The sequence below is a fragment of the Hibiscus syriacus genome, unplaced genomic scaffold (genome assembly GCF_006381635.1).
Source record: "Hibiscus syriacus cultivar Baekdansim isolate YM2019G1 unplaced genomic scaffold, ASM638163v2 tig00113725_pilon, whole genome shotgun sequence".
NCBI lineage: Eukaryota > Viridiplantae > Streptophyta > Magnoliopsida > Malvales > Malvaceae > Hibiscus > Hibiscus syriacus.
The window spans coordinates 14804585-14948763 of NW_024063471.1; the positions used below are offsets into that span (position 1 = coordinate 14804585).

The 144179-nt window shown below is 33.8% G+C and overlaps 3 protein-coding genes and 2 pseudogenes across 3 annotated transcripts; 1 reads left to right on the forward strand and 4 right to left on the reverse strand.

Annotated features, from left to right (window-relative positions):
* Nucleotides 1–56767: 56767 nt before the first annotated feature.
* Nucleotides 56768–76463, reverse strand: LOC120187697 (annotated as a pseudogene).
* A 1488-nt stretch (nucleotides 76464–77951) lies between these two features.
* LOC120187534 (phototropin-2-like) lies at nucleotides 77952–84947 on the forward strand. The gene is made up of 24 exons (XM_039191242.1): nucleotides 77952–78264; nucleotides 78465–79141; nucleotides 79289–79471; nucleotides 79590–79681; nucleotides 79762–80032; nucleotides 80154–80370; nucleotides 80473–80543; nucleotides 80662–80768; nucleotides 80851–80900; nucleotides 81059–81163; nucleotides 81269–81328; nucleotides 81606–81695; nucleotides 81770–81846; nucleotides 81995–82079; nucleotides 82174–82254; nucleotides 82354–82457; nucleotides 82588–82637; nucleotides 82782–82888; nucleotides 82993–83115; nucleotides 83252–83303; nucleotides 83389–83501; nucleotides 83873–84013; nucleotides 84528–84644; nucleotides 84925–84947. The coding sequence occupies exons 2-23, from the start codon at nucleotides 78513–78515 to the stop codon at nucleotides 84642–84644; spliced, it is 2925 nt and encodes a 974-aa protein (XP_039047173.1). The 5' UTR covers nucleotides 77952–78264; nucleotides 78465–78512; the 3' UTR covers nucleotides 84925–84947.
* LOC120187536 (AP-1 complex subunit sigma-1-like) lies at nucleotides 84931–87696 on the reverse strand. The gene is made up of 6 exons (XM_039191244.1): nucleotides 87646–87696; nucleotides 86405–86491; nucleotides 86121–86212; nucleotides 85929–86037; nucleotides 85803–85838; nucleotides 84931–85105 (listed from the first exon to the last, which is right to left on the reverse strand). The coding sequence occupies exons 1-6, from the start codon at nucleotides 87646–87648 to the stop codon at nucleotides 84950–84952; spliced, it is 483 nt and encodes a 160-aa protein (XP_039047175.1). The 5' UTR covers nucleotides 87649–87696; the 3' UTR covers nucleotides 84931–84949.
* A 5800-nt stretch (nucleotides 87697–93496) lies between these two features.
* LOC120187535 (probable L-type lectin-domain containing receptor kinase S.5) lies at nucleotides 93497–97480 on the reverse strand. Its single transcript, XM_039191243.1, has 2 exons — nucleotides 96157–97480; nucleotides 93497–94561 (listed from the first exon to the last, which is right to left on the reverse strand). The coding sequence occupies exons 1-2, from the start codon at nucleotides 97412–97414 to the stop codon at nucleotides 93750–93752; spliced, it is 2070 nt and encodes a 689-aa protein (XP_039047174.1). The 5' UTR covers nucleotides 97415–97480; the 3' UTR covers nucleotides 93497–93749.
* A 25924-nt stretch (nucleotides 97481–123404) lies between these two features.
* Nucleotides 123405–124594, reverse strand: LOC120187481 (annotated as a pseudogene).
* Nucleotides 124595–144179: the final 19585 nt, after the last annotated feature.

Below are 144179 nucleotides of genomic sequence, written 5' to 3' on the forward strand. Positions count from 1 at the left end.
CATATTATTGTTAGCTTGATACTGCAGTCGATTCATATAATCTCTGGTACATTGGTTACGTTGCCTTTGTCTGAATCATTGTTCGATCTCAGGGTCGAATGGTTCTAATGGTTCACCAGTAGATCTCAGTGTCATGCAACAACAAAAAACTTCAACATAAAATAAGAAAATAAACAAGTTAAACTAAATAAAATAAAATGTGACAAGAAATAAAAATTTTCTATGGCATAAATTATAAAACATTCCTTCAGTTGCCAATCCCCAACAACGGCGCCAAAAACTTGATCGCTTGTGAATGTATATGCTAAGGCAAGAAAATCTGTGCAAGTGTACACAATCGATGCAAGTAATATAGTAGTAAGCAGAGTTATCATCTCCTTAGGGATTGGGGGGAATTATTTATGTTTTGCTATAGCTAGAACTATGTATCACGAACTAGTCCTGAACTTCTTTTCGAAACAAAAACAAATAGAATATGAAAGTATTGTCTAGGCACGAAGTATAATGAAGTATGGTGTGTAGAAAAGTTTATTCGTGGAAAGGAAAAATTGTAAAAGTAAATGAATTAAAATTATTAAAGGAAATTAAAAGTGTTGGGTTCAATATATTCAAAGAAACCTCACACAGGCAGACTTCTTTACGGAGCACTTAGGTTGGTTTTGCTAAGATGAAAAATTATCCTACGTCTAGAATGACTTAGTGTGTTATACTTAAGTTTCCTGACATGATTACTGGAGTATTGAAGAACGGTAGCTACAACAATACTACTCGATGTGAATTAAAACCCTTGGTTTTTCAAACTATTATTTGGTGATACCCCTTAGTGTAAACTACATTTGTTGCATATCCTACACAAGTAACTACCCCTTTTAGTCGAATGAAATTCTATCCTTATCTCTAAGGCGGATTAGAACCTCACCATCCTGGATCAGTCCCATTGTTCACGTAGATCTTCCTTACCTCTCTCGATATTAGGCATCTATTCCTAGAAGAATGGTAATCTCTCGAAAGCTCTTACAAAGTCTAGGAATGTTTTGTCTAGGCACCAGACAATCTCTCAAAAACTCTTACAGTGTCAAGGCAAAATATTAAAATGATGAACAAAACAATATTAAGCATAAACAAATTTCTTCATTCAAAAACATCAAAACAACGTTTCATCAAAACCATAACTAATACCAAGTAAAGCATATCATGGTAAGTCAAATATCATTCAAGAGTTAAACATAAAGTACAAGCCCTTTAAGCGAATCAAAAATTAAGAACTTAGGAAGAAACTCCTAAACATAGCTCTGTCATGATATTCTGCCACCACCACGCCTATTTCACTGGCCATCTTCTCTCGAGGACCTAGTCGCTGCTCTAGTTAAGTCCAGCTGTGGAGGGCACCAAGGATGGTTAAGTGGGGGAATGGTGGAAAATAAGGAGTTGCAGCTGCTTACTCCATGCCTAGGGTAAATCTTCTCCTTGCTTCTCTCTTTTGCTGGGCGACTATAATGAGGTATTTATAGTGGGAATTTCTAGGGTTTTATATCCAAGAAAATCCCTAAATACCCTCGTTGACTTACACATGTTATTAACGAAAAGGCGGTTGGAAGTGGTCAATTTTCTTAAATAATGTGATTGCATGTGAGGATGAAGGTGGGAAAATGATGTCAGCAATTGTTGAGCCACGTCAGATTTGTAAGATAAATCTTACCTTGGTAAGATAAATTTGTTCCTCATTGTCGTCTTCTTCTGTTCCTTTAGCCTTGGGAAATAGTTTTTGTCTCGACAAATAAATTATTCCTTAGTTATTTCCTACATTAACATAGCCAACAAAGAACCTTCCTCCTCAGTAATATCATTTAAGCCAAATAAATCATGCCTAGGCAAAACTTATCCACCACATGCGAATATGACCTAAATGCAACTAGATGCAACTAAAATGCTATGACAATGACTTTTAGACACACAATAACTTAAGCAAAAAAAAAAACAAAAAGCATAGTCTTTTTACGGAGTTATCAGGTACTGATAAGAATAAGGATGTGAAGTGATGAGCATTACGAGCATCTTTCTTTTCGAAAATAGTACCAACCTACAGTATCAATAAAACATCCTAAATTTTTAATTTGGTTTATTAGTGGCATGTATATTATATATGTTCGATGCTCTAATAGATTATTTTTTTTAAAATGGTATCTAATAGTAAATTAGAATTACTTTACTATGGTTGGTAGTTGATATAAGTAGTAGTATAGAAGAATAGTATTTTATAATATTATGCTTTAAATGTTGATTGGATTGATTTTTAAATTAGGTAGTTTTAGGCATTTCAATGTTGTTTTATGAAACAACATTGAATTGCCTAATTGCTGCTTAAAATAGAATTTTAAATCAAATGATAAAATGTTATTTTATGATTTTGCGTGATTAATTAAATTAGTTTTAAATCGTTGAATTGTAATTTTAAAATAAAACAAACCTTTACGGATGTTTCAAGTAGGAAATGTTAATAAAGGTTAGTGTAACATCTTTAACTCGTATTTGAGTACGTATACGGGTTAAGGGTGTTACATAATCGGATGCAAATAAAAATTTGCAACTAGCATAGTCAATTGCTAGACCTTTAAGAACACTTCTATTTTAGTTCTCTTAAATCTTCCATTTGTTCCAGCTTAATAGACTCCTTTAATAAACGTAATACGGGAATATTGGTCTAAAATCAAAATTACTAAGTGTTTGTGAAATTAACTATAATAAATGTTTCTCAACTTCCTTAGTCCATCTTTCGTTATAACTCTTCTCAATGCAAATTTTCTTCAGGCCTTAATACCATTCTTTAAATTATACTTCGTTGAGTTGGTGTTCGTATATTCACTTTGATTTTGTTGGGAGATTTATCTCGACACATAGAGACTAGTGTCATAATCTGAATGTAATCATATTCATAAAGTGAGGGCTCTTGATGTAGCCCATTACTTTAGTGGAATAACCTTAATTAGAGGATTCAAGTGTCAGAAAGTCTCTGAAGATTAACAGCTTAATACTTTCAGTGGAGTGCCCCCAACAATGTTGAAATTGGCTTTTATTATTTCCCTAAGTTTTTTATTTGAAGATTTCTTAAGCACATAAAAAAGAATCTTTTATAGTTTGAGTGTTAGTGAAAGTCAGGAAATTTCATCCTTAGAGCACAATTTCAAAGCAACTGGCCCAAACTAAATTCATATACTCCACCATTCCATATAAAAGACTATGGTCATCATTAAATGACATCAACAGAAGTAAAAACCAATCAGCTTTGCAACCTTATATGCAAGGTGCCTCATTTTGTCTACTCCTATACATACATGAATTCCAAGTCCTTCGATTGTCTATTCGTAAGAGGAGAAGGCTATCTTGGTCCCTACAAGAGAAGGGTATAATGTTCTGTTGTACCTTCCAAAGTAAGATTAAGGATCTTTGTTTTACCAGGGTTTAAGATTTATAACCTTAATTATTTAAAGAGCTTTTAACTCAATTGATATCTAGAGAATTTCCAGATTAAACTTTGCCATTGTTCATAACCTCAGAAGGTAACATTTTATTTAATATGTTCGAGCATAAAGTGACTTACAAACTTTTAAAAATGAATAATGAAAAGCAAGTTCAAACAAGATAAAATTCTTTTTCATGCAAGTGCAACAAATATTCGTAGTGGATGTAATGAATTTTTCTTTACTCGTATCAGAATGCCACATCACTCTTTGAAGTTCCATGCCCCCTAATGGATCAAATTCTAAACCTTACGCCTCAATGCTCCACAGTTCTTGGTTGTGTGCCCTGAGCTTCCTATGTGGTAACTACACACTACATTAACGTCATAGTCTTCAAGAAATAGGGGTTCCTTTAGCATGGATTGTATTGGAGTCACCAGGTTCATCTCAACCAGTTAGGAGCAATTCCTCATATGTCATCAGAAGTGGGTCAATATAAGTCTTCTCTTGGTTCACCTTATGGTATCTGGTCCTATGATTACTTAAATAAGATCCCACTATGTTGACCTCAATTATTGTCTAGATATCAACACTACTAGTGTCCCCTATCTTACTATGCTTGATATCTCTTTCGATCATTTCTCCACACATGAAGATGTCAGACAAACTATTAGTACTAACTCCTATTAGTTGGTTGATATAGGGAGATTTTAATGTATTGATGAACATGATGATGAACTATCTTTCAGTTACTGACGTATGCACTTGGAATGCAACGTCCCTCTATCACTGGATGTATTGTCGAAATCTCTCATTACGCTTCATCTCCATGTTTTGCATCGTTGTTCGATCAGGGGTCATATTAGTCATATGTTTATATTGAACTAAAAAGGCCTGAGCTAAATATTTCCAAGAACATATTTGAGTACGACTTAGTTGATTATACCATCTGAAGGCAGGACCAGTCATACTATCTTAAAAATATTGGATCAGCACCTTCTCATTCTCTAAGTAGACAACCATTATCCTACAAAACATGGTGACGTGGGACGAAGGGAAAATGGTCCCATCATACTTCTCGAAGTCAGGAGCTTGGAACTTCGGTAGAAGGACTAAGTCGGGGACTAAACTCAACTCTTTAACATCAAACCCATAAAATGACTAACCCATTTCACTAGATTTTATCCTCTCCTCCAAAATTTTCACCTTTCGAGAGAGTTTTTCCTTCTTAGTTGGATCATTTAGATCAGGGATCCCATTATCAACATGAAACTCTCTTGACTTCATCCCAAATGCAATAGAATAGTTAGTGTGGAGCGAAGTTCCAACCTAATATTATGGTGGGTTCTCAACAGCAAATAACACTTGAGGTTGAGATTCCTGGTGTACAAGGGTATCCACGGTAATGTGAATGAGTGTATAACCCAAAGGATACGTGGGTTTTCAGCTAGACGATGTAGGGATTTCAGTAGTAACTTTCTCAACAGTGATATGTTTCTTGAATATATCTTTTATCCTCTTCAGTATATCGAGCTGTGAGTTTGCAATGTCCACTTCGATCTTAGCCAATCTACTTTTCATGTCCTTTTGTATATCCTTTTGTTCTTGTTCAACTTTCTTTAGTCTGTCTTCCATTTCCTTAGTCATTTTCTTTGTACTGGGCGGGCGTGAAGTATTCTTGCTACTAGTAGGGGTCAGGATCAGTACCATCAAAACCTCTCATTATTATTCGGTGTTTTATTAAATGAATGAATGTTATAATGCTTCAATAAATGTAATTGCATACAGATTCAAACGTGGGGATTCACAGATGTGTATGCATATACAAATGGTATTGATCTCAAAGATAAATATCATAGAACAAGTTTCATTGGAGATTAAATTCTTCGTTTTACAAAGTAGTCCATTTTACAGACATGTCTTTACTTGAGCGCTTGGTCTAAGGTACGTCAATGCTTCATCCTAGTGCTTCGTTCTCGAAGAATCGATCTTTTAAGTACTCCATTACCATGGGCTTGTGTAGAGGCTTTATTAAAAGTATGGCTCATTTCGGATGATGTCCTTTTAATACCCTTCAATCTTGAATGTCATGCTATCGACTACTTGATTGAGAACTTTTTTCTCTCTTTGAAACATTTCCACTTATATATTCAATTGCGGATCGACACCTTTGTATTATGTCATGATGATGTAATGCAAAAAGTGAAAAATGACGTAAGAACAAGAAATGAGTTAGTACATATAACATAATCAATAAAGAATAAAATGTTATTCAGATATGAATATAGTACCTACCCCATCATGGTATCTACCCAACATGCTTTTTTTGAATAGCGATCCTACCCGGACCAATTTTCTACCCGACATGTTTTATTTCAAGAAATCAATCCTAACTGTATGGTATCTAGTTCACATAACTTATTCGAAAAAGTAAATATATATTATAACCTTAAAGTAAATAGAACAAAGGTTAGAGTACGTTCCTTATTTATGTATGCCTATTTCAGTACCTACGGACGAACGGAGGTTCAGTATAACTCTACCTAGTGTGATCAGTCTACGGTTCACTACATGTAGGGTTTTAGCTTTATTGGAAATGGCTCGAATTATCCTTGATGTTAGTGTCCCCTTAGGCTGTCAAACCCTCGATCCTCACCCATTACATGCTTTAAATAGAACGAGTTCAATTCGAGGATATCCACTTCCCTATACGAATACAAGGAAATAAATTCCCACGGAGGTATAAGGCGTGTATCCAACAAGAAATAAATAATTTTAGACTCGAATCCATAATTTCTACCACTACAACAATGTATAACAGATTAATGGTATGACTCTCAAATTGTCTCAGTGGAGTCGCCAAACTGTCCTAACCATTTTTTAATGAAATAAAAATTTGCCTTCCAAATTTTATTAAATGATGATGGGAGTCGCCATCGACCTTTGGGTTAGGCAGGTCAATACCTAAAAGCATTTTTTTAAAAAAAAATTAAGAAAAATCATTTTAAAAAAGACAAAAATGGGCCTATGTGTTACTAAAAATTCATTTTAAGGGATCGGGAGTCGATTATGTGTGGAGAAGGATTAGTACCCCTACAATGCCCGAAGTTGGCACATGATCGCTTATATGTTGTCATAGTGGTGAAATTTGTTGATTCGAGTCAAAATTTAAAATGTGATCATTTTATTGAACATTGATCAGTTTCATTTTTTTATCAAAGCATACTCCATTATTTTCAAGTATACAAGTAAGTAAATCACATGGGATGGAAATGACATATACTCATAAATAACAATGAAACAGAATATGAAGTTCAACTTAAAAATAAGTAGAAATGGTAAATGTTGGAATTTAAAAAGATTAAAATATAAATAGTAAAAAGTAAGAGGGCAGAATAATGAACTGAAAATTAAAATACTGAAATGTAAATAAAATGAATGTAAAGTTAATAAAATTAATATTTTAATTTTTAACCCGGACTGTAATAATGAGGATCATACCTCAGGGCGGTTCATTGCAAGATCGATCAGTGGTTCGGATGTGAAAAATAAAGAAAAACAGAAGAAAAATGATTAAATTGAAATAAAAAAAAATAGTGATCCAAAATTGAAACATAATCACAGAAATGAAGTGACTAAAATGAAATAAAAGAAAAACAGTGCATTAAAATCAAAAATGAAAAAATGAAAGCATGGACCATAATAGAAAAACACGGGTAAAGTGAAGTGACCTAACCATGATTATTTCTTTTTCTTTTCTTATTATTTGGTTCGAATATGAAAAAAAATAAAAGGACCTTACTGAACAATACGAGAAAAATTGTTGATTTCTATTGCATTCGTATTGCCTGGTTCAAGAAAACGTTTGTGATTTCTATTGCTTTTTTTTTAATCGGGGGTTTTTATAACCCATTTTTACAATGTTGAATCCAAAGAAAAATATCCTAATTTGAAAATTATATCCATTTTTATTTATGTGTCTTTTTGCATGAATTGTTGATGAGGCTCTTTAGAGAAGCTTTTGTAGGTGCCAGTGGTACGAGTTGGTTACTGGCGGCAACCAAACTTTGTTGCTGGATCCTTGCTGGCAATCCATAGGAAGCGACGGCAGTTGTATCATTTAAATTAGGGTTTTTTTTGGTAAACCTAAATGTTTGGGCCGGTTGGGTTTGATTGTAAATGGGAATTAATTTAATTTTTGTAAATGGATTTCAAGTGTTTGGTTTACTTTTGTAAATGGACATTTGTGATATGAGTTATTGATGTGATTTGAGTCTATTTGGGAAAATGATAAAACTTCAGAATCTAAAATAAATATGAATGGCCATAAAGCCTAAGTAAGTCAACCCAAATAAAAAAATATTTGAAAATTTTCAAAGTCCAATTATTTTCCATCCATTTCACCAATACCACTCGAATCAATTCAGTGTCGATGAGAATAACCTTCAAATTATTCCTCGAATATTTCTAATTTGATTTGATCGGTTAAACAAAATTAAAATATTATAACGATCTTATTCATCACTTTATTATTTATGTGACGTGTACACTTGCACATTTGCACGACATTCTACACTCGCCAGTGACATTGAATTCTAATTATTCGTTAATTAATTTTTAATTGGCCCCAGTTTTGACGTCTAGCCACATCCATAAATTGTTCTCACCTTTATAATTGGACTTTAAGGTGATGATTTGATAGTTGTGAGATTAGTTTACATTCGGGCTTTTAATTGAAGATTTTGAATCATGAGCTTGATGTGTGTATTTAAAATTTAATTTATGAGCGTCATAAATCTTGTAATTAGTAATTGGGCTTAATTCATTTGTCATTTTGCAAATTCATTAATTTAATTCTCTTGATCCATAATTTGATAATCCATTTGGTTTGAGACTTTGATTGAGAACTTGGTTAACGTTTTGATTTTATTCTTTTAAAAATTGACTTAATTGTTTTTTAGTGACCTTTGAATTTAATTATTAAATTATTCTATTCTTTTATTTGCCTGCATTTTAGCATCTTTATTATTATTTTTTTAATTTTTGCATTTGCATATTTAGCAACAGTATTGCTGCTATTAATTGTTGTGTTTTCGTGAGCCCTTTTAGAGACAACGTAATTCCCTTAAGGTGCTAAGCTTTGGAAGTAAAGGGTGTTAGGAAATAAACCGAGTACAAATAATTTCCCTATAACCAGATTAGTGAGAATGCGAAATAAAAGCGGAAAAATAATACCCGAAATTGATAACGGAGTTCAGCCAATTGTGCTTACGTCTCCGGACTGCTGCAGATCTTTTACTAAGAGAGAAAATTTACAGGTGTTTACAAAACACTCACTACTCACAAGAAAGCTCTCTAGTATTGGGAGAAATAAATGATTTTTTGGGATGATTTTGAAGCTAAATGAGCTAGGGTATTTATAGTTGAAACTTAGGGACTAATCTTTGAAAATACTCTACAGTGCAATGACTAAAGTGAATTTACCCATTCCTATTTTCAACAAACATCTACCAAACTTTGAAAAACATTTTTCAAATAAACATTTACCAAACTTTGAAAACCATTTTCAAATAAACATTTACCAAACTTTGAAAACCATTTTCAAAGTTGGTTGCCAACCTTTGGACTTTTAACAATCTCTCACTTGAAGATTGATTTTAATATGTCTTCACACATCGATCGATGCAGCAGCATTTCTAGTCTTGTTATTCTTGCATGCCAACTGAAGCTGAACACAACTTCAGTTTGTCCGTGGTCACCGTCTTTGTCAACATGTCTGCCGTCTCATCTTCCAGAAGAGACCGGATAAAATGATATCGCAATTGTATGTGCTTTGTCCTGGAATGAAAAGACGGATTCTTTGCTAGATGGATAGCACTTTGACTGTCACAATACAAGACATTGTTTTCTTGCTTCTTGCCTAACTCTTCCAAGAAACTTTGGAGCCAAACCATCTCCTTGCTGGCTTCCGTAACAGCGACATATTCTGCTTCAGTTGTGGAGAGAGCAACTATCTTCTATAGTTGAGAAACCCAACTCACTGCAGTTCCTCCTAGAGTATAGACATACCCTGTAGTGCTCCTTCTGATGTCAACATTTTCGGCTAAGTCAGCATCTACATAGCCTGCCAGTATCGTATCTCTACCTTTGAAACAAAGTGCTTTGTTTGTGGTACCCCGCAAATATCTGAGGATCCATTTGACTGCTTCCCAGTGTACCTTGCCCGGATTATTCATGTACCTGCTAACAACTCCCACTGCTTGAGCAATATCTGGTCTGGTAGAAACCATGGCATATATCAAACTTCCAATTGCTGAGGCATACGGCACCTTCACCATGTGTGCACGTTCTTCCTCCGTCTTTGGTGACTGTTCTTTGGAGAGTCTGAAATGAACACCTAATGGTGTACTTACTGGTTTAGCATCTTGCATGTTGAACCTGGAGAGTACTTTGTTGATGTACTCAGACTATGATAATATCAAAGTCCTCGACTTTGTGTCTCTCTTGATCCTCATCCAAAGAATCTGCTTTGTAGCGCCCAGATCCTTCATAGCAAACTGCTTCGACAATTTTTTCTTCAAGTTTATAATCTCTTGCATGTCTGAGCCTGCAACGAGCATGTCATCAATGTATAACAATAAAATAATGAAGCTATTGTCGAACCTCTTGATGTAGCAACAATGAACTGCTTGACATCTGGTAAAATCATTGCTACCCATGAAGCTATCGAACTTCTTGTACCACTGTCTAGGAGCTTGTTTTAAACCATACAAGCTCTTCTTCAACTTGCATACCAGGTTTTTGTTTCCTGCCTCTATGAAGCCTTCTGGCTGCCTCATATAGATTTCTTCCTCCAAATCACCATGAAGGAAAGTTGTTTTTACATCTAACTGCTCAAGATGTAAATTTTCTGCAGCTACAATTTTCAACACCAGTCTGATTGTAGACAGTTTTACAACTGAAGAGAAAATTTCATTGTAGTCAATACCTTCCTTTTGTTGAAAACCTTTGACAACCAATCTTGCTTTGTAGCGTTTGCTCCCATCGTGTTCTTCTTTGATCATGTAAATCCACTTGTTGTGGAGCGCTTTCTTGCCTGGTGGTAATTCAGCTAATTCCCACGTCTGATTTGACATAAGAGAGTCCATCTCATCTTTCATGGAAGACTCCCACTTAACTGAATCCTCCACTTGCATTGCTTCATCATAGCACTCTGGTTCACCATTGTCAGTCAGCAACAAGTAGTGCAAAGAAGGAGAATACCGTTGGGTTGGTTTAGGAATTCTGGAGGAGCGTCTCAGCTCTGGTGTGGTTGGTTCTTCTTGAACTGCTTCAGGACTGATCTGAACATCATTTCCAGAAATCTCCTCGAACTCAGCAAATTCCTTTGTTTCAGCTTCAGTATTGAAGCTACTTGATTCTATGGTTGACATGTCTTTGTACATCACATTCTCATTGAAAATAACATCTCTGCTTCTAATGATCTTCCGATTTTCGTAGTCCCAAAATCGGTAACCGAACTCATCACCGCCATAACCAACAAAGGCACATTTGTTTGACTTAGCATCAAGTTTACTTCTTTCAGCAGAGTCTATGTGTACATAAGAAATACAACCAAACACTCTTAAGTGTGAAAGGTTTATTTCTTTCTTGCTCCAAACTTCCTCTGGTATTCTGCCATCCAAAGGAACTTAGGGCCCACGGTTGATCAAGTAAGCTGCAGTGTTGATAGCTTTAGCCCATAGAAATTTGGGCAATCCGACATGTATCCTCATGCTTCTGGAACGTTCATTCAGAGTTCTGTTCATGCGCTCTGCTACGCCATTATGCTGAGGTGTCATGGGAACTGTTTTCTCCATTTTGATCCCATTGTTTGCGCAGAAATCTCTGAATCTTCTATTTTTGTACTCTCCTCCATTGTCAGACCTCAACCGCTTAACTTTCAAATCAGTCTCATTTTCCACCATGGCCTTCCATTTTCTGAAGGTATCAAAGACTTCTGATTTATTCTTCAGAAAATAAACCCACACCTTCCTTGGAGAATCATCGATGAAGGTGACATAATATAATGAGCCTGCAAGAGATGGAACTGGAGATGGTCCCCATATATCAGTGTGAACCAACTCTAACTTTTCAGCCTTGGGTGTCTTACCAATCTTTGCAAAGCTGACTTTCTTTTGTTTGCCAAAGATGTAATCCTCGTATAGTCCGACATCTACATTCTTTAGATCCGACAACTTCCCCTTTGACAAAAGTGTCTTCATACCTTTCTCGCTCATATGGCCAAGCCTTTGGTGTCATAGGTTTGATTTTCCATCAGCATATGCTACTGCAATGATATTCTCTAAATTTGAGGTTATATAGAGAGTACCGGTCTTCTTACCACGAGCAATGACGAGTGCTCATTTGGTAATCTTCCATTCACAGCTTGAAAAGGTTGTGTTATATCCTTCTCCATCAAGTTGTCCTACAGAAATCAAATTTCTTTTGAGGCCAGGAATATGTCTCACTCCTGTCAGCTTCCAGGTGGTCTGGTTTGGCAACTTTAATAGGATGTCTCCTTTTTCGACGATCTTCAAGGTTTCATCATCGGCTAGATGAACCTTCCCAAAATCACCACTAACATAGTTCTCCAAGATTTCTCGGCATGGGGTGGAGTGGAAAGATGCCTCTGAATCTAAGATCCATGATTCAATCGGAGTGTTGACACTTAGAATCATGGCATCACTTATCTCCTCTGTCATGTTGGTATATTCTTGTGCACCGATATCTTTCTTCAGTGCTCGACAATCTCTTTTAAAGTGACCCTTCTTGCCACAATTATAACATGTAAAATCTTTCTTTCCTGTTCTTGATTTGCTCCTTCTGGATTTCGATCTGCCACGATTTGAATTTCTTTTTGAAGTTCTCCTTCTGGACTCCGTGTGCAAGGCTGAGGAGGTTTATGCTTTACCCGATTCTCTCCGTTGAATTTCTTTGCTCAGTACTAGATCCTGAACATCGTCGAATTTCAATTTACTATTTCCCGACGAGCTGCTAACTGCTGTAACAGTATCATTCCAACTGTCTGGTAGAGATGATAAGAGAATTAAAGCTCAAACTTCATCATCGAATCCAATTTCCACTGAACTCAATTGGGTTGTGAATATGTTGAGTTCATTTAGGTGTTGTGTCATCGATGCCCCTTTCGTCATCCGCAAATTGAATAATCACCTCATCAAGTGCACTTTGCTTGAGGCTTATGGCTTCTCAAATGGCTTCTCATACATACTGGAGAGAGCCGCCATAAGACTCGCCGTGGTCTTTTCCTTTGTTATGTTGAAAGCAACATTGCGGGATAACGTCAGTCGGATAACTCCGAGGGCTTGTCTATCGAGAAGAGCCTAGTCTTCATTCTTCATGCCCTCTGGTTGCTTTCCTGAGAGAGGTTGATATAGATTTTTCTGGTACAAAAAATCTTCGATCTGCATCTTCCAAAAGCCAAAGTCCGCACCATCGAACTTTTCAATTTTCACCTTCCATTCGTCTGCAGCCATCGCTCCCACTCGAATCTGGTTTTGTTTGAATCGTTTCTGACAATTCTTGTGAACTACCGTGTATTAGAACACCTCCGTCGATAAACTCGTAGTCGACAAACTCGTATCACCGACAAAATTTTTACTATTCACGAAATTCACTATTCACATGAATAGTAACCTCGCAAAAAATTGACAAAATTCATAACCAAAAGCTCTGATGCCAGTTTTTAGGAAATAAACCAAGTACAACTAATTTCTCTATAACCAGATTAGTGAGAATGCGAAATAAAAGTGGAAAAATAATACCCGAAATTGATAACGGAGTTCAGCCAATTGTGCTTACGTCTCCGGACTACTGCAGATCTTTTACTAAGAGAGAAAATTTACAGGTGTTTACAAAACACTCACTACTCACAAGAAAGCTCTCTAGTATTGGGAGAAAGAAATGATTTTTTGGGATGGTTTTGAAGCTAAATGAGCTAGGGTATTTATAGTTGAAACTTAGGGACTAATCTTTGAAAATACTCTACAGTGCAATGACTAAAGTGAATTTACCCATTCCTATTTTCAAAAAACATATACCAAAATTTACCAAACTTTGAAAAACATTTTTCAAAGAAACATTTACCAAACTTTGAAAACCATTTTCAAAGAAACATTTACCAAACTTTGACAACCATTTTCAAAGTTGGTTGCCAACCTTTGGACTTTTAACAAAGGGTGCTACAACTTTCCCTACTCGTAATCGATTATCGAACCTAATCATAATCTTGATATTGATGCAGATGAATCATACGGATTTTTTATCATACCCATCCCTAAATGATCAATGGTGACTCTAAGTTTGACAAAGACTTAATAATATTCAAATGGCCTAAAAATAACTTAATAACTTAGCAATTCCGTTAGGGATGAAGAGAGTTATATGTGTACCTTACTGAGTTCATTTGCCAAAGGAACGATTAAGGAGCTCTTCATACCATCATAGACTTGATGTTGCTTTGCATGATGATGCTCCTTAGCTTTTAAAGAAACATCTGGAGCTATTGAGGAGGTAACTCTTGCAATAGTTAGTTTAGCAATATTTTCCAAATTTACATGGATAACTTACTCATTTTCTGTAGGTGGTGTGATTAGCGAAGAGGTGTATTGGAACATTTTCTCTTATTATAAGGTGGAACACATTTTGTGGCTCAGGAGTTCTATCACCCACTCTGTTGATCTTTTCTTGATTTTATTATCGGTGCTATCGTGCAACCATCTACTACTTCTTAATTGATAAGCTCAATAGGTCTCAAGGTTGGTAATATTACGTCAGCTTCCTAGCACTTTTAAGAAGAGTTATCTTAGTGATTCGAACACGTGACATTATCCCAATTGTTTGATTAGGGATTTTCACCAATCATGCCAAATCAACAACCTCTTTCTATAGTCATTAACGAGAAAGAATGAAGTATGTTTTTAACACCCTAAACCCGATTGGACTTAAAGTCACATTTGGCTATCGAGGCAACCACTAATATTTTTTGAAACATTTTTCCTTTTACAATCCAGAGCTATGTGATACATAGTTTAAATCAAATAACATAATTTCAGAGTTTACAAATCTAAATATAATAATAAGATTCTTATGAATACACATGCTCGTAGTAATAGTACAATACTCTGGAAGGAGTGTTAAAAGTCCTACTATGATAGTGCTCCTCAAACGGCTCAATTGCTAACCTACTAATGGAAACATCCAAACTCTAAGCTTACAAAGCCCAAAAGTAACATCATTAATCTAGAGTAGCATTATGAATATCATAAGCATGCTAGAAGTCATTGTAATAAGTAGTAGGTACATGGTTTATCATAATCAAGTGCTACATACTTAAGGTTCAACAATTCTATCATAGTGGTATGAGTCTCATGATTTTCCCTTATTCCACTACTACGAGCTTCTCCATGAGTATACATATACTAGGTCTCTAACCATAGTATCATACAATTATTCATCATCACACACAATACACAATCACCACACAAACATAATGATAATACTTGGTATCATATAGTCATCAAGTACTAATTACATATGGGGAACCCAATCATCACATTAGCCTTGGTAAAATTCTCAAGAATCATGCAAATGATCTCCTAGTCTCAAATAACCATCGGGTAAAGATCATGGAGGGGAACATGATCATCACATAGCATCGGTACGATTCTTACTCAAACATAACATTGGCTCGATTTCACATATCCATCATGCCAAGCATTACATATATCCATCAATTAACATCAATACAATCACACATGCATAAATGGATGTCTATAGGCCATACACATCATTCAATGCTACACAAGGGAAAACAAGGTAGCTTGGCTACTCAATATCATAGTTCATCACAATTAGGTGAGGTTATCCTCTCACTCGTTAGTATCACGTTTGTCTCTCATCTAGAATGCTATGCAAAAGTTTATTAGATTTTTTTACGTATATTAGCCCATTGTACCACACTATTATGGTCATTCTAATGCAAAAGGGCATTTTCCTCATTTCTTCCTCTAAAGAGTTCTTTTAATTTTTAAACCTTTACGACAATTAATTTTATTAATATCCTACTTGCTAGCTTAATACTCGATTTAGGGTTAATTATTTGTTAGTGACTCCCTAGACACTCTCATCACATTTTCCCTGAATTCATAATTGAATTGAAGGGATGACTTGTATGTCACTACTTATCGAAATTCACATGTGTTAAGATTATTGAGGCTCTAATGATCAACGAAAAAAGTAACAAGAGGGGTGAAATGGCCTTTTGAAAAATTTGGGTGTGAAAGTAAAAGTAAAAGAAAATTTGCACAATGATTTATAGTAATTCAATTTCCTCAGTGAAGTCTACATATGTTACTTCACACTAAGGATTTCTAACAAATTTACTAATATGTTCTTTATTTTTGTAGGCTCAAGATTAATCTTCACAAATCCCTAGTTTTTCAAAGGCTAAACTAGGACCATTCCCCTTTTTACAAAAGGATAAAGGATGTAAACAAAAAAACCTCACAAGGTAGGTGTTTACAAGAACTGAGCTCACAAGAAAGAATCCTAAAGATTTGCAATTAAAATCAAAACATTATGTACAAGATAAAATAGAAAATAAAGAGTGAAAGGACTTTTCTCTTGATATAGATTTATTGGATAGGTGTTTAAAATTTAAAATTTTTCAAGTCTCATTGGCTTGTTTTTATAAGTTGAAATGTGTTTGTGGTTGTTTTAAGCCGTTGATGATGTTTTTGAGCCATTTAGAACTTTTTTTTTTTGTAAAATAAAACTGTCCATAGCAGGGATTTTCGGTACTACCTTTCAGACATGTAGATACTTACACAAGTGCAAGTATTTTATTTTTTGTATGTATTTTTATTACATTTATTTTTAGGATTATTTTTCATAGAAGGTTTTTATATTATATGTTTTTAATATTTTTATTATTTTATCATATAATTTGATATGATATTTTATTGTACAACTCATACATGTAGTGCAAATAAAAAGTGCAACAATTAACATATTCTTATATCGGTGTAAGTATTTACATCTCCTAATATCTTGGTACCTAAAAATAAATACATACTTATACAGGTATAAGTATGTACATCTCTCACTATCTTAGTACCTATAAAAATACATACTTACACTAGTGTAAGTATGTACATCTCTTAATATCTTGGTACCTAAAAATAAACACATACTTACATTGGTGTATGTATGTACATATTTCAATATCTTTGTACCAAAAAATAAACACATACTTACACTGGTGCAAGTATGTGCATCTCCCAATATCTTGGTACATAAAAATAATCACATAATTATATTTGTGTAAATAATTTTCTGTATTTTCAAAGAAATAAATAATTAAAATTAAAAATAATGGAAATTATATTTTTAATGAACTTTCATGTAAATATTTTGACTTTAATTTTGATAATTCAATTTGTTATAAAAATAAAATATATCTCAAGGATAATTTGGTAAAACATATATTTTCCCTATCTTATATTCCTTCAATCAAACACTGCAATCTTAATCCTTACCAAACAAATCAAACAAAGTAATACAACATTTCCAGTAATATGTTAAATAATGTAACATTTCAATAATTTCATTTCCAAAGGTAATCTTACATTTTGTGAATAACCCCTAAAGTATTGGTACCAAATTTGCATTATGAAAATTGAACAACTTTGAAATCAAAATGTAGTATCGATACTACCTTAAGAGTATTGATACTTCCCTTGCCTTTGGCATCGATACTGCAAGAATAGTACGGGTACTCTAAGCTACTTACCTAGAAAACTATTTTATGTTCAAATTCTAGTTTTTATGGAATTTGAATTATTTTTAAAATATTTGAATAAATTCAATCAAGTCCAAAAGCATTTTACCCTCAATTTATTATATCAAATATAGGTTCAACAACATTTTCCTTTTTTATATAACAAAACTTTTGATATCATTTTTTTGTTGCAAAAGCTCACTCTTAACAAAAACATGTGTTGAAAAATAGAAAATATTTGGAAATATTTTAAGCTCTCATTTTTCTTTTTGAAATTGAAATTTTCAAACTTATATTTCTCTCCCTTTTTGTTATATAAAAAATAATTTAACTTTTTGGTTCAAAATAACAATAGTGAGTAAGACAAAAATTCTAGTATAAAATCAAGCTCCCCCTCAATAAAAATATTCCATGAAATGTCTTAGCACAAAAACTTTGACACTTCAAAGAGTATTGAATTTCAATAAGATAAGAGAGAAAACATATTAGTAGTATATGTATTTCAATAAACCCAAGTCTATCGTATTTTATACAATATCAAAAAATAAAATATTATAATTTATATGCATAAAACACTGGAAAATGTTATGCATTTGAAAATAGATATCAATTGTTAGAGAGATATCATTTGTAAGTGAAAGCACATACACAAACATTCAAATTAAGTTCAAGGTATTTTAAAAATATTCACTCGAAACAAAAAATATAACTTGACCAAAAGACATTATGATGAACTAAAAAACTAAAACTATGCTCATCATAACATATTTTCAACATACATGAGATAAAAACATAACATGTAATAATTCATGCTCAATACTCATGCATGCATAAAAATAAATAGACAACCAATATACAAAATTAATAAGCATTAAGTTTAGAGGTTACCCATCCTTCTTTAATGTGACTAGAGAATTTTTTTAAATCTTTACCATTATCACTGTTGCTCCAACACACCTATAAGAGACATTCATTTGAATTTTGGTACCGAAATAGCTTTGGGTCCATGGGGGTTAGAATCAATATCTCTAGTTCCCTTAAGAACTCATACTTGTCAAATTGTTTTAAAAAATCTATTTTTAATAGGACAAGTATGTGCATTGTGACCATGATAATGATAATGTGAGCAATATACCTTTATTGAACTAGATGAATTTGTTTAAAATGATTTCTTTTTCTTTTGTTAAGCATTCAAGTTTAACTTTTAAATCAAGGTTTTCTTTTTTTAAATCTTCAATTTTATTTTTTTTTTAAAACTCAAAATATTTTCTCAAAATTTCATTTTTTTAAATCCAATTGTACATTCAAAAAAAATCAATTTCATTTTTTGTATGTAGAAATAAATTTATTATATTTGAAATTCATAGTCTCAAATTCCAAGTACAATTCATCATATGCACCTCGTAACTCTTTAAAATAATAAGAATTTAATTTACTAGAGTTAGAAGTTACCATTGAATCTTCTTGGATGGCCATGAGGCATATATTGGTCACTTTATCATCATCATTGGATACACATTCATCGCTCCAAACAACCAAGAAAGCCTTCTTTTTACTTGATCCCTTCTTCATTAAGAGAAGACAATCATGTTTGACATGTCATGTTCTTTGGCATTTAAAGAAGACTGGGGGACCTTTTTTTTTTGCTCGATTCATGTTTCCCAATTTTTTTCTTTAGATGTCATGAATTACTTGAATCTTTTGAAGAGCTTGGCCATCTCTTCTTCTTCATCCACTTATTCACTTGAGTCTTGATCATTATCATTGGTGGACTTGAAGGCAATGTCTACCTCATACTTCTTTTCATTCTTTTCTTCTTCTTCTTATTTTCGTTAGGGTATCATCTCATGAATGAGCAACGATCCGATAAGTTCATAAAGATTGAGCATCTCCAAATCCTTGTCTTCTTTGATGGTAGTTGTCTTTCCTTTCTATGATATTAGTAAGGAAGAGAGCATATTTCTCACTATTTTTTCCACTAAAATAAACCTTCCCAAAACTTTTAAGCTCATTGATGACGGAAGTGAACCGATCGGACATCGTCTTTATGTCTTTATTGGGCTTCATCTTGAAGTTTTTCATAGTTGAGAGTGAGAATGTCAATCTTGAACTTCTTCACTTGGTTTGTTCCTTCATGAGTCACCTCCAACTTGTCCTAAATCTCCTTAGCATTAGAACATGAAGATATTCTAATATATTCATCCAAACAAAGAGCACAAAAAATGATGTACATGGCTTTGGCATTGAGTTAGGCTAGCTTCTTATCTTCACTTGTCTATTTCGACCTATTCCTTAGAGGGGTGGGAGAACCATTGGTGATTGCATCCCAAACCAAAAAGTTAGTACCTTGAATAAAAAACAATCTTATTCTTCTAATATGAATAGTTGCCACCATTGAAGTAGGGATGTCTTATGATGGAGTGAGAGTCCTCGAGGTAGAACAAGCTAGTGATCGAAGTCATCTTCTCAGTTGTGGAGAAATTGATAGAGCTCTTAAATGATCTTCTCTTGGTTGTTAAACCTTTTAAAGAGATAAGATTTGATATCAATTGTTAAGATTATTGAGGTTCTAATGATTAACTGAAAAGTGTCAAGACAAGGTAAATTGACCTTACGAAAATATTAGGTTTGGAAGTAAAAGGAAATGAAAATTTGTAAAATGATTTATAATGGTTCAACTTCCTCTATGAATTCTACATCCACTACCTCAGCTCCACACTAAGGATTTCTAACAAATTCACTAATTTTTTCTTTCATTTTTAGGCTTAAGAGTGACCTTTACAAATCCCTAGTTTTCAAAGACCAAACTAGAACTACTTCCCTTTTTATAAAAGGATAAAAAATGTAAAGAAGAAAACCTCACAAGGTAGGTGTATACAAAAATTGTGCTCAGAAGAAAGAATCCTAAAGATTTGTGATTAAGTTGAAAACAATATGTACAAGAGACAATACATAGTAAAGAGTGAAGGGTCATTCTTTTGTTCTAGATTTCTTGGATAGATGTTGTAACCTTCTTCAAGTGTCATTGACTTGTTTTTATAAGTTGGAATGTGTTTGTGGTCATTTCTAGCCGTTGGAGACTTATTTTTCTGGCAAAATAAAATTGCATAGAACAGTGAGTATCAGTATTTCCTTTCGAACTATCAATACTTCTTTTATAATATTTAAATAAACTAGATGTTTATGATTATTGGTCTTTACCAATATCAATACTAGGGTTTATGGTATAAATATAACTATGTAAATTAATTTCAATACTCTTAGAGTATCAATATCGATTTTGTATTTTGGAATTTGAAAAACTTTGAACTCAAAAGGTAGTATTGATACTACTATGGGAGTATTGATACTTCTTTTACATTTGGCATCATTACTGTAAGAACAATATCGATATTAGTCATGCAATATCAATATTGTAAGAACAGTATCGATACTACTTACCTAGAAATATTTTTGTGTTTAAATTATAGTTTTATGGAATTGGAATTATTTTTCAAATCTTTAAAAAATAAATCAATTCCAAAAGCATTTTACCCTTAATTTTTTATATCAAAATATAGATTAAAAAATATGGTACATGATTTCTCTATCACATTATTGGCATGGTACAACATCTCGCTTATGAGCAAATCCTTCGCAACGATCCATAGTTAACAATTATTCGTTACACATCTTTGTAAGAGTACTTTTAAAATTTATTACTCAATAAAGGTATTTTCGTAATTTACACCACATAATGGTATTTTGTCCATTTACTGTTAAAGGTATTTCTAGTCCTTTAAAAAGCTTCGGCATTGATCTCAAGCCTTTAGTATTATATTGACCTTTCAGTATGGATACCAAACTTTTGGTATGGCTAAACGTTCATTCGATATTGATACCAAGCCTCCTATATGGATACCAATTCATCCAGTATGTGTATCAAGACATCGATATGGATACCAGGCCCCAATATCGATACCAAGAATCTCGTATCGATATTGATCCCTCTAATATTGATTCCAATAATCTGGTATAGACACTTACCCTCAAATATACATAGATTTAACCTAGTTATTGATACTAAGGGACTAATGTAACCCCCTAGACCTGACCTAGACGTTAGATTCGAATCTTGAAGGCCATATTAATCACTAAAGTGACCTTGAAATCAATTTCATAAAATTTAACAGATATAAAATCTTATTTTCAAATAATTATACAATTATTATCACTTTATCAAAAATAATTTAAATTTGAGACTCTATTCCTCAATATTTAAATCATAATGTCCTAAAATATCTTAAAGGAAGAAATAAAGGGGTGAGCTATAGAGCTCAATGTAGTCAAAATTTGTGGATAAAGAGTATTCAGAAAATCAAACAAGTATACACAACTAATTTGAAATTCCCAACAAACCAGTAGGCACGAGCTAATAAGCTTCTAACTACCCAACTATCCTCTAAGCTTCATAAAATGAGTTACCCAAAACTCATAATCAACCAAATGCCAAACATAATGCGATGAATCACATAAACTAAAGTTGTGACTGTAAAATTCACAAAAATAGTTTATGAGAACCATATGATGTTACACCACTAGAAACAATAATCTAATAAAACAGAAGCGGTGGACCACTAAGCTTCCTCCTTCACATCCCAACCCATAAAACCAAACAAGTTTGACATGTTTATGCCAATTATATGACAATGCAAGGCATATGGTACATAAATCAAAGTACTCTTCAGAAGTATGTATAATTACAGACAATCACAATACATAATACACGTTGTTGAGACATCACATGGGTAATTCAAAAAACATGTTTAATAACCAATCAATATGTAGTTCAGAATAAAAATCACAGAATACTGACATAGACATATAGAGATTTAGATAGATCACCACGACATCGATCGTATATTATTTCAGATTCAACATTAAAATTATTAAACAAAATTAAAACGATTGTAGCACAGTAAGACAAACACTTTAAATCTTATAACAATAAATATGCTAACGAGCAAAAAAAAATTTATTCAGAATCTTGAGTCAAAAGTTTAGTGGAGAGAGGCCAAACAATTTTAGAAAAGATAACTGGATTAATAGTCACATAATTTGAAATGAAACAATAAGGGAGAAGATGCATTTGTTCTCTCTATATTTGTGGCATTATATGGGTTTAGGAAAAATAATAAATAAAAATAATACTTTATAGATTGATAAAATCAAATTCAAATAAAATAGAGATAGAGATAGAAATCATGTTTAAAGATCAATTCTAAAATTGGTTGTTTATATTTGTGAAATATAAATTAAAACACATTTTTGTAAAAAAAAAAATAGGTTAATACTTTAGAGTATATGAAACTGTTAAGATTTGTTGGCTAAATTACAAGAAAATCCCCTAAACTTCTTAAGTTTTTCAAAGGAAATAAAATTTTGGTTTTAGGTTGGACGGTTGAATCGTGATATGGAAAAGGGATAGGTTTGTTTCATAAACAAATGGGCAAATCACAGGAATAGTCCATATATTTCCCTAGGGTTTTCAAAGTATACTGTCAATTTTCTAAATTTTTGAAAATGGTCAATAACTTCCTATTAGTGTTTTTGAAGAAAATTTTCCAAACTTCTAGAGTTTGGAACTCATGAAAAATTTTCCAATATCGATACCATGACCTATAAAACACAGTTTTCACCCAGAATATAAACAATATTGACACTACAACCTAAAAACCCCATAATAAGGCTCGAGAATCACTCAAAAATCCTCTAAAACTCCCTAGTTTATCCCTAATACATGCCTTAAAGTTTAGGGAAGTTATTTAAAGTCATATAACACCATAAAAACTCAAGCTTTATAACAAAAATGCCACTTAGATCATAAATCAATCAAGAACCCTGTCATAACCGGTTTTCGTCCGGGCACGAAATATTACTTGGCGGGAAAATTGATGTAAATAAATGGTTTTGAAAATAATTTGGGAGTCGCCATCGGCCTTTTGGGTCAGGTAGGTCGAATACCTAAAAATTATCTTTTAACAGAGTTTTTAAGAAAACATCAGTTAAAAGATGAACTGATATGCGTTTATAACCAAAAATTCTTTCTTTTTAATAATAAAAAGGGATTCGTGGTCGGTTACGTTTAGGGAAGGATTAGCACCCCTACAACGCCCAAAATTGGTACTTTTTAATTATAAATTGTCTCTATTATTAGAAATTTAAAAATTCAAAGATATATTTAATTTATAATTATGTTATTTCAAATTTTATTACTATAATTTTTAAGAAAATATATTAATTTAAATATATTTATAAAAATATTTACTTGTTTAGAAATATCAGAAAAGGACTTCTAGGTGCCTTAAGACAGCTCTTTTCTTCGATATTAAAACAATATTAAAATTTTAATAATTTAAATAAAACTAAATTATAATTTTTATAATGTTTAAAATACCAGAATAGGACATCCAGTTGTTTTAAGACTGCCCTTTTCTTTGATATTGAAAATAAATAAACATTATTATTTAAAAGAATGTAGATATATATTTATATGAATAAGATAATAATAATAAAATAATTATGAAAATAATAATTTAAAATATAAATAAACAATGAGTAAAATAAATAAAATTAAAATTAAATATAAAAATTAATAAAACTTATAATTAAAATTGGTGACTAAATTATGACATATCAAGATTAAAAGCTCTAGTTTGAAATATTATGAAAACTAGGTGTTACTAATGAAATTAATCCTTAATTAATTAATTAGAGGTCAAAATAAAAGTTATTAAAGTTGTAAGGACTAAATATGGCATTTACCCTAAATATATATAAGTGTACAGGCTAGGACTAAATTATAAACTAAATAAAATCGAAAGACCGAATTAAAAGGTTCAAGATTTGATTTCAATGACCAAAATGAAAAGTTACAAAACTGTGGTGGCAGCGAGTATAGTTTACCCACGCGAGAAATTACAGATATACCCCTTCCCCAAAACGGCGTCATTTGGGGAAGGGTTTAAAAATCCCTTAATGCCGGCCCTTAAGGGCCAGCTTCTCACTTTCATCTTTCCTCTTCTCTCTCTAGCTGAGAGAGAAGAAAGACTCTCTCGCCTCTCTCTAGTTTTCTGTCGTCGGCCGGCCACCACCAACGGCGCCGATTACCACCGCCGGCCACCACCAACGGTGGCCGGAATTCCCAAATTACCCTAGAGTGTAGATCTCAACCTCTTAAGGCCGAATATGGCCTTCTCTTGTCCTAAAACGCTTTAGATCGTTCTAGATCTAAAATAAATCGAAGGTTTTACCTTCGGTTTTACAATGATTCCGGTGGTTCCAAACGGTTTGGAGGCTTTTATGATGGTAAGATGCTCATTTTCCTCTTCTTTCTGATTATTGGGTGTCGATTTGTTCTCGTATTCTGCTCTCTGTTTGGTTCACTGTTCTTTCCGTGGCTTTCTGTTTGTGTGTTGGTTGCCCCTCTGTTTTGGTTATCTCCGATTCTTTCTCCTCGTCCCCTTTTTTCAGGTTTGGTGGTGGCTTTTTATAGCCACCACAGTGCTCGGATCAGACCAGTCCAAAGAGGGAAGCTTCGGTGAGTCACCATAGCTATGGTGGTGACTCACTATAGGGCTTCAACGTGTGTGGCTTTCATCATGGTAGCAGAGCTTCTGGAAGCTTCAACGGCGAGGTGGCGTGGCACTGGAGGCAACGGCGGCTGGGACGTGTCCCTAGGGTTATGATACCCTAGGGTTTCCTTGTTGGGACCATCTGGGCCGTTGGATCAAAACTAGATCCAACGGCTTTGATGCTGGCGGCTGGGCCAAGAGATGATACAAACCTTAAATTGGGTTTAGGGTTTCCTGTGGGCTTCTGGATTTGGGCCGGTTACTGTTGGATTTGGGCTTGTAATAATATTAATAATAAATAATAATATTAATAATAATAATTATAATAATAATAATTATAATAATAATAATAATAATATAAATAATATTTAAATGAAAAAAATGAGTATCTTCAGCTGCCCCTCTTTGCTTTTTCTTGTGTTAACAAGAATAGAGCAAAGACGAAAAGATAATAAGTTTTTTCATTTGACTTCACTTGATTAATATGGAAATGTTGAATAAATTCTTCTCTTTCTTCAGATGAGTTCTTCTCATTATGAACTTTCCGCTGGGGATGATGTTGACCTATTTCCTTCTGTGATAGAGTCATTCAAAAGGTTGAATAAGCTCTTCTTATTATGAACTTCTTCTTTCTTCTTCAGATGAGTTCTTCTTATTATGAACTTTCTCTGGAAAGGTTGATGCTAATCTATCTGCTTCTGTGATAGAATTATACAAAAGGTTGAACAAGCTCTTTTCATTGTGAACTTCTTCTTCTTCAGATGAGTTCTTCTCATTATGAACTTCTTCTTCTTCAGATGAGTTCTTCTCATTATGAACTTCTTCTTCTTCAGATGAGTTCTTCTCATTATGAACATTCTCTGGAAAAGCTGATCTATCAAGTGATGGATTTGAACAAAAGGTTGAACAAATTCTTCTCATTATGAATTTCTTCTTTCAGATGAGTTCTTCTCATTATGAACTTCTTCTTCTTCAGATGAGTTCTTCTCATTATGAACTTTCTCTCGAAAAGCTAATCCATCAAGTGATGGTTTTGAACAAAAAGTTGAACAAGTTCTTCTCATTATGAACTTCTTCTTCCTTCTTCAGATGACGAGTTCTTCTCATTATGAACTCTACCTGGCAATGTTGATCCATCAAATGATGAATTCAAACAAAAGGTTGAACAAATTCTTCTCATTATGAACTTCTTCTTCCTTCTTCAGATTTGTTCTTCTCATTATGAACTTTCTCTGGAAAATCTGATCCATCAAGTGATGGATTTGAGCAAAAGGTTGAACAAATTCTTCTCATTATGAATTTCTTCTTTCTTCTTCAGATGACGAGTTCTTCTCATTATGAACTCTATATGGCAATGTTGATCCATCAAATGATGAATTCAAACAAAAATTTGAACAAGTTCTTCTCATTATGAACTTATTCTTCCTTCTTCAGATGAGTTCTTCTCATTATGAACTTTCTCTGGAAAAACCGATCCATCAAGTGATGGTTTTGAACAAAAAGTTGAACAAATTATTCTCATTATGAATTTCTTCTTTCAGATGAGTTCTTCTCATTATGAACTCGAACTGGAAATGTTGATCCATTGAATCATGAATTCAAGCAAAAAGTTGAACAAGTTCTTCTCATTATGAACTTCTTCTTCATTCTTCAGATGAGTTCTTCTCATTATGAACTTGACCTGGTAATGCTGATCTATCAAATGATGAATTCAAACAAAAAGTTGAACAAGTTCTTCTCATTATGAACTTCTTCTTCCTTCTTCAGATGAGTTCTTCTCATTATGAACTTTCTCTGGAAAAGCTGATCCATCAAGTGATGGATTTGAGCAAAAAGTTGAACAAGTTCTTCTCATTATGAACTTTTTCTGGAAAAGCTGATCCATCAAGTGATGGATTTGAATCTTTGCTAAAATCTTTGAAATTCCTGTCAAAATTCAACATGGATAAAATGAATGAAAATGCACCTATTTTTCCAAATATCTAAATATGATGCATGAATGTTGATTCAATCTTCATTTGACTTCAAAATGGTGAACTCAGTTTTCCTCCACTTCATCATTTATTGCCAGGGTCACCTCTGGATATCAGTGTAGCAACTTATGCTATCAAGCTTGCATTTCTGAAGAACCATCTGATCAATTTGTATCTTTATGTCTTCTTTGCTTCATGAAAGTCTCAGAAGAATTGTTTCATTTGTGGAACTCTTGTCGTAGTCAGAACTATGACCTTGATGCCCCATTTTGTCTTAGATAAAACCAACTTCATTTGCTTGGACTTGTGTATAAATCCCATAAAGCTTTCATCTTTGAAAAGAGAATCTATCATATTTAAAAAGAGAATTTATCATCTTTGAAGAGAGAATCTATCATCTTTGAAGAGTGTAGATGTAGATATGCCTGATTCATCAGAGATTAATTAGGAGAGTAGAGTCTGTTCTGATTTGACTCTTGAAACACATCATAAGGAGAATTTATCTCAATTCCTTTCATGTCTCCACATTTAATTCAATCTTGAATACAACAACTTGGACCATATCATGTCGAGATGCTTAACCACAACCTGTCGTTCAACTAGTTTCTTGTGGTTAAAATTTTAGCTCTCTTTTTGTGGAAAGAAATCTTCATCATATCTCATCTTATAATCTTGAAGTTGAAGAAGACAAACTTCATCTTGGATTAAAAATGGAAACCATATGATCGTAACATTGGTTCAGCATCAGAATAGCAGATTCGTAAAACATTTGACAATACATTCATCTTTTCCTGTGTTATCTGTCGAGATGTAAAACACTTGACAACACATTCATATTTTTCTGTGGCTTCTGCTCAGATGTTCATAAAACATTTGACAACACATTCATCCTTTCTTGTGGTTTCTGCTTAGACGTTCGTAAAGAGTTTGACAACACATTCATCCTTTTCTGTGGTTTCTGCCAAGATTTCTTAATCATTGAAGCTCTTTGCCTAGTGTTCAAAGCTTTTGAATGATGTCACAAGACCATTTGAGAGCAAAAATCAGTGGAGATTCAAGTGTGATGTTAGTATGACCAAAAAGTTGGTCAAATTCACAATATGCTAGTGTCGAGTTGAATAAAAGATACCAACTGATCTCGATATCATCTCGGGCAAGGGCAAGTGTGATATTGATTATGTTTTCTTCACTGGGGATGAAACACCCATGATAAAACCAAAATAGATGAAAACTCAATTCACCATGGCTGGCAATGATAACCCCAGTAACATTGGGAAAGAGCAATATACATGCATGAGCTTCTTTCTTCAATGTCATCAAGTAAACAAAACTGATGTTAAAAACAACTTCGTAACCTCAACAGTATGGTTGAAACTAACTGACAAAAATCTCAAAGAAATATTTTTCAATTATCACCAACACACAAAAGGCCAAATTCAGATTTCAAGGTCTCGAGGAAATGATCCTTGGATCGAATGGTCTACAAAGGGACCATCTTTATTCATGCAACCATGATGTAGCTTAACAAAGAACACACTTTCATGTGACACATGGTTTAAGAATATTGGGTATTTGAAACCATACTTGCTGAATAGATATTTGTTCAACAACAGGACCCTAATGCAACTGCCTGATGAACGAAGCAATTATGTATGGTTAGCTCGACTGTTACTGTTTCACCATTTTCATTCTTCATATCTTTCTATCTTATTGGAAATATTTTCTCAAATCAATGATCTTTAACACATGATGATATGGGCCTTCAGCATGTCCCAGCATTTTATTGATATACATATTTAGGATACATCAACATTCCTGATTCTGATTGAAAAGGGTTTTCAACATGCCCCAACATTTCTTTCTTGTTAATCTGAGCCTTCAAAATGCCCCACATGGATCTGTCTGAAGGAACATTTAAAATGCCCCAACATTTGCTGATACAGATGTTACAAGTGTGCTCAACATTAAAAAATGCCCAAATATTCATACTGAAGTGAGCCTTCAAAATGCCCCAATATTCTATTTCTGTTTGAAATGGGCTTTCAAGATGCCTCAATATTCTGCTTCTGATTCACTCTCAATGTCTGTTTAACTGAAATGTCATGATCCCCACGAGGTCCAATTTTGACAATGAACTATTGTAGGTACTTGTGGCTTTATTCATGCCCCAAATCTGTTTATGTTGAATACTCTCATTCTGGTGTCACTAAACAGTAGTATTGTCAAGTAACTGAAATTCTCTTTATGTTGTCACAAACTTAAGAAGTATTCAATCATTCTGACAAAAATGTCTGAAATATGTGTCTTCTGAATGAGGTGACCATTTTCTGTATCTGGAGGGATTTAGTCAGACAGTGAAGTAAAAATAGCTTGGTAATCTGTTCTAGGCTGACACAGTGGCTTATCATCTTTCAGTGAAGGCCATCTCTGAAATATACTTTTCTGTGGGAGAGAAACCAATTTATGCAAACAGTAATCTGATGCAATGGCAAGACTACATATACAATGGTACACGCTCATCAAAAATCCGCACCCATGCAACATGTTGATTCTGATAACAACTCATCTAATTATGAAGTGATCTTTCAGGATGATTTCATAGATATTGATAGTTCTTCTGATATTGAGGAAATCCTGAATTCTTATTCTAATGAGGAGAATAAACTGTTATACTTGACAAAAACAGGATATTCAGAGGTTGAGGCTTCAATAGCCATGAAGAAATGTGGTTCAGATTCATCAATTGCAGAATTGACAGATTTTATGTGCTGATCAACTGGTTAAGACTACTGACACACTTCTCCCAGTAGAAGGTAGGAATTCATTATACAATGACCCCAATTACAAGCAAAGGCGAAACTTGGGCTATGATTTTTGAAAAGGGAGAAGCAGAGGAAGCTTGAAAAGAAGCTTCTTAATGAAGACGATCATGCAGTTCATCTTTCAATTTCAATAATTGGTTATGGGATTCCTACCTAACCAGATCAGATAACTCAAAGAACACTTCCAGAAGATGCTATTGGGTCTTCTTATTTCTACTATGAACAAATTCATCTTTCAAATCTAATGATTGGTTTTAGGGTTCATACCAAACCAGATCAGATAACTCAAAGAACACTTCCAGAAGATGCTATTGGGGCTCCTTATTTCTACTACGAGAATGTGGCACTTGCTCCAGTTAATGTTTGGACTGGAATATCACAGTACTTATTCGATGTAGAGCCAGAATTTGTAGATTCGAAGCATTTTCATGCTGCTACACTGAAAAGGGGCTATATTCATAATCTTCCAATTGAGAACATATTTCCTCTTATCTTGTTTTCTCCACACACTATACATGATATTTTTCCATTGACAAAGAAATGATGGCCTTCCTGGGATCCAAGAACAAAGTTGAACTGTTTATAAACATGTACAGGAAGTGCCAAATTGACAGAAAGGATCTGTAAGGCTCTTGAAGCTTATGACAATGAGCCACCTTCGAGTGTCCAAAAGTATGTTCTTGATGATTGCTGAAAATGGAATCTGGTATGGGTTGGAAGGAATAAAATTGTTCCACTTGAATCTGATGAGGTGGAAATTCTTCTAGGTTTCCCTAAAAACCATACACGAGGATCTGTATAGAGACATGTTCCATGGTGGTATCAATGTCCTGTCTCTTTTCTCTGGAATCAGTGATGCAGAGATTGCCTTCTATTGTCTTGGCATACCTTTGAAAACAGATGTACAAGAACTGAATGATGATCGGTTGGAGCAATTGATGAGTAGATTTGTCGATTTCGACCTTGTTGTCGATGACATCCAGTGTCACAACCTTACTAGAAGAAATAAACATCATCAGGATGAAATAGAAGATTTTTGCTGGTGCATTTTCTTGCAATGACTACCACAGTGACTGTCTCTTCTGCTGCTCCAAAATACACACTGTCATATCCCACTCTTCCCTAACCATGGAAAGGTTTAGTTGATGGTAAAACTGGTTATCTTAACTTTTGGAATCCTGTACGGTATACAAATGTAGAATTTGTTCCAATGTCTTATTCTGTGCCATAAGTCCTCGAATTCAAATTCAGCAATCTTCTGAAGGACATAATGGGTATCATCTTGACAAAGAAAGTGATCGGCATAGAAGAAGTATCAATGATGTATCAAGACTTGAGCCAGCATCACGGTATAACCAGAGTGCAGGTAATGACTTGTTCATGGTTCTATAATGTAATCTTCTAGAGAACATAAATTGATGGTTGGGGAAAATAATATGTCTGGTGATTCTTATCGCCCTCATCATGAGATAAACGATAATCTTTCTTAATGAGATGCTAATAATGTCATAGGAGAGTGTCAAAAGTTCAATTCTCCAGACTTTCTGGCTTTTTGGACCACTTGCCTTCAAAAATGTGAAGTGTTTCATCATTCTGGCATCACTTTTTCTACAATAGAGGTAGATTAGGCAACAACTTACTTCAAGGACCTTCTCCATTTGAGACTGACGTGTTTAAAAATGTTTTTTCTCCTTTCTTTATTGAAGAATGAAAGAATTTTGCAAAGTATTACCCCTTTCAGGTTCACAATATAATCAAATTATAAACAATGAGTTTAATGAATATCAAATAAATCAACTACACTTTTAAATCATTCAAAAATCATAGTCCTATGGCAAGTGTCAAAACTATTTACTGATTTAAGGTGTAGGTGGATTCTGGTAAAGTAGGTTCTTTCAAGTTGGTTCAGTATGTCGCTTCGGGCTTCCAATAACTTGAAGAAATGGTTGTTATGCTCATCTTGTAGAGATACTTCTTGATTCCAGAATCTCAGGAACGTCTTTTGGGATGTGCGGTGCTTCATTTAAGATCATCTCTTATGTCGTTTGTTGCACCATTCAATATTCGAGCCGTCTTTTCAGGTTTTCAACACGAATCCTCCTTTGGTTTCAGGATGTTATTTAAAAATTTATATCTTGAACCCTCTTTTATCATTTTTTTTATATCATGCATTAAAGATTTTAAAAACCAATTTTTGCAAATAAAAATCAATCTTGAAAGGCGGAATGAATTCTAAAGATATTCTCTTTTACTTAGAAATTCATGTATGATTAAAATGGACTTTTCAGGTACGTAACGTAGGTCATGGCTTATGGTTACGAAAGAAAGGGATAAAAAGGCCCAAATAAGTGTTTAAGGGTAATCAAACCAAGGACCAATTCATTCTGATGCCATCAATCTTGCCTTGCTTAACTTGGATCTGCTTTGTTGGGGATTTTTCCATCATCTGGATCCCTCTAGACTGCCAAATTTTGGATTCATTTCCATTTTCTCATATTTTCAATATTTCTTGCTCTTCTTGTTTATACTTGATCAACCTTGTAACTTGAGGCTCAATAATTCACCCATCTTGATTCAATTTTTTTCTTTTTCTTTTTTGTTTTTTTTTTGTTTTTTTTTCTTTTTCTTCTTTCTTTGCTAGATGAGTATAATACTTCAATTGCTTTGAGCACCTCCTTTTCCTTTTGTATTTTGGAGGTTTTCCATTATTCTTGATTGGATTGATCTTCAAGCACTCTGTATTTGACATTCTTTGTAGTTCAAAACTTTCATGACTTCATGGAAACTTGTCTTCGTAATAAAAATGTATTGACAATCTTTATTCTTGTGAGCAAATATCCTTCACCTTGCCCCCTAATGTGGAGGGTGATCCTTGGTTAGGGTTGAATCAGAAGAAAAATCATTCAGGCTCAAGTGGGGACAACAAAGGATATATATATATTAAAAGGATAAATGAAATGATGCCGTTCATCATCTCATACACAGAAACCTTTGTAAAAAGAGGTATCTCCTGGGGGATGAATATTCAAGATTAATTTTACTTACATGAAAAAAATGTAATTAATGCATGATATATTTATTTCAATCAATCACTTTTTCCTTCTTCTTTGAGTATGTCCCAATCACTCGAAATTATCTTCGATAAGTTGGTCCATGATGCCTCATCTCATCTCTTCTTGCAGGAAAATTCATGGATAACTGAAAGTTTGGTTCTTTTGAGGTCTTTTCGTTTATGATGGTTTTGTGTTTGGAAGGACAAATGTGTGACTTTTAAAGTCATGTATATGGTAGAAGGAGTAATATCATAAACCAACCAACTCTATCCGAGAAGGTAAACATCTAGAGTTGATGTCTCAAAAACAAGTAGAGACATTTCTTCAGAATCTCAGATAAATGTAGTGTCAGGATTTGGTTTTGGTAAGGGTCAAGTAATTGGCATTGGATGGGATATTGAAGATATAATTTTACCACTTGCCAATAGATCTATAACTCTTGAAAAATTAAAAGAATATTTAATCTACTTGATACTCAATAATCTCAAGATTAAAATTTGACTCCTTACTCATAACCATAAAAGAAACACATATTTATTTATTGCACAAAAGGCGGAGAAATGAACAAAAAACATATTCAAACAAGATGCTGAAAATAGAAAGTACTACAGTGGTAGATAACACTTCCACTTGTTTATGCATCATTACTCCTCTATTGTTGGGTGTGTACTTGGTCCATGATTTTTATCCTTATTTGCCCCTCATTTCTTGATCGTTTCTTGTGTCAAGACTCCCTTGTCAACGAGCGTCTCTATTTCCTTTAACAGTGACCAACAATTCCCTGTTGAATGTCCAGATACTCCCAAGTAAAAATTACAGAAGCTATTTTGATCATAGCAATGGACATAAGGATTTGGTGACAGCTTCACCAATCTTGGTGTAATATATTGACCTTTAACCAAATGAGGGTACAAGTCTGAGATAGATTCTTGAAAAACCTTCAGAGTTTTTCTCGCTCGCGAGGCTATCACTTTCTTTGATCATTCTGAACGAATGAATGCTCTCATGTTATCGAGGGGGTTCTGAATATTCATTTCAGCTATAACTGGGGTAATATTAACCAGATTTCTTAAGTTGTCCTTTGCCTTACTGATTTTCAAAAAATCTGATACATGTATCTGAGGTGTTTTCTGGGTTATATCTGCCTCATTCTTTCTTAGACCTATAGGCCAATCTCGAATTACATCAATGGGAGCCTTTTGATTTCTTTTCCCATTTTCTTGTGCCTGATATTCTTCGTAGGATTTGGTTACATTAGTTTTTGTTGCAACAATGGTTTCTGAACATTGAACCTTAACCCCTTCTTTTATCTTGCATTTTTGAATTTCTTGCTCTAAAGGGTCTTGGAAATTTCTCTTAAGGTTACCAGGAACCTTAGCTGAACAATTTGGAATTCCAGTCTAATTTATCCAAGGAACTTCCTTATAGGTCCAATTCTCATTTGGAGGCCACTGTGATTGATCAAGTTGTGGAGTAATTGATCTGGCTAATAGAATTTTTGGATGCAATTTTTCACTCGAACAGTGGAAGGGAGGAAATTGATGATTTCTCCACTTATGATGATGTTAGAGAAATTATTAGGGACAACCCCTATCATGTGATTAACATAAGGAAATTTTAATATACTGATGAACAAAGTAGTGAACTCTTTTTCAGTCAATGGTGGATGTACTTGAGAAGCAACGTCTTTCCATCATTGTGAATATTGTCGAAAGCTTTCATTGTACTTCATATTCATGCTTTGCAACATTGTTCGATCAGGGGCCTTATCAGTCATGTGCTTGTATTGACCCAAAAAAGCTTGAGCTAAATCCCTCCAAGAACGTATTTGAGTACATTTTAGCTGATTATACCATCTGGATGCAGACCCAGATAAACTGTCTTGGAAACAGTGGATCAACAATTTTTCATTCTCTACATAGCCAGTCATACGACGACAATACATAGTGATATGATATGAAGGGCATGTGGTCCCATTATACTTCTCAAAATCTGGAACCTCGAACTTTGGTGGAATAACCAGGCCAGGGACCAAACTTAGTTCTTTGGCATCAAACCCATAAAATGACTCAACTGTCTCTATAGATTTTATCACCTCTTCTATATTTTCCAGTAATTGAGTGAATTTTTCCTTCTCAACTGATTTGTTTAGGTCAAGGACCTCATTACTAATACAAAATTCATCAGGCTTCAACTCAGAAGTAGTAGGACAATAAGTGGGGAACGATGCTCCAGCTTGATATAGTGAGTTCTTAACAGCAAAGTAAATCAGTGATTGAATTTCCTGGGGTACAGAGGTTAATTTAGGAATATGAACAGGTGTAACGCCCAAAGAATTTGTGGGGTTTTCAACAAGACTCTTTCCAGCTGTCTGGTGCTTCTCAATCATTTCTTTCATATTGTTCAGTAGATCGATATGAGAATTTGTGATATTAGCTTCAATTTGTGCCAACTTGCTCCTTAATTCCTCTTGTATTTCTTTATGCTCTATCTCAAATTTGGCTAGCCTATCCTCAGTTTCTTTAGACATTTTTCTTGTGTCGTGCTGAGCGTTCTTGCTTCAAGGAAAAACCAAGATCACTTCGTTTGAAATCCTTATTTTAATGAATGTTTTAATGTATTATAAAAAAAATGCAAAGATGCCAAATGAAAATATAAATATATGAATGTAATAATAAGAATACAAATTGTGCAATACAAAAGCAAACATGAAAGTATAAATACAAAATGAAAAATGCAAGGATGCAAAATGCAAATGTATGCATGAAAAGGTGTTACTCAAGAATGATCATCTTAGAACAGATTTCATTGAACACAAAAGTTTCGGTACATCAAACAAAATTTTACATATAGGGATATATTTTATTCCTAATTTCTCCAAAGCCAAATTAGTCTATCAGCTTAAGGGACATATTGCTTGTCTGGACTGCAACTTCTTCCATGACATTCTCCTTTATCTTCTGTGTCACTTCTCGGAGTTGCTCATTTTCCCTTCTAAGAGAACCTTTCTGTCCAAGAAGTTCTTGAACAAGATCTTCATATATGTTGCAGCTCTTTTTCAGCTTGGTGACCCCTGTGATCCACTCTTCTGGGGTGCTTCCTAGGCCAGCATTTTGAAAGGTTTGACTGATCTTCTGAAAATCTTCATGCATGGTTTTCATTTTTGTGCTCAATTTCTTATTTTGGTCGTTCAAGTCCTTCAAATAACATGCTTGAGCTTCATAAAAACCTCCTCCACTCTGAATGCCCTGACTGATGCTCTTACCATAGACTGCTTTTGGTATCAATCTGGCAGGATCTTCGTGGAGTACTTTTGGTATTAATATAACTGGTTCTCTATGTACAGAACTTCCCTCGATCCTCGTAGTTTCTTCAGGATGTCTTTCCTTGGCCGCATCATATTTTGGTTGATCATAAAACTTTTTGTCCATTTACGATTTCTTTCCAATTTGATGAACAGTATTTCAAGTCAACACCTTTTGGTTATGCCATGATCATGTAATGCAGACAAAAGAATATAAACAAATTAGAGCAATGTAACATGCATGGAAAAATAAGAAAACAAAAAATAGAATAATTAGTACCAACTAATGGGAAAAAAATCTATTTATCAAGGTATAAATCTTAACCTCATGCTTTCTATTTCCATGCTTTGTTTGAAAAATTTAACCTAACCGCACGATTTCTAGTTCACATGCATTTATTCAGGAAAAAGAAAAGGAAATAAAATAAATTAAAAGCTAGAGCTTATTTCTCCTTTGTGTATACCTACTGACAAAATTTCGGCATGATTTCAGATCGGGAGAGTTTCTAGGGTTTATTATATGCAGGTTTTCAGTTCTAGGAGTATAGGTACTCGAACTGTCCTTGTTGATGCCCCCTTGGGCTATCAAATCCTCAATCCTAGTCCATTACAGACTTAAACGGATCGAGTTCAATTCGAGGGGATACATTTCTCTATGACTAACACGGAGAATAAATTCTCACGAAGACATAGAGCATATGAACCCCGAAAGTTACTTGCTAGGTCTGACACGGAGAATAAATTCTCACGAAGACGTCGCTTTCACTCCCACTTAAAAGGGACAAACTCAATTATAGAGCTTTATGTTATGCAAGTGTTGTGTGTGAGGAGAAATGTTAAAACCTCTAACAAACAAATAAAATAATTAATTCTTGAATATAATAAATAAATAAAATAAAAAATAATAATATATAAAAATAATAAGTAATAAAAAATTTGAAAGAAAAGAATTAAAAATTAAATATATGAATTTTTAATTTCTAACTGATAAAGACAATTTACAACTGATTTTAAAGTTTAACTGGGTCCCCAACGGAGTCGCCAAGCTGTCGTAACCGGTTTTCGTCCGGGCACGAAATATTACTTGGCGGGAAAATTGATGTAAATAAATGGTTTTGAAAATAATTTGGGAGTCGCCATCGGTCTTTTGGGTCAGGTAGGTCGAATACCTAAAAATTATCTTTTAACAGAGTTTTTAAGAAAACATCAGTTAAAAGATGAACTGATCTGCGTTTATAACCAAAAATTCTTTCTTTTTAATAATAAAAAGGGATTCGTGGTCGGTTACGTTTAGGGAAGGATTAGCACCCCTACAACGCCCAAAATTGGTACTTTTTAATTATAAATTGTCTCTATTATTAGAAATTTAAAAATTCAAAGATATATTTAATTTATAATTATGTTATTTCAAATTTTATTACTATAATTTTTAAGAAAATATATTAATTTAAATATATTTATAAAAATATTTACTTATTTAGAAATATCAGAAAAGGACTTCTAGGTGCCTTAAGACAGCTCTTTTCTTCGATATTAAAAAAATATTAAAATTTTAATAATTTAAATAAAACTAAATTATAATTTTTATAATGTTTAAAATACCAGAATAGGACATCCAGTTGTTTTAAGACAGCCCTTTTCTTTGATATTGAAAATAAATAAACATTATTATTTAAAAGAATGTAGATATATATTTATACGAATAAGATAATAATAATAAAATAATTATGAAAATAATAATTTAAAATATAAATAAACAATGAGTAAAATAAATAAAATTAAAATTAAATATAAAAAGTAATAAAACTTATAATTAAAATTGGTGACTAAATTATGACATATCAAGATTAAAAGCTCTAGTTATTAAAGTTATTAATGAAATTAATCCTTAATTAATTAATTAGAGGTCAAAATAAAAGTTATTAAAGTTGTAAGGACTAAATATGGTATTTACCCTAAATATATATAAGTATACAGGCTAGGACTAAATTATAAACTAAATAAAATCGAAAGACCGAATTAAAATGTTCAAGATTTGATTTCAGTTACCAAAATGAAAAGTTACAAAACTGTGGTGGCAGCGAGTATAGTTTACCCACGCGAGAAATTACAGATATACCCCTTCCCCAAAACGGCGTCGTTTGGGGAAGGGTTTAAAAATCCCTTAATGTCGGCCCTTAAGGGCCAGCTTCTCACTTTCATCTTTCCTCTTCTCTCTCTAGCTGAGAGAGAAGAAAGACTCTCTCGCCTCTCTCTAGTTTTCTGTCGCCGGCCGGCCACCACCAACAGCGCTGATTACCACCGCCGGCCGCCACCAACGGTGGCCGGAATTCCCAAATTACCCTAGAGTGTAGATCTCAACCTCCTAAGGCCGAATATGGCCTTCGCTTGTCCTAAAACGCTTTAGATCGTTCTAGATCTAAAATAAATCGAAGGTTTTACCTTCGGTTTTACAATGATTCCGGTGGTTCCAAACGGTTTGGAAGCTTTTATGATGGTAAGATGCTCATTTTCCTCTTCTTTCTGATTATTGGGTGTCGATTTGTTCTCGTATTCTTCTCTCTGTTTGGTTCACTGTTCTTGCCGTGGCTTTCTGTTTGTGTGTTGGTTGCCCCTCTGTTTTGGTTATATCTGATTCTTTCTCCTCGTCCCCTTTTTTCAGGTTTGGTGGTGGCTTTTTATAGCCACCACAGTGCTCGGATCAGACCAGTCCAAAGAGGGAAGCTTCGGTGAGTCACCATAGTTATGGTGGTGACTCACTATAGGGCTTCAACGTGTGTGGCTTTCATCATGGCAGCAGAGCTTTTGGAGGCTTCAACGGCGATGTGGCATGGCACTGGAGGCAACGGCGGCTGGGACGTGTCCCTAGGGTTATGATACCCTAGGGTTTCCTTGTTGGGACCATCTGGGCCGTTGGATCAAAACTAGATCCAACGGCTTTGATGCTGGCGGCTGGGGTAAGAGATGATACAAACCCTAAATTGGGTTTAGGGTTTCCTGTGGGCTTCTGGATTTGGGCCGGTTACTGTTGGATTTGGGCTTGTAATAATATTTAATAATAATATTAATAATAAATAATAATATTAATAATAATTATTATAATAATAATAATAATTATAATAATAATAATAATATAAATAATATTTAAATAAAAAAAATGAGTATCTTCAAACCCTAAAAAGTTTAAACACTCAAATCTCAACAAAACATCATGATTATGGAAGACAGAACACCACAAAGGATTATAAATATAATACGTTAAAGCTAGAATCCCAAAATGAAGCTCCTTTAGCTAGTTGCTACTCTCTTCTTCTTCTCTCTTCTTGATATAGGAGCTTCACACCCACTTTCTCTAGCAACACAAGGACAGAATGGATTTTCTTAACATAAAAACGATTATAGGAAGTATTAGGGATATACACCTACTTGGAAGTATGAAGCATAAATGAGAGGATGGATGAAGAAAAAGAGGACGAAAAAAGAAAGAGAAAAGAATGGTGAAATATGTTCACCTTTTACCCAAACCCACTCCCACAGAAAAAAGAAATCAACATTATTTAACAAATGGGCTCATTGCACTTTTGGTCTTTCTACTTAAGCCTTCTACACGAAACTCCTTTTTCATGGCCAAATATGCGTAAATTATATCCAATTAAGCCCATACTCAGCCGAAAAACTTCAATTTCTAACTCATCAAAGTCTACATACCTCTCAAGTAAACTCTTACATGTTAACTTTAAAAATCGGAGTGTAATAACTCTCATCTCCTAAAAGTAATTTTATCCTAAAAAATTACTAGGGTCAAACAACAATCTACTCCTAGACCGAACACCTAAAAGTCTTGAATTATCTCTAACTCTCATCGATTTGGTCTTCAAATGAGAAGCCCAAGAACAATTATATGAACCTCACAATCCTACAAACGTGATTCGCGATCATCCATCAACTTTTACCTAGGTTTCTTATTGGAAAAAGAAAACCATCAAAGAATCCAAAGACACTAATCCTAAGTCTCTTTTACCTTTACACTTCAGCTATGCAACTGTGATTTATTACATATTCATTATAACACAACCACTTATTTTGTCCTTGTAGCTTACTCATATGCCACCCTTCGAATTTTCACAACTTCTAGGATGACGCAATGAAACATCGAATACACACTTAAAATAATTGAAAAAACATCTGACTTTTTGAGATAGTTTACGCATAGAGAAAAGAGCCATCATGGACATACACTCGGACTTTATTGAAACCAAGAATCTACGTCTCAGCCACATGATCACTTACTAACAAGGAGCTATTCAGTGATGTTAAACATTACATAATCTACATCTGTAGTACTTGGTCTCACTTGGTCCTAAGTACTAAAATAAAAATGCTACATGATATTATTTAACCTTAGGTGTCATATATATCTATGCTCATATATTAACACGGAGACCTCAAGGATAATGCTTGGGTCACAAAGCTCAAACACCAAACCATAACATAGAAGCAGACATTATGGTGTAGTTTTAGGTCACACGGCATTACAAGACTCATACCCCTCTAGCCCACTAGAAAAGGTACTATGGGTACGACCTAGGTCACTCTCGTGTCAAGAACGTACAACCAACGACTCTACATGACAAATACCTCAAACTTACTCTTAAAATATTGGAACAACCCGCTACGCACGATTAATGATAGACATACGTGATTAACTTGATATTTTTAGTCCTCAGTTAGAGACCTTTACCTTCAAGGATATACTTGGGATTACTCAAACTCTATTGGTTGGTTACACAATTATCGACTTTTAAGGTAGACAAACATCCTCATAGTCTCATACTTATCCTTGGTAAACCACTTATATTCTCTCCCCTAAAACACATAATAGTGGATGTATCCATGGCTAAATGTCTCCTTAGATTTGACTCTCAACTCAATAATGATCAAGTAAATATTCTCATATAGTTCACATATCTCTAGACACGCAAACCTTAAGATCAAATTTCCATTTGGGACAACTTCTAGTAGGTTAGCTACTAAACTTAAACCAAGCTCTCAACAAACGTCTAAGGTAAACATTGTTTGCCTAACTAAGTGCCACCAAACTAGGAACTTGAATCCTTGAACCAAGATTCTCTATAAGAATACTCTTCCTACATAGTTCACCTTTGACACCAAAAAGTAAATCACAAACCCACATATATTAATGTAACATAATTAACTAGGATATTTAAAAACATACCTGACATCTCATTTGCGACATCAGCATCCATTTTAGGTCTCACAGTGGCCTGACAAGTTGGTACATGTGGAGTTGACCTGAGAATAAGTCGATCTACTCCTCTAATCTCATGTTCGATCATAACATTAACACTTATATGTACAAACCCTCCAACATGATGGACTATTAGGATCACTCTTTTAGTTTAAGTTGTAACCTCACTATCTAAGATAGGGAAATCTCTCATAAGATGCTTCACAGATCCACATTTAAAACACGTCTTAGAGAGTCAAAAGCATCTCCTTTGATACCTCTTTCTAGAATGTTCACACTCTAGACACAACGAGACTATATCATAACCTCTCATGCTTTCTACAAATTATTACGTTGACGATCTCCTATGAGACCTTATATCATACCTCTAACTCAATCGATGTGACAGAACTGATGTTGTTGTCATCCGTTTACTAGAATCTTTACCCATGTTTACCATCGACTAAGATAGATCTATTGGTACTAAAGTCCTCCTACTCTAAGTGTCAATCTTTCCCATCAAACTTATCATCATCTTGTGCACCCTCTTCATGACATTGGCCCATCGTGTTAACTTTGAAAATACTCTAGGTATATTTTCCATAATGAATATCAATGTGAAGCCCTTCAAGAAGCCTCATACACCTCAAGAACTCGATTGCAACTAACTTCGGATCATAATGACTTAACCGAAGAAAATCTCTCTCGTACTCGTACATAGTACAATATCTCTGAACCAACTGGGAGAACTGTATCCTCAACTTATCCATATGTGCCACGCTGATATAATTGCCTCTAAACTCACTTAGAAATTTATCCAACGTAGGTATATTGGGTTGTAGGGACATCTCTACAGTCTCTCACTAGTCACTAGCATCACCCTTGAGCAAAGCGGTGGTGCACTCTAGCTTACCCTCTGGGGGTTAGGTGAAACTATCTCAAAGTCCTCATGACCCCTCTCAACTGTTGATCGATCAAAATTGGGTCATTATTCCTTAATCATAGAAGTCAACTATTTTGCAACTCATTCATCTCTCTACTAGAGACTCTATTGGCATTATTATACTTGGGGTGGGTGGCTGAATAGTATGTACTCTAGGAATAAGATTCACTATCTCTCTAAGTGTGGAAGTAAAATCTTTAAAGAATATCATAATGAGAGGTACGACTCTCTAACCTACCCTCAAGACTAATCTCGAAACCCTCAGCTATCAAAATTTTTCTGAAAACACAATCAAAGAGAGAAAGAACCATCATATTCATGGCTTATTAGAGTACTTCAAGAACCTATGGGCATGTATTCATTGACACCTTACCATAATAAACCACTAGGTCCTAAGGTCGACTCAACCTAAGCTATGAAATCACTAAATGTAATACTATAAACATGGTTAGGCCTAAAGTGTCAGGTTAGGCTACCAAGGAAATCGTTAAAATTTAAAACCTTTTTCATTTTCATTTAAAAACCATGAATTCATTAAAAGTCAATCATAATATTTATAAAATACTTTTACAAACTGATGCTTCGTGACACATAATTTAAACTAATATAGTATAATCTAAGAGTTTACGAATCTAAATATAATAATAAGGGTCCTATAAATACACATGCCCACAATAGTAGTACACTACTTTGGAATAAATGGTAAAAGTCTTACTGTAACAGTGCTCCTCGAATGAATTAACTATTATCATGTGAATGAAAACATCCGAACGTTGAGCTTACAAAATCCAATAGTAATAATAATAATCTATAACAACATTACGAATATCATAAACATTGTAAAAACTTGATAATAAGTAATAGGTAGATGCATGATCATAATCAAGTGCTACCTACTTAAGGTTCAACAGTTCTATCACAAAGGTATGAATGTTATGCTTCCCTTAGCCTACCGATAATGGCCTTACCATGAGTATATATATTCTAGATCTCTAACACAATTATCATACAACTATGCATGATCACATGCAATAACAATGATCACATTAACACAATGATATTACATGATATCACATAGTCGTTAGGTACTAATCACATATAGAGGAACCTAGTCATCATATAACCTCTTTAAAATTTCCACCAATCATGCAAATGATCCCTCAGTATCACATAGTCATCAAGTAAAGAACATGAAGGGGAACCCAATCATCATATAGCATCGTTACAATTATAGCTCAAATATAACATTGACTTGGTGTCACATAATCGTCAAGATAATCATTAGGGATATTTATCTGTCGATATCAATGCAATCACACATTTATAAAGGGTGCCCACAGGCCACACAAGGTCAAATAAAGTAGCTCAGCTACTCACTATCTTAGTTTATCACAGTTAGGTGAGATCATCCCCTTACTCATTACTATCTGTTGAACCATGTTTTATAATATTTTGATATAACAAATTAAGGTAAAATGTTTTTGGAATTATTGAATGTGCTCAAAGTTTTCAAAAGTTATCAAAAATAATTAAAGTCCATTAAAATAGAATTTGACCACAAAACTAATTTTCTGGGTAGTAGTATGGATGTTGTTCTTACAGTATCGATACTATACACACACTACTGATACTATTCACATGGTACCGATACCAAAGGTAAGAGAAGTATCGATACTCTTTAAGTAGTATCGATATTACCAGTAGTTTTTCAAATAGCTCAAATTCCATAATGCAAAATATGTACCGATACCCAAAGGGGTACCGATACTATTTTACACAGTAGTATCAATATTGGTCAAGCTCAACGGTCTTTAACAATTAGTTTATTTAAAAATTATAAAGGTAGTACCGATACTCATTAAAGGAATATCGATACTCCCTATCCTGAGCAATTTTATTTTATAGAAAAATAATCTCAAACAACTCCAAATCATCCCCAATGGCTAAAAACGGCCACAAGCTCATTCCAACATATAAAAACAAGTTAAGGACACTTGAAAAAGGGTTAGAACACCTATCCAAGGAATTAAATACAAGAAAAAAGCTTTTTTTTTCTTATTTTCATTTCTCTTGTAAATATTAGTGTTTTAGTGAGCTTAAATTTTGTAAACACCTACCTTGTAGAGATTTTTCTTGTTTACATTTTATACCTTTTGTAAAAGAGGAGTGGTTCTATCTTAGCCATTGAAAATATAGGAATTTGTAAATGTTACCTCTTTATCACGTGAAAAAGAAAGAACAAATTGGTGAATTTGTTAAAAAATCCTTAGTGAGGAACTAAGTTAGTGGATGTAGACTTGGTTGAGAAGTCAAACCACTTTAAATCCTTGTGCATCAATTTTCTTATTGTTTAAATATCCTTAATCCTTAAATTTTTCTCAAATTCACTTCAACCCCACTTGGTAAATTTATTCAGTTGTTCAATTGGGTTTCACCTAAAATCCCAACAATTGGTATCAGAACATGACTCATTAGAAGGTTTAACCACCTTGAGACGATCTTTAAAGAAGCTCTATCCATTTCCAACACAATCGAGAATATGGTTTCCACCTCCGGCTCGTTCCACATGGAAGACTCCCAACCGATTGACAAACCTTCATATTTCAATGGAGCCAACTACCGTCATTGAAAGAATTTAATGAAGCTATTCATCCAATCCAATGATCTTGATGCATGGAAGATGATCGAGAATGGCTACTCTTCTCCAAAGAAGAAGACGAAGAAATAGAGTGCCCAAAGAATGGAAAAAACTCAACAAAATGCTAAGGCCATGCACATGGTAATTTGTGCACTTGGTCCTGATGTTTATGAAGGAGTTTCTTCTTGCTCAAGTGACAAGGAACTTTGGAATAAGCTCAAAGAGATCCATAGAAACAAGAAAGAAGAATCAACAAAGGTAGTATGCTTAATGGCTCTTGAAGAGCCCGATTATCTTCTAACTCTAGTGAATCAAATTCTTATTCTTTTAATGAGTTACAAGTTGCATATGATGAGTTGTATTTGAAATTTGAGACCATGAATTCCAAATATAAGAAATTAATTTCAAATTTTAAAGTTGAAAATGATTTATTTTGAAAGCAAAAGTTGATTTTGAAAAACAAAATGAAACATTCAAAAATTATTTGGAGCTTTCAAAAATCAAAATTGATGATTTAGAAAAAGAAAATTTTGATTTGAAAGTTAAGCTTGAAAGCTTAACAAAAGAAAAAAATAATCTCTAGAAAAAACTCATTTTGTTTAAAAGTGGCAAAATGCTCACATTGTCATTTCCATGGTCATAAGGAACATACTTGTCCTATAAAGAAAGGAAAACATTTTAGAATTAGACAAGTATGGGTTCTTAAGGGAACAAGGTGCATTAAAACTAACGTCCAAGGATCCAAAGCAATTGGATACCAAAATCCAATTAAATGTTTATTGTAGGTGTGTGGGAGAACTGGTGATAAAAGTGAAGATATTCAAATGCTCTAGCCACACTTGAAAAGGAATGGGTAACCTCTAAGCTTAATGTTTGTGTTTTGATTAATTGGTTGCCTATTTGTTGTATGCATGCATGAGTTTCAATTTTTTTGGTCTAATAGCAGTTTAGTCCCCCTACTTTTAGCGCGTTTTTACACGTTAGTCGCCTGTAGGACTGTATATGTAATTAACCCTTTTGTAAGCCTGGTATTTATTTTTAAGGATATTTTCTATATAGCCCCTGTATTTTTGTATATTTTATTTCAAACATGAGCATATATTTTTATTTATTTTAATTTGGCAATGTAATTTTAATTTATTTTAATTTAGCCCCATGTCTTATTTATTTTTCATTTCTTGTAATATTAGCATTTAATATTGAAATTATTTATGTTAGTCACTTGTATATTTGATTTTATTTTAATTTTGGCACGATAGTTTGATTATTTATGTCTTAGTCCTACTTTTATTTTTTTTAAATTTTTGCATGTTGTTTGCATATTAATTCATTTTAGTCCTAATTAAGTTTGTATGATAGCCTCATAAGCATCCCTTGACTCAATTCGAAATAAATTGACTAAGGGTAATATTCGATCATTTTTATATTGTAGTAAAGTGATTGTCTTAAAGTATAAGAAAGTTAGTTTTGATAATTTTAAAATGAAAGTTTATCCCATTTAGTGACACGAATTAAATCGAACTCATTTTAAAATTTGGGAATCGGGAAAAGATCATGTTCTGTTAATTAAATTCGTCGAGAAAAAACTGTTAGATGGAATCTAAGGTCTCGTCTCGAAATATTTAAATAATTGAACATTCTTATTCTCGTTAAATAGTGGTAAAGTAAATAATTAATTACTTGTTTGTTATGCTTTTTATTTTTTTTTATTTTTGAATGTGTTTTCCGATAAATTTTCAAAACAATAACATTCGAATCGACATTGAGAATAGTAATATCTTTTCTTTTGGGTGTGAGTGATAAATGATTGCTTTAAGGTATGAGAGGTCATTTATTCTCGATTGAAAATCATTAGATATTATCGTTTTCATTCAAATCACTATGTAATTTTAAGACGAAATAGTAATACCCCTTTATTTCAATTGGGGTAATAAATGATTGTTTTAATGCACAAAAGGTTATTTATTCTAGATTGGAAATAATTAGATATTATCTTTTTCACTCTTACAATTATTTTGGGTGTTATTATTTTGAAATTGATAGTGAAATTTAGAATGGAGTTTTAATATTTCTTTATTTCGATTGGAGTAAGAACCGATTGGTTCAAGGTATGAGAGATTGGTTCTTCTCGATAGGAAATAATTAAATATTATGTTTCATCCACTAATTTAAAAAACATTATTTTAGGGGATATTAAATTAAAATAGACTTGAACTTGTAAATTGTATTGCAAAGACAATTAATTAATCGACTAGGTACCGATTTAGGGCGTTGTTGGGGTGTTAATCCTTCCCCACACGTAACCGATTCCGAACTCAAATTTTGGTAACACAGATCATAAATTTTTTGCTTTAATTAAAATTAATAATTTATTAAAATGACAACTACGTTTTTGGGTGCCCAATCACACCCTAATCAAATATTGGTGGCGATACCTCGAACCATTTTTTTTCATTAACCGACCATCCAAAAATTATTTTCGAAACGAGACCCCCTTTCCCCGTCCAAAAAAAATCATTTCGACACAAACAAATCATCAATCCTTGAAAGAGGATACTTGTTCTTTATCGTTACCTTATTCAGCTGCTGATAATCTATGCATAACTGCATAGATCCATCTTTCTTTTTCACAAACAGCACAGGTGCTCCCCTAGGTGAAACACTCGGTCTGATGAACCCTCAGTCAAGCAACTCTTGTAATTGGGCTTTTAGCTCTCTTAACTCGGTAGGATCCATTCGATACAGAGCTATAGAAACATGCTCAGTATCTAGATAAACGTCAATCTTAAATTCCAACTCGCGATCTGGAGGTAAACCATGTAATTCATCTAGAAATTCTCGAATTGTTGAAATATCATCCAACCCCATTTCAGATATTTGAGTATCAATCACATTAACCATAAAAGTTGTACACCCTTTTGACATCATTTTCCTCGTAGTCACTGCTGATATCACATTGGGTGATGATTTGCTTTTTTATGAATCACTATAATTTTTGAACCCTCCACATTCTTAAAAAAATAATTGTTTCATTCGAAAATCAACCCATCCATGATGCGGAGACAACCAATCCATACCCAATATGATCTCAAATTCATTGAAAGGTAATTACATCATATTTGAAGGAAATACATACCCTTAAATCTTTATCGGCTAATTTCTACATGCCCAAGTCACCCTTGCACTATGACTCATAGGTTTATTACTATCTTCTCACTAGAGATTAGTTCTAATGGAATTCCTCTAGCTCTAATCAAATTTGAACTAATATAAGAGTGCGTAGAACCAGGGTCAACCAAAATAAATACATGTTCCTCAAAAAGATGAAATGTATCTATTATAATCTATGGGTCATCCTGATCCTTATTAGTCTTGATGTTATAGATTCTGGATATTTCACGAGTCTATGGTCACTGAGTTGACTTAAATTCTCCTAAGATTCTACCTCTTCCTCTACCTCTATGGGAAACTGCTACTGATCTATCAGTTTGCACTAATTTGTCCCTATATCTCTTAGGATAATTTCGAACATAATGGCCAGTATCACCATAGCGATAACATGCACCACTGTCAAATATGCATACTCCACCATGTAATTTGCCACAGGTCTGACATGGTGAAGATAGATCTCAGGATACCCTGCCCTAGATAGCAGCAAAAGTTTGAGATTGTTTACCCTTATGTGAAGCTGCAACAGAACCGTATCTATTATAGTATCGGGAACCTGAACCCTTGCCTCCCTTAGTATAATAGGAAGCTGAGAATACTCCAGATCTTTTCCCTGTCTAGAAGCTTGTTCTACTGCTAGAATCACCTCTTGAGCTCTTTCAATTGACTTTTCTTGGTTTATCACTTATTGCAAGGTAAGGAAGTTCAATGCCAACATTATCTCTTTCAAATTAGGCCTCAATCCCTCGTTGAACTAGTCACGTTGAGTCTTGTTGTTGGGAACCACTTTAGTAAAAAATGTCTTAACTTGTTATACTCAGCCCCATACTCATATATGGATCGATCCCCTGTTTCAAGTTGAGAAATTTCAGTAACATTGCTCTCATGAATTGTTCACCAATATATTTGTTCTTGAACTCATCATGGAAGAACTGCCAGGTCACTTGCTCAAGTGGTGCATACATCTTGATGTTCATCCACCATACTCGGGCTAATCATCGAAGTTAAGATACAACTACATCCAATTTTTTTAGAGTTTGAGCAGTGAAGATTTTCCAACATCACTTTGATGTCATTTAACCATAAATCCATATCAATTGGACCTTCATCTTCTTCTCCCCTGAAAGCAGGTTCTCTCAAGCTTTTCAAATCTTTCGGAATTAACATCTGAGGTGCTTGAGGAATAGGGGGAGTTATAGGAGGGTTATATCGAGCTAATATCGCATCAAAAGCATGTATAAATGCTCAATGATCTTGTACTGGAACTCTAATGTGCCGGTGCACTAGCATGTTTAGACTGAGTCAAATGCTCATTGTTCACTTCGTTACTCTCACTGCCCGACCCTTGTCGAACTTCTTATTCGTTCGTTCTCCGTGAATTCGCATATTTTGATATCTAATACGACATACACAATAACAAAAACTTAGGTTAATAAGGAGTGACATCAATCATATCATATCAACCCATATCAGTAACTTTGACATCCAAGTGATATATACACAATTTTAACATAACATATACTCACTTACGACTGAGAATCTGCTAAACATGTAGGTTTGATACCAATAAATGTAACACCCATTTCCCGTATACGCCCCATACACAAGCCGTAGATGTCACATAACTTTCAAAAGATTTACATACTTAAAAATCAGTAAAAATTTTGTTTCTTTAAATAAAACATTTTAATCCTATAATATCAAAAACATCTATTAGCTACTAATATGTAAAATAGTGTTTAAGTCCATTAGGTAGTAGTTTACGTTTAAATATAATATAAAGCTACAACAATTTATCAAATCCCATACCAGAGCATCATAATATAACTAATACATGCCAGCTAGTAATATCAAATTAAACATCTAGAGATGTCATACTATTACTGATGAGGCAACCCTTGACAGTTGATATGAGCTACACTCCTTACTCCGATCTTACACTATTACCTACGCGTTAAACAATTACATGCTAAGTATTCACTTAGTGGGGCATAATAAAGTAAGTAAGGCATTTAAAAACATAGGTATATCGATAAAGATCAAATACGATTTGAAGCCGTATAATATATAAACACTCAAAACTGACTTGATAAGCCAAGTTTCCGTCAAATAATTTGCAAAATATTATTTCCATATGCATAGCATACTATCAATCGATGTATTTAAAAAAAATCCATACACAACCCAATGTATGACAAATGAGAATGCAAGGTACCTAATAAGCACCTAAGTGCCACAATAACAAATAGGGTACTATGGTACACAACAACACTATATTAACAATTTCCAGAGTAGTAATCCTGTACGACTACCATCCTTGCACACATATTGACATTGTACAATAAATGTACTACTTAAAAATGAAATAATACATTAACAAAATCGATCGATAACCATCACACACAAAGTATGACAATTACATACATAGTGCTACAGTACACAAAGTACTACTACAATACCACCTTATTTATGGTATTACAATTGCACCTATAACTCTCAATGTACATACAATAGGCTTTAAAATAGAAATCGCTGGTTAAATATTTATTTCAAACCATCAATAAATGATAAATTATGTGAAACACATACATTCGTTTTAGGCCAGTTCATACCCTAAAATCATTTATAAACTCATTTTCATAAACTTTATGAAAATATTTATATATCAAAATACATTCAAAACATATTTAATAAAAACACTCAAGGTTGACTCATCGCAAGTAGTTCTCATATCATATAAGTATATAATAAATGCACTAACCTAATGTGCCTCACTATTATGCCTTACTATCGATATCCGATTATTTTTGTACATTTTCATTGCCTTTCGCTTTACTCGTATCACGAGTTTGATCACGATCTGCACAACCATCCATACAAAGCATATAAAAATATAAAATATATGTTAGTACTCCTTCTAACATTTATACAGAAAAATAATACTCAAAAGTAATATTATTTTTGAATTATTCTAAAATTCATCTTAACTTTTCAATTTTACTCATAATGGACACTTATCATTAATTCTTCAATTCAAAGCCCAAATAAGCCCAATAAATTTCCATCATTTAATTTCCAGCCCAATACCTCAACAATACCATAATTATCCATTAGGCCACTAATTTTCCTAATATTTACCATTTAGTATTTTAACTTTGCCAAATTTCCAAATCGACTAATTTTCACATTCCAACTTCAATTTCAGACCTCAGATAGTAATTTCCAACAATGTACACCAACTATTTAATAATTACACAATCAGCCCATAACTTTTAAAATTTTCCAAATAGGTCCCTCAATTTTTGAAAAATTACATAATGGCCCAAAAAATTTCTAAGGATTGTAGAACCTTCCAAATATCATTTCTAAGCCACATGAAAATTTTCAAAAATTTTCCCCAATATTTCCTTCAAGGTTGAATGCTTAAGGGATATACATCTCATTATTTTCACTTGATTCGATCATGAAATCAACCTCAATTCATCATCTTAAGACCAAAAACCTAACTTAATTGCATGAAATCACATCTTTCTCCCAAAATTAGGGTTTAGTCGAACCTACCAATAGCTTATATAGAAATTTATAGATTTTAATCGCTAATCATGCTTGGAAACGATTCTACAATCTCAAAATCATCTAAATCCAACATCATTTATTTAAAACCTAATATGAACATAAACTCTAGGATTGGAATCTTTGAACACATCCCAAAATAACAAGCGATGATGGTACCAAATGATAATGTTTTTCGAATAGAATAATTTTCTATTTCACGTCTTAATCCAAAATCCAAAAAATTACTCAAAAATGAAAAATAGAGTTTCTCTTACCTTGGTTGGGACCTCACGGCTATGGAGATGATTTTGGCTAAGTTTAAATGAAAATTGTAAGTCATTTCATGTTAATTTAATCTTAATTTAAGCTTAAATGAATAAAATATTCATTTAATATGAAATATCCATCTTACCCTTAATGAAACTTGATATTTACCTTAATACCAAGCCACAAAACACTTATCATATTTCAAAAGTCAAAGATGAACAAATTATTTCACTCTTTTCAACTCTACCCATGGCACTGTCCAAAAATTTCAATCTTGTCATTTTTCATCCAACGATCCAAATTAAACATTGCATTAATTTCTCAAATCCAATGGTCCATATTATTTTCCATCATTTTAACATGGGGAAATAATATTTTTAAGCTTGATTTAATAACCTTCAATTTTTCCCATAATTTTTTTCGATCCGATTTACGAAAATTTCAACAGACTTTAACACTTTATAGTTTTTAACATAAATTCCTGATCCAAAATGTGTTTTCCATAAAACCCCACGCTTAAGGGTGAACAATTTATTTACGGGGACAAATTACCTAAATTTTTTAAAATTACCTTTTTAGTCCAAAATTTTTTCAACTTTATACTTTGGTCACCAATTTTTAAAAATTTATATTTTCGTCACTTATCAAAATTTGGGGTATTACATATAATAAGTGTACTAGAAAAATGGCCTAACATATTTCATAGAAGGTGACTAGTCCTTCTCACTTACGTAGGTTATTTCATAAGGTTTATCTCAATATAAACTGCCCAAAATTGTGCTATGAAATAATTAAGAGTTTTTAGCACAACTCAATCTCACGATAAATAAGGTGAATTTATTTAAGTTCATTTTAAATGAACCGCCCAAACTTTGAGATAAGAATAAATAATCAACATCTTTAAATGGAGAATTCAATAAGTCATTCTCAAATAAGATCACTCAAACTCTTAAATTGAATTCCTTAAGAGTTTAAGAAAACTCATCCTTTCTAGCAACAAGTTCATCTAGTTCTTTGCAATAGGATTACCCACTCAACACTATTTATGAACTTATTAAGAGTAGATATTAAACCAAAATCGGTAAATTCATCAAGTCTTTCTCATTAGGACCACCCACTCAAGACATAGTTAAGTTGGCCAGACATATAACAACAATGGTGATGTGTGCACATAAGGGAGTTATCTTGTATTCAACAAATGAGGAAAAGGAAGACTCTTTAAATACCCATCCAAAAGGATATTCTCTTCAAGAAAAGGGTTTTCAGAATTGAGGATCTAGTAAACAACATGAACAACATTAAGGATAATTTGAATTGCTCTAAAAATGTGTCATTTAAGGCTAATTTGATAGAATCCAAGTCTGCCTTAGAGTTTAATTTAATAAGTCCAAGAGACGAGGTGGTCAAAAAAATCAAAACCTAGAAGGATGTCAACTTCAAGAAGTCATTGAAGGACAAGGCTCTATGAAAGCCTTCTAATTGCTATGTGTGTGGATGGGCCGAACACAAAGTCTATCATTACCAACAATGATCAGACCAACAAAATGAGAACAAGCCACAAATGAACGTTATAAAAATGCTAACGAGGTCATAGTAGTGATGGTTTATGAAGTCAAGTTGATAGAGAATAATGATGGGTGGATAGTAGGTACTTACGCTTCCAAAAACTTTTACGTCAAACGAGAGCTATTCACCAAATTTGAGAATGTGAAAAAATGGTGAAAAAATGCATATAGGGAACTCTAACATCTTTAAAGAGATAGAAAAAGGGAAGGTTTCACTAAAGCTACCTTTAAACTTTAGCTTTGAATAATGTTCTCTATGTACCTACCTTGCATGAAAATTTGATTAAATGGTGGATTATTCAATAAAGTAGACATCAAACTAGTTTTTTAAGAAGATTGACTCATATTTTCTCATAATAATGATTATGTTGGGAAAAGATATTAAAATGAAGGTTTATTTATAATCGAAATTGAGTCTAATAAAAGTAATAAAACCACCACTTGTGAATATTCATTCACTTAAGAAATTTATTAAAGTTAATCTACTTCTTAATCTAGACAATAATATATTTAACAAATGAGAAATTTGTGTAGAAGCCAAGCATGCTAGATCTTCCTTTAAAATTGTTTGTAAGAGTAAGACTAAACTGTTAGAACTTATTCATACTAATCTAGCTTACTTTAGAAACTCTGAGAGTAAAGGGAGAGAAAAAATAACAATATTAACTTTGTATATAACTTTTCATGATATAAAAATATATATCATTAGGAACAAAGATTAAGTTGAAAACTTCTTTCTTATTTATAGGGAAAAAGTTGACAATCAGCTCAATATGAGAATAAAACGGGTTGGGTACGATAGAGGTCGTGAATACAAGTATAATTTTCTTAATGAGGTGTATGAGAATAATGTCATAATTCACGAGACTTATGCTCCCTATTTTCCTCAATGTAATGGTGTATTGTAGGAAAATAGATTGTTGTAAAATGAGGCGTCAACACTGATGGGAAAATATTAAACAAAATATTTAAGTAAAGAACCGATCAACTATTTCATGGAGCTAACCACTTCTTTAGAAAGAAAATTTGTTCTGACTTGTCTAATCACTACAATGGATGAACACACTCATGAGGTTCGGATGACTCTACCAATTTCGTACACTCGAAACATGATGTCGACTTGCGGTGGTACTGCTTTTTCTCAACTCAAAACTAACACTCAGAAAGAGGTTTATGAAAACAAAAAATAGTGTTTATAAAGAAAACATTTTCTTAGGGATATTTAAATAAATGAAATTACCCACTATTTATACACTAGATAGTGAAGACAATATTGTCATTTCTAACACATAATTTAAAGCCATTAAAAATAGAATTAAAAGACATTTAGAACTGGGTTACGATTGAGCATGAACAACACTCTACTATTCTATAATTTGAAGAAGTATGCAATCTCTCTCTTTATTCTGGTTTATTGTAAATCACTATGCCTTCCTATAACTTTTAAGATAATTTTTTCAGAACAATTTTTTTTGAATTAATTTTTTGTTCCATGATATTCTGGATTCTTGAGGAATGAGGTGCAAATGATTGGGGATGATGTGGGTCTTAAAAGTGGCAGGTTGTCGGTTCGTTACTAGGGTATTCCCTTGGTTACAAAGAAGCTCGCCATTAAAGATTGTAAGCCTTTAGTGGATAGAATAGAGGCAAGATTTCAAACTTGGGCTGCTCGTCAGTTGTCTTATGCAGGTAAAGTCCAACTTATTCAAACTGTGGTTTTTTGGAGTAGGCAATTGGTTCTTTCGAATGCAAAACATAATTGAATAATCAGTTGTGTGTTCTTTATTTTTAGATGAATAATGATGAGGCTGCGAGGGGAGCGCATGTTAGTTGGAAAACAATTAGTTGCCCCAAGTCGGAGGGGGTTTAGGTCTAAAGGATCTTGATGTGTGAAATAAAGCTTGTGTGGTTATGCTGATTAAAGCAGTCTTGAGGAGGGAAGGATCTTTGTGGATTGCTTGGTTGTATGAGTATGTGATGAGAGGGTTTACTTTTTGGCAGGTTAGTGTTGTGAGTGGGAGTAGCTGGATTTGGAGGTGGATGTTGAAGATGAGGTCGATTGTCGTCTTTAGATTTCTCGGATCCTAGGATCTCGGTTGTAGGGGTTTGGGATGCACTGATGCCTAGGAAGAACAAGGTTGCGTGGCATCGGTTCCATATTTCGAGGCATTTAGTTATCTCTTGGATGGTCATTAAATAGGCTGCCTACAAGGGATAGGCTGATTTCTTTTGGTCTGGTTGTTGATGTTAGTTTTGTTCTTTGTGGGAGCGGGTTGGAGTCAAGGGATCACATTTTCTTTGGATTCCCTTTCTCTAGGTCAGTGTGGGCGGGTGTGTTGCATATTTGTCACTTGTAGCTTGTGGTGAGGTATTGGATTTGGAAACCTAGGTGGGTTGTGAGATGCCTCAAGGGGAGGTCTCTTATGGTTGTTATGGAAATTGTGTGGAACTCCTTGATTTTTTTTTGTGTGGGAAAAGAATTTTCGTATTTTTTAGTACAAGAGTGTACAGGCTGATCATATATTTCGAATTATTATAGTGGCAGTTAGGTGCAAATTGATAGGTCTGTTTGTAGATAGAATGAAGCATTTATCCAAAAAATTGATATTCTAGCTTCGACCATAATATCTTTGCCGAGCCTTATTATAATATTAATAAAAATATTTTTTCCAAAAAATAAGATATATTTAAAAAAAACACACACACATCAAATTGCCATTTTTTATTTTTTCTTTATTTTTCGTTGTTTTAAATTACCTTTTCATTATTTGTTGATTTCTTATTTTCAATTTTTTATATGTTTAATCTTTTTAGAATATTATTATTTTTTGGAGTTTTTAATTTTATTTTTTTTAATTTTATGTTTCATAATACTTAATTATAATTTTCAATAAAAATTCTTATAACTTCTGAACGTTTTTATAACTTTTTTTAATCTTTTTAGCTTTTAGGTTTTCTTTGGTTTTTTTAAATATAATAAACATTTATATCACATAATATGTTCCTAGTGAGTCGTACTAGTTTTTTTAGCAGGTTTGGAATTGGACTAACATGATTAACGATCTGTAACTTCCGTACCAAACTGTAAAAAAAGTACCAAAGTATTTTTTCGGGGACAACTTTGGGTGCTAAATTGGGAATTAACCCGAAAGTTTAAATACTAAAGGTGCTCTCTACTCAAAAATAAAAAAATGACGTGTATCTTATTGCTCCCGCAAACAAAAGGCTTATTGAAAGGGGAAGTGCAATCTTAGGCTTTGATTTCAACTTAAAACCAACGTCAAACAGCTAGTTTGAAAGCTCCGGTTGACAAATTTAAACTACGAAGGTGGGCTCCGATCTGCGGCGTGAAGGGAGAGAAGGCCCTGCTCGACCAGCAATTCTACGCAATCATCGAACATTTCCTCAACAGGCCTGAACTTGAATCCTAAACTTCTTATCTTTGATGTGTTGAATTGATAAGATGGTATATCTAGTTGCACAAACCTTTTCGGGATAGGTAGTGACGGATAACGAGCCGATAACATGGATACCAACTCGTTGTTTCAATCACCATAGAACTGCATATGTATCACCCATTTGCGGCATCGTGCTCGTACACAAGGATGTGACAAAGTGCAACATCAACAATGTGAACATATCCCATCCGCCCATGCCTTTGGAATTACTCGGTTCCCCCAATTGGTATGGAACAATACCTTTCGTTAATCGATCTTGATTGTTGAGCATTATAAGAAATGTTCGGTTTCGGTACCTTTGAGCAAGGCGAGGACATCGGAGGCAGTGGAACATAAATCAGGCGGCACACTCAGTCCGATGACGAAGGTAGGAAGGACGGTTACCAGATCTATGTTGTTATCGTTGCAGAACTTCCATGTTGCCTTCTCTGCTAGCGTTTTTGCTAAAACATACCAAACCTTTGAAATGCAGCCCATTTCCATGTTTAGGATGAGAGTAGCTATAGACTTAAAATGTTACCTGCAATTTGATAGGAGCTTTATTTAGTTATTATTTTATCTTTAAATTGTTCCTTATTTGTTAGTTTTTGTGGTTGATTTATTCGTTTTGATTTATTTTCTGTACAGGACAATAGATTCTGAAAATTACACTTAAATGATAGAATTATGCAGTTTTTTTATTTTCGGAATCAAGGTCAGATTAGTGGGCATGACTCCGGGCATGACGCATCTGACGAGGCGATGAGTAAGCACATTCCAGAAGGTTCAGTCAGTGCTTCTAGAAGGACGAATGAGTCTTTCGCATTTCTAAAATTTGAATCCAAGTCAAACTCATGTTTTTAGGATTTTAGTTTAAATATTTTTAAGAATTATATTATATTTTATCTTATCCTTCTTTTTAGTATTCTAGTTTAAATAGTTTAAGAACTATCATTAGGAATTATCTTTTATTTTTAGAAATTATATTTTCCTTGTTTATAGGATTTTTTGAAGTCTATAAATACCTTTTTAGGGTAAGCCTAGAAACACATTCATAAATCATTCTTCTTCTTTATCTGGTTTTTAAAAAAGTTTTCTTTTCGTTTTCAAAATTTTTCTTTGTTTTATTTTTATTTTTATTTTCAAAGATGCTAAGTATGATTGTCATACTTAGCTAATTTCTCTATAGCGAAGGGCTGAAGCGATGACTCAATCCTTATTTTGAGGATTGAAAAGCACTAAAATAACTTAAAGTTATTTTCTCAATTTTCTGGAGGAATATGATTGGTAACCGACCTATCTTTTTAAAATTAAAATGTGTTTTAATCAAAAAGAGCTCATTTATTTGAAAATTGTTCTGATTTATAGTTGGGAGGAAGAGTCGGCTGGTAGCAAATTTGACTTCCTATGAACACATTTAGCGGTAGTCCACTAAGGGAAATTGAGATTGGGCTCGATTCTCATTGAGGCAACACAGTTCGAGTCGAGTTTTTTCAAATCTATAAAACAGGTTGGTGCTGACGACAATAGTCGTAGTTAGTCTCATTAAATGACTGATATCCAAAAATAGACTTTGGGTTATCGGTTCACAAGAGAGAAAAACAAGTTACAAAGGTTGGGCTCTGCAGACTGTAACTGGCAAATAATCGAAGCAAAAACTTATTCCAATGATCAACTGGAATTAAAGGAAAAAGCTTAAGCCCAAGGCTAATTTCACTATAAGTTTTTTTTATCTTAATTACTTTAAATTTAATTAATTATTTTATCTTTATCTTTTATTTCCTTATCTTTTATTTATTTATTTATTTATTTTATCTTTATCTTTATCTTTTATTTTATTCTATTTTTTTATTTTAAAAACAATTTTTAAACCCCTATTTAATCTCATCCAAAACTCTACCTTGTCTCATCCTTATCTAAATCAGAAAGTTCACTTCATCAGAAACACCAGAGTCCTTGTGGAGCGACCATGCTTCCCTACTCTAATCTCTCTCTCTTTATTTATTATTAAGAAAGTAAAACAACACCTGTCAAAATTGTCACTTTTGTTGAGGACTTCGGCTAAAGTAATTGATAAAGTTGTTTCTTTTTTATTTATGACCTGAAGTAATCTAGGTGATTTGGTAGAATTTGATCCATAAATTGAAGAACGAGCCAGACGAATTCATGCAAAAATGCTTCGAGAAAAAGAAGAAAATGATAACAGGAATAATTGGAGCAATCAGATCCAGAATTAAATCTGGAAAGATCATCTTCCTTCAATACAAACGAAGAATCGATAACCGAAGATACACTATGCATAGACAACACACCAGAACCAATGGAAGATCAAACAATTTGCCAGTTAGCTGCAGAACCTGCCATACAACAACCTCTCTGCACCACTTTTCCTCAAGGCACGACGTTGTTTACTCTAAAAACGGACCTTATTCATTTTCTTTCTATATTTCATGGGCTTCCCAGTTAGAGTCCACACACACATCTCACAGAGTTTCATATAGTTTGTTCAAGCATGAAATCTCAAGGAGTATCTGAAGAACAAATAAAACTACGAGCTTTCCCTTTTTCTTTATATGGTTTAGCAAAAAAGTAGTTATTTTATTTACCTCCCAATCCCATAACTACTTGGGCTGATTTAACTAAGATTTTTCTTGATAGGTTTTTCCTAATAGCTAAAGCAAGTGAATCAAGGAGAAGTATTTTGGGAATAAGACAAAAATATGGAGAATCACTTTACGATTACTGGGACCGATGTAAAAAGCTTTGTGCAATCTGTCCACAACACAAATTATCCGAGAAAACACTCCTCCTGTATTTCTATGAAGGACTGCTTCCAATGGAGATGAAAACTATAGACGCTGCTAGTGGAGGAACTCTTGTAAACAAAACACTTGCTGCAACAAGGGAATTAATTTTGACAATGGCTGCCAACTTTCACCAGTTTGACACTTCAAGTGAATCCAGTCGACGGGTTCACGAAATAAGTACTATTTCCTTAGAAAACAAAAACGATAAATTAAATTATGTAGTTAATTCTTTGGTTGCATGAAAAATTGGATCAGCAAGAGTATGTGGAATATACACAATGCCAAATCATTCGACAGACTGTTGTCCAATGCTACAGGAGGAAGTTAACGCATAACTAAATGATGTACGAGACTTTTCGGGACCTCTCCAGTGACCCTATAACCCATACTTCAATAATTTTAATCCGAGATGGAGAGACCATCCAAATCTAAGATATGGACAAAACCTAAGTCCTAATCAAGCATATCAATCAAGGCTACCTCTACCATCTCATGAACCCTAAAGTCCTCTTTGGAATATATCATTGAGAGTTTGGTTATTTCTCAAGAAAAATCCAGAATCGTACTGAGGCTCATTTACAAGAAATAGATAAGCAAATTAGTCAACTAGCTCAGGCCATGGGACGCTTGGAATCACAAGGTAAGCTTCTATCACATACCGAGGTGAACCCACGGGAAAATGTTAGCGCCATCACCCTCCGAAACGATACAATTTTCAACAACCAGTCCCAGATGATGTTGACGCAAATCCAAAAAGGAATGAAGAAAATTCAAAATACCAAATAAAAGAAGAAGCAGTTGGCGCAGATCCCCTAAGAAAGAGGGGATTGACTCAAATCCCAAAGACAAAAGAAAGAAGTTTCAAATCCTGATCCGACACCATCACCCTATGAAACTCTGCCACCTTTTTCTTCCAGATTGGTAAAAAGAGACAAACAAGCTAAAGAGAATGAAATCTTGGAAGTATTCCGAAAGGTTGAAATCAATATACCCCTCCTTGACGTAATCTGAAAAATACAAAGGTATACTAGATTTCTTAAAGACCTCTGTACCACGAAAAGAAAGCTTACCAGAATAGAAAAGGTGAAATTGGGAGAGCATGTTTCAGTTGTTTTCCAATAAAAGCTTCCACCAAAGTTAAAAGATCAATATATGTTTTCTATACCTTGCAAAACTGGTAAAGTTGGAATTAAACGTGCAATGTGCGATTTAGGAGCTTCTATAAATATTATGCCTTTATATGTGTACAAATTACTTTCTAATGAGCCTTTGAAGGATACAAGAGTAACAATACAACTGGCAGATTGATCGATAATTTATCCCGAATGACTCTTGGAAGATAAATGAGCTTATATTTCTGGAAGATTTCTATATCATTGACATGGAAAACGACTGAACAAATACTTGTTCAGAAATACTTTTGGACCGTTCCTTCCTTATCACAACAAAGACGAAAATCGATGTAAGAAGTGGAATTGTTACAATGGAGTTTGACGGTGAGATCGTAAAATTTGATGTATACAAAACAATGCGACATCTAGATAAAGTTGGTAATATTAATTTTGTTTATATTATTGAGCCTCCCATTAATGATTATATGGAATCTAATTTTACTGATAATCTATGTAGGGAATTGGAGGAATTTGAAAATGAAATCAGAGAGCTCGATAAAATATTTTCGGTTAATTCTGATTCATGCTTTACTCCCTCAAATCCTAAAATGCTACATTCTGTTCTGCAACCTCCTCAAATCGATTTGTAGCAGTTCTCAGAAAACTTGAAGAATGCATTTTTGGGAAAAAGAGATACTTTACCCGTTATTATTTCAGACAAGATGAAAAGGATTCGAAGAAAAGCATATGAGAAAGCCAAAATCTACAAGAAAAAAATAAAAGAAGTATATGATCATAGAATTTCTTATAAGAAAGTTCTTGGATGAAAAAATGTATGAAGTGGAAAAAGTATTTCTCGAAGAAATTGAGTTAGAGGAGCCTATAATCTAAAATACAGGTCGCCGAGCTAACGACGTTAAACAAAAACGCTTGATGGAAGGCAACCCATTTCGTTTTATTTCATTTTATTTTAGTTTTATTTTTAGCACACTTTATTTCATTTAAATTTATTTCATTCCATTTTATGTTTATTTTATCAAATTCTTATTTTATTTTATTTTTCTCCGAACATATTTAAATTTCAATCGAATATATAGCTATAGGAGCAATGTTTCATATTTGGAGAAAGGATGTGGTGCAGGTTAACATAACTCAGCCCCATATGGTGCACGATATCAACTCTCAAATACAATTTTGTTATACTTTGCCGCCAACTCACATTTTGGGAGAATTTAATTTTTCTTTCAAAACTTTAGCAGATCCCACCTTACCATCTTTTTCACCTTAAACCAATCTCCTTCTTTTTAAACTTCTCATGGTCCCACTTATCCTTTTATCATATCTATATAATACTTTTAATAATTTAACAATCCCAATTCTTCCACACTTTGACTGGCCAAACTTCCAAATTATTTCAACTTCTTTTTTTTTCGTTTCCTTCCTATTTTTACTCACCATGGACCATACCTATCAGTATCTTTTTTTCAAATAATTAAAACTCAAACCCATCCCCAATCCTAACTCTTTCACCTTATCACTTATCACTTATTATTTAACTTTAATTCTTTAATTTTCTAATCATTAATTTGACATTTTTAACTCCTTTTCAAATTTTCCCCTTTTTTGTTCTATATACCTACGTGAATTAAAAGCCAACCCCCCAAACTCTCTTTGCCCAGCCGCACAATACCACCCCTTCCTTTCCCTCTCTTTTTTTTTCCTTAACCAGTCGATTCACTCTAACCCACTGCCCACACCGCCGGACGCCGCTTTCCTTGCGATGGTTATTGTAGCTCGTCCCCTGCCTCCTTGCACTGCTGAGTTCTCCCCTTTCCTCACAGTGGTGCGAACGCGAGACCAAACAAGCCTTCACTGTCGCATCACACCTCCTCTGTCGTTCCTTCACAATCGCCATTTATGGCTCCGACAACCATTAAACTAGGGGAGTAATTATGTTCCCTCTCTTATTCTTTTCTATTCATAATGGAACAATATGGTTTAAAAGAGGGGAGACAATTTGCTATCAAAAATTTTCACTCACTTTCTTGATTGGTTGGAATTGAGTAGTTCTCATATTGATGTGTTAATCTTTAGTTTTTATTCTTGAAATTCACTTTATACTCTTGCTTCCTTTTGGATCGTGACCATGTTTTGATGAAACTTAATTTGCATAATGGTTATTGGCATAACTGGTAATTTTCTGCTAAGTATTGATATTTCATGCATTTATTAATGAATATGAACTTGACTTGGTACATATAAGCCTTTTCTTGTGAGAATTGAATCTAACGAGCATACATTTTCTTTCTTGCTCATTGTTTGACTGAGTGTGTCGGACTAATTATGATATTCTAGAACTTGTAATCTTACAACATATCGAGACTACATATTGGGCATAATGTTTTAATGTGATAGGGACACCTAGGATAAACCTACTTTTTCCAAAAGATACCCATTTATATATCCACTAGTGAACCACTTTTTGAGCCTTTTTCCTTTTTCTTTGTTTTAAACCACATAATTAAACCCAAGTCTTTATTTTTATCATTCTTTTTTGCCCTATTCAAGATGAGTAGATTAGTTTTTTACATTGGTATATGTTCTTTATTTTATTATTTTATTATTTCATTATTTTTGTCATATTTCTATTTGCAAAAAATGGTTCAAACAGTAATACAATGCAGAAAACACCAAGAGAAAACATCAAGAGAAAACACAAAACAAAAAAGCAAAAAAAGAGTGAAAATGAAATAAAAAAAAGATTGAAAAAAAGATGTTTATGTTCATTTTTTATATGTTTATATTTTTAATTTAATTTTATTTTGTTTTAGGAATATTTTGTAAATCTATTGTCTTCGTACTTAAACCGGCATCATGGCCTTTCCCCTACCCTAGCCTAAGCCCCATTACACCTTGATTTAAAGACCCCTTGATTATTGAATTATGTTCACTTTTAGTAGTGGATACTTGATTAGATTCTAAGCCTATGGTAATATCTTGATTAGTTTTGGTTTGAGCGATTTCATTTTACCCTAAATAGTTTTAGCGGATATGTGTGAATCTTTGTGAGGTATTGAGTTATGTTTCATTAAAGTTGGTAAATAAATTAGGATATCTTTCTTGCTTAAAATTTTTCTTAGTTATGTCTTTACTTGATTATACCTTGAATTCGACAATTGTCATGGACTTAGTTCGATTGGAAGTTTGATGAATAAATTTAAATTCAAGATGACATCTTGTGATTTTGATATGTTAATTGAGGAATGCTTGAGGACTAACATTGAAAAAGTGTAAAAATTTGATAGGTTCTTTATTTAGTTATTATTTTATCTTTAAATTACTCCTTAGTTGTTAAATTTTGTGGTTGATTTATTCGTTTTGATTAATTTTCTATACAGGACACTAGATTATGGAAATTGCAATTAAATGACAGAATTATGCAGTTTTTTATTTTTGGAATCAAGGCAAGATTAGTGGGCATAACTCTGGGCATGACGCATCTGACGAGGCGATGAGTCAACACAATCCAGAAGGTCCAGTCAGCACTTCTAGAAGGACGAATGAGTCTTTCTAATTTCTAAAATTCGAATCCAACTCAAACTCATGGTTTTAGGATTTTAGTTTAAATATTTTAAGAATTATATTTTATCTTATCCTTGTTTTAGTATTTTAGTTTAAATAGTTTAAGAACTATCATTAGGAATTATTTTTATTTTTAGGAATTATATTTTCTTTGTTTTTAGGATTTTTGAAGGCTATAAATACACTCTCAGGGTAAGCCGAAAAACACATTCAGAAATCATTATTATTCTTTCTCTGGTTTTTAATAAAAGTTTTTCCTTTTTTCAAATTTTTTTTATTTTTATTTTTATTTTCAAAGATGCTAAGTATGATTGACATACTTAGCTAATTTCTCCATTGCCAAGGGCTGAAGCGATGACTCAATCCTTATTGTGAGGATTGAAAAGCACTAAAATAACTTCGAGTTATTTTCTAGAGGAATAAGATTGGTAATCGACCTATCTTTTTAAAATCAAAACACTTTTTAATCAAAAAGAGCTCATTGATTCGGAAGTTGTTCTGATTTATAGTTGGGAGGAAGAGTCAGCTGGTAGCAAATTTAACTTCCTGTGAACACACTTAGCAACGGTTCGCTAAGGGATATTGAGATCAGACTCGATTGTCATTGAGACAACATAGTCCAAGTCGGGTTTTTCCAGATCTATAAAACAGGTTGGTGCTAGCGACGATAGTCGTAGTTAATCTCATTAAAGGATTGATATCCAAAAATAGATTTTGGTTTATCGGTTCACAAGAGAGAAAAACAAGTTACAGGGGATGTGTAACACCCATAACCCGTATAATTATACCTATACAAATTATATATGTCACCCGATTTTCTAAAACCATTTCCATTTCAAAAGTGATTTAAAATTTATTTATAGGAATGGTAACTGATATTATAAAAATATCATATCATATCCATTTATCACATACTATTTAAAATATAAATTAATATGGATTTATGAAGTTTAGTTAAACCATTACAAACCAGTTGCAAATAATTTAACAGAGCAACTAAGACATTAATAATTACATGCCACTAACAAAGTCAAAATTCTATCATAGGATGTCTTACTGATATTGTAGTGTATTTCTAGATGCTCGGAGTTCCTTGTACTCTTTACTCTATTCTTGGCTTTTTACCTACGCGTGAAAATCATCACACACTAAGTATAAACTTAGTGAGGCAAATAAAACAATAAACATTGCAATACAATTCATGCATGAATTTCAATGTCAATTTCAAAATGCCATAAAATCATGTTACCAACATAACCAATATTTTACAATGATATAAAATTTCTTATCATTTATCCTATAAGCTCGTAAGCTTATTCTACCAATATACTTACCATTTATTGCATAAGCTCGTATGCTTATTTCACCAATATACTTATCATTTATTCCATAAGCTCGTAAGCTTATTTTACCAATATACTTGCCATTATTCCATAAGCTCGTAAGCTTATTTGCATGGTTACCATTTATTAACCAATAAACCATATACCATAAACAATAGCCCATAGCCCAATATAAAACCCTGAGGACCTTGGGTATTAGAGTAATATTTGCATCGTAGTGCTACAGATAAGGTCGTTCCCACCATATACACCGAAGTTTATTACACATAAGGTCGTGCCCACCATATACACCGAAGTGTATTATAAACCTGCAGCTGCTATACTCTATGGCATGCCAACTATACCCTGTCCCTCAATAACTTACTTGGGCATATAGTCTATTTTATTTGATCCATCCATGGAAAAGTATATTATCATAATTTAACATTGGCAGTTCATACCCTAAATAACATTCATGATAAAATATCACATTTTCATGATCAATGCATTATAATTTCATACTATGACATATCAATGTCATGTCAATTTATAAAAAAATGACATAATATCATGCTGATATAAGCAAGGTCGACATATCACAAGTCTTCCTGATGATGTATAAAACATCAATGTATAATTTCATGCATGTATTGCACTCACCTTGACACTTTATATATCCAATATATGTGCCTCAGTATGTTCCACAATAAACCCTTTTTATATTTGACTTGCTTCAATCGCAAATCAATCACAATCTATATAAATCACAAATTCATAATGATACATATGTTAGTATTTTACTAACATAAACAAATCCCAAAATAACTCCATAATATACTTGAAACTCATTTTATATCAAAATACTTAACACTTAATAATTCCTTTTAACATTGGAACTAACTTTTCCAATTTACTCAAAATGGTCCTTCACCATTTTATCACTTAGGTTCTTAATATCAAAAATTCTAGCATTGAAATTATTACCATTCAAATGCTTTTACAAAATCATAATTACATTTAAGTACCCCAACTATGCAAACGATGTACTTAAATCACTAATCTTTTCAAACTTCCAAAATAGTCATATTTCACGTCTAAACACTCATTTCAATTCCAAAACAACAATTTCCAGTATAGTACATCAACTATTAGACAATTATACAACCATTCCCAACTTTTTCCAAAATTATGAATTGGTCCCTCAACTTTTTGAAAATTAAAAAATGGTCCCCAAATTTTCTATGGTCTATAAAATACTTCCTATATCATTTCCATACCTTATATAATTTTTCCATAATTTTTCTCATCCTTTAAAACCAAAGACTAATGGTTTAAAGATCAAAAACTAGGTTTTCCATGATTTTGCTCGATTTTGATTTGATTCAAGCATGAAATCAACTTTAAATCAACCTTATAACATATCTATAATCAAATCCCTTATCAATTCTCATCAGAACACAAAGTTCTACAAAGTTATTCTTTGGGCGAATTTTTAAAAATTATTCTAAGAAGATTGAACATGTTATAACTATCAATCAAGCTTGAAAATGAATCTACAACGTCAAAAACATCAAGATTCATCATCAATTTCATGATCCTTATATGAACACAAACCCTTAGATTTGAAATTTTTGAAATCCAGCAAGATTAGAAAGCAATATTGGTACCAAATGATAGCGTTTTTCGCGTAGATCACTTTCCTATTTCACGACATAATTCCAATTCCAAAGGAATTAGCTCAAAAATTGAAAATAAAATATTTTTTTACCTTGGAAGCTTTCTCACGTGAAGATGATGGAGAAGATGAACATTGGCATGATATTTTTGATTGATATCATGCTTATCATCCTTTAAAAATATTATTTAAATCATTAACTTGAGAAAATACCAATATACCCTTAATATAACTTCATAATTACCATAAAACCAATATACTTATCCTTATCATCATTCAAATCATATCACCTAAACCTTGTCTTCATCCATAAGTCAAATATGAACAAATTATATCTTAGTTTACCGATTTACCCTTGCAACTTTCTAAAATTTGCAATTTAGTCACTTTAATCAAACAATTCAAATTAAACATGGAATTAAACCATTAAATATTATTTTCCAACATTTTAAAAATGTGAAAAAAAATATTTTTATTTACTTATTTTCGTGACCCATATGTAATTTTTAAAATTACATTTTGTTCCCTTAATTTTTCAAAGTTTATACTTTGGTCACCAAACTTTAACAAATTTATAATTTGGTCACTAAATAAATCCATTTACGAAATAACATTATTTTGGGAAAATTACCAGTTAATTCCTTAAACTTTTCCTAATTTTCTAGTTTGAACATCAAACTTTCAAAATTTGCATTTTGGTCATTATTTAAATTTTTTGGGTATTACAATTCTCCCCTCAAATAAAATTTGTCCTCGAATTTTAAAATTTCTATGAAAACCCTAACTTCCTTTTTATACGGATTGACATAATTTAGGGTTACACGGATTGGTAAGACGTGCCCTCGCATTATGCGAAAACCTCTTCTGGTCTTGCCAACTTCTTCAATTTCGATTTTTCCTCCTTAATTTGAGGATTTTCTGAAGATCATGCTAATCATTAGATTTGGAAGCTATTTAATCAAAATATTCAATCTGATATGAAAAGGTATGGATATTATTTCTTCATATCATCCTCTCTTTCTCAAGTAACGTCCTCGACATTATGATTTTGCTAAATCACTTTGACTAGAGGAATTGTCATGCTACATAGTTCTTTGATTTCTCGAGCTAATATCCGAATTGATTCTTCTTAATAAGTCAAATCTGGTCGGATCTCAATTTCCTCTGATGCAATGGCATGTGAAAGATCCAATCGATACTTTCTAAGCATTGACACATGAAAAACATTGTGAACTTTGTTCAACTCTAGATCTCAATTACCTCCAGAGTTAATGTTAACTGATAAGCCATCATTCTAACTCTTTTTAATATCTCATAAGGTCCAATGAATCTTAGATTTAGTTTCCCTTTGCGTTTTGAGTGCAAAATCTTTTTCCAAGGCAATATTTTAAGAAAAACTTTATCACCTTCATGAAATTCAATTTCTTTTCGTTTCAACTCTGCATAAGACTTTTGCCGATCAAATGTCATTTTGAGATTATCATGAATTATATATACTTTATCCTCAACCTCTTTAAATAAATCTGAGCCAACAAGATTTCAATCTTTTAACTCGAACCCATTCAATGGTGTTCAACATTTTCTTCCATATAAAGCATCATATCGAGCCATCTTGATGCTCAATTGATAACTGTTATTGTAGGAATATTCTACTAAAAACAAATACTTTTCTTTTTCCATGATTCCTTGGAATCAATCACACATGCACTCAACATATCTTCTAATATCTGAATAGTACTTTCTGACTTACCATCTGTCTGTGGATGAAACGTCGTACTGGAATTCAATCAATTACCTAAAACTTTATGCAAAGATTTCCAAAATCTTAAAGTGAACTTTGAATCCCTGTTAGATATAATGGATATTGGCATTCCATGTAGCCGAACTATCTCTTTGATATATAACGCTGCATATTTATCCAATGCATAGTCCATTCACATCAGAATGAGATGTGTCGATTTAGTTAATCGGTCACTATCACCCAGATGGAATCCTTTTTATTTGATGTCAAAGGTAGTCTAGTAACAAAATCCATAGTGACTCTTTACTATTTCAACTCTGGAATAGATATCAGTTGCAACAATTCTGAGAGCACTTGATTCTCAGCTTTTACTTGTTGACATGTCAAACATGTAGCAACAACTCAATAATGTTTCTTTTCATACCTGGCCACGAAAATGACTTTTTACATCTTGATACATTTTGTTTCCACCTGGATGCATATTCAGTGGACTATAATGTACTTCAAAAAGAATATCTTTCTTTAACTCATCATCATGAGGAATACAAATTCTTCTTGATAAAATAGACACTCATCAGAGTTGACTTCAAAGTCTTTAGTCTCATATATTTATTTTTCCACCAGTGAAATATATATTTTTAATCATCTCTCATTTTTTTCTCTTTTTCTTTTCTTTTTCTATTTGTTTTTTTCTTCGTTTTCTTTTTCTTCTTTCTTTTTCAGTTTTTTTATATTTTTTTAGCTCTTATGTCATCTATCGAGACAACATGACTAAGAAAATCAACTTCTGATAGCCAAAACTCACACCTTAACAGTTTGACATATAACTTTTTATCCTTAAGTATCTCAAGTACAATACGAAGATATGCATCATGCTCTATCTTTGTATTCGAGTATACCATAATGTTATCAATACAGACAACCTCATATTAATCCAAGTAAAATTGAAATACTTGGTTCATCAAATCCATGAATGTTGTCAGAGCATTTGTCAAACCAAACGGCATTACTTCGAACTCATAGTTTGAAAACTATCTTTAGAACATCTTCCTTAAGCTAATCAAACAAGTCATCAATCCTCGGAAGATGATACTTGTTCTTGATAGTTACTTTGTTTAACTATCGATAATCTATGCATAATCGCATATATCCCTTTTTTTAATAAACAACACTGGTTCACCCCAAGGTGAAATATTCGATCTAATGCATCCTCAATCTAGCAGTTCTTGCAATTGGTTCTTTATTCTCTTAACTCAATTACAACCATTCGATACGAACCCATAGATACATGATTAATACCTTGATAACCATTAATATTGAATTCCACCTCTCAATCTAGAGGTAATCCAAATAATAAATCTAAAAAGACATATGGAAATTCCTGACTTATGGAAATATATTATGATCTTATTTCAGATACTTGAGTATCTATCACCTTAGCTACAAAAGCTATACATCCTTTTTACATCATCTTAATCATAACCATTGTTGATATCACATTAGTGATGATTTTACTTTTTTATCAATCACTGATTTTTTTTTCTCTGCATGTTTCTAAATTAATCGCTTCTTGCGACCATTAACCCAACCTTAATATAGAAACAACCAACTCATGATCAAAATGATCTTAAACTCGTTAATGATAATCCCATCGATTCATCAGGAACATAAGCTCTTGAATCTTTATCGAACATTTACTATTTGTTTGACTAACACTTATATCATAACACATAGGTCTTCCGCCATAATATCACTTGATATCAAGTAGAATTGAATATCTCTACTTTATAATTCCTTAATTCATTCTTAAGGAAATTTGTATAACTTTTCCAAATCCAAAGATAATATTTTCGAACAGTTGAAACATTTTTAATATCAAATGAAAGTCTCAATGTTCATATCATTCAATAAGAAAACTTGATAAATTTGTAGCAATAACTTCATAGTCGCACTATCAAGCAAATTTACTATTTTTCCTCTCACTACGAACCTGGAACTTTTCAAGTTCTTGAGATCCATCTTAATCTAAATAATAATTCATTACAACATGGAATGATTAAACAATCCATTTTCACAAATTTACTTTCGCAGGGTAACTCTATCAAGTTTTATGGATTTGATATATATTCTCAATCAAACTCATAATCATTTGATTCACTAGTAACTCAGCTTTCTGTAAACTTTTAGCAAAAATCATATTTACCGCTTATTTATTTCCTCTTACTCAAATCAACAATGCTTTAAACAATTTAATGCTTAGCTTAAATATTTCTCAATTATTTAAGCTTACCTGGAGAAACCTCAAAATCATCACTAGATTCAGAAATCTCCTCTGGATCCTCATCCGATTTGACTTTTCTTGTAAGTCGTTCAAACTTTTTAATTGATTCTTCCAATTCAGAAACTTCATTGAAAGCCGGGGTATTTCTTCCACAATATGAGGAAAATCCCTAACAACACTCACCCTTTTAAGGCGTGTTACAGCAGTCATCTCAGGTTCCTTTTTGTTGACTTCAATCTCGAATTTCTTTTCAACATTATCAACTTTCTAACCTTTGTCCTTAATTTCTGACATTTGAACATAGTCAGAATCATCATACATTAGTAAAGAGTAACTTTACTCCTAATAAGCATCATCACAGTATATATACAACTATTAGTAACTTTTGGCATCCTAGTGGCATGTATACACTTTTTAACTCTAAACAACCTCGGTTTAGTCCTAGAATCGGCTAAACCTATAGCTCTTATACCAATAAATGTAACACCCATAACCCGTATAATTATACCTATACAGATTATAGATGTCACCCGATTTTCTAAAACCATTTCCATTTCAAAAGTGATTTAAAATTTATTTATAGGAATGGTAACTAATATTATAAAAATAGCATATCATATCCATTTATCACATACTATTTAAAATGTATATTAATATGGATTTAAGCCATCCATATTAAATCAGAGTAAAGCAGTTTAGTTAAACCATTACAAACCAGTTGCAAAATAATTTAACAGAGCAACTAAGACATTAATAATTACGTGCCACTAACAAAGTCAACATTTCATCACAGGATGTCTTACTGATATTGTAGTGTATTTCTGGATGCTCGGAGTTCCTTGTACTCTTTACTCTATTCTTGGCTTTTTACCTACGCATGAAAATCATCACACGCTAAGTATAAACTTAGTGAGGCAATTAAAACAATAAACAGTGCAATACAATTCATGCATGAATTCCAATGTCAATTTCAAAATGCCATAAAATCATGTTACCAACATATCCAATATTTTACAATGATAAAAAATGATATAAAATTTCTTATCATTTATCCCATAAGCTCGTAAGCTTATTCTACCAATATACTTTCCATTTATTCCATAAGCTCGTATGCTTATTTTACCAATATGCTTGCCATTATTCCATAAGCTCGTAAGCTTATTTGCATGGTTATCATTTATTAACCAATAAACTATAAATCATATACCATAAACAATAGCCCATATCCCAATATAAAACCCTGAGAACCCTGGGTATTTGAGTAATATTTGCACTGTAGTGCTACACATAAGGTCGTGCCCACCATATACACCGAAGTGTATTACACATAAGGTCGTGCCCACCATATACACCAAAGTGTATTACACATAAGGTCATGCCCACCATATACACCGAAGTGTATTACACATAAGGTTGTGCCCACCATATATACAGAAGTGTATTATAAACCTACAACTGCTATACTTCATGGCATGCCAACTATACCCTGTCCCTCAATAACTTACTTGGGCATATAGTATATTTTATTTGATCCATCCATGGCAAAGTATATTATCATAATTTAACATTGGCAGTTCATACCCGAAATAAAATTCATGGTAAAATATCACATTTTCATGATCAATGCATTATAATTTCATACTATGACATATCAATGACATGTCAATTTATAAAAAAAATGACATAATATCTTGCTGATATAAACAAGGTCGACTTATCAAAAGTCTTCCTGATGACGTATAAAACATCAATGTATAATTTCATGCATGTATTGCACTCACCTTGACACTTTATATATCCAATATATGTGCCTCGCTATGTTCCACAATAAACCCTTTTTATATTTGACTTGCTTCAATAGCAAATCAATCACAATCTGTATAAATCACAAATTCATAATGATACATATGTTAGTATTTTACTAACATAAACATATCCCAAAATAACTCCATAATATACTTGAAACTCATTTTGTATCAAAATACTTAATACTTAATAATTCCTTTTAACATTGGAACCAACTTTTCCAATTTACTCAAAATGGTCCTTCACCATTTTATCACTTAGGTTTTTAATATCAAAAATTCCAGCATTAAAATTATTACCATTCAAATGCTTTTACAAAAGCATAATTACATTTAAGTTCCTCAACTATGCAAACGTTGTACTTAAATCACTAATCTTTTCAAACTTCCAAAATAGTCATATTTCACGTTTAAACACTCATTTCAATTCCAAAACAATAGTTTCCAGTATAGTACATCAACTATTAGACAATTATACAACCATTCCCAACTTTTTCCAAAATTATAAATTGGTCCCTCAACTTTTTGAAAATTACAAAATGGTCCCGAATTTTCTAAGGCCTGTAAAATACTTTCTATATCATTTCCATACCTTATATAATTTTTTCATAATTTTTCTCATCCTTTAAGACCAAAGCCTAATGGTTTAAAGATCAAAAACTAGGTTTTCCATGATTTTGCTCTATTTTGATTTAATTCAAGCATGAAATCAACTTTAAATCAACCTTATAACATATCTATAATCAAATCCCTTATCAATTCTTATCAGAACAAAAAGTTCTACAAAGTTATTCTTTTGGCTGAATTTTAAAAAATTATTCTAAGAAGATTGAACATGTTATAACTATCAATCAAGCTTGAAAATGAATCTACAACCTCAAAAACATCAAGATTCATCATCAGTTTCATGATCCCTTATATGAACACAAACCCTTAGATTTGATATCTTTGAAATCCAGCAAGATTAGAAAGCAATCTTGGTACCAAATGATAGCATTTTTCGCGTAGATCACTTTCTTATTTCACGACATAACTCCAATTCCAAAGGAATTAGCTCAAAAATTGAAAATAAAATATTTTCTTACCTTGGAAGCTTTCTCACGTGAAGATGCTTGAGAAGATGAACAATTGCATGATATTTTTTATTGATGTCATGCTTACAATCCTTTAAAAATATTATTTAAATCATTAACTTAAGAAAATACCAATATACCCTTAATATAACTTCATAATTACCATAAAACCAATATACTTATCCTTATCATCATTCAAATCATATCACCTGAACCTTATCTTCATCCATAAGTCAAATATGAACAAAAAATATCTTAGTTTACCGATTTGCCCTTGCAATTTTCTAAAAATTACAATTCAGTCACTTTAATCAAACAATTCAAATTAAACATGGAATTAAACCATTAAATATTATTTTCCAACATTTTAAAAATGTGAAAATAATATTTTTATTTACTTATTTTCGTGACCCATATGTAACTTTTTAAAATTATATTTTGGTCCCTAAACTTTTCAAAGTTTATACTTTGGTCACCAAACTTTAACAAATTTATAATTTGGTCACTAAATAAATCCATTTATGAAATAACATTACTTTTGGGAAAATTTGCATTTTGATCATTATATAAATTTTTTGGGTACTACAAGTTGGGTCCCGTAGACTGTAATCGGCAAATAACCGAAGCAAAAACATCTTCTGAGGATAAAGTTGAATTTGAGGCAAAAGCTGAAGCCCAAGGTTAATTTCACTGTAAGTTTCTCTTTATCTTAATTACTTTAAATTTAAATATTTATTTATTTTATCGTTATCTTTTATTTTTATCATTATATTTTATTTAATTTATTTATTTTATCTTTATCTTTTATTTGATTATAATCTTTTATTTTAAAAACAATTTTTAAACCCCCTATTTAATCTCATCCAAAAATCTATCTTATCTCATCCTTATCTAAATCAGAAATTTCACTTCATTGGAGACATCAAGATCCCTGTGGATCGACCTTGCTTTCCAACAATACTCTCTCTCTCTTTATTTATTATTTATTAATAAACTGAAATTATTTTGACAGTATAACGACACTAGTCACAAATATATGGTTAAGTTACCTGCAAAGTCTCGCAGAGTTGAATGGAGCTCCAAGAAGACTCATCAAGTGGTATTTTGAATTCAAAATCATCTCTAGCTCTTACAGTTGAAGAAGATGATGTGAGAACCACGCGCCTCAGATAAGGGTTCTTCTTATATGAGCGTAGCACGTTCACTGTGCCCTTCACAGCCGGTTCCAGGATTTCCGTCTGATGACAACGGTGAGAAACAGGAAAACAAAATCCTTCAAGGTTTTACATTTCCTTTATACCAATTTAGTTGACAAAAAGCTATTTGTTAAATTGATACTGATACGGGACGCTAATTTCCAAAATTACACGGTACGATTTGATGAGGGTAATATAAGTAAATTTAAAATTTCTAACTATTACAAAATCACATATTTTACTCATATTTTGCTTGTACTATATTCGTTAAAACAAAAATATTTTGAGTTTCCAATTCCAATTTAAGTTTTTCAAGATGCATCAAAATATAACTGAAAAACTATTAAGATATCACAACCCAAAAATATTCTATTCGCATACAAAAATTCATCGTAAATCAGGTGATATTTAAGGATTAGAAATCGATTTTAATTTCTTATTTAAAATTATTTTCTAAATATTTTCTTAAACTAAATCTAAAAATAATTTTTAATACACGCCTGAAAATCAAAGGATCTCGTGAGAAATCTCTCCAACATGCTCAATTAGTTCTGGTCTATCACTTCAATATGGAACATCCCGATAGGTGTCCAAATTGTGCCTATTCTATACCCATGTCAGAGACGTATCGGATAGTTGTAATAACATTAAGTTGACGTATTCGAGCAACATAGAAAAAAGCTATTGTTTCATTGAAAATCAGAAACGGAAGAAAAGAAGATGCCTTGGGATCAAATGAAGGTTTAATGACGGGGGAAGCAGTGTGGAAGACGCCCTCGCACCCCATGATCGCATTGTTGAAGCTGTCGTCATCCATCAGATCGGACCTCACCAATTGGAGTCTCAACAGATGCGCTAATTTCTTCTCATTTGCTGCCCCTCATGCCCATTATAACCACACAATTTAATGAAGACGCTTAACCAATCATGAAGCCAAGTAGCCTGAAGCACCTGTCACGCAAACTTTGCCTTTCACCTCATCCATTTCCACTCCCCCTGAATTTTGATGGACTGGCTGCTTTTTATATGTGCACCAATGCACAGCATGCATGAATGTTTTGTCTCGATAGGTGAGAGTTGAGGAAGAAGAAGGTAAGCCACTTGATGCTTGTGAGTTTAGCTAGCGTAGATATTGATACAAAATTATAATTAATATGTAGTTTACATTAAAGTATAATTTTATTGGTTAGAAATTTCTTATTGACTAAATTTATTTGATAAATAAATAATAGCTTCTCTTGGATACAGTAAATGGCAGCAATACTAGTCCCAAAACTGGATGTTTAGTACCCTCTCAATTGGTACACATTACACACCTATTGGCATCTCTCCCCATGAAGGACAGTATATAGCTGTTGTAGTATAGGTAAGATAAGAAAATATATTTGAGTAAATTCAGTGACCGAATTTGGTGACAGCATTTAGAGGTCAACTTAAAACTTAACAAAATTAGAGATTTAAATTAAAATTTTTAAAAATTATGAATTGTTCAATTTTCATTTTTAAAAAAAAATTAAAGTCTAACTAAAAATTTTAAATGCTTTTTTTTAATTAATTAGGAAGAAAATTAACTTCTTACTTTAATTATGATAAAATCAGATTCTGACTTGAAAGATAAAATAAGAACACTCAAATAAAATATAACAAATGTAAACGAGTTGGTACAAATTGAATCAATCATGGCACATGACATAGATCCAACATGATATTTTCTTGTCAATTTGATGAGAGGAAACTTGTGGTAGAAAATCAAAATGTTTATAAATGAAGGGACAGTTGAATGATCGGGTTTGGCCCTATATTCATTTCTTGATGAACAAAACCCTCCACCATGTTTGTGGCCCTTCACATTGATTAGTTGCTAGGTTTATATGCATATATTGCAATTACGTCATGTAAGATTTTTTATTTTATTTTAGTTTTACATCAATTTAAAGTTATTGGATGAAAAGATATAATATTTTTTCTATTCATTCACTAGTTGATCTAATGAGATGAGGAACTAAGTACCTTAAGCAAGATCAGGGTTCAAATCCTGACGTTTGCGAATGGTGCAAACTGGATTAAGAGGGTCGTCTTCGCCTCTACAGTACCCAATTTAGATTAAGATTAATCGATCAATAGATCAGATATCAATATGATTAATTAAAAAAACTCACATAGTGTAATTAAATCTGACCTATATATATATATATTTTGCTCAAGCAACACAACAAGGTTTTCTCCAAGTGAAAGCGAGATTTATCTTCAGATAATTTCTTACATTTGGCGTCTTTGTAGCCTCACAAAAGTACATGTTTCTGATCTCGACAAATAGTAATTTTTAATGATTGTAAATGTTAGACCGAGATGAACAAGTACGCGTGAATATAATGGATTAAATGAGTGCCGAATGAACAAATGAATGGCTTTGATGCACGTAGAACATAAGGCTCTGATGGAAATTAGAAAGTTATGGGAACACTGCCTATGGTTATGGCGTTAGAATTCCGAAGTCTCTATTTATTGAACATTATCCTGATGTTAGCCTTTTTTTCTCCTTCCTTTTACACCCAACCCGGGAGGAACCAGAGGTCCAGAACCAGAAACTTAACAGATATGTTTCTTCATGTGTAGAGAGAGAAAAAAAGGAGTCTTGAACGTGTTTGACTTTTTAACAGGACCCTGGAAGCTTCTGCTGCTTCATTTTCCTCATCCATTGACCCCCATTGTTGTTCAAGTTTGAGCTCATTTTCTTCAGAAATTACCACTGGAGTTTGCTTGTTATCTACGTTTCGTCTGCAAAGGTCATTACTACTGTAAACTCTTTTCAATTCTCCAACTACAAGCTCCCTATTCGATTAATTGTTTGCTCCGAATTTCATTTTTTGCTTAGTAGATGGGTTTATATGTTGCAGAACTGAATCAGTGTCACACAACTTTTCTGCATATCTAGTTCTGACCCTAAGACTCATTTATACTGATTCTGACTCGGTGTTGTATGCAGCCTCGCGATTAATTATTCACCAAAGAGAAGTAGGAAATAGTGGTACCAATGGCCGGGGGACAGCCGAGTTCATCCGCAGGTACTCAAAATGCTGGACAATCTAGTGCTACAGTTGAGGGTTCCATTTCAGTGACTAAAGTGCAAGAGGAAGGATCATCGACCGACGCCGTTTCTAAAGAAAGGAAAGAGCCTGCGGACAAGTGGATGGCTTTCGGAGGAGAGGCTTCCGGCAAGTCCAACATCGGAAGCTTTGACGACTCCATCAAAAACTTGAATGGCGGTGGAAAAGATCCAAATGGGAAGTCCTCTCATAGAATTCTAACTGAAGCCAGCATAGCTGAAAGAACTGCAGAATGGGGTCTTGCATTGCAGACAGATGCTGGAGATGGTAGTTTCAAAGTGATCAGCAAAACGATGAAGCCGAGTGGAGAAGGCAATCCCAACAAATACTCATTAGACAAATTTTCGGTTGGATCGGCAAGGACGTCAGATGAATCAAGTTGTGGATTGGAACAAGTTCCTAGGGTGTCACAGGAGCTGAAGGATGCTTTGGCAACCCTGCAACAAACCTTTGTTGTATCCGACGCCACAAAACCCGACTGCCCTATAATGTATGCAAGCAGCGGATTTTTCACCACGACCGGCTATTCCGCAAAGGAGGTCATAGGAAGAAATTGGTAAGTTCTTGCTTCTAAATATGTGATATGACTGGAAAGTCTTCCAACTTCCTAGGGGACAACTTGCAATCATTCTACAGCACAAAATCATTGCAATTTTATATGCCTGTCCATAACACATGATTTTTCACCACATTTTTCGTTTAGCCGTTTTCTACAAGGACCGGACACGGACCAGAATGAGGTCGCCAAGATCAGAGATGCAGTTAAGAATGGAAAAAGCTATTGTGGCAGGCTCTTGAATTACAAGAAAGATGGAACTCTTTTCTGGAATCTACTCACTGTGACTCCCATAAAAGATGATAATGGGAAAACCATCAAATTCATTGGGTTAGTTTTCCTTAAATTTTCTTCATAATTATCTTCATACAGATACCGAATTTCGAACTAAACTATTCTTTTTTCCTTCCCAAATGCATGCATAGCTATTAAGTGCTGTTTTATGCAGAATGCAGGTGGAGGTCAGCAAATACACAGAAGGTGCCGTTGAAAAGGCATTGAGGCCTAATGGACTGCCACAGTCGTTAATTCGTTACGACGGTAAATTATACTCCAGTTGTCGGGGTGTTTTGTGATGTGATTTCAGTTCGGATATGTAATAATTCCACATTTTGGAACAGCTCGTCAGAAGAATAAAGCTTTAGATTCCATCACAGAGGTTGTCCAAACAGTGAAACACCCTCAATCCCACATTCAAACAAGTAATGATGCCACTAACAAGCTTGAAGAGTCTGAAAAATTCAACCTTGATTATGTTCTGCCTAAATCTGCTGAAATTGAGAACAGTAGTGCCCATGGGAGATATACTCCTCGGTCCGACATCAGTGCTGCTACTCCTATGCAGGATATTGACAAGAAAGATCGAAAATCAGTGCACATTTCTTTAGTTGGGTGAGTTTTTCTGGCTTAAGTTCTCTCAAGTATGCATTACTTTGCCACTCAAATTTGATTTAACTATGAGCACCATGTGGATCTGAAATCGGTATATCTGATGCATGATATCTTCCCCCAGGTCAAAAGGCAGGTCTTCCAGCTCTGAAGCCATACAGGAAAAACAACCAATTGTCGAACCAGAGGAGTTAATGACCAAAGACATCGAACACACCGACAGTTGGGAACGTGCTGAAAGGGAAAGGGACATACGCCAAGGAATTGATTTAGCAACAACATTGGAACGCATCGAAAAGAACTTCGTTATCACCGATCCTAGACTCCCTGATAATCCCATTGTAAGGAAGACTCTTTCAGTATCATTTTCCTTACCCAACTCAATCTAAATTCACAAGGTAAAGCACATATATCGTACCTGAAAAACCACTACAATGTTGCAGATATTTGCATCTGATAGCTTTCTTGAATTGACTGAATTTACACGAGAGGAAATCTTGGGAAGGAATTGCAGGTACATAATATGTACTATAATAATTTTGATATTTCAGCCAACCATAAAATATAAGTTGCTTTCCATTGTTTGTTAGATGAATCGTATCAAACCAATAACATGGCATTTGTTATAACAGGTTTCTTCAAGGACCTGAAACAGATCAGGCGACTGTCTCAAAGATAAGAGATGCTATCAGAGAACAAAGGGAAATCACTGTTCAGTTGATCAACTACACAAAGAGCGGTTCGTGATATATATATATATATATATGCATACTGACGGAAACATCCTCTGATTGAATTGTTACAATTTGTATGACTTGCAGGCAAGAAATTCTGGAATTTATTTCACTTGCAACCTATGCGTGACCATAAGGTGGTTACAGTTACATCTGGCAATCCGTTTATCTATGTCATGTTTGTGTTTTCCTTACATGCCATGATGATTTTCACATTTTCGCGTGGTTTTTTTAAATGTTGTGTTTTAGTTATTTTCCTCAGAAAGTCTCGTGACAAACTCCCGGTGATTTACAGGGTGAACTTCAATATTTCATAGGCGTCCAACTTGATGGAAGTGATCATGTCGAACCCCTACGATACCGCCTCTCTGAGCAGACAGAGCTACAAAGTGCAAAGTTGGTCCGTAATCATTTTCTTCTTCTAATAATATACAGATTGGAAATGCCTGTCCTTTTTCATAACATACCTTCGATGCTGAACTAGGATATCATTTTCTTTAATCAGGTTAAAGCCACAGCAGAAAATGTCGATGAAGCAGTTCGCGAACTTCCTGATGCCAATTTGGTAAGGTATTCTTTCTTTCTCATAGAAATATTTAGAGCATTTTCTTAATTATCGATGTAAAGGTAACAAATATGTTCTTCCAATTGGATTGAGAAATCAAAATCTCAGTGTTAACGTTGTCAATATTTTTTCAAGTTGCATGGAACAAAGCATTCGATAAGTTATAACTAAGAGCTGTCTGATATGAATCATAGTTGATGAGACTTTATATATATATATATATATATTATATATATATATATATATATATATATATATATATTGGTAAAATGTTCAGAGACCAGAAGATTTGTGGGCAATCCATTCTCAACCAGTCTTCCCAAGGCCTCACAAAAGAGATAGTCCTTCATGGCTAGCAATTCAGAAGGTACCACTTTTTCCATTTTGTAAACTCATTATTTCTTCTCTTATGTAGTCTCTGATGTTTTACATGTAATACAGATCACTTCTCGTGACGAAAAAATTGGGCTGCATCATTTTAAACCCATAAAACCTTTAGGCTGTGGTGACACTGGCAGGTAGTTCTTTCATGCCACTGTGTGCTTGTACCTCAAATCATTAGTTATGCCATGAATTCTTACCACTGTGTGCTTGTACCTCAAATCATTAGTTATGCCATGAATTCTTACTTCATTTCCCTGTCTAATCTAAATCATTGGGTTGCAGTGTTCATCTGGTGGAACTGAAAGGTACTGGAGAATTATTTGCTATGAAGGCAATGGAGAAGTCCGTAATGTTGAACCGTAACAAGGTCTGCTTATTGCATAATTTGTTGTACATATAAATACTCATTTCGAATCCGAGTTGGATTATGTATATGAATATTGATGCAAGCAATTGTACAGGTTCATCGAGCATGCGTTGAAAGGGAAATCAGCTCACTCCTGGATCATCCTTTCCTTCCCTCTTTGTACACCTCTTTTCAGGTTTTCCTGTTCAAATTCTTAGCTCATCCTATAGTATACAAGTTTTCTGGATTCTTAAGTTGTAAATGAGTTACACTAATAATTTCTTGATCTCCTCAGACTCCCACACACGTCTGTTTGATAACGGACTTTTGCCCTGGTGGCGAGTTATTTAACTTGCTCGATAAACAGCCTATGAAATTCTTCAAAGAAGATTCTGCAAGGTACACCTAATTCTCAATGGCCTATTACCCTTTTTTCCTCTAGTCAAAATCAGTGGGATATCTGGTATTTCTTGTATGCTCAATTCTTATGCAGCAGAGGTTGTTTAAGTTGATGTTGTTTTTTTTTCAGGTTTTATGTAGCAGAGGTTGTCATTGGTCTGGAATATCTTCATTGTCTAGGTATGTATAGTAAATCTACTATCTAAACTTTGAAAACTTATTCAATTCACAAAAATTGAATCGAACAATGCCTCTATGCAAGATTTAAGCAACTGTTATCTGATACAATGCTGACTATGGTTCATTTGTAATGGCTTGTGATAGGAATCATATATCGGGATCTGAAGCCGGAAAATATTCTACTGCAGAAAGATGGACATGTTGTGTTAACGGACTTTGATTTATCATTTATGACTCCCTATAAGCCCCAGGTATGTGTGTTCTCAATTCTGGTTTGGATTTAGATATATGGCGCATTTGATAATATATGATATAGGTTTTTGCATGGAATTAAAGGTGAGGGTGATATTTACAGGTTTTAAAACATCCTTTGCCTAAGAAGAGAAGGAGATCCAGGAATCAACCTCCTCCAACGTTTGTTGCAGAACCAACTACGCAGTCGAATTCATTTGTCGGAACTGAAGAATACATTGCTCCGGTATGCAGTATTCATTAAATCCGATTTCTATCAAGTTCCCGATCGAACACAATGCGTACGGGAAAAAGAAAGAGATTGGAAGCAAAATAATGTTTAGTCCGGACTTGTAGTATTAAAACATGGTTATATTTTACAGGAAATCATTACAGGTGCTGGACACAGTAGTGCAATCGATTGGTGGGCACTGGGTAAGTATAGTATGGTATACAGGGTGAAGACATAACTTGTTTTCTTCCAAATTGCATTCACATGTACATTGATGGAATTATATAGGTATTTTGCTGTACGAGATGCTGTATGGGCGTACGCCTTTCAGAGGTAAAAACAGGCAGAGGACTTTCTCCAACATCATGCATAAGGACCTTACCTTCCCAAGCAGCATTCCCGTATTATCTCTACCCCCATCCTGGTATTTTAAATTTTGGCAGACTATCATTTTTTTTCCTTTGTAACTCAACTATTTTTTTCTTTCAAAATCATATCTAACGTTTAGTTTTGGTTTTATTTTAATTACCCACCATTAAAAGACTAACAATGATGTAAATATGCCATCATAATATAATGTCGACTCATTATTGAAAAAAATTAAAAATATCATATCAGTAGTTCTGTTAATTTTTTAACGAGTGACCAAAACGTAACATTAAATATGATTTTAGAAAAAAATAGCTGAACGACAAAAATGGAATAAAAGTGTTGGTTACGATTATAAACTTATATTTTCTAGTTGTAGCTGAAAACATAGTTACTTTTGCAGGTTAGTCTTGCAGCGAGGCAGTTGATTAATGCATTGTTGAACCGAGATCCAGGCAGCCGGTTGGGGTCGACTACAGGTGCCAATGAAATAAAAGAACACCCTTTCTTCCGTGGCATCCATTGGCCTCTTATACGCTGCATGGTAATACATATATGCATCCAAAACTTTCTCCCTCTACTAACATCTCAAGCAGGAATTTAAATTATAGTTACGATAATACTTGTATTTATCATAATCATGGCAATAATAACTCATATTACGGTCATCATACTGTAGTCAAAGATAAATGTATGATTTTATGTTAAGGAAACGAATTTGAGCTTAAAGAGGCAAATTTGAATTTATAAAATTTAAGGACGTGAAAACAGAGTTTCAATAGAAAATACATAAAAAAAAATTAAAATATATGACAATTTTAAATTTTCAGGGGACCAATGCTACTACATGCCCTCTTGATCCATCTCTGATTGTAGTTATACAATAATAATTTCAAATGATATCTTTACTACTATATAACAGCTGCTATTCTAATAATATATTGCTATTTAAATCCCGACATATTATTTGTTTTCAATTTTTTTTTTGAATATTTGTTTTCAGTTCTTAGATGTTCCTTTGGTTGCCTGCTATAATTGATATTTTGATTGGTTTGCAGAGTCCACCGCCATTAGAGGTGCCACTTGAATTAATAGGGAAAGACAGTGACGCCAAAGATGTAAATTGGGAAGATGATGGGGTGCTCCTTACTTCTATCGACATGGATCTTTTGTAATGCTTCCTATTTTCTTAGCTTTATAATCTGTGTCTGCGTTGCCATACCCACCAAACTTCATTGCTTCAAATAATGTTCTTTTTCTTAAAAAAAAATAAATACATAATAATAAATTTATCTCCTAGTGTTTATGAATTTTATCAATTTCAAATTTATTTTTTATTTTATTAATTTGACTCCAACATTAAAAAAAGAGTATGGATCATCATTTTCTAATATAAAAAAAGAGTATGAATTTTATCAATTTCAAATTTATTTTTTTATTTTATTAATCTTTTGCAGTTTCCACCAATGAATCCTACAACTCAACAAACTTGTTCCCTAAGAATTACGACAAAACAAACAGAATCGGACAATGAAAAATTATATTTTACCTGTGCAGCTACTAAACGTGCAACAGTTTTCTTGTTCGACTCTTGAAGTTCACCAGCAAGTAAGAGTTCGTCCAATATAAAGTAAGCCTTCAATGTCAAACAGTTAAGAAATGATATGAACCACATAATTCTGGGGAATCATTAGAAATGTGGAAGAAAGTTCATGGTCGGTCCCATACTAGAAGAAAAGGCATATGAACCACTCAATAACAAGCATAATGCACACTCAATTTAGAAAGATGCAAGGTATATTTCTTAAAAATGATTGAGACTGGAGGGATACCCTGGAATGGGAGAAAGCATGGAGAGTTAATAGTTTATTGTTTCAAGAAATATAAAGGGAAGAAAAGGAGGATACAGATAGTGTGTTAAGGGATGGGAAGAATGAAAAGGTAGTGGAGTGGGAGGATACAGAACGACGAATTGAACACAAGATGTAAAATTCAGGAAAGAAAATATGTAGTGGAAAGTAAACCCCGTCCCTAGTACATTGAAAGCATAACAAGCATATGCGTCTTACCACTAGAAAACAAATGCACGCCTAAGGCCCAGGGATTTAAATTGCGGTTGCGGTAGTGTTTTCAATTGCATTGCGTTTATCACGATTGCGGGTATAGCAGACGCTATTGCAGTGACTGTGGGTATCGGGGTCATGCAATAACGATTTCGGACTGCATCTATATAGTGGGCGCTATTGTGGTAGCAGACTGCTATTTAAATCCCTCTAAGACCATATTATCTAGCACATGGAATACATCTTGTGCTCTTAACGACACTAACGTACCTTATGAAAATTATATATCAAGTCCAATTCACAAACCCGGATATAAAATGAATTCATAATCAATTGTCAATATAAAAGAACCATTAATACTCCCAGCAAAGGCCAAGTTTAATAATGTTCACTCACACTGCCAAAGTATCGAGCAAGAACTTCCACATAGTGATGAATAATTTCTAGAATCTCTAATTCATTGTCATCCTCGTCAATGCACATGCAGAAGTAAAGACTAGCATATCTGCACAATTTATCCCAGCACAGTAACTAATCATTGAAAAGGTCAAATAAACTCATGGTAAAATGAACACATTATAGCATTACCTTTTATAAACAACTCTAAGTCCTCTCCATTCCACAAAATTACAGAGTTTTGGCCCTCTTGTGAGAATCAATCCACTGAGCTCACGGATAACCTTCTCAAATGCATTGCTGTAAAGCATTAATACCATAAAGACGAGCAGATTCAAAAGAACATCAAGAAAATACTAAAGACAAGGAGCTGAAAAAGAAAAACAAAAAGCACCTGGATCTTATAAAGACTATGACCTTTATGGTGCAAACTTTGCATAAATAATGCAGAATTGAATCAAATGCGTTGGCCATACCTTTGTTCTTTCTTTCTGAGAATAAGGAGAATACCATTTTGTCAATCTAACTTTCCCTTGTCGACTAATTAGAAGTACAAAGTGAATCTGAAACACAAAAAGGCTAATTGATTCCAGATAAAAGCAATACAACAACCTAAAATGAAGCTTGGTTTTAAGTTTCTGAAGTAAAATTAAACAAATAAAACAGATTAGTAATAGCAGTGATAAGCAAGCGCAAAATGAATTAAAGATGACATTTTGCTAGCACTGTGAGAGCTGAGAGTTACCCCGTATAACGTGTAACTTTGCAGTATTAACATAAAAGATTTCTAGTCCTAGCAGATCTTCAAGAAACCCTTATTCCTGCTCGTAATGTTAAATATATATAATGTTGTAGTCATTACAATTAGCACATTTAGCTTAGTCATCCTATAGCTGGTGCTTCACTGACAAATTTTTGGATAATTAAAGCATACATCATGGCATTTCCGTTATATATCACTAATAGTTTCGACCCACTATTTCTATAAAAAAAAAGAAGCACATTGACATAACAAGTAAATGCGCCACAGATATCATTTTAAAACTGCAAACAGAATATTTTCATAGAAATCACTTGAAATAACAAAAAGTAGCTCAACCGATGAACATTCAAATTAAACCACGAACTGAAATGTTAAGTATAATTGAATATCATAAGAAATCAGGAAAAAAAGTTCAAGTAAATAAGTTGAAATAAGGAAATAAGCTGGATATAATAATAATTTGGAAGAACCATCCAAATGAAGCTATTACAACACAAAAAGGAAAACCCTTCCATCAAAATCTGTAATTCATACAAGAAGTTAACAACAATCATTTACCGTTCATTTTTAAAATGGTTAGTGAATAATTTATTTATCCCATTTAACAAACAAAGATGTGTGGTTAAGATGATGTCTGTAACTTCAAAAAAAAATTACAGACTGTGATCTCAGTTAAGTCTATAAATACACCATGGATGAAAAGACAAACGGTTGAATCAAACTGCAGATCCAATGGGATACGAAGAGACATAACAAAAAGAAATTTAAAATCACGGGAACAAACACACAGAGAGAGTACATACTAAAATTCATGATAATGCGAATCATGAAACTAATCAGCGCCAAGAAGCATATCCATTATTTGGAGATGAGAATGAGGACGAAATTCGATTATAATCCAGCTAATAAATCATAACAAGAAGATCAAATATATGAGAAGGAAAGTTCGTTTACCATCGTTGAGGTTAGGCAGCGGGGAGTTCCAAACAAAAGGCTCAGAACGGTTTCTCCGCTGCTTAACTGTTTTTATAGTTGTTTGGATTAAAGAATTCTGATTATTTGAGCCAAACCCAAAATGAGAATCACTTTATGGCCCGTTATTTGTAGGCCACCCTTCTCACCTTATTCGTTTTAACTTCTAATGAATTGTTTCAAGGCAAGTAAATTCCAATTTATAAAAAAAATCAAATAAATTCTGACTATTCATCATTTTTTCTTATTTATTTAATTTTTTAATCTAAATAAACATTCTCTGTGTTTTGGTTTCTTTTTTTTCCCGCATATTCTTAAAGCATTTGTTTTTAAAAAAAATTATGACATGATTGTTAGTCTTCTTTTATGGTTCAGTTTTCTCTATATCATTATGATAATTTGATGTTTCGTGTTCCTTATAAGAAAATGTCAACAGTATTTCATAGTTAAATTCACTTTTGAGACAATCTATCTATGCATGCAAAATCATCCATAGAGTTATGTCAGATTGATTCTCTCAATTTTTACAACTACATCAATAATGTATCTAGTTTTAAATAGAGACATAGAAATTATTGATAGTTGTAAGGTTTGTTTTAGAGATCAAACGTATATTTGAGAGAAGTGTTCATTTTATTTTCTTTGTATGCTTTGAATTTTGATGGTAGATTGTATTGTATTTATTGTATTTTGTTTTTTTTATTTAATAAAATTATAATATTTATTTAAATAAATAATTATACGAAACAATATTATTATCAGTCAATATTACATAAAGTCTTGTGCATTGATAGTTAATTTCATGGAGACTCTTTGGGCGTACGTTAGCAGGCCTAATGATCTCTTAGATTTTCTTCCTTTTTTCTAATCTTTATTCGTTCTCATTATTTGGGGGTTTTCTTGATCTATTATTGTTATGGAGTCGGGCTCTTTGAGTCTGGATTAGAAGGATTTGTTTGTGGGTTCAAAGGATCAAACTCTTGATTTCTTTCCCCCTGAGCTAAAGAATGGTGTGGCTACCGTTAAGCCTCCGCCTGAGGTGACTGATGAAGGTATTACGGACTAGAATCATCCCCTAGTAGGTTAATTTATTGGATCGGCTCCCAGTTTTGGATCTTTGCAGCGTATAATTGAATCGATTTGGGGGATTCCTTCTCAGGTTAAGTTTTGTATCGCCGACCCTAATCTCTTCATTTTTTTCATTCTTAGATGTTGGATTGAGGGACTGGGTCCTGGATAATGGACCTTGGCATGTTCAGAACAAGCCATTGTTCTTGAGGAGATTGTCACCTGGTATGCAGAAGCTCAGTTTTGACCTCTCATGTGTAACGATTTGGGTACAGCTTTATAATGTCCTATTAGAACTCTATTCCCAAAAGGGACTAAGCTACCTTGCTAGTGCCTTAGGTAATCTTTTGTACATGGACACTATAACAGCTTCAAGAGAGATACTCGAATTTGCTAAGGTGTGCGTGGAAATTGAAACTGGTGTTATCATTCCAGATTTCATTCAGGTTATCTTAAAGGATGGTTCCTATGTGAATGTGAGAGTTCATGTTCCTTGGTTGCCCGAATACTGTACTAAGTGTAAATCATTTGGGCACCATGTCAACTCGTGTTCCGATGTTAGGCAACCCCTTCAGAAACCAAAAGAGGTGCAAATTTGGAGGAAAAAGGATAGCAAGGTCATAGAATCTGATAGTAAGGGTAACTTGCATGTTACTGTTACAGCTGGTACAGGGACAACTGATGCATCTATTGAGACTAATCAATGTTCAGTCCTGTCTCCTGATTCTGTTTGTAACTCTAAAGAATTACTAGTGGGTAATGCAGTGGAGACAACAGTGCATGCTCTATAATAGAACAGTAAGCCTAATTTGATGGTTGTTAGTAAGGATATTGTTAGCTCTTCACTAATTACTATTGGGACACAGAAGCTGTCAGATGCTACTGTGACACAGAAGCTGTCAGGTTCTGAGTCTATTGTACATGAGAGGGTACCTACTGTTGATGTTATTCATCTATAGAGCACTGTCCAATCTGGTGATTTCCCAACCCTATAGGTTTCTCTGAAGAAGAAGCAAAAGGGGAGGAAAAAGAGGTTACTAGTTCTTCAAGTAAATTGGAAGTTATAGCTAAGGGTACCAGGAAAGCCCGAGTGGCTTCTATGGGGGTAGCCATGCTGCTTAATGAAATAAAAACCAAAAAGAAAGATCACCTTGAGAAAGTCAGGAGCTCTGTGGTGAATTTGAGCACAGGTGTTAGTGCTCAGCTTGCTTACTCTTGATGATTGTCAGCTTCTGGAACGTTAGGGGGATTAATAACCCCCTTAAACAGATGAAGGTGTTAAAGAGATTACTTTCTTGTGAGGTTGATATCTTCTGTTTGATGGAGTCTCACATTCGAAGTGAGAATTCTTCTATCTTTACTACTACTCTGTTTGAAGAATGATATTTTGCTGAAAATTATGAATTTACTGAAGGAGATAGATTGTGGATCTTTTGGAGGAAGCACCTTTCATTTTCTGTTTTGAGATGTTGTGATCAGGCCATTTCTATCACTGGATCTATTAATGGGCATGTGACTATTATTACTGTTGTTTATGGCATTAACAGTGGTATTGTTAGGAGGAGCCTCTGGGAACAATTGAGTATAGTTGGGAAGGATATTGGTTCCTCCTCTTGGCTGATTGGGGGGGGACTTTAACATCATTGCCAAAGATGAGGAGATCTCTGATTTTGACATCATTGGGATCCACTGCACTTCTGATATGAAGGGTTTTCAAGACTGTATGGAAGACCTTGAGCTCATAGACCACCCTTTCCTTGAACCTTTATTTACTTGGTCCAATAAGCAAGAAGGCTCTTATATGGCTCGAAAGTTGGACAAAATCCTTGTCAATGATCAATGGCTGGTGGATTTCCCTGATTCGTTCGTTGAATTCAAGGCCCAGAGGGTATCTGACCATTGCCTTGGAGTACTGTGGACTCACAAGAGAGTTATGATCAAGAATCCTTGGCCATTCAATTTTTTTAATTTTTGGTCTGGTCATGAAAAATTCCTTGATACTGTTAGGGATTCTTGGCAGGGCCAATGTGGTGGGGATGTTATGTGTTGTTTGTTTAACAAGATGAAAATACTTAAGCCTATACTTAAGAAGATTAATTCAGAATATTTTGATGATATCTCTGGTAGAGTAAAAAATAAGAGGGCTGAATTGGGGCAGATCCAGATTTTCAATCTGGCTCACATTAACTAGAGGAAGATTGAAGAAGAAAGGAAGATCCATGCTGATTTAGTTTATTTGGAAGTTTTTGAAGTTGTTTTTTATAGACAGAAAGCCAAGGTTCATTGGCTAAGGGAGGGTGATTTGAATACCAAGTTTTTTCATCAGAGGGTTCACTCCAATAAGAAAAAGAATACAATTAGGGTCATTAAAAGTGAGAATGAGCAGTGCTATGACTCTTTTGAAGGAATGTCTACTGAGTTAGTGGGTTACTTCACTAACCTCATTGGCTCTTCTGATTCTCTAGTTAAAGGGTGTTCAGCTGAAGCTTTGAAAGATTTACTGAACTACTCTTTGCTTGAAGGTGTAGGCACCTTACTCACAAAGGAGGTGAGTGATTTGGAGATTAAAGAAAATCTTTTTAAACAAGAAAAGGACAAAAGTCCAGGCCCTAATGGTTATACTTCTGGCTTCTTTAAATCTGCCTGGAGCATTGTTGACAGTGACTTTATTTCTGCTGTGAGGTATTTTTCCATACTTCTTACTTGCTGCCTACTTTTAAAGATCCAATTTTAGTTCTGGTCCCAAAGTCCTTAAATGAATGTATGGAAAGGGAATTTAGGCCTATATCCTATTGTTCAATAGTTTACAAAACCATCACCAGAATTCTGGTTAATGGCTTACACCCTACCTCCCTGGCATGATATCCTACAACCAGTCAGCCTTTGTTAAGGGTAGGAGCATTGTTGATAATATCCTATTAGCCCAGGATATTGTGAAAGGATATTCTAGGAAAAGCCTATCTCCTAGATGTGCTGTTAAAATTGATTTGCAGAAGGCTTTTAACTCCATTAATTGGGACTTTCTACTAACTGTTTTTGAGGCTATGGGTTATCTTGAAATTTTTTGCAACTGGATCAGGGTTTGTATTACTACCCCAATATATTATGTTTGCTTGAATGGTAGTTTGGTGGGGTATTTCAAGGGGGCAAGGGGCATTAGACAAGGTGATCCTTTATCTCCTTACCTTTTTGTCATAGTGATGAATGTTCTTGCTGCTATGCTGAACAATGCTGCTAAGCATGGAATTTTTAGATTCCTTCCTAAATGTAGAAGAATCTCCCTAACTCACCTTAGTTTTGTTGATGATCTCCTTGTGTTCTGTCATGGTTCTCTTGAATTTGTCCTTGGTGTCCAATGCACCCTTGAGGGGTTTTATGATCTATCAGGTCTTAAGCTAAATGCTCTGAAGACTGAACTATTTTTCTGTGGGTTAAGTGGGAGTACCCTTGACCTGATACAATCTGTTACTGGCTTTAGAGTGGCTCAGTTACCTGTTAGATATCTCAGAGTTCCCCTAGTTACTCGGAAACTTACTAGTAAGGATTGTGTTGCTCTTTTGGTGAGAATTAAGGACAAGTTTTCTTAATGGTCTAGTAAAAAGCTTAGCTTTGGGGGTAGACTTCAACTGATCAAGACTGTTTTGTATAATATTTTCAATTATTGGAGCAGGCAGCTCATCCTTCCCAAGGGGATTGTCAGGGACATTGAGAGGCTATGCATGCGGTTTTTCTGGAAAGGCAGCGACTTTCCTTCCAGAGGAGCTCGTGTTGGATGGAATCAGATTTGTTCACTGAAATCTGAGGGTGGTCTGGGCCTTAGAGATCTCTCCTTGTGGAGTAAAACATCTTTCTTGTTGCTAATTAAAAATATTCTAGCTAATGAAGGTTCTATTTGGATAGCTTGGATAAAAGAATACTCTTTAAAAATGTGAGTTTTTGGGAGGTGGTTTGAAAAGGCCATTTCAGTTGGATTATTAAAAGTGTTGAATCGGTTATCCTTAATAGATTGTCTACTAAGTATAGGTTGATTTTATTTGGCTTGGAAATGGACAATGGCTATATTATGTGTGGCAACGATCTGGAAACCTGTGACCATCTTTTTGCTAATTGTTCCTTTGCTAAGGAAGTTTGGGATGCTATTCTTGTTGCTTGTAGGATTCGTTCTGGTCTGTACAGATGGGGTGAACGAATGCACTAGTTGGTTGATAACTTGAGAGGTAAGTCTCTCCGAGTGTGGATTTTAAAGCTCGCTTGGACTGTTTATTTGTATTACATTTGGGAGGAGCGTAACCATAGAGTTTTTAGGAGGTATTCGTGTTCAGTAGAAGCAATGTTACAATGATTAAAGAAACTATTAAATACAAATTTTATAGGCACTGTACACATAGAAGAGATGATATAAATAAGCACTTGTATATGAGTTGGGGACTGATATAGTGTTTACTGTTGTTTGTAGCAGTTTTTGCTGCTTTCTTTGGATGAATACAAGTTACTTATCTAAAAAAATAATATTATTTTATCAATTAAATATTAACTATTGAACGAATATCTTAATAGGCTTCTGTCAAAAACATATTTGCGCGGGTTTTAGGTTTGAGATGTTCAACAATCTCTTAGAGGACTTCAATAAATAAAATAGTAATTCAAATCAAGAGAAATAATAAATTGATGAAATTTGGGTACTAAATAATCCGAGAAAATTGATGAAGTAGGTAATATCCCACACCACAGGTCTAACCTGCACCCACAAAAAGTTTCTATTGTTTAAAAGAATTACCCCCTTACAAACGGATTATGTATACATGTAAAAGACAAAATAAAAGGTGTACATGTGAAACCTGAATAGCTGATAAAACAAATGATTCATTAATATTCAACATCAACCTATTCTAAAGATTAGTGTGGGATCTTGTTGGTCCCGGATCATGCCTTCAATTTTCCAAGGCTCATTGGAGTCTCTTCTTGTAGCCGATCATTGTGGTCTAAGTATCCATACGAAGATGGAGGGGTTAAAAAACCTACGGCCGCATCGAATTCTTCCGCGACGTCGCCATTCCGACACTATCTTGTGAAGGCAATGCCAAGCTAGAAAGCGAATTGTCGATGGAGCTAATAGATGGAGGACCAGAAGGCCATTGAAACACTGGCTTGAATGGAGGCACGATAGGGACCGGCAGGGTTCCGTTCATAATTTGAAAGATGTCTCGAGTTTGAGGCCTTTCTGTAGCAATTGGATGTGAACAGGCCAGCCCCAAAAGTAACAACCTCGTCGCTTCGTCAACATTGAATTCACCGTTGAGGCGTTCATCGACGACTTCCATGAGTCTCCTTCCGCGGTGCAACATCCAAACCCAATCGACTAAAGTATAAAGATCGTGTTGGTGTGGGATCTTGATTCCAGGATGTTTGCCACAAACAACCTCGAGCACAACTGCCCCGAAGCCGAAAACATCGGATTCGACCGTTGCTCTCCCCGTATGAAAGCACTCAGGGGCGACATAACCCATAGTACCAGGGACACCAGATAACCCGAGCTCAGAATAGGAATGTCTTTCGTTTTCAAGGGCTCGGGCGAGACCAAAGTCACCCAGCCGTGCATTGTAGTCGAGATCAAGCAAGATGTTGCTGGGCTTGAGGTCTCGATGCACCACCTTTTGATCATACTCGTTGTGCAGGTAATGCAAAGCTGATGCAATACCTGTAAGTATCTTGTAACGATGAGTCCAATTCAGAGTGCCCTGCCTGGATTTGCCATACAGGTGGTCATCCACGCTGCCGTTTGGCATAAAATCATACACTAGTAGGAGCTTCCCTTTCTCGTAGCACCATCCTGAACATGGAAATTTGATCCACACTTCTTATTAATCTTATAATCACACGTATCAATCAAATTTAATAAATATTTGTGAAATCAATTATTTGATACGTCTTAAATTTTACTCTTTTAAAATTTATTTGAAAAACTAGTACTTTACCCTTCACATATTACATCCACACTATCTAACACGAAAGCAGATTGATATATTCATCTTTTACAAGATCAACATTTGAATTAAAATAGAATTTCTATATTTACGGTTAAATTAGAATAAATATTTCATTATTATATTTATATATCAATTAAATATTAAAGTTAAATTGAGTTTCAAAGGCCTAACAGTCCGTCATTCCCTAATTAATTTAAGCACAAATTCATGATTTTTTTATTTATAATTAAATAATAATATTAAATACTAAATCCTTGAATATTAACTGCTACTAAATCTTAAAGCTAGATACCATAAAATTTAAAATATTAAACTCTAATAGTAATTTTTTAAAATATATAAAATTTAAAAACTAAACTCTAAATTCTAATTATTAAATTTTAAGTTTTAAAATATAAATATTTAATATTTAATCTAACAATTGATAGATATTTTGAATAATTATAAAAATTGAACTAAAAAATGGTTTAAATGGCCAAAAACTTATTGAGTTATTATGTGGTTAAAGAGAGTATTATTCTTTTTTAAAGTAATAAATTAAAATAGTTACATATGTAATATATATATTATTAATAGTTAAAAAATTATTAACATATAATTACCTAAAACTGACAAAGTCATTGGTAACTCACGGACCCATTGTCTATCTAAACTTAGTTGTAAATATTAGATTTAATCCTATTTTTTTATTATTTATTTGTTTGGAAAGGTGGGTGGGTGGGTGGGTTTAGGAGGGGCTACACATAGGGATGGGCATGGACTGGTTTGGGTCAAGTTTCGGCCAACTGACTCGATCCAAAAATTGTACATTCTTCACTCGATTTGACCCGATAAATATTATCCTTCACTTAATCTAAACTCGACTCGAATTTTTTTGATAAAATTTGAATTTGATCTGGCCTGATCTGAAATAATAAAAAATATTATTTTATTCAATAAAAACATTAATTTAATTGTGTGTGTATATATATATATATAAAAGTATTATTGTAATTATTCTTAAATATATAAGATAAAATTATATTTTTTTTGGGTTGGGTTGAGTATTTTTCACCCTAAACTCTAATCCGACCCGACCCGACCCACACATCACCCTTTTAAAAAAACCAGACCCGAAACTGATATTTTTAAAAAAGAAAACCAACCCGATCAGGTCAGAACCCGTTAGATTCGGGTCCCATTCCCATCCTTAGCAACACATTGGATAGATATCTATATACAAGTATGTTTGCATATGGCAACTTGCACGTCATGGTTAATAAATACTACTATATATGTGACCAATGGCACGTCATCATTAATAGAATAGTAAAAGAAAATCCAGGACATTAGATTTGGAGAAGCACCAACTATTTAGTTTCCAAATTGGCGCATATCATTTTCAAAGTTAATGGATTAGTATGGAGTATTAAAAAAAATAAACAAAGAAGGAATTTACCAACTAAGCGGACGAGATTTTTATGGCGGATCCGATGAATGATGGCGAGCTCGGCCAGGAAATCATCCTTCCCTTTAATACTATCCCTTAAGAACTTTTTGACAGCCACCTGGACGCCTTGGTTGTGACTGTTGAGATGGAGGACGCCTTTGTAGACTATTCCAAACCCACCTTCCCCAAGCTTCATGCTCTCATCGAACTTATTGGTGGCCTTCTTCAATTCCTTGTACCTGAACTCTCTGGGCATCCCAGGCAACCATTTCAACTTTCCGAACCGACCATCTCCCTCCTCATTCCGCCTCTTTCTCCTCCTCCTCCTCATGTACCACCACACAGTGGCAAGTACCAAGATCGTGATTGTCACCAATGGGATGCCTATTGCCAGACCAATCATCACCCCTTTCCCTTCTTCTTCCCTGGGAATCATATCTATGTCCAAACTCCATTGCCACACGCAGTTCAACTCGATCTCTGGATAGCCTGTTGAACCGGTGAACCCGAAGAAGGAATCTTGTTTCACGTATTCTTTCAGGTCGATGGTGTCGTAGAGAATGGGATTTGAGGGCCTGGATTCCCCTTGTCTCGCCATGTAAACTTCCATGACCTTCGAGGTACCATTGTAATCAACCCAGACTGAGTAATTGGTGCCGACGTGAGGTGATAATGTAATATTATAATCGTTGAGAGAAGCAACTTTCTTTGACTCCACGGAGTTGATGTTTAGCCCGATATGGTTGTCATCTGGGTCGAGCTCCAGATCCGGCTGCCTTAGGGTATCAAACTCGATAGCCACGATTTGGTTGTCGGCGCTACCATCGGTGGAGGCGCTTGTGAGACCAAGCCATTGACCGTAACTAAACTCCGGCATGGCTGAAATATTGGGGGCGATGAGAAAAGCAAGGCCATGGCCGGCTCTCTGGCTCCCGGTCCTGAAGATATTGATGACAAAGGAGGAGGTGAAAGAAGCCAATTCGTGGTTTGAAGACCAAAGCCTGAAGGGTTCGTTGAACATAATGCGACCGGATTTGTTGTAGAGGATGGAGAGCACGTTGGGGTTGGAGGTGTCGGGCGTTAGCTGAAGAGCTCCGAATTGAATTCCGGAATAGCCGCCCATGAAGGTGAGTGATGAATTTTGGCTATCGATGAAGCTATCAAAATGAATCGGTCTTTCCCTCTTGAATGAGGCTGCGGTTAGATGCAAAAGGCTGAAAAAGATTATCAACATAGTTCGGATGGAATTTCCATTTAACAACATCATCTTCTTCAAGCTTTAGCTAAATATTTCAAATCACTGATGGGAGCTTTATATAGGGCGAAAAGTTGCAGGGGAAAAAAAAGGAAGGAGAGGAGATTAAATGAAAGCTAGGTGATCCATCTCTTACGTATTAGTGTATATATTAAAAAAAAAAGGTAAGCTTTCCCCTCCGTTGTTTGACTCCCTCCTCACCATCCCATTATTTTCATTTTCCACAAAAAAATCTGATGTATAATCACAAATTTTATTTCCACATTTGTACGAATACTCCATTTATTTTGTCTTATATTCCCTTTGTCTAATAATTTAATTCTCAGCATTTAATTTTTTATTAAAATAAATATTATTATAGGCAATCGCTAATTAATTAACGATCAACATATATTATTATAGGCAATAAAAAATGAAGCAAGTCACCGACGAAACGTCGATCACAGGTCTCCTTCTATAAGAGGAAAGATTTTAAACCCACACTTACGAAAAATGGTGTAATTACACTATATGTCCTCTAAATTTAGTATTTTTTGAATTTTTATTTGAATTTAATCAAAATTTCATTTTTGTCCTTAAATTTAATTAAAATTTCAATTTAATCCTCAGAATAATTTTAAGAAAAAAATTTAGGCCCTAAGTTGAGGTGTGACAAATACAAAGTTAAGAGACTAAATAAAAAAGAAGAGTACACTTTTAGTATAAAAAAGAAGAAGAAAGAATTGAAGTTACATAGGTATTCTATTGTGGTATATGAACATGTTGTTTAAATTGGTAAAAAAAAGACTTAAAATAAAAGATGAATTGAAGAAATTAGGTAATTATGAAAAATTGAGGGACTAAATTGAAAAATTAAAAAATTATTATAAAAAAATGAATTAAAAGAACATATGTATTCTACGGTGGTTTAAGTGCATGTGGTTCAAATTTGATAAAAATAAATTTAAAATGAATGAGAAAATGCAAGAATAATGAAATCAATAATTAAATTGTAAAACCGTCACAATACTTAGTCAAATTTTTAGATTTTTAACTAATTTAAAATTTTAAAATTTCAACTCGATTCGAACTCGAAAACCGAATTAATAATTTGAATTGACTCAAATAAATCAAAATTGAAAAAAAAAATAGCATTTCAAAGTCTAATCGAATTTTACTATACCCTAATTGGAATCCTTTTTTTGTTGCTTCCCATGGAAGAAGAGTTAGGCAGACTAGGTCTGGCGGATTGGTGGGGTTAGATTTTGGATAAAATCGTTTCTTAAGTTGTCGTATTTGAATTTTTATTTTTATAATTATGAATGTTTTTTGTTTTAATTTATTTAAAAATAATCTATTTTAGAGAGAGAGAAATTATTCAAACCTGAGTACAATCAAATCAAGCAATGAACTTTAAGTTTTTTTAAACAACCAATTCTTTCGTGAACTTATATGTGATATTCTTTTCATATTGCAATTAACACAGCTTTTTGGAAATTTAATTTTTTTCGTTGCATAAAATAAAGTTAAGATTAAATGGTATTTTGAAACTGGAAGTTTCATCTAATTACCCTCAAATTGTGCCCCATTTGTGCTTCTTACTCAAAAATGCACTTTCTAATTTAAAAATTTTGCACTTTTTATTATAGATGGACTTTTTCTTTTTAAACTTTATTACAAAAAAATTAATAATAATAATAATAATAAATAGGAAACAAAATAAAATAAATCAGTTTATATTATTTTAATTCAGAATCAAACATTAATAAAAATAATTTATATTATGATAAATTACATGTTTAGTCAACACCTAATTATGTGATTTTATTTAAATCACTCAATTATCTTTTTAAAATCACATTTAATGTTAGATTTGGTCACCATCATTAAAAAAGCTAACATTACTGTTGACATAATAATTTTTTACTATTAGTATTATTTCCACTTTATTATTTTTTAATTAATTTTAATCAACCAATAAACTGGTAACATATGTTTCATATATTAGATACGTTCACTACTACTTAGGTGGTTAATTTTGTTGCTGCTCTTTTATTACATCCAAAGTTCCCTACTTATTTACATTAGTGAGGATTGTGAGTAATAAAAATAGCGAGAATGGACTTGGGGAGTGATTTGAATAGTAGTTATCATTTGATAATTTTATACATCTATTATTCTTATAAAATGGACAGTCCACTGCATAATTGGCACACATAATTAATGGTCTCATTCCTTTCTTTTTTGGAAAAAAAAATTGTTTCAAAGAGACCAACACAAATGAATTTATTTATTTATTTTGGGTATACGAAGTCTAAAAGGTTTTGTTAACCTTTGGGAGATAACTTCCATTATAATGACTATCAATTCGGACAAGATTGCTTATGAGGCGATACCTTCTATCTCTTTTTTATTATTTTGTTATAACTTGCTAGTTGCCGATACATTTACTAATAGATTCCTCTCACATTTTAGTGTAGCTCTGCCCTTTGTTGATGTCATAAGGTATTAAATATAAATATAGTTGTTCTAGTAAGATAAGACATTAGACCCTTTAAATAAGATCAAGAATTTAAAATTTAATATTATGAATGAAATAAACTAGATGACTCCTAAATATACCTTTATATTATCTAATTCAAATTAATTAGTTAATACAAATAAAAAAGAAGCACTTATCTTTTAGATATATATCATTTTCAAAGGCGATAATTTGAAGAAGTGCAATACTGAAATTGTTGAATATGGAAGTTAACTGGGAATATAGGGAGAGAAAATCAAAGGAATTGAGTTATTTTACTCCAAATGGATTAAAGAATTGAGAAGCTTCCAAGCATGCACATATAGCTTTGTTTTCAAAATTCAAACTGGAGAAAAGCCATCCACTATACTATTCAACTTTTCAATCTCAACCATAGGAAACGGAGAGAGAGAGAGAGAGAGAGAGAGGGACAGAGGCCTTGATTCCTGGAAGATGCTTAACATAGACTTTCGAGCATACTGGTCCACACTTTTTTTTTTGACTGAAAATACAATAAAAAACACATAAATTACACGTTTAGTACCTTAACTGTTAATTTTACTCTGTTTTAGTCATTTAACTATTTTTTCAAAACATAATTATTGTTTAGTTTTGATTTTATTTTATTTTGGTCACCCACCGTTAAAAAAATTAACATAATTATTGACGTGGCATTTTTCAATGATGACATTAATATTATCTTATGGTGACATACCAATACCACCTTTAATTTTTTAAATGCGTGTGATCAAAATAAAATCAAAACCACACATTTTACATTCGGTATGATTTTGAAATAAAAAAATGGTTAAGTGACGATCACAAGGGATAGTTGGGATACTAAATGTGTAGTTTACCCTTATTATTGTAAACTACATGTTTAGTATGATTCTGTTACTTTTATTCCATTTTGACACCTAAACTTTATTTTATTCTAAAATCATACTTAACACTTAGTTTGAGTTTCAATTTGGTAATCTTACATTAAAAAATTAACAGAACTGTTGACGTGATTTTTTTTTTCAATGGTGACATGTTAGCACCACCGTTAATGTTTTAACCGTGGGTGACCAAAATGAAACTAAAGCTAATCATTACGTATGATTTTGAAACAAAAATAGTTAAGTGATCTAAATGGAACAAAAGTGATAGTTGAGATACTAAATGCAAATTTACCCTAAAATACTATAAGCACTCTCTATATATTTAATTTTGGTATTCATCCTCTATCTATTTTTCTATCTTCACCACTTTTTTATGTTTATATTTTAAAAATGAAATGTAATTTCTTAAATTATGTCGTTTAATCTCTTTAATAAAAAAATTACCATACCTTTAATGAGTTTGTATTTTTTCATTTGATGTTTAATATTTTGGATTATAAATATATATGATTGATATTTATATAAACATATTTATATTAATGATAGATTAAGTTGATATTACTTATTAATCGAATATAAATTTAATTAAAATTAGTTTTATGAATGATAATTAATATTATTATAAATATGTTTTTATTTTTTTCGACTCATCTTTGTCCATTAAAAACATAAATAACAAAGTTCAAGATAAAGTCGTGGTTACTTTGCTCCCAAGAGTAATAAACAAAAACTTCATTAAGTAATTACACAATTGAATTATTAGAATAGGATGACTCTCAAAACTTTTCTAAATTTGCTTGTGAAATTCAATGTTGAAAATTAACGCATAACATTCATAATATAAAAACGAACTGATGACGTTCAAAAGTGCCAATGACTCACGAAAGAATCGTGGTTAATTAATTAGACAAAAGACAAGAGGGTTAACACCTAAAGTCAGAAACAAAATATAATAATATATACTATATTAATCTTACATATAATAATATATAATATATTAATCTTACTTTTTCTTTTCTTAATTAAAAATAATTTATTATTATTATTATTATTATTATTATTATTATTATTATTATTATCATTATTAGCAGCAACAACAACTTTTAAATAATGATATGACCATAGAAGGATAAAAATAATCCTAGAAATCATAGTTTTTGAGGAATAGGGAAAGCTCTCGTTGCACGTTAGTGGGTCTTCTGTTGTTTGTCGGCGTTTTTCGTTGTTCCTTGTTTTTTTATGTTCGTCTTTGATTGTTTTACTCGTGGCCGATGGATTGAAATCCATAATGCACATATTTATAATATATATTATTATTATAAAATATAAATAAATTAAGTGACCAATTATGTTATAATACTTAGCAAACTTAGACAATTTCTAATCAAGTCCCCTAGTTTTTGTTAAGGCATTTACTCATTCATTAAGCATATTTTTACTCCCTTTTTACTGATTTTTTTTCAAATGCTGCTACGAAGGGAGTCAGCTCATCACACCTACTCTCCCACACTCTAGGTGAAAGGGAGCATACCTTCCATCCTGAGCTAGTTAAGTAGAGTCATCCCGTGACTACTTTCATTCACTCATATGCACGAGGCTGCCATTTATTAAAGAGAGTTCCATGCAATGCCACAGCAAAGAGGAGTGTCCCTCTACAGCTATGCCTAAGCATTTATTCACAGTCTCATATATAAGGGAGTTATTTTTTATTTATCACTTAAGCACAATACTTAATTTCAATGCCAAAACTAACTAGAGTTCCTTCATAAAATTTTTCTAAATTTCCTAAGTATAGAGAACATACAAATCGTGTAAAAATAATTCACAAAACATCAAGCCCTAGAGTGAGTTCTATCATTCTCAACAGTCATTTATATTCAATTTCTAGCCTAATAAGTTCATCATCATCAGGTATCCTCAAAACATTCTATCTAACTGTTCTACTATTTACTGATGCCATGGCATAATATTACGCTAGTGCTATCATGCATATGCTCTATTGAGAACACTACCTCCCCCAAACTTATGGGAAGCATTGTCCTCAATTCTTAAAGAGAACTAAACTAAATTAAAAATAAAAACTATATTCCATGAAATGAAATGTAAAGTAAATGCAAATGAATGCAAGTGAGGTACCTCATCGTTGGCGTGGTGGTGTTGCCTTGGAGCTACTGACAGCTCATTGTCTGGTGCGTTTACGTAGTGGTGTTGGGCTGGAATCTGAAGAACTAGGGTAGTAACACGCTATATTGATGCGTCCAACCGAGGTTTTGGCACGTCGGCCACTACGTGGTGCAGGAGAAGGATCGGGTACAGGAACGGGACTGAATGTTTCCTCAACAGGTGCAACAGGTGATTTAGGGGTCTCGAAACATTACGGGTCAGGAGTCGGTTCAACAATTGGAGGATCGGCTTCATCTTGCTTTGGCTCAGAAGATGCCTCGACATTGAATACCGGCAAAATTTCATCCAAAAATCTTGGGAAATTATGTTGAACATGGGGAAGGATCTCTTGGAACATCGTTTCCACCACATCATCTATCTACTTAACATAGCCAAAGAAATTATGAATGTCACCATGTAAAGCATGTAAGTGAGTCTAAGTCTGCATCATAACTTCTTCGAGAGCAAGCAACCTTGCCTCGGCATTTGATTGTTCAGTACCTGTAGACTTCTCATGAGCAGGGGCTTTAGATTTTGGATTTTCAAGTCCCAATAACAGTGGTAATCTATCCCTAGTAATGCTCGAAACTCCAGATAAAATCTCATCAAAAGCATTCTCATTTACCTTTTTCTTACGACACAAAACAATGATTAAACTAGGGAACACTAAAGCACTTTTCTTTTTACCTAAACACTGATGAACTTGATGAACAATGATTCGACCCACACCAATAGGACAGGCTACCATGATTGAATGTAAAAGCATTAAACGAGAAAAAGATACCGTTGTATTGTGTGATGTAGGCATGAGTTTGTGCTTTAAAAAATGGTTCCACAACTTGACGCGTGGTTGTAGATGCTCACGGTTGATCGAATAGCGACTGGCTTGGAGACCATTCCATGCGGCGTTGGCGAAGCACAAGTCCTCCAAAGATTTCATCATATGTAGTTCTATCAACCTCATTTTCAAAATTGGCATGTTGTTCCTCAAAATCGTGCAAATGGAAATATATATTAATCGCGGATGGTGTAAAACGAATATGCTTACCTCGGACGAAAATGGACTGTTGGTTCGGCTTGGAGATGTTGGCATAAAACTCTTTAACTAGTGAAGCATTCACCGAACCCAGATGCCTTGCAAACGTTTTCCATTTATGTGGAGTAACAATGTCCATCACGTCCGGTCCAAAGCCACCATCGACTTCATCGGAAAAAAATGAAACCCAATTCAAAGAAGAGTTTTATGTTCTTGAATTTTTGAAACCGTGCCTTGGCTTCATCATTCTCGAACTGCTGCAAAGTGGAAGCTTCGGCTTTGGTTGGTCTTGTGCACACCATTTTTTTCAATATTTGTGAAGCAAGAAAAATGAAAAAGGAAGAAGCTTTAAGAGCTTTGAAAGTTTGAAAATTTTCGGGTATGGGGAGAATGAAGGAAGAAGATGAAGAAATGAGAGAGAAAAAAAGAAAAAGATAAAAGTTAAAAATGAGAGAGAAATGGGTGATAGGACGGTTGAAAGAAATGAGTAGGTGGGGGTTAATGGGTTTATGTGAAAGGAAAAAAGTAACCTGCAAAAGTAATGATGATGATGGAACAAAACAGTGGAAAAAGAAAAGTAAAAATCAGAAATAAAATAAAAGAAAAAGAAATAAATCAAAAAATAATCTTTTCCCCAATTAATTGCTTGTCCTTTCCTCCCTTTGATAATCGCTCCTTGCACGGCTGCAGTTCTGTGGTCCCTACAAATTAAATAAAAAATTATCTACAAAATAAAATAAGAATAAAAATTAAAAAAATTAAAATAAAGAAAATATTAAATTTATTATTTATGCACAATCACGAAATTCAATGTCGTGGCTTCGAAATTTGGTTCTCAGCTGGGCACTCTTCAGCATCATGTAGATTCAACACTTCCTTGTTGTGTGGTGGTGGAACTCCATTATAGGCTTTCAAACTCTGGCCATTGACTTTGAAGATCGCCCCATCATCTATATTCTTGATGTCAACAGCTCCGTGGGGATAGACATAATGCACCTCAAGTGGCCCTGACCATCGACATTTGAGCTTCCCAGGAAAAAGTTTGAGTCTGGAGTTATAAAGCAATACTTGTTGGCCCACATGAAAATGCCATGGCATCAGTTTCTGGTCATGCCACTTCTTGGTTTTCTCCTTGTATATCCGAGCATTCTCATAGGCTTGTGCTCTAAACTCTTCCATTTTATTAAGTTCCAGTAATCTCTGCTCCCCAGCTAGTTGAGCATCAAAATTCAATTTCTTAATGGCCCAATATACCTTATGTTCAAGTTCAACCGGGAGATGAAAAGCTTTCCCATACACGAGCTTGAATGGTGGCATCCCCAAAGGTGTTTTGAATATTGTCCTATATGCCCAAAGTGCTTCATCTAACTTTGGCGACCAATCCTTACGCCTTGGGTTCACCACTTTCTCTAAAATCTGCTTGATCTCTCGATTGGATATCCCAGCTTGGCCATTTGTATGCGGATGATATGCCATGGAAATCTTATGTCGAACTCCATATCTCTTCAATGACTTGACAATTAACTTGTTATCAAAATGGGTTCCTTCATCACTAATGATAGCACGAGGTACTCCAAACCGAGTGAAAATATACTTGTGTAAAAACTTGAGTACGGTTTTAGAGTCATTCATTGATGTTGCTATTGCTTCCACCCACTTTGATACATAATCCACAGCAAGCAAGATATATAAATTTCCTCCAGCATATGGGAATGTTCCCATGAAATCGATTCCCCAAACATCAAATAGCTCTATTTCCAAAATATTTTGCAGTGGCCTTTTATGACGTCTGAAGATGTTTCCAGTCTGCTGGCATCGATCACAAGATTTGTAAAATGTTTTATCATCTCCAAACAGAGTTAGCCAATAAAAGCCTGATTGCAAGACCGTAGCAGCAGTCCTTGCTCCACCAAAATGACCTCCACTCGGGGTTGAATGATAATGGTACAAAATGTCACTTTGTTCTTCTTCAGGTACACATCGTCTAATGAGCTGATCAACACAATGCTTAAAAAAATGGCTCATCCCAAAAATAGTGTTTTGCATCATGCTTGAACTTCCTTTTAGACTGGCTATTCAAATCAAAAGGCAATATTCCACTAACAAGAAAATTAACAAGGTTAGCGTACCACGGGATTGCCGTAGCCAGGGATTTAAATAGCGTTCACGGTCATGGTTTCGGTCGTGTCGCATTTATCACGGTTGCGGATATTACGGATGCCATCGCGGTCACCGCGGGTGTCGCGGTCGTGAATTTTTTAAATTTCGCACAACTTATCTTAAAACATAATAAAAATAATTTTAATTATAAGGAATCATTTTTAATGAGTTTTGGAATGGTTTCTAAGCGAAAGTGACATATATTTAAAGAACATAAAGTGGTTAAATCAAATATAATTAAAATAAAAGTGTAAAATTTAAATAGTAGAAATTTTGATTACTCAAAGTAGGACTAAATTAAGAATTAAATTAAAATTAAATTTTACAATCTAAATTAAGAATTAAATTATAGAATTTAAAAAGGTGAGAGATATTTATATTATAATTAGGATATTTTAAAATTTATTTAAAAAAATAAGGTCGGAGTGGGCCAGCCGAGTGGCCTTCAAAAATACCCAAGGCCCAGCCTTCATATTAATATTCTCATCAAACTTTCCTTATGGTTTCACAAACTAAATGTTTTCACCGTTTCACATTCACTCACAAACCCATAACTAAGCTTCCCAACTCCACTGCTTTCATTTCTTGCACATTCCAGTCAGATGACCATGAAGATTCCTCCTGGTACTGTTTTATTTCCTAAGTATAACCCCTTTTTTCCTTTTTACTTTTTTCTTCCTTTTACTTTCTTCTTCCTCTTTCAACTGTAGAAATTTCAAGCCGTCTTGGGAAGAGAAGAGTATAATTTTTTTTCCTTCTAATTTCTAAACCTAGATCTTGTTTCTTTTAACCGTAGAAATTTTCGGCCTTTTTGATTGAATTTTATTTTTGTTTTGCAATAACGGTGGAATAACGCTTATAGTGTCCCATTATTGCTGCTTCCCACCATTACCCGTTAAATTATGGGCGTAATAGATTGCTATTGATGTGAATCCATTACCCACCGCTAAAATCATTAATACCGATTTCGGACGGCGGTGCTACCTTGAAATAGAGACCGCTTAGCATTTTCGATCCGCTATTTGAAACCCTGGCCGTGGCATATAGAATTTTCTCATCAGGAAATTCCTCTTGAATATCTATAGTGTCATGGCATTCAGAATTGTTCTCTAGCCTTGATATGTGATCAATAACTTGATTTTCAGTTCATTTTCTATCTACCACTTCTAAGTCAAATTCTTGCAAAAGTAAGATCCACCTAATAAGTTTAGGCTTTCCATCATTTTTGTTCACTAAGTATTTTATAGCCGAATGATTAGTGTGAACAATAAATGTAGTGCCTATTAGGTATGGTCCAAATTTATCAAAAGCAAATACCACGACAAGTAATTCTTTCTCAGTAGTGGTGTAGTTCAATTGTGCTTCATTCAATGTGTGGCTAGAGTAATATATAACATGAAAAAGTTTACCTTGGCATTGCCACAAAATAGTTCCTGCGGCATAATCGCTTGCATGACACATCAGCTTAAATGGTGATGTCCAATCGGGAGTAACTACAATAGGTGCCGAGATCAATCGTTGTTTCAGCTCAATGAATGCACCGAAGCATAACTCGCCAAACACAAAGGGTTGGTTTTGTTGAAGCAATGTGTGCAAGGGCTTAGAAATCTTGGAGAAGTCTTTGATAAATCTTCTATAGAATCCAGCATGTCCAAGAAAACTTGTTATACCCTTAACCGAAGTTGGTGGTGGCAACTTTTCAATTACTTCAATCTTTGCCTTGTCTACCTCGATACCCTTGTGAGATATTTTGTGACCTAACACAATGCCTTCAGTCACCATAAAGTGACATTTTCCTAATTTAAGACCAAATCAGCCTCCTCGCATCTTTTAAGAACTTTTGCCGAATTATTGAGGCATCGTTTAAAATTGTCTCCAGATACAGAAAAGTCGTCCATGAAGATCTCCAGAAAATCCTCAACCATGTCTAAAAATATGGCTTGCATACAACGCTGAAATGTTTTCGGGGCATTACAGAGTCTAAAAGGCATCCTCCTAAAGGTAAAAGTGCCATAGGGATAAGTAAATGTAGTCTTTTCCTGGTTCTCTGGTGCGATGATAATTTGATTGTACACCGAGTACCCATCCAAAAAGTAATAGAATGCTTTGCCAGCCAATCGATCCAATATTTGGTCGATGAAAGATAGAGGAAAATGGTCCTTCTTTATAGCTTTGTTGAATTTTTGATAGTCCATGTATATCCTCTATCCGGTAACAGTGCGAGTGGGTAATAGCTCATTATCCTTATTAGTAACCACCGTCGTGCCTCTTTTCTTCGGAACACATTGTACAGGGCTCACCCATGAGTTATTTGAGATAGGGTAAATCACTCCAACATCAAGCCATTTCAGAATTTCTTTCATCACCACTTTCTTTATAATAGGTTTGAGTCTTCTTTGTGGTTCTATTGAGTTATCGTGGCAATCTTCAAGCATAATCTTATGCATGCAAATTGTAGGACTAATTCCTTTTAAATCGACCATAGTCCAACCAATTGCTTTCTTATATTGTATCAAAACACTTAACAAACTTTGCTTTTGGTTAGCAGTAAGGTTAGCGGAAATAATCACCGGTAAAGTTCTATTGCAACCCAAATAAACATATTTAAGATGCCCTGGCAAAGTCTTAAACTCTAGAGTATGTGCATGCAATAATGAAGACGTAGGAGGAATAAATTCATCAAAATTCAGAGGTTCAAAATTCATCCTTGATCTAGCTTATAGTAAGCTAGATTGCTCCTCCAAAATTGGGAAGTTGTCGTACTCCACTAAGCTTTCCTCATCCACCTAATATTCTTTTTCTGCTAGTTGAATGAAATTGTTCTGGCAAAGCTCTTCTTCATTTATTGAGTTCAATTTAGAAATGCCTTGGCATAATTCTATGTCATTGACATACTTGAGAGTTCAAAACACATTGGCAGTCACACATTTGTCATCCACTCTCATGGTGAGTTCACCTTTTCACAGTCTATCAAGATATGTCCAGTGGCATGGAAAGGTCTTCCCAGAGTAATAGGTGCCTTGGCATCAACTTCACAGTCCAAAATTAAGAAGTCAACTGGAAACACAAACTTATCCACCCTTACAATGACATCTTGGACTCTCCTTTCAGGTTTAACATGGGATCTGTCGGCAAGTTGTAAAATAACCGAGGTGGGTCTTGCATCTCCTATACCAAGCTTCAAGAATATAGATTTCGACATTAAGTTGACACTTGAACTAAGATCACACAGTGCCTTTCCAATAAAATTAGCTCCTATCGAACAAGGAATAATGAAGCTGCCCGGATCATTTTGCTTTGTCAGCAACTTACTCATTTAAGAACAAAATTCTATTGTCGTGGCAACAATCTCATAAGTCTCTACTTCCCTCTTCTTGGTACATATTTCCTTCAAAAATTTGGCATACGTCGGCATCTGTTCAATAACTTCCAAAAGAGGTAAGTTGATATGGAGATGATCAAGAATTTCCACAAACTTCTTGAATTGAAATTCATCATTATGCTTCTTCAATCTTTGTAGGAAGGGTGGTGGGGGTCTAGCTTCCTTAACTGCAGGAATAGGAATTGCTTTTGCCATGGCATCAGAATCTGGTGCCTTAATAGAATTATTAGTAGAACTCTCCTCCTTATTATTATTATAAATGATATTATCATGTAATTTAGCTTCACCATTGTCAATAGTGGGAGTAGAGTCATCATGTTGTGCCCCACTAGCCTTGACTTGTTGATTGATTTGTGTTTCACTCCTAAGAGTTAACACATTGCAATGCTCCTTTCCATGTGCTTTAGTGACTTAAGTATCACTTGTCAAATGTCCTTGCTGACGCTCTTGCAATGCCGTAGCAATCTGACCAACTTGTCCTTCCAAAGCTCTTAGAGACGAGCTATGGCTTTGAAGTAAGGCGCCTTAACTATAAAGTAAAACTCCTTGATTCTTAATTGAAGTAGAATGGTCTTGCAGTATTATCTTCGTAATAGATATGAACTCTTGAATTGTAGCTTCCAATGAACTCATGCTCACTGATGATGAACCTCTTTTTTTGGTATTATACCATGGAATAGCATTTTGGTAACCTTGAGGCTCATTGTGATTCTGCTACCGAGTGGGTTGACTAGTATTGTGGGCTCCTTGATTTCCCCATGAAAAATTGGTATGCTGACGCCATCCTGCATTATAAGTGTTAGAGTAAGGATTGTTGTTGCCTCGATTGAAATTACCTACAAAGTTGATGAACTCATGGTTGGTCGGGCATTCGCTCTCATGATGATTGCCTTGGCATAACAGACATGCCAAGCTAGTTACTTTCACTTCCTTCACATCAGTGGAACGTTGTAAATTTTTAAGCATATTAGTGATAGCTGAGAGTTGAGTGGACACCTAATCCTTGGTATCTAACTCAAATGCTTCAGGTGCTTTCCTTCCACTCCCAAGCCTTGAGTAAGGAAATTGATAATCATTATTAGCAATTCTGTCCAAAATAGCAAACGCCTCAGTAGGTGATTTATCCAGCAATGTCCCATTTGTCGAGGCATCCAACAACACCGTCGTGGGTGCATTGACTCCATTATAGAACATAACTACTTGAGTCCAATCGTGAAAACCATGATTTGAACACTTTCAAAGCAAACTCTTGTAACGATCCCAACACTCATACATGGATTCATCATCGCCCTGGCGAAAGGATGCTATGTCATTCCTTAACTGAGTATTCATGTCATCCCAACACTCTCATACCTCTTACAAGCTTAGATGATGAAACATACATAAGCAAAGTAAGCAAATAACAAAGATAAACATAAATCCACCATTAAAATAAAGTTTAAACATCCATCAAAACAACCCCACCAAATAAGGTTAAGTCATGGTAGGGTTCGAATCATCCATAGAATAAGCCATGAAAATATTTGTTCCAACAACCCAAGAAATAATAGAAAAATAGCAGCAAAGGGATTTGAGAATAAGCCTTTGATGCGTGCCACCAGAGGTCTCCTCGATCACCATGAAACGCCTTAGCTCGCTAACTCCTCTCGGACGCCTAGCTTGCCACTCCTTGGAGCTTATCAATGGAGGAACACCACTCAAGGAAGAAGAAAGGGAAACGGTGAAAAATAAAATAAAATACTGCTAAAAATCCTGTCTCCCAATTGTCTTCAATATCTCTCTCACCCCCTTGTGAGGTGTAATATATAATAAAAATATCTAGGGGTAATTATGAGGTTGTTGGGTGCAAAATATCCCTCATACCCCTAGAATCACACCTTGTGCGTGAACCTTATCCTCCAGGTGGCAGTGGTCCCCCAGTAGGCAGTTACAGCCATCATTTCACGTACAGAGCCAGCTGTCATCGTACATAAATATCTTTTTATCATTTTCTGCACCAAAAATGCCAAGGCATTTCAATCTGCTTCAGCAACGTGTGATGCCACGGTATTACTTCCCAAAGAGACCTTTTGTTTGCTATTTCCTGCACACCTCAAACAACTGCACCTTTCTCTCGTACAACACCTTTAAGAGATAAAACAATAATACCACCACAAATGCAACTATATGCAACTACATAATCCTAAAATGACTAAAACGAGATTTTAAAAAAATAATAACTTAAGTGAAAAAGGCCTTAAAAGTAGCCTTTTTAGAAAGTTATCAGTTATACATTTATCTGTAAACATGTGTTGCCCAAGTTGGAGATTGTTGGATAAATATCCATAATTATGGGCATATATTTATAATGTATATTTTTATCATAAAATATGAATAAATTAAGTGACCAATTATGTTATAAATTCATAAGGTATTAGAAGTATAATGGAAATAAAAATGTAGATAATATTAAAGTTGTATTTATAATTTGATGAGGGGCAGATTTATAAGTACATACAATAACTGATTCAATGATCTATAAAAAGGTGTTATGGTTCCTAAGAAATAGATATCTTGTATTACTCTTATCCTCGTTAGTGTCATACCCAAATATCAGGTCAGTGATTTTATTGAAAAGATTAAAAATGTGAGGATTTATTTGATTAAATGATAAAAGATGAGAAATGATTTGAAATAGTGGTTTAGACTAAATTGTAACAATGGATGATTAAAAGGGCATTTTGGTTATTTAGAAAAAAAAATTTAAAATACATATCCTTATTAGGGATTTAATAGGGAAAAGAGGGAAGGGAAGTTAATTACTCATTTTCTTCTTCTTCCCGTGGGTGGTACTCTTCTCCATAGCAAAAGATTGAAATCAAATTCCCGAGTCAAGCAAAACGAAAGATAAAAGTGAAGTAGCTGAATAATCAGATTTGTGTTCTGGATATAATCCCGAGGCAAGCCAGGTGAGTACATTGATTGTAATTATTTGAGATGAATAAGATTCACAATGATTCAAATTAGAACATTTTAAGTTAATATATGTCTTATAGTATTTAATATGATATCATTATATATATATGGAAAGGATATTATGAATGAGTTTTTGAGTATGAACTACTCTAAAATGAATCCATAAATGAAATGCATGAAAGGATGCATTAAGACATGAAAGGATGCATTAAGGCATGAAAGGATGCAATAAATGAAATGTATGAAAGGTTGCATTAAGGCATGAAAGGATGCCATAAATAAAATGCATGAAAGAATGCATTAAGGCATGAAAGGATGCCATAAATGAAATGCATGAGAGGATGCATTAAGGCATGAAAGGACGTCGTAAATGAAATGCATGAAAGGATGCATTAAGGCATGAAAGGATTCTATAAATGAAATACATGAAATGATGCATTAAGGCATGAAAGGATGCCATAAATGAAATTCATGAAAGGATGCATTAAGGCATGAAAGGATGCCATAAATGAAATTAACAAATAATTACTAAAGAAAAATAAAAAGAAAAATGTATAAGAAAGAAAGGTATGTTGGACATACTAAGGATGTTTATGATAATAGTATGAAAGAAGTTTGGTTTCAATAATAGGGACTTATTTAATCCTTATGGATGATACGAATTAGTTCAAAAACTAAGAAATTCATAATAAGTTTATGAATTTCCGTATTGGTAGTGGGGGTGCAACCCATGTAAATTATAGTAATGTTTGGGGAATGACTATTTTGGCACTACAATTGTAAACTATAGAATTTATAATGAAATTAAATAGTTAATTGATAATATGAAAATACATAACGATATATTAATGGTGTATAAGGTGCCACTCATGATAATTATAAAAGTTAAAGGGCTAATTTGCACTTTGGTGTAATACATGTGCATTACTTTCTCATTTAATGTACACAGGACAAATAAAGAATAATTGGGAAGAATATACTGAAGGATAAGTAGGCTGGACCTACTAAGAATAATTTCGATGAGTGTATAAAAATAAGTCTGGTTGAACTGAGAATGATTTATTTGATCCTTATAGAATATACGATTTAATTCATCATTTAGTAGTCATGAGATACGTATGTATAAATTTTAGTTTCTTTATAATATTATGCCTCACTAAGTAAATACTTAACGTGTGTTGATTAACGCATAGGTAGAAGTAAAGACTAGTCGAATTCGGGGTGCAGTAGCAACTATCATAAATCTAAGGTTGACACTCAACAGTAACGGTGGGACAATCATGTTTATTTTGAACATTGCTGGCATGTAATCAAAATTTAAGAAAAATGCTTTGGAAAGTATATAAAGTGGAAATTTTGGTAGTATATTTCAACAACGTTTTATGATGGTAGTAAAATGTTTTAGTTTAAAATTTTGAAACAAAATTTTACGATTTTATAAATGAAAAACTATTTTAAAAGTGATGTGACTTCTATATCTCGTGTATGAAAAGGTATACGGGAGATGGTTGTTACATTTATTGGTATTAGAGCTACAAATTTAGCCAATTTTCGGCTGAAACCAAGTTTAAATGAATTAAGAAAAAGGATTACATGCCATTAGGATTGTCAAAGTTACTGATATATGTCAATTAGAGTGTGATTGATGTAACTCCTTATTAACTTGAATGTTATTATTAGGTATGTCCTACTAGATGTAAGAAATTAATGAAAAAGGTAAAAAGTAGATGATATTGAAAAGAATGTCGATATCAAAATCGACCAAAGAGAAGTTGAATCGGATGAGGATCTAGAGGAGATTTCTGAATCTAGAGATGATTACGAGGTTTCTTCATGTAAGCTTAAATAATTGAGGAATACTTAAGTGAAGCATTAAATTATTTAAAGTATTATTAACTGGAGTAAGAGGAAATCAATAAGCGGTAAATACATTGACTGTTAAAAGCTTATAGAAAGAGGAGTTATTAGTGGATCATTTGATTATAAGGTTGTTAAGAATAAATGTTAAGTTTTATGGACCTAATAGAGTTACTTGTAAAAGGTAATTTGTGAAAATGATTTTCTACCCATTTTATACTTCAATAAATGTATTCTATTCAACTTAATCTCGAATGAGATTATAGTGGTAAACCTAGTAGTCATAATGCAAGTGTGAGTTGGACTGGTAGTAAACATTTGATAAAGATTCCAGGGGCTATGTTCCAGGTGAACCTGATGGAAATTATAGTTTTTGGTGAGAAAGTAAATCATCGCTCAAGGTGATATCGGTAATGATTGTGAAAAAAATGATGTCAGAAATATATATATATATATATATCGCTTTTCTGACTAATAGGATAGATACTCAATTAATTAAAGTAGAATTGTTTGATAATTTCACTAAATTGGGAATTTATAGATGTATTATTAGATAAATTCATGGGGTTACCTCCAGATCAAGAGGTGGAATTCAAAGTTGATGTTTATTAAAGTATTGAACATGTTTCTCTGATTTTGTATCAAATGAAATAAATAAGCCAAGAAATTTAGGGGCTCAATTATAAGAGTGGATTGATCAAAATTTTATTAGTCCGAGTATTCATATTGGAAAGTATTTGTGTTATTAGCAAAAAGAAAGATAAACTTATGTTGTTATGCATAGATTTTGACAGTTAAATAAGACTATTCGAGAGAAGAACTTTTATTCCAAACTATACCAATGTGAAATTCTGGTTAGCAGAGATGACTTTCTTTGGCTAGGTTATTTTAGCATAAGATATAAGAAGAGATCCTAAGAAAAACTCATGCTATAGTAATTGGAAACTCCCAAAGAATGATCTTGAAGTTTGGATTTCTTTGAGGGCTTACTGATTACCATCGAAGGTTTGTGAAGAGAAAAAAAACCTTTTCAACGTGAGCTTTGTTCCTAACCAAGTTTTTAAATAACGATATGTCTTTTGTAGAACGAAAAAGGGTTAAGAGAGTTTTGAAATGCTAAAACGGATTGTAATAGAGACACTAATGTTTATACAACTTGAGTTAGGTAAGGATTATGTGGTTTTTACTGATGCATCTATCAACGGTTTAGGAAGTGTGCTTATGCAAAAGGGTAAGGTTGTGGCAGATGCTCGATAAAGTTAAAGACTCATAAGGGGAGTTATCTATGCATGATTTAGAGTCGGTAGTAGTCGAGTTGCCTTAAAAGATTTAACGTCATTATCTGTATAGTGAGCAGTGTTATAGTTGTGCTGATTACAAAAGTCTAAAATACTTGGGGAATTAAAGAGAATGAATCAGAGACAGAAAAGATGGACATAACATTTTGCAGTTATTAAGCGAACATCAAGATTGTTGTATACGAAGCTTTATGTGAGAGAAAAGGTTAAACACCATTAAATTGGTTTGAGCTAAAAGATCTAAATCTATTTGGCCCTGAATTAATGAAAAAAATGGATTATAAAATGGCAGTCACCCAAGATAAATTTAAGATAGCTTCCGATTAACAAGAGTATTATGCTGATCTAAAGAGAAAAGAGATTAAATAGCAAAAAGGTGATAAAGCTTTCTGAAAATATCACCTTGGAAGGAAGTATTGCGGTTTTGGCTGAGTCCGGGAATTTATTTAACCTTATGAGAGTTTATCTGTTAGCTTTGCCTCCCAAAATGGATAAGACCTATAATGTTTTTCATGTGTCGTTGCTTATTAATTACTAGTCAGATGCATCACATGTTCTTACATTAGGGAAAATAGAGATTTGATTAGATTTGAAGTATGAAAAAGAACCAATGCAGATCTAGACTCGAGAAATCCAAAAACCATGTAACGAAACGATTACTTTAGTTGGAGTGTTGTGGTAAAAACATAAAGTCTTTAAATTTGAGGATAAAGTTTCTAAAGGGGAGAATTATAATACCCCAAATATCAGGTCAGTGACTTTATTGGAAAGATTTAAAATGTGAAGATTTATTTGATTAAATGGATGATACAAATTAATTCAAATACTAAGAAATTTATAATAAGTTTATGAATTTCCGTATTGGTAGTGGCGGTGCAACCAACGTAAATTATAGTAATGTTTGAGGAATGATTGTTTTGGCACTACAGTTGTAAACTATATAATTTATAATGAAATTAAATAGTAAATTGATAATATGAAAATACATAACGATATATTAATGGTGTATAAGGTGCCACTCATGATAATTATTAAAGATAAAGGACTAATTGGCACTTTGGTGCAATACATGTGCATTACTTTCTCATTTAACGTAAATTGGACAAATAAAGAATAATTGAGAATAATATACAGAAGGATAAGTAGGTTGGACCTACTAAGAATAATTTCGATGAGTGTATAAAAGAAATCTGGTTGAACTGATAATGATTTATTTGATTCTTATGGAATATGCGATTTAATTCGTCATTTAATAGTCATGAGATAAGTATGTATAAATTTCAGTTTCTTTATAATATTATGCCTCGCTAAGTAAATATTTAACGTGTGTTGATTTCACGCGTAGATAAAAGCAAAGACTAGTCGGATTCGGGGTACAATAGCAACTATCATAAATCTAAGGTTGACTCTCATTAATAATGATAGGGCAATCATGTTTCTTTTGAACATTGCTGACAGATAATCAAAATTTAAGAAAAATGCTTTTGAAAGTATATAAAGTGGAAATTTTGGTAGTATATTTCAACAACTGTTTTATGATGGTAGTAAAATGTTTTAGTTTAAAATTTCGAAACAAAATTTTATGATTTTATAAATGAAAAATTATTTTAAAAGTGATGTGATATCTATATATCGTATACGAAAAGGTATACGGGAGATGGGTGTTACAGTTAGAGATTTAATACTAAAGGGAATTCTATCTTCTTGGAAGATAACAACCAAAGGGTAATCTTCAAGATTTCAGCCTTCTACGTAACATCCAATAATGGATTCAGGTATGCTTTCACAAATCTAATATTTATTTTATTCTTGATGGTTTGGCATGATTACATCCTGGTTAAGTTTTCTTTTTTTATATATGGTTTGGTTATAATAGTGGGTTTAATTGTGCATGAGTTCGCGAGATGGCACTAGTTCGAGTTACATGAAATAGAGGAGCCTTTTTGTTGCTAAGAAGGATCGCTCTCTCCAATTTTTTCCTCCTTATCGTGAGAATGGTGAAATCAAGGTTAAGCCACTTGCTGTAGTCTTTGATGCGGGAGTGTTGGTTTGGAAAAATTTAGTAGTGGCTCAATTTTTGGGTTAACCCCCTAATTTCGTTACTTTACAATGTTTAGTTAATTCGATTTGGGGAAAATTTGGCGAGATTGTTATCAATTCTGTTTGGGATAAGCTATTTTTGTTTCAATTTACTACTTCTGAGTCATGTGAGTAGGTGATTTCGAATGGGCCTTGGCATATCCATAATAAGCCTATTTTTATGAGGAAATGAACACCTAATTTGCAGTCTCTAGAGTTGAACATGGATAGAGTTTCAATTTAGGTCCATTTGAATTGTATTCCCATAGAGCTATTCACTAGAATTGGCTTGAGTTATATTGCTAGTTCTCTAGGGACCCCTATGTATATGAATGATCTTACTGCACATAGACATAGAATTGCTTTTTTTAAAGTATGTGTTGAAATAGAGGCTGGTTTTGAGGTTCTTTGATTTGTTAATGTAGAGTTAAGGGATGGTTATATGGCTACAATTGAAGTTTTTATGCCTTGAACTCCCCCTAGATGTTCTCTCTATCGTGTTTTTGGTCATAGTGAGAAGGCTTGCAAACATTTAATGCAAAGCCAGGAAGTTTAGGTTCCAAAAGTTATGACTGAAATTTCTGAGGATGTTATGAAATCAGATGTTCTGGTTGGAGGTGTTATAGAGGTTTTTGGTACTGGAATGGATTCTGCGAATGTTTTGGTGGATCAGAATGGGGTTGTTATAGATCGACAAATTTCGGAGGAGGCCTCAACTATGGGTCAAGTGTTTGAGAGAGCCTGAATCAGCCAGTTCAAGAGGTTTGAGCTTGGTAAAGTAAGGTGCTTCTATTGCTGTGGGCAAGCCTACTATTATTGATGAGGGGAAGCAAGCTATGGAGCAGCTTGGTCATTCTCCAATTGATGCTCGATGAAGTCATGGGGATGCTAAAGGATTAGTTGTTTTTGATGCAAGGCCTTAAGAAGAATAAGAATAATGCTCGAAGAGGGAAGAAACAAGATGAAACTTTTTCCCTTATGTAGACACCCGTTTTTGTCCGGGCTTAAATTATTATACTTATTTATTATTATTAATATTATTATTATTATTATTATTATTATTATTAATTTTGTATACAAACTATTCAGGTCAAAGCCCATTACAACAATACCCAAATCTGATCTAGTTACAACCCAACCCAACAAATCCGGATTTGACCCAGCAGCAGACCCGAATAACCTACCCAGACCCGAGGCCCAGGACTCGAACTGACCCATATGATATCTCAATAGTTTAGGGTTTCTAAAACCCTAAACCAAAGCCATCAAAGCAACCACCATACCCTAACAGCTAAGCACCGCCGCCATTGACAATCCAGATTCCATTTGAGCCACCGACGATTTGCCAGCCTAGCCGAGCCATCGCCGATCAATATCATCACCGTCGTTATCACCGAAATCTGCCAAGAAAATACACAAATCCACTGAAAATCCAAATCCAAAAAAAGTTAAAAAAATTATTGTACTTAACTCCGAGAAATCTGGGATTAAATTTACCTGCCTTAAACCTACTACATCACGAAAATCAGGCATGCAATGATATATTGGAAAGAAACCAGATCGAAAAAGAAGAGCCACATTTGAACAAAAATCAGAAATATCAGGGGAATATTTTCGAATCGAAAGAAACAAGAAAAATAATAAGAGAAGAGAAAGAGAGTAGACCTTGATAAATTCTGGTGAAGGCTTAGGTCGCCGAAGATGAAGAAACCGAGAGGTTTCTTCTTAGATTTGCGGTGGTTGGGCTACTTTTAGGCTAAAATGATCTCAAATCCTTGCTCTAGGCCACGAGAGGTTTAAAGTGATACCCACTTCTTTTCCTTCCGACGCCGGCGTACGGCGATGGCCGCCGGTCAGTGGCGGCCGGCACGGAGGAGGCCTACCGACCTTTGAGAGTTCTTTCGAACTCTCTCTCCCATTCTCTCTCCTTTTCTCTCAGGTAAAACACAAAATGAGGTAAATGGATAAGGAAAGCCCCATTTTGGGCTTATAAACATCAAGCAAAACGACAGTGTATTAGGAAAGGGTTTATGCGTGTTTTTAGCTTACGATATAATCATGCTTTTAGTCCCTTTGCTTTGTAATCGCATTATTTTAGTCATATAATGAAGTTCCATATTATTTGATTTTTAGCATTTTATTTTCAGTTATTATGTTTTAGTCCATGTTACTTTATAACCTTGTTTTTTAGTTATTAAATGAAGTTATGTTTATTTTATTATAAAGCTCTTATGTTTCAATATTTGTGTTTTAGTCCTATTATATTAGTATCGTTAATGTTTGATTTTGGTGATGACCTTTGTAAATTTTTTATTTTAGTCATCAAATGAAAGTTCTTGCATTTTATTTCGAGTCTAAACTGTGTTATATTTATGTTTTGGTCACCATGCGTGTATTATTTATTTTTGGATAAATACTTATTGAAACTGTTAACTTTTAGTTTAGTACGTTTTAGTCTCTATTTGTTGTTGATCTATGTAGTGGTTAATTCCATATTTTTATTGGCAAATTACATTTTAAATCATTTTGATCCTTTATGCCTTCTGAATTAAAATATATATATTTATCCATGTTGTACGATTTTTTTTTTATTTTTTCATTTTAACGATTTTTTATATGATTTGTTGCATAGAAATGTTATTTTTGTGAAAGATTCAACATTTTTTTTACTTTAATACTAATCATTTTATGTGCATAATTATTATGAATGTGATATTAAAGTCAAGATGTTTGATGTGTAAAACGTTTTCCACACATTTTGAACAAATATATGTTATGTGTTGTTTCAAATTTGACAAAAGTAATGTCATAGGATTCCAACAAGTGGTTCCCACATGTTTTTATATAGTTTAGTTTTTATGCATATATATATATATATATATATTCTTATATGTATGAAACATTACTTAGATTATGTAATAAAAATGTATTTTATATACTAAAGATATATATGGCCATGTTATATCTTATGCATACTTTTATGCATCAAATAAGCACACACATACACACATAAATTAAATAAATATTATTAATCCTATTTACATTAGATATACGTTTACGAGCATGCATGTAATAATTTTTTCATCATTATTTTTATACTCCTTTATTTTATTCGAATATTTTCAAGAACAACGATTTGTAGAACGGGCGTGGAAAGTATCACTTGATCGAAGTGATATAATCCGACACGACATTCGAATGAAATGAAACTTGAAATAAATCAATTTTAATTTGTTAATTGTTAATTCATTTTTATTTTACATCGAACAATGCAATTTATGTATTTTATTTTCTGCAACTGTCAATTTCTAATTTATATTTGATATGCATATTTTACATATTCGACGATAGAATCTTCTTTAACAATGGGAAATGGTTGAAATAGCTTTCCCGAAGGAGGATTGCAAATTTCAAGATTTTTTATCGAGTTAAAAGGATTTTCTTTAAATAGTTCATCTGAAGCAAATTAACAAATGTTCGATAAATGGATCACATTTTAACTTTATATTCGACTCATAAATTCCACCATTTACAACAACGTGTAAGCAATACAGTACCAATTTTGGCCGTTGTGGGGTGTTAATCCTTCCCCACGCGTAATCGACTCCTGAACCCTTTAAATGAACCTCTGGTAACGCAGATCAATTTTGTCTTTAAAATTGATTTTTCTTGAAATTGTTTTAAAAGACGTTTTTAGGTATTCGACCTATCTAATTCAAAGGTCGATGGAGACTCTGTCTAATTTAATCCAAATTAATTCCAAATCACTAATTTTTCAAATTAAAGTCATAACTATTTTTTAAAAAAACAATAAATAATTGTTCCACCCTAAAAAACGGTTATGACAGCTTGGCGACTCCGCTGGGGAAATCTTAGAGAGTCAAGCTATAAGTCGCTTACACATTGTCGTTGTGGTCGAAATTATGAGTTCGAGTCTTTTGTTAACTTATGATCAATTCATTGAAGTTTTTTAATTGCTTGATTTTTTAATTGTCATACTAACATTTTTTGCTTGCAACTTAGTTCAAGTTTGTCTAGTTTTCTCGTATATGTTTTTTTTATCAAAGGTAGGTATGTTGCTCCTCACACACATCACATACATTTGCATAACATAAGCTGTAGACATGATCTTCGATCCAATTTTGTCAGGTGGATTTTTTGCTCGTAAGAATTTATTATTCGTATGAGTTTTAGTAAATAACCCATGGGATACATACCTTATACCTTCGTAGGGATTTATTCCTCGTATGGGTATAAGGCAGTGAATCCCCTCGAATTGAACTCGTTCCGTTCAAAACCTATAATGGGTGAGGATCGAGGGTTTGGTAGCCCAAGGGGGCACCGACGTCAAGGACAATTCGAGTACCCTTTTCCTGTTAGAGCCGTAACCATGCATATAGTGAATCGTAGAACGGTCACCCTAGGTATAGTCATACCGAACCTCTGTCTGTCAGTAGGTACCCAAATAGGTGTACACAAAGGAGGAACATTTTTGAACCTTTCATTTTTGCTTTAAATCTTGTTGAATAACAACATGCGAACTAGATATCATGCAGTTAAGATTAATTTCTTGAAAATTATTTTGGGCAGATAGCATGTACGGGTAGTAATTTTATTTAATCAAAGTATGTTCGGGTATATATCATGACGGGGTAGGTTTTATATTAATCTCTGAATAACATTTTTATCTGTATTCATTGTCTCACCTGTATTAAATGATTTCTTTCCTTTTGTTTGTGTACATTAACTAATTTATTTCCTTTTGTTTATGTACACTAACCTATTTATTTTCTTTTGATTGTGTCATTTTTCATCATTCTTTGCATTGCATTGCATTGCATCGACATTACATAATGCGAAAAGTATTGATCCGCAAGGGGATATTCATGAGAAAATTTTCTGAAAGAAGAGATAAAATTTTTCAATCAAACGGTTGCGTACACAGACATGCATCGAGGGCTAAAAAGTTGAGAAAAGAAAATGAGACTTGTTCGAAGATCATGCTGCATTTGAAACTGAAGTGGTGATCCACTGATTCGAGGAGTAATCCAGCAGTGGAGTTTTCTCTACAATCATGTCATCACTAGTCATCACAAAGTGACGCACTGACTTCAGCAGCGTCGAGGCATTAACGGAGTTACTTTACAGAGCATTGAGGGGCATCAGTTCCAAATACGAATATTCGAGATGAAACAGTAATCTCAACGATTATGCAGTAGTCGAGACTGAAATGATGATTCATTGATCCGAGGAGTAACTCAACAGTAGATTCTTATCTAGGATCATCTAATCTCTATGAGCGACGCATTGACTTCCGTACTGACTTCCACTTAAGATATAACGAATGACAAACTTCATTAGATCAAGTGGGATGTAGAAAATAACACTGTAAATCTATATGAAACTAGCCTATTCCCATCCTATTCCTTGAATCCTTGCAAATCCCCAGTTTGTATATACAACAATTAAAGTGGCAACCAACTGTGCAATAATAAAGGCAGTGACCAGTAGCAGTCCGGGATGCTCAACATAAGACTAGCTATGTGATCTAGTCACAAAAATTAGAGTCTGGCTCACAATACTCACTTGTAAATATAAAGCACTCATCATTTGATCATCCCTGTCCCTTAGAGACCTTACATCAATTTTTTCTGAGAGTAAGTCGGTATCATGCATAACCCAGAAGAAAATGATACTCATCAATGCCAAGTAGCCTCCAAGCACAATTCTGGTGGCAAATATTTCTTTCAATTTCCAGCATCAGGCAAGGGAGACAGCTTTACTCTGTCCTTTGAGATTGTCATGATGGTTCCATCGTTTAGAATGGAAATGATCAGAACCATAAATGGTGAAAAATTGAACTTTCATATGAGAACAATAAACACAACTCAAACACAATACAGATAATAATTGAGACTGCATAGATAGTGTAGTTATTCATCCTCTGGAAAATGGCTCTGCTAGTTAACACCACACTAATAATAATGCTTAGTCCAGGTTCTGTAAGAACAATATCTGGAGTGCTCCGTGCCGCATCAGTATCATCAGTATCAACATTCTTCAAAGCAGGAGCATCATTAACACCATCTCTAATCATTTCACAAATGTGTTTCATCTCTTGCAACTTCTTCAATATTTCGTATTTGTCCTCCGGAAAGACGCCAACAAACTTATCTGCCTTCTCAATCAACTCTTCTATGGGAAGGGTAGTTATGCTTGCATCATTGTCTTGGCTAAGCAAAGAAACAGATGGATACATGTTTGTTCTCATTCTTAGTTGTTGTCCAGTCTCTTTTTCAATGGCAATTTGATCACATGTAACCATCTTGACATTGATACCAAGATTAAGAGCTCTATGAATGGTCTTTGCACAGTCATGCCTTGAAGGATCAAACAGAGGCAACAAACCAACAAATTGTCAGAGTATCATCACCTTCTTTTATTTTTCTGGCACATGTTGTTCTACAACACCGAATGACCGAAGTCCATGATATGTAAACTTATCTATGATAGAATGAACATTCTTCTTAACATGTTCTTTTGCATTGAAAAGGGTTAAGATCTGTTCAATAACACTTTTTCTTACTCGGTGCCAGTTACCATTTGAATCAATTAAGAATTCCAACAATGGCAGCATCAAGGGCATCTTGATTTTCAAATCTAGAGGCTATTGCTACAAGCAGGACAACATGCTCCTTGTCGACATCCTTTACAAATACCTCAATCAAGTTTCTATCAGCACTCAGTTTGTTAAGAGTCAATGTTCCCATCTTATCACTATAAAGGACATCCATACCGACCATTTCTTCAATGACAATCATTCGTTTGATAATAACACCCTGCTGAGACAGCATGTGAGACCCGATTTCCATGGTCATAGTTTTCAAAAACAAGGATCTAAAACGAAACAGTGGTCTACTTTAGACTCAACCATCTGAGCAAATACATGTTTGTAAAGTGGACTGTCTTGTAATGTGAAAGCTTTTATCACTGGTGAAAATTGTTCTATGATATCCATCGTTGGGATCAATATTTTTGCATATGCATTTACATATTTTCATTTTGCATCTGCATTTCATTTTTAAGCATTTTCATAAAAAAATAGGGAGCTAATTCATGGAGAATTCTATGAAGCAGACCTAACCACATGACACTACATGGAAGCAAAAAGTTAAAATTAGTACAATTAGAGGTTGTTTAGGTGGTTGTAGGACTGAGCCTTCCAGAATAATCTGAGAAAAGAGTTCTCATATCCTGAGGGTTACGATGTTGATCTCCTGTATAACGACTACATATGAAGCTCCAGATATTCTTTTGAAAATTGTAAGGCACTAAAGCGTAAGATCCAGAACCTGATGGATTCAGGGGCATGAACAATCGAAGAAGAATGACAGAATGGGGGCATGGCATCTACCACATTGCAATGAGAACATTGTTTTGTTTGAAATCGTTTTTGTTCTGTCTTTATATTTGTTTAATCTTTTAAATGGCTGAACTTATGCTACCTTCTAAGGTTGAATAATTGAGCAAATTTTAATCTTTAGTTATTCGAATATTGAATGAATTAAGGATTCTTTTAATTATTCAAGAATTATAGATTTTTGACATATGGCAAGATCATACCTTTCTTATACTGTATAAAAAAACCCCCCGTCAATTTTTTGACCCAAAACAATTCATGGATACACAAAGAGTCATACCTATACCTTTCTTTGAGTCAATAAAGTCACACCATTGTCTTTTTAGACGCAAAACTGACATATTATAAACCAATAAAACCTAAGGCATTGAGTACAAGATGTTCACTTGAACATGAACCTTCCTACTAGAAGACACAACTGGGAGCATCTCGCATCAATTTTCTGAAGTTGATCTTGTACAATTGAGGCATGCCGGGAGCAAGAAGAAGAAAAGGAGAATGAATTCGAAATAATTCTATAATGCATTAATTATAATGTTTTCATGTGAATAGAATTAATCCTGAAAATCTATCCCCCTTGGGATACCTCTTCTTCTAAGACTTCTGTGTATGAGATGATGAATGACTTTGTTTTATTTACCCACATATGTATATATATATCTCTTGTTGTCCCCTTTTGAGCCTATAGTATTTTTCTTCTGATTCAACCCTAACGAAGGATCACCCTCCACACTGGGGGGTAAGGTGGAATAAATTTGCTCACATGAGTGAAGACATCAATCCAGAGTAGATATCGAAAGATGAAACAAATGCCAAGTTCGGATGTGTGTAGACTACTGGTATCTCAACTGAGCAAGTCCCAAAGATAATTTTCCACTGCCATATATTGACACATTAGTTGACAATACAGATGGTCATGCTCTTTTATCCTTCATCGATGATTTTTTAGGGTACAATCAAATCAAAGTGAACCTATAGGGAAAAGAAAACGTTTGTGATAATGTGGGGGACCTTTTGTTACAAGGTGATGCCCTTTGGACTCAAGAATGTCGGGGTAACATATCAAAGAGCCATAGTTACTTTGTTCCATGACTTGATGCATAAAGAAATAAAAGTATATGTGGATGATATGATTGCCAAACCACAAACTGAAGAAGAACATGTGAAGGTCCTAAGGAAGCTATTTTTAAGATTGAGAAAATACCAGCTCAAACTTAATCTAGCCAAGTGCACTTTTGAAGCTACTTCAGAGAAATTATTGGGATTTGTAGTCAGTGAAAATGGGATGGAGATTAATCCTGATAAAGTCAAAGCAATCTTGGAATTACTAACCCCTAGAATGCAAAAATAAGTACGAGGATTTCTGGGGAGGTTAAATTATATTGCTAGACATCTCTCAATTAACTGAGAAGTGTGATCCAGTCTTCCGACTATTGAGAAAGCAAAACCCAGGAGAATGGGATGATAGTTGCCAAGAATGTTGTGATAAAATTAAGCATTACTTGACTAGTGATCCGGTTTTAATGCCACCAATCCCAAACAAACCATTGATCTTATACTTGACTGTCTTTGAGAAGTCAATGGGATGTGTATTGGCATAACATGATGAAACTGGAAGAAGAGAACGAGCTATTTACTATCTCAGTAAGAAATTCAATGACTGTGAGAGTCGATATTCCTCAATTGAAAAGTTGTATCGTGTTTTGGTATGGACTACTAAGAGACTGAGACAATATTTGTTGTATCACACCACTTGGTTGATATCAAGGTTGGATCCACTAAAATACTTGATAGAATCAATTGCTTTAACCAGAAGAATGACAATATGACAAATGTTGTTGTCTGAATTTGACATAGTCTATAAGCAGTAAAATGAGTTGCTATTACTGATTTCATGGCAAGCAGAACATTTGAAGACTATGAGCCAGTAAAATTTGATTTTCCAAATGAGGACTTAATGAGTATATTTGTAGCAGAAGAAAATGCTCCGAATAATGAGGCTAGAAAATGAACTTTGATGGTGCCTCGAATGCTGTGGGACATGGAATTGGGGAAATACTAGTTTTACCAGAAGGAGATCATTATCCTTTTACTAGTAGGCTCACATTTGAATGCACAAACAACATGACATAATATGAAACATATATTTTGGGTATTCAAGTTGCAATTGAGAGCAAAATTAAAAGCTTAGAAGTATTTGGTGATTCTGCTCTGGTTATTTATCAACTTCGAGGGGAATGGATGACTCGAGACTCCAAACTGATAGAATACAAGGACTTGGTGATGAATTTGATCAAAGAGTTTGAAGAAATTTCTTTCACTTATTTTCCCCGTGAAGAAAATCAAATGGCAGATGCTCTGGCTATGTTGGCAGCCATGTTTAAGGCTGATGATTAATCTCGAATGATGCATATTCGAATGAGTATAAGAGAAATGCCAGCTCATTATTGCAACATTGAGGAAAAGGAAGAAGACGATCTCCCTTAGTATTATGATATTCTCCAGTATGTGAAGTACTGAGCTTATCCAGCTGAGGCAACTGAGAATGACAAACGAACTTCAAGAAGATTGGAAATAGAGTATGTTCTCGATGGAGACATTTTGTAAAAAAAAGCAAAGCTCAGATGCTTTTGAGATGTGTGGATAAAATTGAGGCCAAGAAAATACTTGAAGAAGTCCATGAAGTGGTTTGTGGAACATATGCAAATGAATTCACAATGGTTAGACAGATAATGAGATTTGGATATTATTGGTCTACTATGGAAAGAGATTGCATCAGATTTGCTCGAAGATGTCATATATGCCAGATCTATGATAACCAAATACATATTTCTCCTTCACCACTCCATGTAATGAATGCACCTTGGCCATTTTCAATGTGGGGCATCGATTTCATTGGAGCAATCTCACCGAAGACTTCAAATGGAAATCATTTTATCTTAGTGGCCATTGACTGCTTCATCAAATGGGTTGAAGCTTCCTCTTATACTAATGTCAGAAAAGGAGCAGTTTGTAGATTCTTAAAAAAAGAAATCATTTGCAGATATGGAATACTAGAAAGGATCATTACAGATAATACGTTGAATCTGAACAATGATTTAATGCAGGAATTCTACACAAAGTTGAAGATCAAACATCCCAGCTCGGCTCCTTATGCCAGAAAATGAATGGGGTAGTAGAGGCAGCAAATAAAAACATTAAGAAGATCATCACAAAAACAATTGAAACATATAGAGACTAGCATGATAAATTATCTTTTGCACTGCTTGCTTATCGCACCTCCGTTCGCACATCTACTGGGCAACACCATTTTCTTTGGTATATGGGATGAAAGTAGTTTTACCTGTTCAAGTAGAAATTTCTTCTTTGAGAGTATTGATGGAATTGAAACTTGATGAGACTGATTGGGTAAAAAGTAGATTTGATCAGTTTAATTTGATTGAAGAGAAAAGACAAGAGCTATTTGTCATGGCCAAATGTACCAAAAAGGATGATACGAACTTATGACAAGAAGGTCAAACCTCGAGAATTTCATGAAGATGATTTAGTGATGAAAAGGATCCTCCATATGCAAAAAAGACTTTCGAGGGAAGTGGATGCAAAAATGGGAAGGTCGTTATGTTGTAAAAAAAGGCCTTTTGAGGAGGAGCTTTGGTTTTGACTGAAATGGATGGAGACGATTTGCCTAATCCTGTGAATCCTGATTCAGTCAAGCGATATTACACTTGAAGAAGAAAAAGAAAAAGAAAAGAAGCAAAGAGAAAATAAACAAAGGAAAAGGGACAAGAAGAACATGTAAAGATTCCCTCGAGTCAAATGGCGCATCAAACTTCAAACAATGAAATTGATCAAGCACAATCATTCCAGAATCACTTCACTCGAAGATCATGGAGCATCTAGAGAGCATCAAGAGAGAGACACGTACGAGCATATTCAAATTGAGCAAGATAGGATTGAAGGCATCAGAATGAATTGATCATTGGTTTAATACCCTGAAACACTTATTTGGGCTTATTTATCATTTTCTTTCATAACCATGAACCATGGCCTACATTACGTGCCTTAAAAGTCATATCTAATCATGCATAGATATCTAAAACAGAAGAGATTATCTTCAAATTTCATCTCGCACATCAGGATTAATCTTTATTTGCAAAATGTTTTCTAAAATCTTTAATGCATGATAGAAAAATAACAAAGGGGCTTCAAGACGTAAATTCTTAATGACGTTTTGAAACCAAATGAGGATTCAAGTTAAAAACCTAAAAAGGTGGCTCGAATATAAAAATGGTGCGGCTGAGGCAATCACACAAATTCCAGTAGAGGAGTATACAAGCTACCCTATCAAATCAATGAGCATCAAAGAAACAAGAAGGTGTTCGTGTGTTGTGATTACTATAAATTATACGCAAATAATGTGCAAGTATACACAATCGCTCAAGTAATATAATGATGAGTGAGTATTGTCTCTACAAGGATTGGGTGAAATTACAAAAGTCTAACCAAAGCAATGCACTATTCTATCTAAGCATAGTTAGTCTTGATATATACAAATGTCACGGCAATGTAAATGTGTATACTGGTGGATATGTAGTGATGGTCTGATGGTGTATCAAAGGGAAATGCAATGGCAATTATGGATGTTTGATGTTGAGTATGGTGAAATGTCAAGGCAATGAAAAATGGTAAAAACAGTAAATAAAGATAAAATGAAAAGAAAATAATCCTCACGTGACAAGCTTCCAAGAGAATGAATGGTAGGAATTGATCTACGGATGCTAAACTTATTTCTCAAGTATATTTAAGCTAACTGGTCTTTACTTAGCTAACAGGTCTTTACTTACTCGACAGGGCTTTCCTAAAGTGTTCTAAAGAACCTAACAAAATAGGATGCAAAGGCATCTGCTCTCACTCAACGATGTTGGCCAACCTACCCTATTGATAAAGGCACCCTTTTTATTCGTTGAAATCCTATCCTAGCCTCTTCCGAGATCTAAGGGATTAAGTTATAATATTCCTAGGCCGGTTCAAAGCCCCTTGAAAATACTATAACAAATTGCTTATGAGGATCTTATCTTGCGTTTCTTCCGAATACTTACAAGTATTTTTAATCTAGGATTCTTCCGAATACCTAACCTTCATCTAAGAAATGGACATTTTCATGCCTCTTACAAGCCTAGATGGTGAAGCATTCATAAGCAAAGAAAATAAAGAACCAAAATAAACTTAAATATACCATTAAAAATAAAGTTCAAACAACCATTAAATCAACCACCACCAAATAAGTTAGTTCATGGTAGGGTTCAAAATATCCAAACACAAAGTCATGAAAATATTTGTTCCAACAACCCACAAATAAATATAAAATAGCAGCAAAAAGGGAAGTTGAGAAGAAGCCTTCGACGCGCCACCGGAGGTCTCCTCTCGGCCACCGTGAACCACCTAGATCGCTAGCTCATTTCGGCTCCTAGCTCGCCACTCCTTGGAGCTTTATCAATGGAGGAATATCCCAAGGAAGAAGAAAGGAAAAGAAAAAATAAAAATGTGATTTTTGCAACCGTATGTGTCCTCCTCTCTTTCCCCCATTTTTTTCTCCCCCATGAGGTGTCATATATAATAAAAAATATCTAGGGGTAATGATGAGGTTGTTGAGTGCAAAATACCCCTCATACCCCTAGAATCACATGTTGGGTGTGAACCTTATCCTCCAATTGGAAGTGGTCCTTTGGCAGCTCTGGCAGGCGGTTACAACAATCCTTCACGTGCAGAGACAGCTGTCCAGTGCCAGCTGTCCTTATGCAGAAATATTTTTTATTCTTTTTTCTGCGCCGGAAATGCCAAGGCATTTGAATCTGCTTTAGCAACGTGTGATGCTGCGGCATTACTTCCCAAAGAATCCTTTTTTCTTGCTATTCCCTGCACACCACAAACAAACTACACCTTTCCCTCAAATAGCACCATTAAGAAATAAAATAGCACAACCACCACAAATGCCTATATGCAACTACATGATCCTAAAATGCCTAAAATGAGCTTTTAAACAAACAATAACTTAAGTGAAAAAGGCCTTAAAAGTAGACTTTTTAGGAAGTTAACACACCCCCAAACTTAAGCTATTGCTTGTCCTCAAGCAATGGATAGCAGTTACATAAGCAGAATGTCATGTCAATTTTCTACAGTAGGGGCGTAGGACAAAATTGAATTGCAACCCTCAGAAAAAAATAAGCTTCAACATGCTAGACTTATCAAGAATTCAAGTACTTTTCCCTAGGGTAAGATCCCTTGTGGTAGTGTGTGTGCGTGATTGTATCCAATCTATACTTAGCAAACTTAGACTATTTCTAATCAAGCCCCCTATTTTTTGCCAAGACATTTACTTATTCATCAAGCACATTTTTACTCCCTTTTCTTTGATTTTTTTTAATGCTGTTACGAAGGGAGTTAGCTAATCACACATACTCTCCCACACTCTAGATGAAAGGGAGCATACCTTCCACCCCCGAGCTAGTTAAGTAGAGTCATCCCGTGACTACTTTCATTCACTCATATGCACAAGGCTACCATTTATTAAAGAAAGTTCCAGGCAATGCCACGGTAAAGAGGAGTGTCCTCTACAGCTATGCCTAAGCATTTATTCACAGTTTCATTTTTAAGGGAGTTTGTTTTTTATTTTTCTTTTAAGCACAAAACTATATTTCAATGCCAAAACTAACTAGTGTTCTTTCATAAAAATTTTCTAAATTTTATAAGTATAGATAACATACAAATCGTGTAAAAGTTTTTCACAAAGAATCAAGCCCTAGAGTGAGTTCTATCATTCTCAACAGTCATTTACATTCAGATTCTAGCCTAACATTATCATCATCGGGTATCCTCAAAACATTTCATCTAACTATCCTACCATTTTCTGATGCCATGGCATAAACCTATGCTAATGCTATCATGCATATGACCTACCAAGAACCATACCTCCCCTAAACTTAAGGGAAGCATTATCCTCAATGCTGAAAGAGAACTATACTAAATATAAACTATATGCCATGCAATGAAATGCAACTAAATGAGAATGGATGTAAGAGAGATGCCTCAATGAGTGCGTGGTGTTGCCTTGGAGGTGCTAGCAGCTCCTCGTCGGGTGCGCTTGCGTATAGGTGCTGGGCTAGACTCGGACGAAGTGGAGTAATAATGCTCAATATTGGAGCGTCCAGCCGTGGTTTTGATGCATTTTCCACGACGTGGTGTAGGAGAAGGTTTGGGTGCTGGGACAGGGCTGGGTGTTTCTTCGACAGGGACAGTGACCAGATACTCAGGAGTTTTGGAACGGTGCGGAGTAGGACTTGGATCATCAACGAGAGGATCGGCTGCATCTTGTTCGGGCTCTGGAGATGCCTCGGCATTAAATGCCGGCAGAATTTCGTCTGGGAAGCCAGGGAAATTCCGTTGACCATGGGGAATAATTTCTTAAAACATTGTTTCCACCTCAGCATCTCTATGCTTTACGTATCCAAAGAAGTTACGGATGTCACCGTGTAAAGCATGCAGGTGTGTCTGAGTCTGCATCACAGCTTCCTCGAGAGCAAGTAACCTTGCCTCGGTATTTGATTGTGTAGTACCTGCAGATTGCTCATGAACAGATTCTTTAGATTTAGGATTTTCAAGTCCTAATAGCAGTGGGAGTCTGGCTCTAGTGATGCCCGATAAACCAGGTAAAATTTCATCAAAAGCATTTTCCTCAACTTTTTTCTTACGACATAAAGCGGTAATTAAGTTAGGAAACACCAAAGCACTTGCCTTTTTACCCAAACAGTCGTTAACTTGCTGAACAATAATACAACCCACATCGATCGGATGAGATTCCATTATAGAATGTAAAAGCAATAAGTGTGAAAGTGATACCGTCGTGTTGTGAAAAGTCGGCATGAGTTTATGCTTAAGGAAGTGATTCCATAACATGGCGCACGGCTGAAGACGTTCTCGGTTGACCGAGTATCGACTTGTTTGACGCCCATTCCACTCAGTTTTTTCAAAACAAAGGTCCTCCAAGACCCCATCGTATGTGTTGCTATCAGCCTCATCTTTGAACTTGGCATGGTTATCTACAACATCCTGCAAATGAAAATGACGATTAATAGCAGAAGGTGTAAAACGGATCTGATTACCTCGAACGAAGATGGAGTGTTGGTTGGGCTTGGAAATATTTGCGCAGAACTCCTTAACCACCGAGGCATTCACTGAACCAAGATGACGAGTAAATTTCTTCCACTTGAGCGGTGTCACGATGTCCATAACATCGGGTCCAAAACCACCATCAGTTTCCTCGGTAAAAATAAATCCTAACTCAAAAAAGAGTTTCCGGTTCTTGAAGTTTTGGAACCGAGCCTTGGCCTCGTCATCTTTGAACTGTTGCCAAGCGGTAGTGTCGGTTGGAGCCGGTCAAAGCCCGTTACAACAAGACCCAAATCTGATCCAGTTACAACCAAACCCAGCAAATCCGGATTTAACCCAGCAGCAAACCCGAATAACCTACCCAGGCCCGAGGCCCAGGACTCGAACTGACTCATATGATATCTCAATAGTTTAGGGTTTTTGAAACCCTAAACCAAAGCCATCAAAGCAACCACCGTCCCCTAACAGCTCAACACCGCCGCCATTGACAATCCAGATTCCATTCGAGCCACCGATGAGCTGCCAGCCAAGCCGAGCCATCGCCGATCAACATTATCACCGTCGTTATCACCGAAATCTGCCAAGAAAATACACAAATCCACTAAAAATCCAAATCCAAAAAAAGTCAAAAAAATTGTTGTACCTAACCCCAGGAAATCTGGGATTAAATTTACCTGCCTTAAACCTACTACATCACGAAAATCAGGCATGCAATGATATATTAGAAAGAAACCAGATCGAAAAGGAAGAGCCACATTCGAACAAAAATCAGAAATATCAGGGGAATATTTTCGAATCGAAATAAACAAGAAAAATAATAAGAGAAGAGAAAGAGAGCAGACCTTGATAAATTCTGGTGAAGGCTTAGGTCGCCGGAGATGAAGAAACTGAGAGGTTTCTTCTTAGATTTGCGGTTGTTGGGTTACTTTTAGGCTAAAAGGATCTCAAATCCTTGCTCTAGGCCACGAGAGGCTTCGAGTGATACCCACTTCTCTTCCTTCCGACGCCGACGTACGGCGGTGGCCGTCGGTTAGTGGCGGCTGACACGGAGGAGGGCCGCCGACCTTTGAGAGTTCTCTGGAACTCTTTCGCTCATTCTCTCTCCTTTTCTCTCAGGTAAAACACAAAATGAGGTAAATGGGTAAGGAAAACCCCATTTTGGGCGTATAAACATCAAGCAAAACGATAGTGTATTGGGGAAGGGTTTATGCGTGTTTTTAGCTTACGGTATAATAATGTTTTTAGTCCCTTTGCTTTGTAATCGCATTATTTTAGTCATATACTGAAGTTCCATATTATTTGATTTTTAGCATTTTATTTTCAGTTATTATGTTTTAGTCCATGTTACTTTATAAACTTGTTTTTTAGTTATTAAATGAAGTTATGTTTATTTTATTACAAAGCTCTTATGTTTCAATATTTGTGTTTTAGTCCTATTATATTAGTATTGTTAATGTTTGATTTTGGTGATGACCTTTGTAAATTTTTTAATTTAGTCATCAAATGAAAGTTCTTGCATTTTTATTTTGAGTCTAAACTGTGTTATATTTATGTTTTGGTCACCATGCGTGTATTATTTATTTTCGGATAAATACATATTGAAACTGTTAACTTTTAGTTTAGTACGTTTTAGTCTCTATTTGTTGTTGATCTGTGTAGTGGTTAATTCCATTTTTTTATTGGCAAATTACATTTCAAATCATTTTGATCCTTTATGCCTTCTGAATTAATATATATATTTTATCCATGTTGTACGATTTTTTTTTATTTTTTCATTTTAACGATTTTTTATATGATTTGTTGCATAGAAATGTTATTTTTGTGTAAGATTCAACATTTTTTTACTTTAATACTAATCGTTTTATGTGCATAATTATTATGAATGTGATATTAAAGTAAGATGTTTGATGTGTAAAAAGTTTTCCACACATTTTGAACAAATATATGTTATGTGTTGTTTCAAATTTGACAAAAGTAATGTCATAGGATTCCAACAAGTGGTTCCCACATGTTTTTATATAGTTTAGTTTATATATATATATGTATGAAACATTACTTAGATTATGTAATAAAAATGTATTTTATATACTAAAGATATATATGGCCATGTTATATCTTATGCATACTTTTATGCATCAAATAAGCACACACATACACACATAAATTAAATAAATATTATTAATCCTATTTACATTAGATATACGTTTACGAGCATGCATGTAATATTTTTTTCATCATTATTTTTATACTCCTTTATTTTATTCGAATATTTTCAAGAACAACGATTTGTAGAACGGGCGTGGAAAATATCACTTGATCGAAGTGATATAATCCGACACGACATTCGAACGAAATGAAACTTGAAATAAATCAATTTTAATTTGTTAATTGTTAATTCATTTTTATTTTACATCGAACAATGCAAGTTATGTATTTTATTTTCTGCAACTGTCAATTTCTAATTTATATTTGATATGCATATTTTACATATTCGACGATAGAATCTTCTTTAACAATGGAAAATGGTTGAAATAGCTTTCCTGAAGGAAGATTGCAAATTTCAAGATTTTTTATCAAGTTAAAGGATTTTCTTTAAATAGTTCATTCGAAGCAAATTAACAAATGTTCGATAAATGGATCACATTTTAACTTTATATTCGACTCATAAATTCCACCATTTACGACAATGTGTAAGCAATACAGTACCAATTTTGGACGCTGTGGGGTGTTAATCCTTCCTCACGCGTAATCGACTCCCGAACCCTTTAAAATGAACCTTTGGTAACGCAGATCAATTTTGTCTTTAAAAATGATTTTCCTTGAAATTGTTTTAAAAGACGTTTTTAGGTATTCGACCTACCTAACTCAAAGGTCTATGGCGACTCTATTTAATTTAATCCAAATTAATTTCAAATCACTAATTTTCCAAATTAAAATCATAACTATTTTTAAAAAAAAACAATAAATAATTGTTCACCCTAAAAAAACGGTTATGACACCTTATTTAATATGAAACTCCTTCTTTGGAAAACTAAGTGGTTTAACATCATCCTAAAGCAAAAGGGTGTGTTGGAGAGAATTCAATATCTTGATTTTGACGTGGTGTGTCTGTTGGAGACTAGGGTGAGAGAGAGTAACATGCAATCTATTTGGGACATATATTTTATGGATTGGAAACGTTTTCACAACTATGCGTGTTCTGACCTTGGAAGGATTTGGTTTCTTAGTAAGAGGTCGGTTGATGTAGTGGAAGTTGCTACTTCAAGTCAGTGTGTTACGTGTTTGGTTCTTGGTAGGGTAGTTAGTTTTTATGTTTCAACAGTTTATGGTTTTAATCTTGGGGCGGATAAAGTGAGGCTCTAGCAGTATCTTGGGGTCATTAAAAAATTGTTGGGGATTCTCCTTGGGTGGCAACATGTGATTTTAATATTGTTTCTTATCAAGAGGAATGTTCTAAGGTTATTGTTAGCACTTTATCTCATTACATTGAGGACTTTAGTCTGTGTATTAATTCATTGAGGTTGTTATACCATGCTTTTTGTGGTCCTATTTTTACCTGGTCTAATCGGTAAAGGAATGCTTTTCTTGCAAGTAAGTTGGATAGGGTGTTGGTTTCTATCTCTTGGATGGTAGATATCCCTCACAGGCAAGTAGAATTTTTTGTGCCTGGTTTATCAGATCATTATTCAGGGTTCGTGTGGATGGATAAGAGGCAGGAATCCCTCCCCAAGCCTTTTCATATTTTTAACTTTTAGAATAGGGAATTTGATTTCCTTAGAATTGTTAGGGATAGTTGGAGTTTGCCTGTTCATGTTGATAATCCATGATGAGGTTGTTTATGAAACTCAAGAGGCTTAAGCCTGAGTTGAAGAAGTTGAATGTGAGTAAATATGAGAAGATTTCTTTGCAGGTTAAAAAGAAGAAGGTCGAATTGAAGAGAGTTAAATTGAAAGTTCTTTATTCTCCTTTGGATAAGGATTTACAAGCCAATGAGAGGGTTATGAGTAATGATTACACAGTGTTGTATGATATGGAAAATAGTTTCTTGAAACAAAATACTTTTACTCGTTCAGTGCAAGAGGGTGACCAGAACACCCGATTTTTCCATTCTATGGTGACAGTTAATCAAAATAAGCAGACGATTCGCTCATTAGTGACTGATCTTGGGCATGTCTTGGAGTCTCAAGCTCATATCTCCAATGAGGTTGTTTCATTCTTTCGTAATATGTTGGGCAAGTGGGACTATTCTGTTACTGGTGTTGATGTAGGTATGCTTAAAGATATTTTCGGAGTTACTTTTTGGATCTTGTTAAGGAGTGTATGCAGAGGAGGGTCTCTAACGAGGAAATCAAGACTGCTATGTTTGCCCAAAATTCTGATAAGGCTTCTGGGCTTGATGGCTACACCTCTCTCATTTTTAAGGTGTTAGTATGTTAAACTTCTCTATCTATTATATCTGTTATATCCTTTGTCCTCGTACCTCTTTGTTATGTCCATGAGCATTATGTCCAAGCTTCTCTATAGAGTAGTTGAGCATGGTGTGGTTCAATATCATCCTAAATGCCATAGAGTTCATCTTACCAATATTTGCGTTGCTGCTGATCTGATGGTTTTCTTGAAGGCACTCTTGATTCTATCCTGGGTATTAGGGAGGTGTTGAAAGCCTTTTACAAATTTTTCGGGTTGTAGTTGAATGATGGGAAATTTGAGTTGTTCTCGTATGGGATTGAAGCTTCTATTATTCATAATGTTTTCAAGATCACATGCATCAGGAGTGGGAAACCTCTTGTCAAGTATCTGGGCATCCCTCTGGCTACTAAGAGATTTACTGTGAGAGGTTGCAGTCCTTTGATTGAGAAGATTGTCTCAAAAATTCATGGTTGGTAGTCTAAGGTGTGTTTGTATGTTGGGGGCTTCAGCTCATTTGTGTTGTCATTTATAGTATAGAAAATTATTGGAGTAGCCAAGTGATACTTCCCGGGGCTGTTAGTAAGACGACTAATCAACTTTGTTCAAGGTTTTTCTGGAAAGGAGAAGATATGACTATTAAGGGTGTTAGGGTTAGTTGGGATCAAAAATTTTCTCTTAAAACTGAAGGGGTCTCGAGATCAAGGACCTTAAGGTGTGGAATAAGGCTTGCATGGCTGGCTTCATTAGGAAAGTGTTGTTCAATGATGGTTCTATCTGGGTAGCTTGGATCCATGCTTATATCATTTAGAATAAATCTTTTTGGGACTTGTCTTGTCCTCGAAATTATAGCTAGGCTTGGAGGAGCTTGCTTCATGTTCTAGGAAATGCTGCTAGCATTCAAGGGTTGCTCGATCATGCTTTCTCATCTACTCGTGGAATTTGGAGTGTGGTGAGGGAGACCCGATGAAAGGTCCCTTAGGAAAGGCCTGTGTGGCACTCACGTCACATTCCCAATTGTTCTACCATTGGTTGGAATTTGGATGACCATGTTGGATAGGCTTCCTACCAAGAATAGACTTATCTCGTTTGGAATGGCCATGGATGGTGTTTTTGAACTTTGCTCGGTTGAGCAGGAAACTAGAGACCATTTGTTTTTTCACTGTTGCTTCTCGAAGGTTGTTTGGGGGAGTGTTTTGAGGCTGTATGATCGATAACATTGTGTGTTTCGTTGGAATCAAGAGTTAAGATGGTCTTTCCAATCTTTGAAAGGTAAATCTTTGCTCTCTACTTTGTTGAAAATGTCTTGGAGTTGTTGCATTTTCTATATTTGGAGGGAGAGAAACCGGAGACATTTCTGAGGTTTGGCTGCTTCTGCGGATGTTATAGTGGATCAGGGTAAAGAGTTGGTTGGTCTGAGGTTGCGTGAGATGAGAATCAAGTCGGGAGGGGTTGTTAATAGTTCTCTCTATTTGACTTAAAGTTTGACTAGCTAGTTATTTATAGGTTTGTTCGTTGTTTTGTTCCCTTTCTGGAATTTTTCTGCTCAAGTTTGTATATGTTGATTTTGCTCTGGTTGTATGGTTAGATTGTGTTGGAATATAATGTGCATATTCATCTAAAAAAATAAAAATAATCTTATGACACGTAAATTAAGTAATTTGTTAAGATTAGAATATATGAAAATTTAGTATTTTATTCGATGAAATTCAAAAAAATATTATAAAAGTTAACATTTTTAGTTTTATAATGTTTTTATTTTATTTTTTAATAAAACATATTTATTTTTCACTTTCATCTCTATTACCCCTCTTATTATAACTTTTATTTTTAGAGAGGAGAACAAGTTGTATAAAAAATTTAAAATCCAAATTCTTAAAAATTTAATCATGAATTTTCGTGATTCAAAAACTTATCAAAAATGATCTTGACACGATCTATCTAATAATTGATTCAAATTAAATATGACATAAATATGTATTACTCAACTAAATAAAAGCAAATTTAAAGCTAACTGAATGTTGTAATTAAGGCAGATGTACATGGCTCCTTAGGGGAACAATTGCACATTTATTATTTTAGAATGTTAAATTTAGTTTAATTTATTAATGAAAAATAAAGTGTATACTCAAATTTTCGTAGAATAGAATATTAAAATATTGAATCTTATTTTTTAAATTTTAGATTTGTCACTAACTATAATTGATATAAAAATAAAATATTTATACACATCAAATTTAGGCACAAATAATAATAATGAATTATATTTAATAATCAATTAGTATAATAACATAATCATCGTTAATCCTAATTTTTAATTTCCTTTGTCAAATGTAGTGAGGTATTATATGAAAATTATGATTACTTTTTTTATTTTTCTTTTTTAAAATGCTTGCATTGCGCAGAGTACATGTGAATTATTTTTTTAGGTTAATGAATCATAAAGTTAGCTTTTAGTCTTGTATTTAAAAATCATAAACATAAGTACGAACCAAATTACTTCAGTGGTTAAAAAATGATTGTCATTTTTAAAAATCATGCGTTCAAGCATCAATGATTACAGTATGGGTGATTGATCATTCATTACCAAATGGTTGACATAAAACAAATACTACTTTATAATCACCTTAGTTTAATAAAAAATTACATACATAAATTTTCATTTATTATATTCAAATCACATATAAAATTGTAAATTAATTCACCTTATCTTAATCAAATAATAACACTTCATTTGAACTATCGATTATTTTAACTAAATGAAAAGAGTTCATGTACACCCTACACTCGATTAGGCTTAAAGTGCCACATTGGGTTGCCTAGGCAACCCCTTATTTTCAAAACTTGTTCATTTTCATTTCAAAACACACTACATGGTATCAAAATAAATATACATGACAATCATAAAACACTTTTATAAATTGAAGCTCTGTGACACATTGTTTAAAACCAAAACAATACAAACTCAGATTTTGATAAACCAAATACATGAGTAAGGTTCTATGAATACACATGCCCACTAAATTTACAATACAATACTTAGAGAGAGATATTGGAAGTCCTGCTGGAACGGTGCTCCATGAACGGTTCAAGCTAATAACCTATGAAAGGAAAATATCTGAATGTTGAGCTTACAAATCCCAATAGTATAATCACTAATCTAGAGTAGGATTATGAGTCTCATAAACACAAATTTGCTAAAGACATTGTTCTAAGTAGTAGGTACATGTATGATCATGATTAATTACAACAACTTAAGGTTCAACTGTTCTATCGCTATAGTAGGAGTCTCATGCTTCCCTTAATCCTCTACCAAGGGCCTCGCCATGAGTACACCTCTATTAGGTCTCTAACCACAATGACTATAACTATTGTGCATTACCTAAATGCAATACATGACACATGCTAATATCTGGTCTCACATAACCATCAGACACTAGTTAGCTAAGGGAACCCAACAATCACAAAATCAGTAAAATTCTCACTAAGTTGTTGAATGATCTCTTGGTTTTACATAGCAATTAGGTATATCATTGTGGGGGACCCGATAATCACACAACATCGATACAATTCTTTCTTAATAAAAGCATTGGGTCGGTCTCACACAGCCTTCAAGCCAAGCTCTAATGATATTTACTGTAATGTGCAACTATACATGCATATATGAGGGAAACTGAGGTAACCTCGCCACACATTAGCATAAATCAACATACTAAAGTAAGGTAATCCCCTCACTAGTTGCTATATCACACATCCTTTCATCTATAACGTTATGCGAGGTTTATTAGTCTGTTAGTATGTTAAGTTGCTCTATATGATCATTTAAATATGAATGGCATTTTAGTCATTTCTTTCTCTAAGGAGATCTCTTTGTGTTTTATGATCTTGTAACGATTACTGATTATGTTGCTCACTTACAATATTATTTGCTAGCCTAATACCTGACTCAGGTTTATTACTTGGTAGCGATACTCTAGTCGCTTTCATCACGCTTTCCCTCAATTTAACCTTGAATTAGAGGACCAAATGTACATCCACGATTCACCAACATTCTCGTGGTACAAGATCTCGCTATTACGTAATTCGATTAGTATATCATACCACATTTCGGTACATCCTCTACAATGATTCTTCGTTCTTAGTTACTCGATATATGCTCACTAAGGATAATTGGATGTATTATGCCTAATGTAGTTTCTTTGGTTATAACCACTCCTACAAGTGTTTCTAGGAACCTTTGGCCATTTATGTCCCTCACGGACTAAGTTTCACTATTATGGGTCATCCTTAAATCTTACATGCCTTAACGAAGTCGATTTTAACCATCCAAAATGGGTAGTATCGATACCCTACATGTAGTATCAACACCATCTAGTCAATTATCGATGCCCCCTTGAGTATCGGTACAAAAAGTAACTTATGTTTTGCTAAAAACCACTTCAATATCGGTACTGTAATTTCAGTTATGGTATTATAATATCAATATTGTTATTCCATTGTTGATATTACAGTATCGGTACTATAATTCCATTGTCGATATTAAAGTATGTATATTGTTCTTTTGGTATCGATATTATTCATCTCGTATCGATATTATTCATCTCGTATCGATACTTGAACCGAGAAATGCCTTATTTAGGCTCGGGAAACACCAAAAAAATATTCCCAAAGATCTTAGTTTGATCCCAAACCATGTGCTAGAAATACATTTAAATCATCCCAAACACTCAAGTATTAACGAATCTTCATGCTTATGAAAGTCTTAACACCAAAAAAGATTAGAAATACACTACCTTGATGCTAGAATCCCAAAATGAAGCTCCTTTCTTAGCCACACTCACTTCCTCTAGGATTTGGTTTCTCAACCCCATTTTATCTAGTAAATAAAGAGCCCAAGGCTTTTAATCATCAAAACAAGTTTGATGAAAGGATTGCGGACAAATTTGAGGCTTAAAAGATGTAGGAAAGAGCTCAAAGGACTCACCTTTAGCTTTGACGCTTGGAGAGGAAGAAAAGGAAGAAGAGAAATGAAAATGAAGAAAATGAAGACTAATGGAGATATGAAAGCTCTCATTTTTCTAAAAATGGGAAAATTACACTATTAGTCCCTCATCAATCACAACTAATTAAGCCCACACTTAACTCAACAACTTTAATTTCGAACTCCACTAGTTTCACATACCTCTCATTAGACCCAAAACTACTATGCTAAAATTTGGGGATTCAAATGAAGTATTATTATTTGGTTTATACTTTTTTAGAACATGACTATAATAATTATATATGCGTCTCAATAAAGAGTTAGATAATTGATTTGATCATGTAATAATGGATTAATTTATACCATTAAATAATTAAATCTATTTTTAGTCAAAATTGAACTAAATTAGAATGATTAAATTAAACGAGAGTCCAAAGTTGGATAATTATATATAATTTTATCTTCAAATACAATGACAATATTTTTTAAAATTTTATTTTTATATAAATATTGAAGGTTAAATTGATAAAAAAAATATAATGTTGAAGATTATAAATTTCATTTTACTTTATTTTATAATATAATTAACTAAAAAGTAGACAATTTTTTATGGAAAAAGTCATTTTACTCTTTTTAAAATATACATAAAAAATTTTACCTTTTTTTCAATAGAAGAATGAAAATATAATCTACGATATAAAAGAAAGACTATGATACTTTTACCAATAACATTATACTCTTATATTGATATTATAGGGTTGTAAACAAGTTTGAGTTAAGTTTAAATACTGTTGAATTTAACTCGATTGAAAAAGAATATAGCTGAGCTTAACTCGATTTGTAAACTCTACTAGTAATGCTTTAAATCTTTTACGGCATGTATCCCAAAAGGAAAATACCTTTGGAAAGATTTATATATGAAAACTCTTTCCTTTTCTTGTTGAATGAGTAAAACTAGTCCCTCGCACGTACGTGTCATCGTCAATCGATCGGTTGGCTCGATTCTTGTGTATAAAATCATGTATCCTTGAAACATACCCCATGTGTAAAATATTTTTGGAAAAAATCTGTAAAATTGAACATAACATTTTCTCTTTAATATATAGGTTGTAACAAACAATGTAGCTTGATTTACGGGATTGTGGTTGACTGTCTGCTTGGTTGAACCAAACCTTTTTTCTAGCTAGATTAATTTCGTATTTTGCAGCTGTCATAACAACTAATTATAGTTGTAACACACCAATTTCTGAGTTAGAAGTTTCATATTAACTTGAGAGAGAATTAAATAAACCTAATAAGCTTGTGAGAAACTCATGCCCAATAATGAATTGATTGGGTTTGGGTTGAGGCCAAATTAGTATTAAAAAGGGTATTTTTATTTGGGGTTAAACTAAGAAGGAACAAAACAACAATTTACCCCTTATTTCAAAATTTGAAAATCCGTAATGTGTATGAAGTCACCTATGCAGAACTCTTATCTCTTTTTCTT

Excerpts from the sequence above, each read along its gene's own strand:
- LOC120187536 (XM_039191244.1), bottom strand. Across the intron at positions 86,213-86,404 it reads CTCAGAAAGAAAGAACAAAG|GTTATCCGTGAGCTCAGTGG; the intron begins GTATGGCCAACG and ends GCATTTGAGAAG. Across the intron at positions 85,839-85,928 it reads TTGCTCGATACTTTGGCAGT|GTTTGTGAATTGGACTTGAT; the intron begins GTGAGTGAACAT and ends TTTTATATCCGG.
- LOC120187535 (XM_039191243.1), bottom strand. The coding sequence starts at position 97,414 with ATGATGTTGTTAAATGGAAATTCCATCCGAACTATGTTGATAATCTTT. Across the intron at positions 94,562-96,156 it reads AAATCTCGTCCGCTTAGTTG|GATGGTGCTACGAGAAAGGG; the intron begins GTAAATTCCTTC and ends TTCCATGTTCAG.
- LOC120187534 (XM_039191242.1), top strand. The coding sequence starts at position 78,513 with ATGGCCGGGGGACAGCCGAGTTCATCCGCAGGTACTCAAAATGCTGGA. Across the intron at positions 80,371-80,472 it reads GACTCCCTGATAATCCCATT|ATATTTGCATCTGATAGCTT; the intron begins GTAAGGAAGACT and ends ACAATGTTGCAG. Across the intron at positions 81,847-81,994 it reads GGCTGTGGTGACACTGGCAG|TGTTCATCTGGTGGAACTGA; the intron begins GTAGTTCTTTCA and ends ATTGGGTTGCAG.